General features: G+C 35.1%; 2 protein-coding genes and 1 pseudogene across 4 annotated transcripts; 1 reads left to right on the top strand and 2 right to left on the bottom strand.

The window, feature by feature from the left end:
• The first annotated feature begins 41644 nt into the window (after nucleotides 1–41644).
• Nucleotides 41645–58811, top strand: ZSWIM2 (zinc finger SWIM-type containing 2). Of its 2 annotated transcripts, none has more exons than XM_079132983.1 (9): nucleotides 41645–41894; nucleotides 43116–43192; nucleotides 44766–44806; nucleotides 50742–50952; nucleotides 52084–52233; nucleotides 53970–54054; nucleotides 54747–54859; nucleotides 56749–56902; nucleotides 57762–58811. In XM_079132983.1, the coding sequence occupies exons 1-9, from the start codon at nucleotides 41730–41732 to the stop codon at nucleotides 58572–58574; spliced, it is 1809 nt and encodes a 602-aa protein (XP_078989109.1). In that variant the 5' UTR covers nucleotides 41645–41729; the 3' UTR covers nucleotides 58575–58811. The 2 variants fall into 2 exon arrangements, with proteins under 2 accessions (XP_078989109.1, XP_078989108.1); XM_079132982.1 differs by having other exon boundaries at nucleotides 51982–52233.
• A 5066-nt stretch (nucleotides 58812–63877) lies between these two features.
• On the bottom strand, nucleotides 63878–64229 carry LOC306656807 (dolichyl-diphosphooligosaccharide--protein glycosyltransferase subunit TMEM258-like; annotated as a pseudogene). The gene has a single exon. The product of its transcript is annotated as a dolichyl-diphosphooligosaccharide--protein glycosyltransferase subunit TMEM258-like (transcript).
• Nucleotides 64230–69940: 5711 nt separating this feature from the next.
• On the bottom strand, nucleotides 69941–129816 carry FAM171B (family with sequence similarity 171 member B). The gene is made up of 8 exons (XM_079135345.1): nucleotides 129412–129816; nucleotides 92934–93167; nucleotides 87281–87373; nucleotides 84505–84663; nucleotides 80124–80294; nucleotides 78945–79061; nucleotides 72801–72924; nucleotides 69941–72590 (listed from the first exon to the last, which is right to left on the bottom strand). The coding sequence occupies exons 1-8, from the start codon at nucleotides 129644–129646 to the stop codon at nucleotides 71252–71254; spliced, it is 2472 nt and encodes an 823-aa protein (XP_078991471.1). The 5' UTR covers nucleotides 129647–129816; the 3' UTR covers nucleotides 69941–71251.
• Nucleotides 129817–144179: the final 14363 nt, after the last annotated feature.

Genomic DNA, 144179 nt, shown 5'->3' with positions numbered 1-144179 from the left:
ATTCATTTCACATGAAAACTTTTAAGTTGTTAACATAATTCTGGAATTTTTTCTTTAAATTTTAATGGAAAGTGCCCTATGGAATTGTAATAGATATGAGATGCCTGCTTCGTTTTCTAAACTATGTGTTACATTTGATTCTTTTTTAAACTTTTTTCCTCTCTTTAGAATTTTGTTGTAATTTTGTTATATCTTTATGAATTCACTGAGAGCCTATGGACATGACTGACTAGGAACATACCACTGACTAGAACTGTAGAATCCAATTTTCAAAGTATGTTTCAGCTGTGTAAATAGAGGTGCTACAACCTAAAAAATATAAATCTTTCCCTAAAGTGGTCATTTGCAACTTTTGTTCTTGTATTCACCAAAAATTTGAATGTGATTTAAGGAAGGTCTAAAAAAGTCTTGATTATAACTACAGTAGGTAGTTTTAGAAATACAAAGGAAAATGTGTTAATTATGATAAGAGTATCCACAGTACAACCAGAAAGACAAACTCTGGACTATCCAAACAGTGCCATATTTGACAGGGGTTACAAGCCTAAACTTATGACTATTGTACAGATGCTATTAAACCCCTCATGTAAAATACATAACTTATTCTATGTGTACCAAGTCTACTTTTGACCATTTGTGGAAAAGAACACTCTGATCAGAGGAAAGGAGTGTTGGGTTTGTTGACTCTCAGATTCCTTACTGTCAAATAACACTCTGGCTTTCTGATTTATATACTTCAGTCTCCTGTGAGTTTAGTCAGTGTGACTCATCCAGCACATCTGACTAATTGTAGACTATTGACAAGATTGAGTCTCTGGCCCTGTAAAGCTGCAGTAGAGTGAAGTCACCAATATTGCAATTCCATTTTGTGTGGCCTTTTGGCTCCATGGAATGTGACCAGCTGGCTCCTCTAACCTCAACACTTCCAAACTCCTAAAATGGAATTCAATTTACAAGAAGAAAGTAGATACAACACAAACAGTAGATAGGCTCTCCTCTGTCATCAAGATATCTCAATGTGGTCAACTTATGAACAGAAAAAGGGAGAGAATATAATGTATTTGAAGTAAAAAAAAAAAATTAATGGTATTATGGCATATAACCAGGAATAGAAAAAAACTTGCTGTACACAGCATCCTTCCTCCCTTGTTTGAATGGCAGGAAGGGGCCATGGAAATAGACACCGGTACCAAGAGGAGAATGAGACTCAAAGGATGACTTTAGTACTAACCCAGAAAGCCCAGGGTCACCTGATGCTGTGCTCTGCTCAGGTGGTCAGAAGTAAGAACATGAGAAGGCCAGCCAGCTCCTGCTTCTCCCTGCCATGATCTCTTTCACATTCTCCATTCACACAAACTAACCTGAATATAAAGCTTGAGATTTCACTACTTTCTGAACAGTACCACATACAGACAAAAAACTTGACAAAAGAAGGACATGACCTGGGTGCAATTACTATACAAGTTTATAGAGGAACAAAAGGAAAGAGAGCAGAGCTTGAGCCATGTCTTCTAAGGTATAGGAACCAGGATTAATTGCAATCAAATAGGGAACAGTAGTGATAAGTGGTCAAGAGAAAGGTAGAGGAAGGGTTGGCCCCAAGCAGGTGAGCTGAAAATTCCTCTAATGCTTCCGCATAGAGGGAAAACCCCCAGGCTTTGATATCAGATAAACCCCAGTTCAATATTAGTTCAGCCATAATTAGCTGTATGGTTTCCCTTTGGTCATTACTTTCCTCATTTGTGAAACAGGGACGGTAATTTCCACTAGATATATTTTGCATATTAAATAAATTCCATAAAACAGTGACTTGCATAGAGAATGTCCTCAATAAGTGATGGCTGTTATAATTAAATATCATGGGGAATTTGTTTGTAGACTTTATATTCTTTGTTTAAAGAAGGATTTATCTAAAAGAGCCAGATCCCTAGGTTATGCTTGGTAATGATGTATTTAGCATCTGTACTAAAAAGATCTTTAAAATATTTTACTTATGAATAATTTTTCCTTACTTTCATAGTCATTCTAACAAAAGCTTAATTTCACCATAATAATGTGAAAACGGAATTGTTCTCACATGTACCCATTTCTATCAATACTTGAGAGTTTCTAAGAACATTCATTTGGGATCAATCTAATCATTCCACATGTGTATTCAACCTGCTATGTTGAGATAAATATTCTTAGTCTTGGTGACTAGATCATTTATTTCCTTGTCATGAAATATATACAAGCTTTTTTCATTTTCTAAATATTAATTTTATTCAACATCACCATCCCCTAGGATTTAGAGTCATGCCAAAGGTTGCATAGCATCAGATTATTTCATCATGGAATTGTGAAATGAAGAATTGTTCTGCCAGAGGCTCCTGGTAGACGGTAAATCCAACACTTTCTTAGTAACGTATGTCCTCAGTAGCTTGTTTTTAAGACAGCAGGTTAGAAGGTCACTATGAGATTCAACTTGACCAAACCTCAATTCACAGTCTGATTTTACTTAACTTCCATTCTTTATGATTGTTATTTCTCTCACATTTGAATTTATATTCAATGAGATCCCAAAAGAAATGTCTATACTGGTGAAAAACCTTCGCAGTCTTTATCATCAGAAAATGTGAGATTCATGCTCTGGGTCCAACAGATTCTGACTATATACTGATTTTAGTAAGTTACTTAATCATGTTCAGCTTCAATTTCTCATCTGTAAAATGTAAATGATATATACCTCCCAGAACTGCAGAGAAAATTTGAATAAATTATCAGCAAAGAGCCTAACTTCTAAGTATCCACAAACACCACTTTCCTTCTTCTGTCTTTTCTTTCCTCCGACTAATAACCACTTTACTTACTTTATAGTTGCTTTTAGAATAGGAAGAACACAGCCAATTTAAGGAAAACCTCCATTAAAACACCACTATAGTTAAAAATTTCATCAATTGCTCTCACTTGAAACTCCAATATCTGTCTTGATTACAGAGAAGATTTATATATTTCAGAGTTGTGAGGATGAGAAAAGAGAGCTTTTCCAAGATACTGACTTTTGAAGCATTTCCATGCTTGGCATTTAAAGTGGTCAGTAACTGGGAGGGTTGCGCACACCAGTAGTCCCAGTGGCTCAGGAGGCTGAGACAGGAGGATCACAAGTTCAAAGTCAGACTCAGCAATTTATCAAGGCCCTGAGCAACTCAGTGAGATTCTGTCCCGAAATTTAAAAATTTACAGAAAAAAAAAAAAAAAACAGGCTGGCATCATGGCTCAGTGGTTAAGCACTAAGGTTCAATCCCTGGTAACAAATAAATAAATGAAGTAGTCAGTAAACATTTGGTTAAAGAATGTTCATTAAAGACTTAATGAACAAATGAAAATGAATGTGATTGTTAAATTGATTCACACACATTCACACATACACAAAATTACTCAAATATTCTTCAAAAGTCAAGTAAATCTGTGCGAATCTTCCACTTCGCATTTTTCCTTTGGGTTTGACCTGAACAAGTTCCTCAAATGTGGAAAGTTACCTTTTCTGTTTTTGAAAAGTTACCTTAAAGCAAATACAAAGCCACTAGTTTTAAGTGAGACGACATCCATCACTAATTAAGTAAATTATTATGAATCACTCGGAAAATACAATTGTAGCAATAACATTTCCATTCATCTTTGACAAGAATATGCTAATGGGATAAGAATTGTTAGAATGGATAGAGATTGATTTATAGAAAAAGAATTCTATTACATTAAATCATATAAACTATACTCACTTCGTAAATATTACTAGTGTCCTGGTAAGTTTTGGATTAATCTTATATTCTATTTCTTCTGGTGAAAGACTTTGGAAACTCAATAGCATCACTGTATGTAAAATTTTAATCTAAGTATATAGTCTTTTAAGGGAAAGGGGAGAAGAGGTGAAAAGAGTAGAGAAAGAAGGGAGGGAGAAGTCCCAAGGAGACTTAGCAATAACAAAGTGTAATCTTTGAATCCAAGAGGACACAGAATAAGTTCCTGGAGACTACGATAAATACTCTCTAACAAATTGTTCCTTGAGTTTGCAACATTTAACTTTGTCCTCAAGACTAAGCACTTCTTTAAGTATACTGAAACATCTACTTTATAATTCAAAGAAACCTGATAGTGAGTATAATGAAGAGTACTTCAAATCTTATGTTTAAACAAAAAATTGTATGAGGGTCATTTTGTATTTAGTCAATATTTGGATTAATAAGACATCAGAAAACTTCTAAATAATATTACAGAGATGCAGACTTTAAACTGACAACTTAGTTTGTAATTCTTCTTTGAAATAAAATATAGGTATAACATGTTTTGTCATTAGACTTCTAAAAGCAAGTGAAACATTTTTCAAACAGACAGCTACTAGCCAATATGTGCAATATCAAGAAAAAGGCAAGTCCTATTTTAACTTTTAGGGCAAACAGAGCAGGTTACCAACAAACCTCCAGGGGTTACTTCAAAAGTTTCTCAGGGTGGGGGCAGGGAGAGGAAGTAATGTACCACTGACCCCCACCCTCAGAACCATGAGCTCTAATTGTAAGCACTCCACCCACACACAGCTGCATGGCCCAATTTAAGCATGTGATCTTGAGAGGGAAAAGTAGGGGAAAAGCAGAGAGATTGCACAACCCCAGTGATTTTGCCAAAGTGCTCCACAGTTTGCCCTAGACACCCTGGTTCTGGCTCTCAGACATGCCGAAAGGGCTTTCCTTGATCTCTGCAAAGCCAGAAGCAGGGCGGCTTTAGCAGCCAATTGATTCTCCTGGGTCAGTTAGACCCAAGTTCAACAGCCTCATAACATCTGGGATGCAGCAGAGAGACTTCTCTTTGTTGTTGTGTTCAGTATCAGGCCAACACAAAACTAAACTAGCTAAATCATATTCTTTATTTTGATTTTTTCCATGTATAATTTCCCCAAATGACAACTGTGTTTTAAACAAGCTGTGGCAGTAGACTTTGCTTTCTTTTTATTGTTATTCTTTATAAGAAAAAGAATTTGGGGGAAAAAAAGAAAAATTAATTAAAGAAACAACGAATATTCAGTGGTAAACTATTAGTAAACATAGCCTTGAATATGAAAAAAATGAATTTATTCTTCATTGGACAATGGTAAAAACCTGATAAACTCAACAGAAATTAAAAGAATTCTGAGTCATTATTTGTCCTATGAAGATAAAAAAAACCAATCCTTTACTTTGTATTGTACTATGGCAAAAGATACTCAATAACTTCAATATACTTGATTTTTTTTAAATCTTGATTTTCAGGTACTCTCTTTTAAACGAACAGAAGTGGGGGGAGTGGGGAGAAATAAAAATTAGGAAGAGGACTGGGGATATAGCTCAGCAGTAGCATGCTCAAGGCCTTGGGCCCAATTACTATCACTACATAAAAGGCGGGAAAAGGTAGAATTAGAGAAGAATAACATTTCTTCAGTGTCACAGTACACAGTAATGATCCTGGGTATGATGACAAGTACTCTGATAAAGACATAGTGTGCATTAGGAGTTTTGTGTTTGGTTCTTTGTAACCAACAGTTAAAGTTGAGGATCATTGTATGAGAATATTCTTGCGATCCTAAGAGCAAAAACTGTGCAGGCAGCATGGATTTTTGATACAAAAAGGAATAAGTTAACATAGATGGCCCAATGTGGTATGTAACACACCCAAGTAAGAAAGTGCTCTTTTAAGCAGTTTTTCTGTACTATTTCTGCTTATTAACCCTGGTATAGCTTCAAGTATAAACTTTTCCCCTTGAGCTTTGGTAGAAGAACCAGTATAATTCTGCTCTGATGACTAGATAATATATACTTTAAGCCTCCTCAGCAGACTGTTACCTCTTCTTGCTTGAATCCAAACTGGAAATGGATCCCGTATTGGTGGGAACCACAATACTTCCTGTGCACACCATCAACTGTCCCCTGGAAATGGAAGCATGGTGTTTTACTGTCAGTTTGTATCAAGGGCATGTGGATCACAATAGGTCCACTAGGTGCAATAGTTTATTCACATGATATGGTCTTTCTTGATCATGGCCATAAGAATATGTAAGACACAGGGGGTCACTGTCCCTCCTTTAACCAGCAGAGTTAAAGAGTCCCAGTAAGGAAAGATGTGTATATTTATCCCCTTCAATTGGTCACTGAATAAATAAGCTATGGCTTGTTCGAGCAATGAAATCAAATGCAGTTATTAAAAATGATTCTGATAAAAAAATGAAAACTTTCATGATATAAAATTAATTTGTAAGAAAAAATACTCAAATTTATGAATACATATTTACATATGTCATGTGTATAAATATACATACATATATTTGCCTATTGTCTTGAAAATATACTGAAAAATATGGATATAGAGAATGTGAACCAAAATTTTCACCATGGCTGTGTCAAAGTGGAAAACCACATATTTTTTTGTTACTCTTCTACTCTTTGAAAGTTTTGGAATTCATGTTGTTCTTAATCTTTTTTATTAGAAGGGATTTGAAAAACATTATGTAAACTCCTCAGATCATTTTTAACAAGTCCAATATGGCACACAAAACCATATGAGTAGACATCTTTAGAATATACCTACAATGACGCAAGTAAAGCTTTAAAACAAGATGCACACATCTACCAAAACACACAAAATAAAATCTGTGTGAAATGAGTTAGTTTTCAAAGAATGCAAATTTTTATTTATGACAAAATTTGAAAAACAACGTGGAAATCCCCTTTTCTTTTGAAATAAGAGAATACAATTAGAAATTTTTATCACATAAAACAGAGGGGAACAATTTTAATTATGAAAAACTTTTCAATTTTGTGTTTTGAGAAATTGTACTATTTCCTAACATGACTGTTTTTAATTTAGTGGTTATTTTCCTATTTTAAAAGAGTAGGGTCATCATTCCAAAGAGAGGAAGAGTATAGGGCCACTTTTATGTTTTTTCAATATTTAAGAACTTCTGAGTACTTTATACTGAAATCTAATCACTTACCTCCAGCTCTGTCTGAAATATTATTAGCATAATATTCTCTTAGCGCAGCCCTACCAGCTTTTAACCTGCCTGACACTTTTCCTGTATTTGTGCTGTTTAACACAAGCAAGCCCACAGCTTCCTGATGGTGAGAGCTGTATGCCAGGCTTTGCTGTTGGCTGCTGGAGTGAAGGGGAAGACAATGCCCTTTGACCTGTGCAAAGTAGAATAAAGCTTATCAGATCCTCACCAGATATCACTAAAGGAAATGGGCTGAGAAGGCCACCTCTGGTAGGAAACATATATTTTAGAAAACTGTCACTGCTAATCTTTTTTGTTATGGCACCAGAAAAATCACTTCTGCAAATTTTAGTCCTTCTAGACAATGAAACCCTACAAAGGTAAACTGAAGAAAGTAACACGAAAAGCATAACAGATAATAAATTACCTTCTTGAAATCACTATGGCAAATGCTGTTCACCAAAACAATTTGCTCCCTATAATTATTGGAAACAAAATCTGAACTCCATTAAGTGTTTCAAAGGTCAGGACAAATGCAAAATTTTACGAACTTTTTTTATAAAATACAAATTATCTACATTTAAATTACAATAATTATACAGTTTAACATCAGTGGAGCTCTGGGGAGATTACATTAGGCAGGATATTAGTAGGCACACATTTAGTTCTCCTTTCCCCTCTGCCACCCCTCAAAAGCACACCCTCCATCCAAGCTATCCCAAGGCTCAAGTTCTGCTTCTATTGTACATCAGAGTCAGAGAATTGAAAACCTTCCAACACCAAAAAGATGAATGAACATAATGGACAGGGGGAAATTGGACCAAAATAACAAAAGTATTCTCCAGGTAAAGAAAACAGCTTCTTTTCAATTTCAACCTATTGTTAAAGCAAGGAAATTTGGGACCACTCTTACAGTTCTTCAGTTGTTTTTATAAGAGAAGCCTAGAATTCAGATTTATATACAAAAGAAAACAATTTTTAAATGTTGGCAATATATTCAAAATTCCCTTTTTATAGGACAAACAGAAGAAATTAGGTCAGGTGAACTTGGCCTATCAGCCACCATTTTGCAAGTTCTAGTCTAAGTTGAACTAAACAACACACGATTAGTCAACCTTTCAATATCAGATGGATTTTCTGATGAGTAAATAAAGCATGTCTCTGCTTTTTGTGATTTATATTTTTGCATCCTGAAACGACTAGGGTAAAATAGTTTCTAGAGGTCCCTAGTACTTGAATTGAAGCCAGATAAAACTAGAGAGAACTGTAGTGGAAAGGAAATACAGAATGGGATGTTTAGGTTAAGTACTTTTGGGTAAAGAATAAGAAGTACACCTGAGACTATACTGATTTCCAGTTCTGTTCACTAAATTAGTAAACTATAGTAGGATTTGGGCTGAAAGTCACAGCCATAAAAGTAAATGCGTGCCAATATATTCTTTAATTATACGTCCTTCAAATACAAAGTCTGATAGGGCAACAGGTAACAACTGAATAGGGATTTGTGTTTCAGGTTTAAGTTTTGAGAAAACTTATAAAAGTTCCCAATTAAAATCTAAGACTGTAGAAAATTAGATATATCATTAATGACAGTACTCTAAATATCTGCTATTTTATCCATATTTTCTATTTTTTCACTTAATCAAATCTATGAATAGTCAAAATTGGCAGCTCTAAGCATTATCTTTCGATAATGTTCACAAGTAGAATTACTACAAAATTTCTGAATTTAAACATAATTATTTATGATAAAGAAAGCCTAATATTAATTCTACATGTAATATTTTTTAAATACAATCAAAAAAGAGTAATATCAGAGTAAGAATAGTAAGCTTCAGACAATTCCTCCCACAGACTAATTTGCTAATACCCAGACCAATTCTACTTATGAGAAATCCAGAAAACAGTTAAGAGTCTTTTGTATCCCAAGCAAACATGAAACCAGCTTCATCAAAGTCAGTGCAAAAATTCATAGAACTCTCTCCCCTTTCACTGTGTCCTTTCCCATTGGCCACCTGATCAGGAGAAAACTCTGAGCTCTGGCTTGTCTCTGTGTAATGGTTTGTCAGGGAGATGTCCAAAGGATTGATTTCTTTTTCACCTGTTTCAGAGAACTGATGAGACCCAGCATATTCTAGAGGCCTAGGGGCAAAGCCACTTTAGAGGATGTGTGATAGAGCAAATTAAGGCCAGTAGAGAGCAGGGGACTTTCCCTGGACAAGGAAAAAGAATGGGATATATGTTCCAACTTTCGGGGGAACTTCCTAAAGGACTAGATTTTAACTCTCCTTTCACATCACTGACAGATCCTGGCATATTATCAATGCTTAGATGCAATTGAGAAGAAAGAAGAGCTGGGTAATATGCTACTGTACTAGAAGGGCCATAGGAGAACAGAGGCCAATATAGCTTGGTGGCCTCTCCCTTAGGAGGAAAGGAGAGTGGACCAACATCCAATGTTCCAGCTTTTGAGAGAGATGCATGAAGGACTGCTTCTATCAAGCCTGACTCTGGATGCTTTTGAGACCCAGCATACTACAGATGACCAAAGGCCATAACAACAGTAAAGAACTGAGCAGCAAGCTATTACTTCAGAGCACCTGTGGAAAAGCAGATGAGTATTAGAAGGAGAAAGAAATTATAAGCTTCTGAAAAAAAGAAACAAGAAAATCCCTCTAACTAGGAATGTATATGCACAAATTCGGGGGGGGGGATATGTATTCAAAGAAAATGTTTCAGAAATTTTCAAAACCTCTAGCCTATCTGATGACTGAAAGTCTTTGCTTGTAAAAACCAATCTAAAACAACTAGTAGAGGAGGCTATGTTTTTCAAGTGTACACTAAGTTCTAAGGAACATGAATAAAAAGGGGAAATGGCCAAAGATACAAAAAAAAATCTCTAGAAATCAACCTGAATGAAATGGAGGTATGTGAATTACCTGACAAAGAATTCAAAATAATCTTCATAAAGATGCTCAATGAACTGAGGACAATGATACATGAACACAATGAGAATTTCAACAGAGGTGAAAAATAAAAAGACCCAATCAGAAATTTTGGAGCTTAAGAATGCAACAAGTAAACTGAAATTTTTACTAGAAAGCTTTAGCAACAGACATGGTCAAGCACAAGAAAGAATAAACACACTCAAGACAAGATTACCTAGTCAATGGGACAACAGGAAAGAAGGAAAAAAGTGAAAGAAAAAAAAAAAACCCAAAGGACTTTTGAAACACTATCAAGTGGACCAATATATGAATACTGTAAGGTTGCAGAAGAGACAAAGGAGCATGAAGTTCATTTATTTTCTAATTGCTAAATAGACAAATTTAGAGAAGAAAATGAACATTCAAATCACAAAAGTCCAATACACCCAAATTAGAATGATCCAAGAAATTCCATACCAAGCCACATCATAATCAAATTTTTAAAATTCAAAGACAAAGAGACAATTTTGAATGCAGCAAAAGTAAAGGAAAATATGTAAAAGAAAACCCCCATTAGATTATCAGGGAATATCTCTGAGAAACTTTACCAACCAGAAGGGAGTGTGATGATGTATTCACAGTGCTTTAAAAAATAAAAATAAAAAAACTGCCAAACAAGAGTACTACCTGTAGTGAAACTCTCTCACACAAATAAAGGGAAGACGAAGACATTTTCATATAAACATAAGCTGAGAGAGTTCATCGCCATCAGAACTGCTGTGTAAGAAGTTTTAAAAGAAGTCCCTCAAGTTGAGAAGAAAAGATGCAGACCAGCAAGAAGAAATCATATAAAGTATATGGGAAAAGCAAATATATAGGCAAATACAAAATACTATTGACGCAGTCCAGCGGCGTCAATTTGGCGTGGGAGTAGTGAGGCTCTTGAATTCGGAACGGTTTATTGTTGATTCAGGAAACCTGGGAACAGTGGCACTCAAGGAGAGCCAGCTTATATCCCCTCCAGGAGGTGAAGGGTAGGGCTGATGCCAATTATGCAAAGATTAGGCAAGGAGCTAGCTGTCCAATCACAGTAAATGTCAAAAAAGGAACAGGCACGATCAGGAGCACTCAGGAACACCTGTGCACACTGTTGTGCGTGTGTGTGTGTGTGTGTGTGTGTGTGTGTGTGTGTGTGTGGTCTTAATTGAATGTGGCCAATGATAAATCACCTGGGTGTGCTTATGTTAATCAACCTCCTCACCACCAATGTGATCAAAACAACCTCTGGCTGGCTGCCAGGCGCCATCTTGGTGTAGTCCGCATGGCATAGCCCCCAACATACTATAATACTGGAAAAATGGCAAATGAATCACTTTAAACTGTAGCATAGAGCTAAGGGACAAAAGGATAAAATTACTATACAAATAAAAATGTTAAAGGATATACAATATAAAAAGATGTAATGTGGGACATCAATAACAAAATGGGGAAGATCAAAAGTATAGTTTTTGAATGCAATTAAATTTAGGCTGTTGTCAGCTTTAAATAGATTATTATAAGACATTTTATGTAGGCCTCTTGGTAACCACAAAGAAAACGAGAAAAAATAAAAAAATAAAGTGAAAAATAAAAAATAAAGTGAAAAATGAATGAGAGTACAACCCTACGATACCATTAATGAAACAAAGACAGTAAGAAAGGAGAAGAGGAACAAAAGATCTATATGACAAACAGAAAACAAGTAACAAATAGCAATCTTAAGTCCTTCCCTATCAATAATTACTTTAAATGTATATAGTCTATACTCACCAATAGACATAGAAGAGCTATAAAGGTTTTTTTTAGCTATAAGGTATCTAGATTTACGGATAGGCTGAAAATAAAAGGAGGGAAAGAGATATTCCAGGCACATGGAAACCAAAAGAGAGACAGAATGCCATATTTACACCAGACAAAATAGACTTTGTGTCAAAAACTGTCACAAGATGAAATGTAGTGAAAATCATTATATTCCTTGTGGTGTAGATGTTCAAATTTTTTTTCCCCTTATTCTATTGAGTTTTTTTTTTTTTTTTTTTTTTTAATGACTGTCTTGTAGTTTTTGTTTGTTGTAATTTTTAAAATATATTTTGGTTGCTAGTCCTAAATTACAAATCTGGATTACTAATGTTTCCTCACAGTCTACAGCTTACCTATTCATTTGCTTAATGAAGTCTTTGGAAGAGTCAGTTATTAATTTTTATGAAGTATACTTTATAAATGTTTTATGACTAAAAAAATAAGCAAGATTGCCAATATGATATTAAAATTTCTTTAATTAAAAAAAAAAACTGTCATGAGAGACAAAGGACATTGTGCAATCATACCAAGGTCAGCCCACTAGGAAGATACAACATAGAGATGCATCAACATCAGAGCACCACATCTTGACAAAACTGAAGGAAGAAATAGCAACACCATAGTAGTATAGAACTTGAATACCCTGCTTCCCATAATGACAGAAGATCAATAAAGAGAGGACATGAACAACACTACAGGTCTAATGAACCTAACAGACTAAATAGATAAACATTTTATCCAGCTACATCACAATACACATTCTTCCCAAGTTGGCATGGAACATTCTACAGGGTCATAAGTCAGACCACAGAACAATTCTTAGCAAATTTAAGAAGACTGAAATTATACCAAGACTTTTCCAACCACAATAGAATGAAAATAGATATCAATAGCAGAAGGAAAACTTGAAAATTCAAAAAAGTACAGAAATTAAATAGTTGCTCTTGAACAACCACTGAGCCAAAGAAGAAATCAAAAGCCAAGTTAGAAACTATCTTGAAACACATGAAAACAAAAACACAGCACAGGAAACTTGTGAGATACAACAAGGGCAGAACTAAGAGGAAAACAATAAATATCTACATCAAAAAGAAAAAGGAAATAAAAAAAAACTAACTCTATTCTGAAGGAACTGTAAAAAGAACAAATTAAGTCCAAAGTTAGCAGAAAGAAGAAAATAATAAAGATCAGAGCAGAAATACATGAAGTATCAACTAGAAAGACAACAGAAAAAAATAAAAAAGAATGATTTGGAAAAAAAAATAAGCAATAGCAGCAAACCTTTAGCTATATTATGAAAACAGATGATTCTAATAAATACAATTAAAATGAAAGAAGAGAAATTACAACTGATAGCACAGAAATACAAAAGATCACAAAAGACTACTATGAACAATTATATGGCAACATAACAACCTAGAAGAAATGGTTGCTAGATATTAAACAGTTGCTAGACATAAAGAGTATTTGGGATTGAAATGGAGCAAATTATGTTCTATACATTTATGAATATGTCAAAATGAACACCATTATTGTATACATATAGTGCACTGACAAAAAAATTTAAAAAGCCACATTTTTAGCTAAAAAAAAAAAAAAAAAGACCCTAGCAAGACTGAAAAGAAATAAAATCTGAATAGACTGGAAATGAGTAAAAGGACATTGACTCAGAAATAAAAAGTCTTCCATCAAAGAAAAGCCCAGGACCTGATGACTACAGATGAATGTTTCCAAACATGTAAAGCAAACTGAATCTAACAGAACATTCAAAGGATCATTGACCGCAATCAAGTGGAACTGATCCCAGTGATCTAAAGATAGTTCAACATGTGCTAGTCAATAATCTTGATATACCACATTAACTGAATGATGGACAAAACTGTATGATCATCTCAGTAGATACAGAAAAAAGACTTGAAAAAATTTAAAATTCTTTCCTGATTAAAAACTCTCAGTAAATTTGGAATAGAAGGAATGTACCTTAACACACAAAAGCCCATATATGACAAACCTACAGCTAACATCATCCTCAGTGAAAAGTTGGAACCTTTCCCCATAAGATCAAGAAAAAGATGAGGGTGCCTACTCTCAGAACTTCTATTCATCTTAGTACTGGAATGGCTACCCAGAGCAATCAGGGAAAAGAAAGAAGAGCCATCCATATTGGAAAGGAAAAAGTTAGAATGTCACCATTTGCAGACATGTTATATATAGAACATGATCTTATATACGGAAAATTCTAAAGATTCCACAAAATTATGTTATAATAAACAAACTGAATGAAGTTGCAGAATAAAAGTCAATGTGCAAAAATCTGTAGCATTTCTATACACTAACAACAAGTCATCTGAAAAATAAATCAAGAAAACTATTCCATTTATAACTCTAAAAAATAAACTTCTTAGGGATAAGTTTAACAGAGGAGATGAAAGATCTGTACACTGTAAACGATGATGCACTGATGAAATAAATTGCAGGAGACATAATAAAGATATCCCATGTTCTTGGACTAGAAAAAAATAATGTGGATAAAATGTCCATACTACCCAAGCGATTTACATAATCCTATCAAAATTTCCAATAACATTTTTCACAGCAATAAAAAAAATCCTACCATTTGAATAAAAACACAAAGGAACCTGAGTAGTCTCAGCCATCTTTAGCAAAAAGAACAAGGTGGAAGCATCACATAACTGACTTCTAAATATACTCCAAAGTCATGACACACAACAGAGCATGGTACTGACATTAGAACAGATACACAGGCCAGTGGAACAGAATGGAGAGCAAATAAATCCACACGTTCGTCATCAACGGATTTCTGGCAAAGTTATAGGAACACACCACAGAAAAAGGATACTGTCTTTAATAAATAATGTGGGGACAACTGGATATCCACATGCAGAAGAATGAAATTAGACCCTTATTTGATACCATATAAAAAACAACACGGAAAGACTTAACTGTAAGACCTGAAACTGCAAAACTACTAGGAGACTTAGGGAAAAACTTCCAGGACATTGGTCTTGGCAATGATGCACAGAAATGGAGCAACATTAGACACAAGGGATTACATCAAACTTAAAAGTTTATGTACTACTAAGAGTATAATCGAGTAGAGAAACAACCTAAAGAAATGGAAGGAAATTCTGAAAAAACATATATTTGATAGCGTTGATATCCAAAATACATGAGGAACTCAAAGACATCAACGGCAAGAAAAATCGTGGTTTTTAAATGTGCAAAATACTGGACACTTCAGAAGACATAAAAATAGCCAGCAACCAGGCAAGGTGGTGCATGCCTGTAATCCCAGTGACCCAGGAGGTTGAGGCAGGGGGATTGCCAGTTCAAAGCCAGCCTCAGCAAAAGCGAGGCTCTAAGCAACTCAGTGAGACCCTGTCTCTAAATAAAATACAAAATAGGGTTGAGTGGCTCAGTGATCAAGTGCCCCTGAGTTCAATCCTTGGTATTCAAAAAAAAAAAAAAAATGGCCAGAAAATATATGAAGAAATGCTCAAAATCACTGATGATCAGAGAAATACAAATTAAAATGACTACAATGTGTCACAGCAAATTTGTTAGAATGACTATTAACAGAAAGATGAAAGACAGTAAGTATGGATATGAAGAAGGGGGAACCCTTATACTCCATTGGTGGGAAGGCACATTAAGACAGATGTGAATAAGAGTCTGAAGTCTCCTCAAAAATTGAAAAATAGAGCTGCCACATGACCCAGCAATCCTACTACTGGAAATATAAGCAAAAGAAATTAAATTGGTGTGTCAGAGATATCTTCACTCCCATATTCACTGCAGCCCTATTCACAAGAGCCAAAATATGGCATCAACTTAAGTGTCTATCAGTGGATGAATGGATAAAGAAAATATGGTATATTATACACACTTGAATACTTTTCAGACTTAAAAAAAATAAATAAATAAATCCTGCCATTTGTGTCAACACGAATGGCCCTAGGGGACATTAGGTTAAGTGAAATAATCCAGGCACAGAAATGAAAATCCTGCATGACCACGCTTATATGAGCAATCTAAAAACGTTGAAGTCACAGAAGTTGTGAGTGAGTGGTGGTTCTCAGAGGTTTGGTGGGGAAGACGATTGTCAAAGGGTACAGAATTTCAGTTAGATAGAAGGAGTAAGTTCAAAGGATATATCATACCACACAGTGGATATAGTTAAGAACAGTGTGTTGTATTCTTGAAAACTGCTTGGAGAGTAGACCTAAGTATCCTTGCCACACAAAAAAATAAGTTTCTGAGGTAATATGTTAATTAACATTAATTAACTTGATTTCTCATGTTAACTAACTTGATTTATCAATTTCATACAGTATACATATTTCAAAAGAACATGTTATACATAATAATTATGTGCGATTTTTGTCAATTTAAATAGGTAAATTTTATATACATACAATAGACTATTATTCGTCTATATAAAAAAGAAGGGAAATCTGTCTTATGAAATCACATGAATGATCCTTGAGGACATCATGTCAAATAAAATAAGGTCATAACAGAAGGACAAACATTTGATGATTTTACTCATATAAGGTATCAAAGTAGTCAAGTCCATCATGGAAGAAAGTATAATGGTAATTTTCAGGAACTGGCAGGAGAGGAAAATGAGGAGTGACTTTCCAATGGGTACAAAATTTTAGTCACGCAATATGAAAAAATTCTAGAGTTCTATCATATGACATTGAGTTTATAGTTAACAATACTGTGGTGTGTACTTATTAAAAGGGTAAATCATTCTATAGTTATATAGCACACAAATCACTTTATTTGAAGTATAATTTCAATCCATTGAGGTAATTCAAAGAATAATTATTAGAACAACATTTGCATTAATTTGCCTACTTTTTCTTAGAAGACTCAGGTAAAATATAATTCTCTCTATGTCATGTAATAGATAGTACTCAACATATTTTAACTATCTTACAAGCATAAAATAATGGTAGAAGCCTTTTTATTTAGATACCCCCTACAAGTGGCACTTGACTCCAGCTCTTGGGTTCTAGCTCTTCGTTCCAGGACAGAGTTAAAATTCTAAGCCCAAGTCTGGCATATAGTCATTCTCAGAATTTCTAGGATTTCAGGGTGATTGTGACTTAAAGATCTTCATTCTCTCCATCTGGACATTATTTTTATAACCCATGTCTCTTGTGTCCAGCCTGGGATATGGTGTTACCTGCTTGGTATTTCACATGCTGTAAATAGTTTTGATAGCCTGTTGTTAATCTTCTCTGAGGCCTTTGCTCTCGGTCTCTGATTTCCCAACATTTAATAAAGGCTTTTCTTGTTTAACAAACAAACTTAGCTCATGGGAAAAAGTGAAGAAGATGGTATAAGGTGAATTTTATAGAACCCAGAAGTGTGGAAAAGACAGCATTTAGGGAAAAGCAGAACTACAAGCTGAAAAGGTAGCAGTATTGGGCTGCTCTACTCCCTCTGCTTCTCTTACAATTTAGGAATATGGGTCCCCAGTCAGACTATGTAAATGCAAATCCTTGTTTCACCCCTTACTAGCTATATGACTTTAGAAAACACTAATGTGTCTAAGCCTCACTCTCCGTGTGGAAAATGGATCAAAGTAGTTCCTCCTAATAAGGCTGTGCTGATACTAGAGATGTAAAGTGCTTAAAATAATGCCCATAGTATGTAGTAGGTGCCCCATGTATGTAAAGCTATGGTATTATTATCTCTGCTTCTTTCTGTGTCTACACTGAAATACCCCAGCTCAACATGGCTGCCATTTCTTCTCCCTGATTGGCTCATTCTGTTTGAGCCATGAAAAACAACCATGTGGATGTGGTTAATATTGTGTTAACTCTCCTCTGACAGCTTAAATAATTGTTGGCCGTGGCAAGGATTGTTAGACAAGAGACAGGCGCATGCCAAATTCACACAGGCAAGGGATATCTTGAATATATATGCTACGTGTTATTGAACACAGTTACTGGCATTTTTCTGCTGTGGTTTCCAAGAAATTGATGACACAGGCAGGGCTGGAGCCAAAGTGACTTATTTCTACTTGAGAACTTTTCCTTCTACCCTGTGGCTCTAAATAGCTCTTTTATAATGAGTTATTTCACCTCCTTAACCCCTGGTTTTCTCAAATGTATAATGTAACTTATGTAAATCAGTGTTTCTCTAACTTTCTTCGTCTCTGGAAGATGGTGGCTCACGAGAGAAATGTTCTCCCATGGACTATACCACAGAGGATATGGAATGTAGATTGCGGGCAATTACCAGTAGTTTCTCTTCACTCTCACCCCTTTTACTCTACCTCAAAAGAAAGAAAAAAAGAATAGCAAAGAAAGACACATATTTAGTGAATAAATAGAAAATAGATAATCTCGAAGACCTCTGCCATTCTGAGTCAAACTCAAGAAAAGTTCAAGACAATTTCAAAGAAGGTTCTCTAGATAATCTAAATGATATAAATTCATTGTGTTTCTACAGTTATCTAATAGTCTCATAAATTTAATAAAGACTTGGATAAATATTCACAAGAATCAGTGTTTCACATGTCCTAGAAAAAAGCATAATGATTGTCTTTTGAACTGTTTGAAGGGCTAAAAAACACAAAGTTTTTTCTTATCTACTAATATTGGCAGAATTATTTTATGATATATTGACAAAGATATGCAGAGGTTATTATTTAATCCCAAATACATCCTACTTTTTATTATTAGCATTAGTTCAAGAAATAATTCATGAGATATCTTAAATATAAAAGAATAACTCATTTCTAACATCTTTCAAGTTTATTTTTGGATCACAGTTGAATATGGGCTTTTCCTTCAGACAAAAATTTTGGCCCTGTTTGCCAAAATGTTTTACATAAAACAGACAAATATAAAATCATTATCCATCTAAATTATTAAGATAAAAATTGGCTTATTAACAAAAACATTTCATAGTTTTATATAATTGTATTCCAATAGTTCTACAGAGCCATTTACCCTCTCAGGTTATTCCCAGTAGGCACATCCCTACATTAATGGCAGAGAGAACAATTCTTCAAGCACAGGATTTCCTGTTCAGTGGCTGCAAAATTACAAGGACTTTGGTTTGGAATAACTTAAGTCAAGTACTTCATAGTAAGTAATAATAGCATATATTTGACATACTCCAAATAAAAATACAGTCCTATATCTAGAAATAATTTTCATTCATTTTCTATTTTGTTTTAAGGAACTTAACTTTTATTTCCTCAATTCCATAATATATATATATGTGTGTGTGTGTATATATATATATATATATATAAATGTAATATAATAAAATCTATCCATTGAATAACTATTATGGACTACAATGATAGTATAACTAACAGATTTTGACCTACACTTCTTAAATTTTCCAGTTAATTCTTTTCTTTTTCAAGATAATTACTCTAGAAGAATATTGCAGTATCTTAATCAGTGAACAATATACTTTTTACAGATATGAAGCCTGAAAATATTGGGGCAAGCCTAATAAATAGATTCCAAGAGCAATCCTAAAAGGGTATAATTATATCAGTTAAGTAAACTAATAGGTTGGTATTTCCCAGGAAAATATTTAGGTACTAACATATTTCAAGTAAAATATGCAGTTATTATAGAAAGTTATTATAGAAAGTAGTAATGAGGATTTTCCAACTAAGGTAGTCAGAATTCTAAAATGATGAGCCCAATTCCTATCTGAATTGGCTTTTAGACCACATGACACTTTTCTCAGCAAGGAATCTCATCAACAGCAAATAAAATAATCAAATGGCAAATAAAACCAAGCATGGTGGCATGTGCCTGTAATCCCAGAGACTCGAGAGGCTGGGACAGGAGGATTGCATGTTCAAAGCCAGCTTCAGCAACTTAGAGAGTTCCTAAGCAACTTAGCAAGACCTGTCTCAAAAGGGATGGGGATGTTGCTTAGTGGTTAATTGCTCCAGGGTTCAATTCCCAAAACCAAAAAAAAAAAAAAAAAAAAAAAAAAAAAAAAAAATGCTTTCTATTATATCACATAATAAGAAAACTAAAGGGGAACTATTTGTTGATGAGCTAATGATGACAAGGTTATGGAATTTTCTACGGTTCTCTTGACCTTTCCTTTATGGCTGCAATACAACTGCCACAGTTCCAGGTATCATTTGTCTAAAGGCAGGAAGCTGGAAGGTTAAGGAGCAACCGGCGATAGCAGACTATGATAAATTCATGTTCATCCTCCTTTTTCACAAGGGCTAGAATGAATTTCCTAAGTATTCTCCAGGAGAGTTCCCCTTACTTATAATTTGTCTGAACAGTCACGTGGACATTTCTGGACACAAAGAACTAGGGAAAATGGACTACTTGGCTAAAGAAAATGAGATTCCCATAATTGACTCAGACTGCTTCCAAGTCTGCACAAATGCATTTTGTATTACATTAGCATTAAAAAGGTGTGAGTCTTAACAAAATTAAAAAGGAATAAACTCCTCATACATGCAGTATAATGGATGACTTTCTAAAGCACTATACTACCTGAAAGATCCAGACTCTATAGGCTACATACTGTATGACTCGATTTACAGCATTCTAAGAAAGGCAAAACTAAAGGGACAAAAATAAGATCAGTCATTTACAGAGACTTAGGATAGGGGAAGGGGACTGACTACAAAGAGGCATGAAGAAGATTTTTCAGAAATTGGAAATAGAAATATTATCTGTCTTGATTGTGGTAAAAGTTACCACAAATTTCTCAAAATCCAAAGAACTGTACATCTGAAAAGGGTTACTTTTCCTATATACATATTATTCTTCAATAAATCAAAAAAAGTTTGGGGCTTTCTCTTGTAAAGATAACAGTAGTGTGTATTACAACTCCCTCTATAAACATTTCTCCCTAAGAAATGTTCATCTATCTTGAAACTTGATCGGGGAATCAGGAATTAAATATTTGACTCTTCCCCCAAAAGTAGCCTAGCTCTGGAAAATTATTTCGATAGAGACTAGTTAAGAAAAAAATCCAGGTGCTCCAGAAAGTTCCTGGAATAATCTCAGCATTTGTTTTGGCCAAAATCTGTTTCCCATGGTCAGCGGCAACATGTGGAGCCAGACTTGGCCAGAAAATGTTCCTCTGGCTCTGCTCTCTGTACACAGTATTCAGAATCTCATGTGCCTTTAGAGGGTGGCTAATTAATACAAATTGTGACCTAATACACATAATAGCAGTCATATTTCAGTATAAAAACTTTTAGAAAATGTTAATCTTGCAAAATAACATTGCATAGAAATTTCTTACACAGAAAACCTTATTTTAATTTTAAGGTCCAAGCCTCTTTATACTGCTTCAATTATATCATTATTATTCTAGTTCAAGAAAGCAAAATATAAAATACTTAATATCTTCTTAGTAGTTACACCCCAGTACATAATCTTATTAAAAGAGAAACTTAATTTTTAGTGTAGATGATACCTCTGAATTAACAGTGAAGTGATCTTGGATAAGTTTTATGCATATTTCTAAAAGAATATTAACCGTTGATATAATGCTTAAACGAGAGCAGGGTTGGCTCCATGTGAAATGAACACAGTAAACACTAAAAGTAGACAACAGGATGAAAAAATGTATAAATGAGCGTCCCTACAACAGTATTCCTTCTTGGTTTGGTTCACATGGCAGTGTTTTCTGCAAAGTTGATAACATGTTAAATAGACACAACAGTGAATTTCTATAAAAACCAGGAATTTGAACATATCTATGATTTTAAACCTCTTAACATAAAAGGGTTTAAATATTTATTTTTTGCTTTATCTAGATGTTTTGGAATTTTATAGGAAAATTAGGAATGATAAATAATGAGACTAAAATACATCAATCAGAATTTTTATTTTAAGTAGGTCTTGAGAAACAGTCACTAGACATTTGAATGAATGTTTGTGATTTTGAAACAATGATCAATCTCCATTATCTATTCTAAATCGTGAACAACTGTTTGCTGCTACTGCTACATATCCATTCCCTAAATGTGGTCAACCTTAAAAGGTCATATAGAGATCAAGAGTACCCCATTAGTTTAGCTTTAGCTTTACATTGCCTAGTTACTCCCAGGTTTCCCAAGTTTCCGTAGTTGAAGATTCAAACAAAATACACTAACAAACAGCAGTTCTGCTGAGTCACCAAACTTAACCTCTTAAAACAAAGCATTTCTATTAAAATAACTTGTTTGGCACATCATTAGGGTTGTGCTATTATTAGTTCCAAGCAAACAGATGTCTTCCTGGATAAAATCCAAGCAAGGCATCCTTTTTATTTTGGCAAGCTGGTAACATGTGAAATTATACTTTTTCCAGTTTAGTTACTTTTTAGCATTAGAAATAAATGCAGTCTTGCAGTTCCATTAGAACTGAATTCCTAACTTACCCTTTTACAGTAAATATTATAACAATTTGCTTCCTTATAAAAACAAGATAGTAAATCCCATCTTTCCTAAAGACGTAGATATACTGCAAGACAATGACATTAAAAGTATAAGATCAAAATATTTGTAATCATTTTGATAGCATCGATTTCCATTCTTTTAAAAATTAAAAATATGCTAAGGTTATTCCTAAAATGTGCACAGTAAGTCAAATTTTAAAGCATCCCCCAACAGAACCACAAAGGGCTCTAAAATGTACTAGACATTTACACTGCCACATTTTTCTTTTAATCTAGAACAGAATTTTCCTGTTCTGTTTTCCCATATAAGGACACATTTTAGCAATGTTTTCCATAGTAATTTTTAAAAACTTTCTGTTTAAATGATTTTACATAAAAATATAGAAGAGGTGTTGCTAAGACAACCACTTCTTCCATGTTCATTCTGACCTTCTTGCTTTCAGTAACAGAACACTTCTGAACTCATGTGAATGCAGGTGTCCAACTAAATGCCATTTTCCTGGCATCCATTGCACCTATGAATGGTGCCATGACCATATTCTGGCCAATCAGATATGAACGGAGGTGATATGAGCAACTTCCCTATAATTTCCATAAAGAGAAGTTACTCTTCCCACCCCTTCCTCTCTCTCAAGGGCTGCCGCCAAAGAGCTAGCTTCAGCCTTAGGTTGTAGAAAATACAAAGTTAAAGTAGCCTTAAATCCTGAAGAGCCACCTAAATTCCCTGAATGCTTCCCTATATCTAGAATATTCCTAGAGAGACAGTCTAATAGGAATCATGATATATTTCATTTTCTTTGCTACCTCTGCTTAGTCTATTTGATGCATAAATATTTATAATGTAGTTAATCAGTATAAATACAAAATGTGAAAAATGTTACTTTACCTGCTAGCTATCTGTTTGGGATATTTTAATCCTTGTGGTTCAACTTGGGATGCCTCTGTCATCATTCATAGTCCACAATTTATGTTGAAATGTAATCTTCAAAGCAACACCATTAAGAGGCTAAGTCTTTGGAAGGTGTAATTAAAAGTCATAAAGGCTTCACCTTTATGGGATTGAATCCTTGTAAAGGGGTTCCAGGTTGAAGGGGGCACTGTCATACCCTTCCTTGTCTTCTGTGATGTCTCCTCCCCTCTGGATGATGCACCCCATTCACTGCCTTAGAAGCAGGGAGAGCAAATTTCACCGACACCAAACCCAAAGCACCTTGATCTTGAACTTCCCAGCCTCCAGAACCATAAGACATAAGCTTCTATTTTATAATAAATTACTGTCTGTGGTAATTTGTTACAGCACCACAAACAGATCAAGACATCAGCCTTTTCCACAGGAATACAAAGATCACAGTCTCTTCACTCAGAATTACACTGCTGTATCATGAAGGTGGAATGTGTAGAGTTAGGCATGTGACCCATGCCAGGCCAAAAAGCCCTCCTAGCTGTTTTTGCTAAAAGTGCCAGGAAAAAAATACATTTTCCCCTTTGGAACTTAAAGGAAATAAGTACTACACAAGCTTGAACCCTTAAGGTTCTCTTAGTCACCAAATGGGGGAAGTCTACCTAGAAATAAATGCCACACAAACGAAAACAAAACCAAAAATGAAGGAAAGAAGGTTCTCTGGATTATATCTTTTAAACCTTTGCATTCTGCTATGCTAGAGCTAGATTAGATGTACCCTGGTTTCCCAATTCTATGGGCCAATTTTCATTTGGGATAAAAACTAATTGAAACCACACACACACTTTTTTAAAAAACCAGGGATTGAACCCAGGGATGCTTAACCACTGAGCAACATCCTCCTCAGACTTTTTTTTTTTTATTTTTTATTTTTTGTTTTGAGACAGGGCCTCACTAAGTTGCTGAAGTTGGCTTTGAACTTCCCACCCTCCTACCTCAGCCTACCAAGCTACTGAGATTAAAATGTTCACCACCACTCCTTGAAAAACTGGATTTCTATGAATTGCAGCTAAATAATTCTTTTTAATTTTTTTTTTCCTTTCTTTCCTTTTGTGGTGCTTGGAATCAAACCCAGGGCCTCATACCTGTGCGCATGCCAGGCAAGTACACTACACCCCTGCTCCCTAAGAAATAGTTCACTAAATTAGGTGTTAACAAAAACAGCATGGTATTGGCACCAAAATAGACAGGTAGATCAATGGTACAGAATAGAGGACAAGGACACAAACACAAATAAATACAATTTTCTCACACTAGACAAAGGGGCCAAAAATGTGCAATGGAGAAAAGATAGCCTCTTCAACAAATGGTGCTGGGAAAACTGGAAATCCATATGCAACAGAATGAAACTAAACCCCTATCTCTCACCCTGCACAAAACTCAACTCAAAATGAATCAAGGACCTTGAAATCAGACCAGGGACCCTGCATCTTATAGAAGAAAAAGTAGGTCCAAATCTTCAACATGTCAGCTTAGGATCAGACTTCCTCAACAGGACTCTCATAGCACAAGAAATAAAAGCAAGAATCAATAACTGGGATAGATTGAAACTAAAAAGCTTTCTCTCAACAAAGGAAACTATCAGTAATGTGAAGAGAGAGCCTACGGAGTGGGAGAATATCTCTGCCACTCATACTTCAGATAGAGCGCTAATTTCCAGAATCTATAAAGAACTCAAAAAACTCTACACCAAGAATACAAATAATCCAATCAACAAATGGGCTAAGGAAATGAACAGACACTTCACAGAAGAATTTGTACAAGCAATCAACAGATATATGAAAAAAATGTTCAACATCTCTAGTAATAAGAGAAATGCAAATCAAAGCTACCCTAAGATTCCATCTCACCCCAATTAGAATGGCGATTATCAAGAACACAAGCAACAATAGGTGTTGGCCAGGATGTGGGGAAAAAGGTACACTCATACATTGCTAGTGGGGTTGCAAATTAGTGCAGCGACTCTGGAAAGCAGTATGGAGATTCCTCAGAAAGCTTGGAATGGAACCACCATTTGACCCAGCTATTCCACTCCTTGGCCTATACCCAAACAACTTAAAATCAGCATACTACAGAGATATAGCCACAGCAATGTTCATAGCTGCTGAATTCACAATAGCCAGATTGTGGAACCAACCTAGATGCCCTTCAGTTGATGAATGGATAAAGAAACTGTGGCATATATATACAATGGAATATTACTCCGCCATGAAGAATGATAAAATTATGGCATTTGCAGGCAAATGGATGAAATTGGAGGATATCATGCTAAGTGAGATAAGCCAATCTCAAAAAACTAAAGGACGAATGATATTTCTGATAAGCGGATGAGGACATATAAGGGGGGGTAGGAGGGGTTAGCATTAGGGTTAGGGTTAGGTTTAGGGTTAGGGATAAGAAGGGTGGTAAGAATGGAGGAAGGAAGGACTGTATAGAGGGAAAAGAGGGGTGGGAGGGGTGGGGGGGAAAGGGAAAAAAATAACAGAATGAATCAAACAACATTGCCCTATGTAAATTTATGATTTTTAATAAAAAAAAATTCTCTGACAGATAACATAGTGCCTATTGGGACAGATATCCCTTTTTTTCTTTTAAAAATAAAATTTTTATATAAAAATTAAAAAAAAAAGAATACAAGCAACAATAGTTGTTGGAGAGGATGTGGGGAAAAAGGCACACTCATACATTACTGGTGGGGTTGCAAATTAGTGCAGCTACTCTGGAAAGCAGTATGGAGATTCCTCAGAAAGCTTGGAATGGAACCACCATTTGACCCAGCTATTCCACTCCTTGGCCTATACCCAAAGGACTTAAAATCAGCATACTACAGAGATATAGCCACATCAATGTTCATAGCTGCTCAATTCACAATAGCCAGAGTGTGGAACCAACCTAGATGCCCTTCAATTGATGAATGAATAAAGAAAATGTGGTATATATATACAATGGAATATTACTCCACCATAAAGAATAATAAAATTATGGCATTTGCAGGCAAATGGATGAAATTGAAGAATATCATGCTATGTGAGATAAGTCAATCTCAAAAAACCAAAGGATGAATGATCTCGCTGATAAGCGGATGATGACACATAATGGGGGGTGGAAGGGGGGCAATAATGGAGGAAGGAGGGACTATATAGAGGGAAAAGAGGGATGGGAGGGGTAGGGGGAAGGAAAATAACAGAATGAATCAAAAACTATTACCCTATGTAAAGGTATGATTACACAAATGGTTTGCCTCTACTTCATGTACAAACAGAGAAACAAGATGTATCCCATTTGTTTACAATAAAAATAAATTTAAAAAAATTAGTTGTTAATTGTGATCATCTTAATGGACAGAAAATATCATTCAAGACTTACTCTAAACAGAGAAACAACATGTATCCCATTTGTTTACAATAAAAAAAAAAAAGAATTGAAAGCACAAACATAAGGAAAAAAAAAAAAAAAAAAAGACTTACTCTAAAAATAGTTCTTAACTTCAAATTCACTCCCATGTTTCCAAGAATGTCAGTTGAAGATTATTGCTAGTCTTCTTAATTTACACAATCATTTGGGCCTATTAAAATCTAAATCCTCAAGAAATTAATCTCCATGATACCAAGTCTAATTAATACTTTTAGTCTATTACTTCTCTGCTATCAAGCAAACACACAAATTATCTTTTCCTTGACACACATTGACATAAACAGTTTAACACTAGTGCATAGAACTTAGTTTACTTAATAATATTATTTGAATTATAATTTATTTATTTTCTCTTTCTCTTAATAATATAAATCACCTCTCTCTCTCTCACTCCCTGTCTCTTTAAGTAATCAGAGACATGTGAAAACTTTCAAACACAATAAGCTTTATTAAAAATTGATCACTCAACCAGGTGTAGTGGTGCATGCCTATAATCCCAGTGGCTTGGGAGGCTGAGATAGGAGGATCACAAGTTCAAAGCCAGCCTCAGCAATGGTGAGGTGCTAATCAACTCAGTAAGACCCTGTATCTAAACAAAATACAAAATAGGGCTGGGGACTTGGCTAAGTGCTTGAGTGCCCCTGTATTCAATCCCTGGTACCAAAAAAAAAAAAAAAAAAAAAAAAAAATTGACCACTCAAATTAGTTCCACCAAGTGAAGACTCAGGAGTATTTCCAATGACTGCCAAATCATTCAACAGAAAATATCTGAGCAAACTGTACCAGAGTTCAAAGCATTAAGCATATAGCACTAAAGAAAATAATCAAGCTCTTATTCCACAAGAAGTTTATTTGCTCAGATATATTGAATTTCCTCCCACCACCTAGTAAGAAGTTTCTTTTCAAGATGGATCTCATCATAGTCATTGTTGAATGACTTCCTAAAAGTTATGAATCCTGAAGGGAAACTAGTGTCACAGAGTTTGCTTCATTGGATAGTTGACATCACCTGAGGCCTCCATCTACATCTGCTTAGAGCTCACAAATCTCAAAGCACTAATCCCATTTTGTCACTGTTCACCCAAGGACAGCACCAACACAAAAGTCCTACAGTGAGCTTTCCTTTCCTATGTCCTCATTCCCACATGCACAACCTTCCTGGCTGTGAAGCTCTTCTCTTTCCCAACTTTTCCTTTGTATCCTCTGGAATTCTTTCTCTTTTTGTTTTGTTTTTTATTTACTTATGTAGCAATGAATAAATATTATTTATGTAGAAGACAGTGTTCAGCATGAATTTAATTCCCATTGTGCTGTTTATTTGAACACTGAGAAAATTGTTCACATAATGTGGGTGGGACACATAAAAAGTTTGGTATTAGCAACATAATTCAACTATTGAACTTCTTTCACATTATATGTCACAAATCACATAGAGATCTCTTATCAAAATTACAACTTAATGATCTATCAGCTCCCTTAAATGTTTCAAAAGCAAAGAATTAGAAACCCCAGAGTTTCAAAAAGATTTCTTTCTAAGCAGCTGGATACATTCACTCCCTTAACACCAATAAACATTTTCCTTTTGTCTGGTGTCCCCATAAATTTATATCTTAGGGTGATGAATATCAGATTAGATGTAATATATAATTTTGTTTTATAAAGTAATAGAAATGTGGTTGCAAAACCAAAGTTGAAAAAGAAGAAATGCATGATATTTTAACTGAAGTTCTCAGGTTGGTTAATATTAGGAAAGAATGTACACAGGAATTGAGGATTCAGACACTGAATCTTTTAAGATGATTCCAGACTCAAGTACTTGGTAAAGTCTCTGTGGACCTCAAGACATACACATAGTTAGGTTTGAACACTGATGATCCATTACCCCATTAAATTTTAACTTTGGAGTAGATTAGGAAACTGTGAGCTACTATGTTCTTTTGCTCCTTTCCTTTGAATATCCATAATTCACCAAAATATATTATATACTCACTATTTTAACTTCCTCATCTCGTACTTGGTCCTCAGTCACACTTAAACAGTAATGCATTCTTGTAACTTCACTGAGCCAGTTCTTGTAAGAGTCACCAGTAATTTCTTAATTCGCAAATGCATGACTCTTTTATTGCTCATATGACTGGATTTCTTTATGATGTTTGATCCTAGTGACCACTCCAGTTATCTTGAACTTCACTACTCTCTATGCCTTTTGATTTATTCCTTCCTGTCTGCTTGTTTTCCAAGACCCTCCTTTGTTGTGCTCCTAAAATTTTCTTCTGCTAGATTCTGCTCTTGGCCTTTTTGTTCTCCTCATTGAACAAACCCTGCCCAAATGTTCTCAGCCACTTCTCTGGCCCTTTCTACATCATGATAATTTTTGTATCTCCAGCTCAAACATTTCCACTAAATGCACATGCTTTACAACAGTGTCTGTTAGACAGCTTCACTTTGGTGTCAGTTTATACTGTCTCAAAATGCCAAAACGGGAATTCGTTATCTTTCCTGCCAAATTTGTGCCTCTTCCTGAGTCTCAACTAGTTATGAATGTCACCACCAAGGCTTCTAAATTAGAAAGCCCCAAGAGTCTCAATTCCTGAAACTTCTGATTCCATAAGTGACCAAGTCTTATTAACTATTGCACAAAAACTTCTGAATACATGTGAATATGTATGTAGATGTACACATGCACATACATATACGTTCTCCATCTTAGAATTGTGCCACATAACATTTTTTCAATATAATTTTTTAAAAGATTGTTATACAAAAGAGAAGAGGGCTTTTAGATATATCAATTTGCCCAATATTTCTCTACACTTTCTTCCTAATGGAATAATTCAACCTCCCCAAATTTCTGTAGTTTGCATTGTTTAATATTGGCTTTATATCATTGTAACTGATGAACATTCTGAGTACATAAAATTTGTGAAAATAAGTTTTTTACTATGAAAAATAGCATTGTGAAGGGAAATTTTTTTTCTGTGAGTTTTGAGAAGAAAATTTAAAGAAAAATTACAAGATTATACCTGACAATCATTAATTAATGAGAGGTTCAAAATACTTCATTAAAATCAGATTACCTTTCCAGGTGAGTATCCCTCTGTTCCTTGTGTCTTCAAACATAAGATGTTGAGCACCTTACCAACAAATGCCTAATATAGCACATTTTAATGCATTTTTACATGCTGTTATTTGAAAAATACTTCAGCATGTAATTTTTTTCCTTTAAAAAGTAGTAAAAGTTGTATTAGGCAAAATGACAAATCACATGCATAATCACGCAGACAGAAATGAATAGGAAACGACTTTCACAAATACTCATCTATATCTGCCTGATGAAAGTATGGCTCTGGTCATATTTGCCCTATTTAATTTGGGTGAAGCTTCCCTTCAGAAAAATCAAGATCAAGTTCACACAAAGCCAAAGCAAATGATGCTACTTGGAGAAGTCACAGGGGAAAGAAATAAGTTAAAAATATCTAGCTCATGAATTACCCAACACATCCTCTTAACAAGAAAGCTTATCAGTCACCATGGCCTTAAGCTACTCAATTATGTCTCATATCCTTTAAAGCATATTTATAAACTAGACAACAGAAGGTGGAAATGTTGTACTTTTGATCTTCCCCATTGGCCAAATGTCTTTCATAACCTACTAAAGAAAAAAGCCACTGTCTGAAAACCCAAAATACAGATACAGGAAGCAAACCCATTACTGTTATTCCTGTGTTGTGGGAAATTGTTCTCTTTTTCTATTCTATTGATGCAGATTAGCCCCAAAACTTAATGAATGTAAGCAGTTGCCATTATTCTGAATAGGTTAAAAAATTGAGTAGACAATAATTGTTACAATGCACAGAACTATTGCATCATTGTACTTAAGTTTTATATCATCATCCTTAGGAAGATAAATGAAACCATGTTTATGTTACAAGCGATTATTGAATAATTGTTAATCCTGACAACATTCAGGTTCACAGTACTGTACTGACACCTAGTGGAATAAAAATAGAATCCCAATGCTGCCAAGAACTGTTTTTAAGCTTTTCACACTGTAGAATAAATATTCTCTTTCTCTCTCTCTCTCCATATATAAGTATATGCAAAAGTACAAGATGGCCTTGATGCCAATGTAGTATGAAATTACTTCAAAGCAGACACTCTCAGATCTCAAAAAACATCTCGCCAAATTCTGAAAATTCAATTATTTAAAAGCAATCAGTATTGTTATTTTGTTTTAATCAAAGTTTTTAACTAAAATAGCTTAAAGAATCAATGTTTAAAATAAAAATGTCCCTTGCCCTTCTACACCTTATTTCCCCTTCTACAGTGGCAAATGCATATTAATTATTTTAGTTGATTGTTTTTATTTTTATTTTTATTTTCTGGGCTGAGTGCTCTATTCTGCAGAACCATCTCCACAGTCTATATATCAGGATAGTCTGGAGTGGGGTTAGGGAAACAATCTACCCACTACTTCCTGTTTTCCATTAGTCTTCCAAGGAGATTCAACCCCCCAACATTTCCAAACCCTGGTTTTACCAGGTTTAGAATGACACTCCTGCTTTCTGAGCACCACTCTCAGCCCTGGAAAAAATTGGATGATTGATCATATGACCAACATCTCAGGCTGACAGCCAGAGGCCAGTTTGAGAAATGGGAGGCCAGAGACACACAGCCTGTATGAGATGAGATGCTGTCAGTTTGTACTCACACAAGAATGTCAGTCATACTGCTGTTAGGATGAAGCAAGTGCCCAAAGGCCCTCAAAAGACCTGTGGCCATGGTCATCTGAGGTGGTTTATAAAACAGATCCAATACAGTTTATTCCTTAATTTTCAGTTTCTATCTCTGATTCAACTAGAATCTCTGAAAACTAAACCAAAAAATCTTCTCAATACTTTTTAACACATCATATATTCTATCAATTTCATCTTATTCAAAATAACAAATTTGTAGTTTTTGCAATTGCTCCAGTCTGGGCTCTTCTACTTGTGCATGATAGTTACTCTGGAGATTTCCCTCTACCTTTAGCTCCTATATGATTCACTGTGTCCTATGTCTTTCTCTTCATGGTGTATCTCTGTGTTTTGCTGGAGCACATACTCCAGTAGCTTCCTGAGGGGAGGCAAAAAAAAAAAAAAAAAAATGAGAGAGATAGAGACAGAGAGAGATTGATGAGAGGTAAATATTATATATTTTTAAATAAATATTATATCTATTTATTTTTAAATACTGTATGTCCGAAAATAGTTTTTATCCTATCTGCCTAATACTAAGTTTGGCTAAGAATAGAACTCTAGGTTAGAAATCACATTCCTTAGAATTTTGGAGGCATCGCTTTACTTATAACTTCAGAGTTGTTGATAAGTAAAAAGCAATTCTGATTCTAGATCCTTTAGTTTCTCCCTCTGCATATTCTCCCTCCCTCCCTCCCTCCCTCTCTCTCTCTCTCTCTCTCTCTCTCTCTCTGTCTTCCCTCCCCCTCCTCCTCCTCCTCCTCCTCCTCCTCCTCCTCCTCCTCCTCCTCCTCCTCCTCCTCCTCCTCCTCCTCCTCCTTCTCCTCCTCTCCTTCTCTTCCTCCTCCTCCATGGTCCTTGGCACTGAGCACTCATGTGCTCAAGTCCAGCACACAGGTGTGTACTGCTGATCTCCTTATGCAAGCAGCGTGCTCCCCTGAGTGTTTCTCCAACCTGTACACTCAACACTCAGCAGACATACTATGCTTAAGGGGCAATTTTTGTCAGTTTTAGCAAATTTTTAAAATTTATTTACTTAATGTTTTCCTCCCATTTCTTTTCTCTGGTCTCTTTTTGTAATGTCTATTATTCTAGCTATTGACCTCTTAGATTCTCTTGCAACATTTCTAACTTGAATTTTATCTCTGTTTTTTGCTGTTGGTGTTGGCGGTGGTGGTGGTAGTGGTGATGGTTTTTATATTTTGTTTGCTTTATACCAGAGGGGAATTTCCACAGCTCGTACAATCTTCTTGAGTTTTCTTTTATCATAATTTAAATTGCTACAAGCTCTTTTCAATTTCTTACTATTTCTTTCTTATAGCAGGCTGTTCTTTTTTATGATTCAGTAGACATCTCTGAAAAGATGATGCAAAATTTTTCATGTTTTCCTCACTGCATAATCAAAGATTTTTTTGCTTTCAGGAGTTGATCTCATTTATGCTAAACTTCTAATTCTTGGTTTCCAGCTCATACTTCAGAGTGGACAGTGAGAAAACCCCAACTTGAAATTTTGACCAGGCACAAGGGGCTTCCCGACTGTAATACTACACATGAGCTGGTCATCACGGAGCCCCTTTCATTACTGTTCAGATTGTGTGCTGGGCAGATTTTCTAAAGACTCTTCCTGTCTTCTTGGAAGGTAAATGCCTGACCACCAGAGCTACTGTTTGTGTGTTCAGTGCCCATGTGTTGAAGGCTTGGTCCCTAGGGTACCACCATTGAGGTGCTAGGATTCTTTAGGAGGTGGGGACTATTGGGCAGACCTTAGATTATTGGGGTGAGGGCATACCCTCAAAGGGGATTTTTGGACTCCATTCTCTTCCTTTTCCTTTTCCTCTTTGTTTTTTGTTTTGCTTTGTTTTGTTCTGTTGTTTGGGGTTTTTTTATTTTTTGTTTTTTGTTTTTTTGCCCGTTGGCTTTCTAGACAAGAGATGAGCACTTTCATTCCACCATACACTCCCTGCCACTTTCATCCAGCATGCCCACCAGAGGCCCTACGTAGTGGGGCTGCCTAATGTTGAACTACCACCTCCAAAACTATCAGCCAAAATAAATCTTTTTCTCTTTATAAACTAATTGCCTCATGTATTTTGTTATAGTTATGGAAAACTGAATAACAAAACCAGTGATCTAGTGACAGAATAAAGTAAGTGGCAGCCTCTAATATGTGTTATGTGGGCTTAATAACACTTTCCAGTATGATAAAACTACTTTCATTTATGCTTGGTATCCTCCAATATAGAGCCCTTCTGTTCTACCTCCTTCAGAGAAACAAACCTCCACTGATGTTCCTAGGTAAAGGCAGTTGCCTAAATGTTCACAGTGAGAAAGGGGAAATAAAGACATAACTCCTTCCTAAGCAACTTTTCATCAGCTTCCCTTATTTTAAAATATCATCCATGGCACTCTCTGACTGCCAAAGGCAACTGCGCCAAATCCTTAGGTCATTGGGATTCTTCGAAGCGAATAACCCTCTCTCGCCTTCTCAACACAAGTTCAGTCTGGAGCTTTCACCAGTTTGCTCTCATCCTGCCACTCATCAGCCATTCCAGTTTCCAGAATCACAATGCTATTGTCACTACTCTGGTTCCTCTTATACTTGTGGGAGTACTATATCCACACATATCTGCATGTGCACAAGTATGCACACGCGCACACACACACAGACACCAACAGAAACTTCCCTTCATGTCTTAGTTCAGTTTCCAACAAAGCCAGCCTATGGCCACCCTCATGAGCCATACCACTGAAATCTAACTGATCTATGAATCCTTGTCAAGTCCAGTGTCCACTCCTAATCCAACTGGTATAAAAGGAGGTGATGATGCAGGCTCCCTCCTATTCAACTAATATTGCAGAAGGAGAGAGTCACTGAGAGAGAGGTAGCCATGGGTGTGCAGTAGAACTCTTTTTTTCCTTGTCTTACTTATGCCAACATTACCTAGGCCTACATAGAACTATACCAGTGGAGTGCAAGAAACAACTTTTAGAAATCAAAAGAAAGGATAATATTCCCACAGAGATATTCACTCAGGGGTATCATCTCATTTTGAGATTCCTCCCAAGACTAAGGTCTAATTATCATATATTCTTCCTGAATCTGAAAACACATGCACACTACACATACAGATACACATTTCCAATCCTTTTACTTAGAGAATGTCATATGTCTCTATTTATAATCATATGCTATGGCTCTGCCCTCAGAATGGAAGGCATTGTCATTTTTTACAAAGGCAATATTTAATAATATATTAAAATCATAGGTCAGTTAAACTCAGTTCCTGTGGTGCAGTTGAGCACGGTGCTTAAATCACACCAGAAAAATCACCACTTGGATCACAAAGAGAAGAAACAAACTGGATTTTTCCAGGTTAATGACTAATCAAGACAAAATAAGATGCAATTATATGTAATATTAATGTTTTTATTTACATTGATCCTACACTGAATATTTATACTGGTGACATTCTGACCCTTGAAATCTTTAAAAAAGATACTCCAGTGAAGAAGAGACTCAAATTTACACATAGAATACTGAAAGTTGTACACAGATGTAGAGGACTCTCAATATGTTTTCATTTGATTTTCTTCCAATATGGTAACTAAGGTAATCTCTCCATATATTTATAGGAAGATTAATGAATGCTGCTGAAAATTGTATAATAAATCTTAAATTAGAAATAACTTATGTATGTCTTCAATAAAACATATATCGAAGTTACCCTTCAATGACAGGTAACAAAGAAAATATTCTGTAGCAAAAAAAAAAAAAGGTTCACCTTTCAAGAGGCAAAGGAAAGGCATTTTATTAAAAGACATTATAAATATTAGATGACATCTCTGCTTTATAAGCTTGGTAAAATTCATGACAATATGGGGTCTATTAAAAATGGGGGGGAATGATGATATGATAACTGTCTGCAATCAAAAAAGAAGTGTCTGAGATAAAAGGAAAATTATATCAACTACAGGCAGATAGCAAATGAATAATAAAGTGTTATAAAATAAACATTCATGAAATAATTTTCAATGCACTAAGATGAAGAAGAAAAATATTAAAAGCTCTCTTGAAAGCAGAAGAATCAGCAAAAAACAAGAAAGAGAAAATAACAGATAAATATAACCAAAAATTAACAAATAAATTCAGCTACAAAACATAGATATTTTGTGTCCCTTAAAAAAGAACTGAAAGCGACAGAACAGAAGCCATAATCAACAACATCACAGACGAAGACTTGCACTGGCCAAATGCCAAGAAGATTTAATGAAAAACAAGTTGTGAAATGATCTTGCTTGGAATCTTAAACACAAAGAACATATGAACTTCCAGGAATAAAAAGGATATACATATATATATATATATATATATATATATGTTGAAAATTTTGGTTTCAGACTTATACCCTGTATATTATGACTTATTTGCCAAATATATAGCAATTATGTTTATGATTAAAGAAGAAAGAGATGAATTTAAGTATTTTATAACCATACAAATTGTCATTCATCTGTGAAAGCAATTTTAAGACAATTTGGATTATTCAAGAACAGAAAAAGCATTTTCCCTGCAGAAATTATTCAAGAAGTTATTCAAACCACTAATAAATGAACCAGCTAGATAGAATGAAAAAGATATGATATAAAAGGACAGATGTCACATTTCAACATAAAATTAACAAGCCTGATTTTTCTGGTATAATTCTCTGGTGCTTTAATCACTAATCATGCATAGTAGATAAGTTTTCTGAATCCTACAGGAATGAAAATGTCTTTCCTTTGTCTTTATAAGTGTTAAATAACTTAGCAAGATACAAAATTCTACTGTCGATTTTATTTTCTCTCATAACTTCAGCAAGACTTTTAGCATCACATATAATTAAATAAAAATCCAATATTCATCTAATTTTACCTTTTTGTGCCTATTTTTGCATTCTGTGAATGACCAGATTCTTTATCTTCAACATTCTGAAATTTCTCAGCCACTTATCTAGGTATGAAACATTATTTATTCATATTGCTTAGTATTTCATAAGTTCTTTCCATTTGAAAATAAGTTCCCGTAACGCTAGTAAATTTCTTCTATTATATCTTTGACACTTTCCTCACCTCTTTCTTTCTTTTTTGAAATCTTAATAATCTGAATTCATACATCTCAGATTAACCTTCTTCCTTTCTTTTTAAAAATTTTCTTCCTTTTTGCTCTATATTTGAATCAACATCTTTCAATTTTTCTATTGAGCTTTTTATTAGACTACAATTTCTTTTTTAAAAAACTTTTTAAGCTTTTTCTTATTCTGATTATTCTTTGCTTTTAACATCTTAGCCTTGTCACTAGCCAAATTGTTTTAGCCTCCTCATCTCTTTACCCATTTTGGTAGTTCTCCAAATTTTTTAAAATTTTTTTTAGTTGTCAATGGACCTTTATTTTTTATACATTTATCTATGTGGTACTGAGAATCACATCCAGTGCCTCACACATGCTAGTCAAGCGCTCTACCATAAGCCACAACTTCAACTCTCTCCGAATTTTTAATATCACCTTTCCAGACTCCCCAGACATTTTGTTTGTTTTGTCCTCTGGATTGTAAATGTATAACTATCTTGTGCCAAGATTTGAAAGGCAAAGCTCTAGAGAACATGAAGTCCAAATGCAATCATAGTTGTTTAGTCCTTTCCCTATTATGTAGCAGAGATAATGGATGTATGACGGTTCTTGAATGACTCAATAATATTTCCACTGGGAAAATCTGATATGAGTGAACAGTTCTCCTGAGTACTTCAGAGATCAAAATTTGTGGCCTTTCCTTTTCCACTGGTGGTGAGATTGTAAATTAGTACAATCACTATAGAAATCAGCACAAAGTTCTTCGAAAGATCAGGAATAGGGCCACCATATGACCCAGCTATCCCACTCCTCAGTTTTTATCCTAAAGAAATAAAGTCATCTTACTACAGTGATATATGCATACCCATGTATATAGCAGCACAATTCACAATAGCTAAACTATGCAATCAGGCTAGGTGTCCATAAACAGATGAGTGGACAAAGAAAATATGGTATATATATACAATAGAGTTTTAGTCAGCCATAAAGAAAAATGAAATTATGAGATTTGCAGGAAAATGAATGGAACTAGAAACCATTATATTAAGCAAAATAAGGCAAATTCACAAGGTTAAGGGTTACATGTTTTCTCTCATATACATAGAAAGTAATGGCCTCATATTCATTTTCTGTTACTGCATAAGAAATTACCAAATACATAGTGGCTTTTATAAAAAATGCCCATTTACTAATTCACAGGCCTGTAGGTCAAAAATCCTGGCAGGCTCATCTAGATTCTCCCACAAATTTGAAATCAATTTGTCATTCAAATTGTGCTCTTCTCTGACAAATCTGTGGAATAATATACTTTCAAACCTATTTAGTTTGATGGAAGTAATCCAGATTTCTGCTGACATATATCTAAGGACCACCATTTTCTTAATCACTGTCAACCAAAGGCCCCAGAATTCCTTGTCATGTGACCTCTTCCATCTCCATCTTGATTACCAGCAAGGTAATCACTCTTTCATTCTTATTTCTCTTTTTGCTACAAGCTAGAGAAAATTATCTGCCTTTAAAAGATTCATAAGATTGAATTAGTTCAACCCAGATTCTCTCTCTTCAACAGAAAATCAAATGATTTAAAATTTTCTTTAAAAATGGTTTAATTGGTGATGTTTTTCAATGCACTCACTGATTTTAACTCATACATAAAAAATCAAATAATAACACAAAAAACTGATTAGTAACCTTAATAACATCTGCAGCATTTCTTTTGCCATGTTACATTACACATTAATAGGTGAAGAACTTATATAAGAGCAAGGGTCATTGAGTTAATTCTAAGAGTTCTGCCTGCCTTGGCCCTTTCTAGTTCTCTTCATTGTGGGAGGCTGAAATCTCTTTTCTTAACTTAGAAAAAATTGACATTATCTATCCAGTTTGGCATCTTCAACTAAAAGTCCCAATCACATTAGTAGTAAGTTGCTCATTTATCTATATTACACACATAGTAGCACAAAAAGTTAAAGTGTGTTTTCTCCATAAATGATTCAGTCACCTTTGATTACCTCCACTCTCCTTGATCACTAGAGAAAAGAAAACAAAACCTTAGTAAAATGTAATCTAGTCTGATTTAAAAATCTTCTTTAAATAAGTGGCATTTGTTGTCAAAGTAAAATTGCACTAGATGGAATTAAATAGACAAAGAAGTCTTTGTTAATAATATTGCACAAAAGGAGAGAAATCAAACTCAACCCCAGTGAATAAAAATACAATAGTTTTTAAGCATTAGGATAAGCTGGTGGGAAAATACTGGTGGGCATTAGGGAGGAGGTTGGTTGATGTAATTAGGCCATCTGCATTCATTAATTGGCACATATTCAAGTTAGTCTCCTATATTGCCACAAAGATGGGAATATAGGAGCCCTGCCTTTCTTGATGATTTTATTTCAAAAGGATGGCTCCAGGGTTCTCAATTTAAAAAAAAAAAAAAATCACTGGGTTGTGATACTGTCAAGAGAGTTGGAAAATATTTGCACCTCATATAGAAAAAATAATTTCATTTGAAAGTTTTCTAAAGTAATATCCTAAGACCAAGGAAGTCAGGAATCTACATTGAGGAAGAAGCCTGTCTAAAGTTTAGTCAAGTTAAATGGAATGTTAAGACCATCTTAATCACTACTAAGGATAAAATGCTTCCAATTTCAGATTTCCACACATTCCATATTTCTTCCCCAATGTGTATGTATGGTATAAGGAAACTGAAGTTTTCATAACCCTAAATCTGAAAACAAAAAATGAGGACCCTGAAATAAGAAAACGTCCCCTAGATTCTTGCTGGTTACTTCTGCAATGTGGCCAGTCTGAACAGTTCCTTGTTGGTAATCAGTAAACTGACTGGCCCTATTTGGCTTTTTTTAAAAGATGTCATATTTGCACCTCCCACTGGAGTCCTTGGTCATGACTACTTGCTTTCAGTCTTGAAGTCAACGAATTCCATAGTTTCTTTGTCAGAGACCTTTCTTTTGTGCCCTTTCACTAGAGTTAAAAACAAACTCCCACATTCATTGCACATCTTTACTCCTTGAGAACCAAGGCATTGCATCCAGTTCATTTATTAGTCTTCCATGGGTAACTCTGCATATTGCTTGCCATGTGTTAGACATGGCAGAAAGTTGAAGATTCCTAGCAGATTACATCTCCATAACTAAATTCCTACACACCCACCCCAGGTATTCTCAACCATCTCAAACCCACCTCAATCTATTACTCCACGTAGTTCCACCCAAACATGTGCACATCTGTGTTGAAATTGGCAACTGACTTCTACTGACTTCTGTTACTCTTCTTCCCACCATTCTAAAGTCTAACTTTTTACAACTTAAATTGAAGCTATAGTAATTTATTAAATCCTGTCTTTTACAATCAATTGTCTTGCCCACAAGGCTAAAAGTACATGAAATTCAAGTTTATCAATCCAAGAAACTCAGACATATTTGTTTCTAGCAGTGACGACCTCTTTCTTCCCTCAGGCAATATGCTTCATAATACACCTTGAAGGGGAAGACTATGAAATTAAGAAAAAATTAATTCTCCAATTTAATATTTGCAAAATATGACCTCTGTCACACACTGATAAAAGATAAAGCAAACATATGGGATAGTCACCTGGCTATAAAAATGCTTCCGAAGTTTTAACTGACAGATATAAAAACAAATGTCTCAGAGCTAGACTGAAATTATGTCTAGCAATCTGTGCTTTCTCCTTCTAACTTTCATGAAGGCATGAATACTGTTACTTTTCCATGCCTCAAAAATGGATTTTATGAACCTATATTCAATTTATATAATGACTACTGTGTCTTAAGCACATGACCTTTGGGAAAATGGTGTTTATCGTTTACACGTGCAGCAAGTATCACTAATTCTAAGAAAAAATACAACAGCTTTAACAATTATTGCTATGCTGATTTTTAAAGTCTTAACTATATATATATATATATATTTGTACCAAATACATATATAACAATTCATATGTATATTATACATACACACAGTGGAGAGGGTGATGAATGGTGATTAAATAAATTGCCTTCATTAAGAAATACAATTTATCTTTTTATATTGAAATATGAGCTGTCATTAATTTATTTTGAGCTCTTAAAATTATAAGTATTCATATAGAAAATTAATTCAATTTATAATTTTTGTTCTCAGTATGAGATATTTTTTCTAGGGTATTTTATTTTAATATCTAGCACCATTAAGCTGATGTTAATGTTGGAAGTCTACTAGTATGCATATTAGTTGTTATTACTCGGAATAGAAGAGCAAAAGCAATGTTTGGTCGGTTAATATGTTAGATCAAGGGCTGGATGGTGTTTATCCAGGTATCTCACACATGAAAGCGGCCATTGCCATCATCATTTTTAGTATTGTGGTCATTCATTTTCTCCTTTCCTGATCTTAATATAGTTGTGGCTTCCTCCTATAATAAAATAGAATATCTGTGTCCTTGTCTATGTTACTAGGTCACCAAGTGATACCATCTCCTGCTTTCAATTTCTTAAGATTCCAGCAATATGGCTTCTTTCTCAGTCATTATGGCTCAAAAGTTGACCCACACTTTATTATAGCTTTCCTCGTAGTATGCAATAGCAAAGCTCACAGACGAATTAGATGATTGGGTCAGTCTTGCATACCCTGAAAATATTACTCTTTAGAACAGAGGTTTATAAACGTAGAGGACGTGTACCCATAGGTCAGCAGATTCTCTCCCAGCCCCAGGTCCCAAGCTCGGTTCAAACATGCAATTTGGAGATATTCTCCCTTCTTTACAACACACACGCCAACTTGAAAGACTGCCTCCCAGGGGTTAGACCTGCTTTCTACAGTCCAGCCTATACACATCGCGAACATTCGGGAAGTGTTTGCGGAATATGGTTAAGTCCACAATCGCTTCAGGCTTTCCGATGAAGATGACGAATCACCATTCCGAGTCCAATCTGTTACTGGGCTGGAGACAGTCGCAACATAGACATTTCATCAGCCCTGCGAGGACTTAGCACAAGGAACGCAAGAGGTTTGACAGCTATGCCTTTGACAGCCAGTTTTCAAATCAGTCAGCTGGATATTAGAAACACTCCTCGATCAGGAGCGTCGCTTCAGAAAGAAGTGGAGGCGGCAGGGACTGCAGAATCCACACCCGCCCACACCCGGGTCTCCAGCGCGACCGCGGCGCAAAGCACGCCGGGAGGCCACGGGAGCTAACCGCCGTCACCAAGGCAACTGGCTCGTACGCCGTTGTCATAGAGACCCTTGGGCGCCTCGGAAAGCCTCCCGGAGAAGCTGCCTCCGCCCGCACCCTGGCAGGATGCTTCGCGGAGGCTACAGGCCCTCTGAAAGGCGAAGACACTTGAGCGACAGCCTCAGCTGGCAACAAGACCAGGCGTTGAGCAGCAGCATCTACCTCCTAAGACAGATGGGCCCCACCGGCTTCCTGCTGAGGGAGGAAGCGCCGGAGCACCGGGATTTCCGAGTAACTACCGCTCCCAGGGCGTCGCCGGTCCCCCCGGGCCCGCCCGGCGAGTTTAGCCACGGCAGATACTTGCTGCCCGGCCGGGAAGGTGTATCCCTGCGAGCGTTCCAGACTCTAAAATTGCAAGTTACAGAGGGAAATCATATTCATCAGATGAGTTTATATGAAGTTAGGACCCCAAATTGTCTCCAGCTCTTGTAAAGATGATGGCCCTTGATCACTAGTCTGAAAATGTCAGTGGATTTGTAGGAATATTTGTTTTGCATTGTGCACGTTCTTGGATCTGTTGTTAGAGATCACGGACCCGGTAAATTAAGCAAAACGGAAATCCTAAAATCTGCTTACCTAATGTAAATATTTACTAAATAAATCAAATCAGTTTCTCTTTAGAACTATAACAAGGCCTCCTTAAAGCATGTTTTAAATGGCGATGGCTTGGAAAGGTCTTAATGAATAAAAGTTATTTTAATATTTTGCCGACAGACCCATTCTCACCAGTCAAAATCCAATCGATGTGCTACCTCCCAGGAGATGTCTTGGAAATTTTTAACTTAGTGCTGAATATTTTAGAGTGCTGAATACAGCTTATTAGTCTATTCTTGTTCAGAACATTCCCCTTTTTTTCAAAAACTTTGTTGCTTGTAGCATTTAACTTAAAACTGTTTTACCCAATAGTTTTTGTGAATAAAATGAGTCCCCTTGAATAAAATATTTTAACTGCAAATATATATATATACATATATACATATATACACACACACACACATATATATATATATGAACAAACAAAAATGTGAAGTGAGCTACCTTACAAGAGGTGTTTAACTCCACTCCAGGTAGAATTTCCTTACAGTAAGAAATTTATAGTTTCAGAGGGTGGTGTTTGGTTTGTTTTTTGATTTAGGGATTTTTTTAAATTTTCATTTTATTTTTTAGATTTCAAACTTATCATCAGAGTACATTTCATTTAAACACTGGGTTAATTCACACTGTAAGTCATTAGACAAAACAAAGAATATGGAAGTGAAAACTTAGCCCATAATGTGGGGTCAAGATATAAGATTTCCCAGTAGACTCTATTCAACAATAGACTCAGTTTGGACTTAACTAAAACAAATTACCTCTTGAAATCTCCTTTAATCAAATTATATACCAACTTAGTTTTGCTCTCTCAAAATGACCTGAAATGATTTTAAAGGCTGCCTTTTCCTTTTTTAAAAGGTTTTTCTAGGAAATCCTCATGTTTGTAACTGTTCCACATTTCTGAAAAAAGGGGAGCTTTGTAAGCATATATGTTGGTAAGTCACTTTTTGATGAAGATCTTCCACAAAGGAACATCTTGAAAGTTGTGTACATATTTTATGATTTTTCATGATTTAATACAACAAAAGTAAAGAAACTTAGTGTTGGGGAAATATAAAGATAAAATGGCCATACCTTACTAATTTATTCTTCATATTTCCTTTCATTCTAAAAATTGATTGTAAGTTTAAATTTAGAAACATTTAATAATGTAATTATTTTAAATTTAAAAAAGTGTTTAGATTCTCATTATGAATACAAATGTGAACTACAAAAGGGGGGGGGATGTCTGATTCACACCAGTATTGATAACTATATGGTTCATTTTGAGACATTACTGGTCTTCAACAACTTTGTGTCTCCAAAAATACATTTTCTTGAAAATCGAGTGTTCTGTTTTCTATACACAAACTTAGGATTGGAAAATATTCATCCTTTTCATACTGGTATATATTAGTCAAGTTTAATAGCTTTCCTACTCAACATTTAGTTATGAAGCTTTAAAGATAGAAGTAGGACTCTATTGAAGATCACTTTTCTCAAATCTGAAATTTTTCATTAACTTAGGACCTTATTTGTAGGTTAATACCATAAATAGAAACAAAAAAAGCTCTCCATTTAGTTTAAATCCAACTCAATTTGTTTTGCCCACCTATGTTCTTATAAACAAATCATTAGTTATATTATAATTTGTAATTGATATTTGAGGGGGAAATAAAACAAAAAAATTAAACAGTATATATCTTATATCTAATGCTTTTCTTCATAGGTAAAACTAGTGTATATCTTTTTTTTTGCTGCCTTTACTTACAAGTTTTTTGCTGTTTCATTTTGTTAAGTTTTTATTAAGCATGTAGTAACAGGTTATTTACTCCTGTTAACATAAAGATAAAAATACAGTCCTTTCAAAACTTGCAAATTGGTGTTATGATTATACTTACAGTAGGTTTTTCTATTTTTATTTTATGTCCACTTTTATTTTTATGTTCTGTTCTGATTTAATGTTATACAACTCATTTTGTACAGTATTTTTAAAATAAACTAAATGGAAACATAATCCAATATTCAACATGCTAAAGTAGATTTAATATATTTAAATAAGAACTTTAAAATGTATTCCCCACTTCTTAAAAAGTCACATTTCAGTTGGTGAGATTTGATAATATTTGTCTATTATCTATTAAAGTGGTATTTGTAGAAAAACAATCACTTGATATTCAATCCAGAAAATTACTTCTTTTCCAGGGACTTTTAAAGGCAGTATGATGAATATGTAAATTTGCTCACTCTCCTCTCTCTGTAGGACTATATCCCATAAGAAATACATGAATTATCTGAAAAATCACTACAGATATCTTTCATTTCCATTAGTCATACTTTTTTCACATGTTTATTTTAAAACATAAGTTTAACTACTATTATAACAGAAAAATTGATGAGTTTTAAATTTATTCATAACATTTCAGCAGTGCAAATTCTGTAATGCTATTTCTATTTTAAATTTTTAAGAAGTCTTTTGTGGTTTTGTCAAAAATAAATGTCTTACTTTTTTCTACTTGTGAAAATTAGGGTCTTGTTGAAAAAATTCAAGCTTCCAAGGAATCATGAATGTAAGTCTTCAGTTTTTTATTTTTACTAATTTAAAATTAGCAAATACAAGAATTTTTATTTAAGTATAGTCTAAATTTAGATGCTTATTTTTCAGGAGAATCTCATAACTATTTGTAGCCCAGCTTGTAGAAAATGTTACTTTATATGACATTTCCAAAATTAAAGGCACTTAATTAAAAACAGATGAAATGATGGCCGGTTATTTGGTAGAAAATAACTTCCCTCATCCTAAGCAAAGATTCACAGTGTGTACGTATCAAAAGTTGTTTTTACTATAAGGAAAAATAAAAATGCAGTTTTTCCAACCTCAGAAATAGATATAACCTGGCACATAATTTTGCTCAAAAACATTAACTAACTGAACTTGTTTTGAGGAAAAAACTGTTTTTAAAGTAAAAAATAGTTTTTATGTCTAAAATGAGTTTAGAGTCAGGCATATAGTTATATATTCTTAAATTTCAGAGTCTTCAAAATAAAAGAAAAACATAGTTTATTACAGATCATTTAAATTTTTATATTTTATAATAAAGCAACTGTTATTATGAAAATATTATCTGCAGTAGAGGAGTTGTTTTATCTATACAAGACCCATCTAACAACTGCATTCTAAAATTCATTAGTAAATGTTCATAAAATTCCTAAAGAATTTAAGTGGTAAACAGTTTTCACATTTTTTTCAATTCAATAAATTCTGTTTATACACACTCATTTCCTAGTCTCTACTATTATGCAAACATTTTTAAATTATAATAAGAAATAATTTAGTATTACTGTTTCACAGGAAGTTTCTTTGGTAGTCTTACTCTACATGCTCTTTCAGATATTTAATTGTATCTATTAAATTCTACATATCCTATTTATTCTAAACATTATGTTTCTCAAATATTCCTAACCTCAACATGGCTCAACCTTCTTTAGCCCTTAGCTATATTTCTGTGCAGCTTTTTTATTTCCAGTTCCTGCACTTTGTACCTCCTCTTTCACACTCTAGACAGAAAATTAAAATGTTCTTCAAAATTGTCACCCTGTCCTTAATTCTCTCTTTGATTCCCTTCATATGTGATGACTAGGTTTACAATTTTATACATACTTGCTCATCCACTTCATCCATACAAAGGTAAATGTTGACCTCGTCTCCAAAGTCTTAATTATTCTTAACATTGTGATTCCATATCATTTTCACAAGTTTCTATAATGAGGGTGCCCAATAGAAATATAAGATGAGCCAAGTAGGTAATTTTATAGCCACTATGTAGGGATTAAAAAGGAACCAGGAGGCATAAACTTTAATAACTTTTTAACTTACTGTAATATATCAAAATATTATCATGAGAGCATGTAATCAGAGTAAAGATTATGAGCTGTTACTTTTGTTTCCAAACTATTTTGTTTTCATACTAGCTTGTGTGTATGTTACACTTACAGAGCATTTCTGCTAAGACACTATAATTTCACTGGAAATATTTGGTCTAGATGTCAACTTCATAAAGTTTTCAGTTGGAAAATAGATTTACAAAATACACAAATTGATACAAACATTAAGTTTTTAGTAACTATAGATTATCAGCTATAAATTTAAATTAAACAAAATTTAAGATTCAGTTTTTCAGTCACAAAGGCTAAATCCAAGTGTGTAATAAATAGCTAATGGCCACTTCTTTAGACAACATGATACCACTCAATTACATTCAATAAATATTTATTGTACTGCATATTCACCAGGAACTTCCTTAGGTGCTTTTTTTATAAATTAGGTCATGTGACTTACTAATACTTAGATGTTTTTTAATCTACAAAACAGCAATTTCTTATGTGCCAATATAATATTTTATGTTGTATTTTCCTTTGCAATTTTTGAAGACAGAAACCATTTTTTTAAATAAAATCCAGTAAGGAATACTTAAAAGTTGAAATTAATTATGTATATTAATATTAAAATGTATATATCTTACTGAAATATTTTTCATATCTTATATATTTAAAAGAAGTTTTAGTTAATATCAAGAAAATCCTAAATGTGCAATGTCACAATAGACAGTACAGGAATATTTTTAAAAAGTAGAAGTCTTAATGACCTTGAAATTTATCATTTAAATGAAAGGAATAATAAACACATGAAAATTAAAATAATTAAAAGACAGCTATGAACAGTTTTTCATTAGGATTATGTAGAATATGTAAATAAGTATGGAGGTAATGGTAGCTAGTACTGAAAGGGTAATGTTTCGAACATCATTTATACAATGTTTTCCAAAGGGACTCTAGGAACAATAATTTTACACATTAGTGTTGCATATGAGAAATCTGAGACTTCGTTCTCTTTGAAGCCTACAAAAATAATTACAAGGAATTTTATTGTGCAAATATCAGTTTTTGAAAACTGAATATTCTTTTTTTCTATACATGTATTCCCCAAGAAAACCTAGATATATCACCTTCTAATTTCTTCTTAATGCAATAGTGAATAATGTATCTGTTTTTTTTTAATTATTTATGGATAAAAATAAAATCACATTTAAGGAAAAATTTCTATATTTACCTCACAAAAATATAGTAAAATTTTTCCATTTTTGCTTTTGTGAAAATATGTAATCATAAAAGAGTGTATATGTATATATATGTATATGTATGCATACATACACATACATGTATATATGTACACAGTAGTGTATATATATATGTATAGTATATATAACATGATGTTTTCCATATTTTTACTCTTAATTTAGGGTCTTTCCCAGAAAACAAAGCTTTTCATTATCTTATAAATAATTTTAATCTATATATTACAGAACGTATAAGATGACTGGAATGTATAAGATGCCTGATAGTGTATTGGAATTCTGTGTTCTGCTTTCATCACACACACAATTTCTGTTGCTTTGCATTTTCAAACCTATATAATCTCTGTGATTAAAGTTATCAAAGGCTAATATTAATTCCACTGAATGTGGCTTATGAAAATTAATTTAACATTCTCCTATTTTTAGATATTTATTTCAAATAAAACAAATCTTTCTACAGAAAGTTTTTTCTTCTTTTCAGTTATTTTCTTTAGCCAAAGATCTTATTATTTGGACTTTGTCATAGAAGTATTAAAAATTTTATTTCTACCTCCCATATGTATTAACAAATTGGTCTTTAAAATACTTTTGCTGATTTACAATAATTTCAAAAATACTTTTTCTCTTAAGGTGTTTTCCAATTAATGTTTCATAATATTTAAGCGGATAAAGACATTAACAGCATATTTAACTCCCCAGTGGAAATCAAGATACATAGAAATGTTGACATGCTTGCAATATTTCTATAAAAGACTAGGTCATGCAAAATGGGAAGAATACCAGATGCAAATTTTTAGTACTTCTGTTCATCCATAGCAAATTAAATAAGCAAATAATTTCCATTCTACTTTCCCTAACATTCCTCTAACAGAAGATATAATATGCCTCCAAATAAACATAAAAAAGAAATAACATGAAGCAAACAAAAACTTAACAGTATGTTTATTACTATGCAGTTAGTAGGTTTTCATTATTTTAGTTCACTTGAAACAATGAGAAAAAGAAAAACTGTTCAATAACTGTTACTGGGAAAACTGAATAACTCAAACCAAATGCCAACCCCCAGCCTATACCACACAACCATGCGTGGATGCCATAATGAAAAAAAAAAAAAAAAAAAAAAAAAAGACTAAAAACAAACCCCAGAAAATCCATCAGAAAAACCTCAAAGAGACTATCACTATTATGGAATAAATAATTTTTAAAATATTTAAACAAAGAATTTGTAAAGGATTTAAACAATACACATGAAAGGCAAAAATGGTCAGGTTTAAGAAAAAGTTCATATGCTATGAATTAGGAACTCATTTGCAAAGAGAGGTAATCCCCAAAATATTTAAGAAGAGTTTGCAATTTTATCCCAATAAATAGCCATAGTGTAAATCACACATGAAAAAGTACAAATAGTAAACAAGGAATGGAAAATAGCCTTTTAAATTTTATTACTGTCAAAGAAAAGTGAATTAAAATAAAAATGAAGGACAGATATGGAATAAATTCTATTAAACAAATATCTGCTTTGTTTACTTGATGCTTTTATATGTTACATTTATTGTTTATATAACATGTTCTGATGTCAGACAAGGTTATCTGCCTTGTTCTTCTGTTTTAGAATACTCTTGTTTTGTCTCATATGCTAATTTCTCCAAATTCATTTCAGAAGAGTTTGTTTCTCCCTTTTATTTTCCAATTTATTTCATACCACATAGAACAGTTTCTGGAACTGCATGCATTCTTCAACATTTCTGCTTCCCTATGGAATCTTCTTTTTCAAAAACACAATCTTTTGTTCTTCATTTTTCTCTCCCTCTTTTTCAGAGAGCAGATGTTGCTGTGTCTCTGTGACAAATAGCCTTCCTCATTCAAAGTAATGGTTCATTAAAGTATCCCCTCCCACAGTCCACCTGCCACTTCACCTCAGACAAGAAACAGAGGTTTCAGTGTTGAAATATAACATGATGTTTTCTATATTTTTACTCTTAATTTAGGGTCTTTCCCAGAAAACAAAACTTTTCATTATCTTATAAATAATTTTAATCTATATATTACAGAATGTATAAGATGACTGGAATTCAGGAGATTAATACCAAGTAGCATTTAAATTATTGTTTGTTACGGAGAGGGAGACAGAAAGGAAGAAGTAGGTCAGGTTGGGCCAGGGAATTAAGAATCTAGGATGCTCTGGTCAAAACTATAGGTCCTTAGAACACAATTCCTCATGAGAAATGCAGGATGGCAAAAAGTCAGAATTCAAAGAATGCACATCCCAGAGGTACAGGCAATATATAGTACCTGACAGGTTTCTAGCATCCTAAGGCATACTGACCAAATCTGTGAAGAACTTGGCACCAAGATGCTCTTGGACAGGGGACAGTAGAATGAAACAGGAAAACAGGCATAGCTGTCTTGCTCTCTCATTATCCATTCATCTAACAAGGAATAATTTCACACCAACTACTCACAGTGACACAGTCACATCAATATTTACAGTAGCTCAATGCACAATAGCCAAGCTATGGAACCAACCTAGGTGCCCTTCAATAGGAGAATGGATTTTTTAAAATGTGGTATACATACACAATGGAATATTACTCAATCACAAAGAAGAATGAAATTATGTCATTTGCCAGTAAATAGATGAAACTGGAGAATATCATGGCTAAGTAAAATAAGCCAGTCCCAAAACACCAAAGGTTGAATGTTCTCTCTGATATGTGGATACTGACCCATAACAGGGAGAATAGGGAGGGGAAGTATAGAAGTTCATTGGATTAGACAAAGGGAATGAAGGGAAGGGAGAGTGGATAGGAACAGGAAAAACAGAATGAATCAGACTTAACTTTCCTATACTCACATATGAATATGTATAACTCCAAATCATGTTCAATCACAAGAATGGGATCAAAATTGAAGTGGGTTGCACCTCATGTTATGTATAATATGTCAAAATACACCCTATCTGAAAACAATAATTTAAAAATACCCATTTCCTGTATTTGTGCCCCATTTCTTTTAATACTTTTGTGTACAGATGAAATATTTGCTTATGGACAAAAGAACAGATCAAAATGTAGGACGTAATTGTGATACCAATCTGAAGATGAACACTATCATATCCAAAACTCTTATATTGCAGTTTGCACTGACTCTTGTCAGTAACAAGAAAAAAAAAGATAATTTTCATTCTTTTTTTAAATGGTTCTTTTCTAGCCTTTTGATTATGAAGTACAAAGAGGTGGTCAATGTCAGTAGAATAATTCAACCAAAGTTTTCTGATATTGGAAAGAAAATCCTAACATTCAGCATAAGTTATTACATCTATATTTCCAAATTTGTCACTGAATTTTAATACTTTGGGAATTCTCCTTAGCTGCTTTCCAGTTAGGTCTTGTGGAAGGAGAAATAACTGACTTGCTGCGGGGGATACATCGAGTTCAAACTCCCCAACCAGGAACAGGTGATGAAACTGCACATGTGAAAGAAGATGGGTACATTAAACAGAAGGAAATTGATTCAGAGGATATCTGCTCTATTTGTCAAGAGGTGCTTTTAGAGAAAAAGCTTCCTGTCACATTTTGCAGGTGATAGTATTTTCTCCTGTGATTCTAAAAACTTATGAAAATTACATGTTGATGGAAAAAACAGAAATTTTTACCTATGACTGATTTTTACTTCCTTAGTGTTCTTTTGTTTCCTAATGTATATCTCATGAGAGGTTCTATTCTTACTCTAAATATTCCTGAACTACATTTTAAGTGTGAAAATGTAAAACATCACAATTATTCTTCCCTCTATTTCAAGTAATTAAAGTAGTATAGTTTTTCATGGTTATGTTTCAAACATTTGAATAAATGACTTGGCTTAGGATAGTACAAAGAGTTTTTTTAGTTTATTTTGAAATTATAAAAATGCTTAGTTTTTAAGACTTCTGTCTTTGAGCCTTAATAGTCCAAAATTTTGCTTATGTAAAAAAGTTCATTGAGAGGCTTATATTCATTCTATTTTTCATGACACTTTGAAGTGGAACTTAAAAAATTTAGGCATCTATTTGCTACTGAAATATTTATTCTTTTGCCTTCTGATTATTTGTTAAAATTTTTCATCAGTATTATACTTTGTGATGTGTTTGTTTCTGTAGCATATTGTATGATTATTAACTATTTCCCCAAATATCATTTTTTCCAGCCCATATTTCTTAGGTGCTCATTTTAGCAGATGTTGCACATTTTATTAAAAAAAAAAAAAAAAAGATGGTACCCTTGCTCTCATTGAAGTATTTTATTTAGATAATAATTATCAGTATAGTTTTTTTTTTGTATGAGGCTATATTCATTCTCACTCTACAAATTTTGATGCCAATTCCATTTTATTGGAATGAGAGAAATTTATGTCTGGATTTCTGATATACTAAATTAAAGAGTAAATTACATTTGTGTGTGCATATAAGTATATATGTACAATCAAGCTACATCTGAGAAATCATTTCGTGGTCTAATTTTCTGGTAGATAAACATTGTAGCACAAATTTTTGTTTATATGAATATATACAACATATATACAGATATAGTTTTCTGTATGCAAATGGTAAACTTCTATTTTATTTCTGATAGATTTGGCTGTGGCAATAATTTCCATATAAAATGCATGAAGATCTTAGCCAATTATCAGAATACAGTATCGAACACTTCCACGTTGAAATGTCCTCTGTGCAGGAAGGAGTTTGCACCTCTTAAACTTGTTTTGGAAGAATTTCAGAATGCTACCAAACTTGTGACTACATCTGAGAAAGAACGACTGAACAAACACCTTGGAATTCCCTGTAATAACTGTAAACAATTTCCAATTGAGGGAAAATGTTATAAGTAAGTGTCAGCAGTAAAAATAAAAGTATGGATTCTTTTTTTTTTTTTTTTAACTTTACAAAACTTTGGTGTTAAAGTACCTATCCTTGATACTGTCTTATTCCTCCAGCACACATGGTATTTTCCCTGTGCGATGACAGATTATTTGGGATTTCCAGATCTGTGATTCCTTTTTATTTTCCTCACTTCTGCAAAAGTGGTGACTTTGCATTCCGGTCTAGGTAGAATCCGAAGTAGCACGATGCTTTGGCCTAAATGAGTTTCCAAGTGCAGAGCTCCACTGGATCTCTCACTCTCTGTGAAATTCTTTCATCTACCAATGCATTGCTAGAATCTTCTAAAATTAAGACAGAGATATATTGATGTCTACTGACTGAATTTTTAATCTAGTTCTACCTATTCCAAATTGCAATGAGTGAAGGTTTTATTTTCTTTCATATCTTATACCTCAATAGTAACAACAAAAGCAAGATAATTAGTATGGCAAATAAATTTTACTATTATTAGTAACTCCAAACTTTCTCACAATTTCCACAATTAAACATCAACTACTGTGCAGTGAAAATTGTGTTTTCTTTGTTAAATTTTTTAAGTTAAAAATATATTAAGAAGGTATTTTGTTTCAATATTTATTAAAAACTTTTCTGAAATGCATCCATTTACTTTTCTGTCTTCTTTGAATTACATTATGATAAGCCCAATTTGAATTATGTTTTAAACTTTCTCATAAAAACCATAAAATATTTTTTACACCCCAACTACAAACATACCTTTATCCTTTGGATTTAGTCCTCTGTTTTCTGTATGTGTCACACAGAAGAAAATTAATCATTATTGAAAGCCAGTATTGGAAAATGGTTGGCCTGATAAGACTCCAAAGGAGCATTCCAGCTTGAGAAAGAAGGGTGGATTTTTTACAGATATTTAGCAGGAGTTGTTCAACTAATTTCAAGAATGTTGATTAAAGAGGATTGTAGGAAAAGGAAGGACTGAGTCTTTAGAATTAGCAACCATTGTTTGTGGTTAGGTGTTAAAAAAAAAAAAAAAAACCTATAGGAAATTGGAGAAAGAGATGACTGAAAGCTGTTGGTCCAGGAAGGCATCATGGAAGGGGAGTGTGGTAGTATAATAGTGGAGTTCCAGGTATTTCCATATCTTTATGCCCAAAACCTTTAAGTTAGGCTACAGGTCACTGGGGGGATTAAGGTTGCAGATGGAATTAAGGTTTCTAATCAGTTTACCTTGAGATAATGAAGTTATCCTAACCTGCATGAACCCACTGTAATCATAATCTATCTTAAAAGTGCAGGAAGGCAGCAAGAAATTCAGAGGGAAACGTGGCTGTTGGAAGAAAGGCAGAGAGATGTTCCATTGCTTGCTTTGAAGAGGGAGCAAAGAAATATAAGTAGCCTCTAGGACAGGGAAAGGGCAATGAATGGATTCTTCCCCAGCTCTTCAAAAAGTAACACAGACTTGCCAAAGCCTCGTTCTTAGCCTATTGAGACCCATGTCAAACTTATCTTACAGAACTGTAAGATAATAATTTTGTGTTGTTTAAGCTAATAAAGTTTCAGTAATTTTTACAGTAGCAGTACAAAGCTAATACACAGTGTGACTTGAAATGGGCCTTGTCATTTTTGGATGGTTCCAGAAAGTTTTGGTGAGAATTTTCAACAAAAAGCATCACAATAACTGAATTTTTTATTCTTGCACATTTTGGTGTTTTGCATTTTCAGGTGTACCGAATGTATAGAATATCACTTATGCCAGGAATGCTTTGATAGCTGCTACCACCTTTCTCACACATTTATATTCCGTGAGGTACAGTATTCATCTCAAATCTAATATAGTGTTTGTATTTGTTTTGTTGTAAAGCTAAGTAAATCTAAGAATAAGAAGAATAGATAATACTGGAATAAAGGTGATAGATTTTTTTTAATAAAAACCTAAAACCATATTTTCAGAACTCTTTTTTGCAGGAGTACAAAAGGCAGTCAGTTTCTGCACTGGTAATTTATAAAATCCAACACAAAAGTAAGCATCTGATAAATCTTAAGAGGAATTGTAGCCATCACAATTGAAAATTAGTTTTAAAAGATTTCAGCCTTATAAATTGGCTCATCATCACATCACTAATAAACTTTATAGTTTTCTCTTTAAATTTTTTATACCAACAATAATGAAACATGGAACTTCTTGAGATCATTTGAACTTAAAAATATCTCCTGAAGCTGTTATAATGCTAGCTTTTATTACTCTATAATATAAAACATCCACAATTATCATGAATATTTTTACCTCAAAAAATGTCATTATTGTAGCTGTGTAGTATGAGAGTCTCAGAAACTTGTTAACAATTTGTAATTTTTAATGTGGTAAAAAATAATAGGTATGTTTAAAAATAATGAGTATCATTCACATTATTACATCATTGATATGCAGTTACTAATTCGAATCCACAAAATAAAAATACCATGACTTGCAAAGTAACATCTACTTTTTACCCATTACAGAAGAGAAACCAAAGATGGAGATCTCTAGACAAAAGACTGGATGAAGGTGTGAAATATTTAGATGTTAAAAATGAGATAGAAGAAGAGCTGCTACATGTTCAAGAAAAGCAAGGGTGAGGTTCTCAGTGAAATTTAAATTTCTTGTATGACTTGGAATTTTTTCATAACTTTTCAGTTTGAATAATTATATATTTATTCCTTGACTTAATATTTATAGAGCACTTACCATATCCTAAGTGACATCATAACATGTAAGTGAAAAGCAAGACTATGGAATCAGACTCCTCCAATCCAATCCTAGTTCAACCACATATTGTCTGTGTGACTTTTGGGAGAATTCCTTGTCTCTGCTGTATCTTCCTCACCTTTAAAATGGTGATAATTATATCAACCTCATAATAATATTTTTATTATGAAATGAGTTAATACACACAGTAAAGAGTCAAGTAATGCCTATTATTAATTCTATCAGGCATTGAGGATACAGTAGTTTACTCAACAAATAATCATCTAAATAGGTCTAAAATTCAAACATATAAAGAAAAGCTATAAGGGGATTTGATATTTGCCTGTGTGGTAATTGGCCTCTAGGAGAAAGAAGTCTTTGCTGCTTCATTCCAACCCTTTACCTGTCTACTTCAGCCCATGGAGTAAGAGTACTGAGTATATCTGTCATATTTCAGAACATAGATTGGACTGTTTAGAGAGGAAAGATCTCCAGAACTTTTACCATACTCCTAATCAGTTAAAGAAAATTGAACATTAATAATATTATTAACAGATTATATGATTGTAAAACATATTCCAAAAGAGACTATCTTTAAAGGATGGAACAAAGTTAATTTTTTAAAAATTCTAATGAATTAACCAAAAAAAACCTATGCTTATTCTCATTAACTGTATAGGCATACATATAATACACCCCCATACACACACCACTCACACATTCACAGATATTCATATATATGTAAGTTTCTGTCCAAACCCCAGTGGATATTTAGCCCATGCCCATTGGGTATAGCTTTGGAGACTAAAGCCCCTGTGGAATATAAATGAGCTATTCCAAGGTGCTTCATCTCCATATTCCCTGCAGGTATCACATTTTATCCTATTAGATTTAATTTTATAACTAAGGATTGGATTGGAAGATGATGGGAATAGAAGGTTTAGAGGGAGAACATTGGAGTAATGACATTCTAGGCAGAGAAAATGGAATGAACAAAAGAAAATGCTGTCAAGGTAAAAAGAAGGGAATAACCTTAGGGATACTAAAAATAAACATGTTTAATTGAAATTAGATGACCTTGATGAAAGCAGTTTCATAGCATAATGGGAATATACCTGTGGAGTAATGAGAAACATAATTTTTCTCAAGAATATATGTAGACTTTGTTCTGAATGACTTTTGAATAATGGGAGTGCATCTGACCTTTTAACTTCTGTTTTTAAATATTTGTATTGTCTATTTTGCCAGTTGCTAATAGAATCAAATATCAATTAACATTATATCATCTTCATTATGATGGTTAATCTAACAATGTTAAAGTAAGCATATACCCCAAGGGAAAAGGAATTTCCTCACAGATTATGATCTACCACTTTACCGTAGTAGCCTGGAATATGTAATGTGGGTTACCTACACACCCCACTTCCTACCAGTTGACAAAGAAAATTGGATTTTATTTTTCTAAACATAGACTGAGTGTTGATTCATACTGAAATAATTTAAATATATACCTCTCATAAAAATTGTGTTCTCGTTTTGTAATCCAGATTAATATTTTTATTTAAACTTTGTTCTTTATATTGTTGAGTTCATCATGTTCAGGAAAGATATAATAGACTTTTTAATTATATGATGTATGAGATTTATTATCTTTGGTTCAAGAAAATCTCAGGTTCTGTTACATTGTTTGTTTATATAGAAAACCTGTAATATGGATTACTTTCAGATCTGTAATCACATATGAACATTTAGGTGTCTTTGCATTTTCTCCCTCAGTCAGGTTTACACACCAAAACACGTTGTAAAGTCACTACCTCTCCTACTGATTACAAAGAATAGTAAGCTGCTTGCTCCAGGGTACCAGTGTCGACTCTGTTTGAAGTCATTTCATCTTGGTCAACACATAAGACTGCTACCATGTACTCACAAGGTAAAGTCACATCATTTTAGCTTGACTTTCCCCATGGGACCAGGTTTCATAAATGAAGTGACAGTTTAAGTTTCTACTTTCATTTTTCAGTTGTACTATGTGTCGAGATGATCAGATGGCACAGTAGATGTAGACAAGCTGCTGCCAAGACTTCTGAGAAGGCTGCTCTGCCTTCTCATGATTAGAACTCACTTCTGTATATGCTAGAGAAAGATAAATGGTACTTAGGTTCTTTATCTACTTTATTTATCTATAAAAAGAAATAGAATGCTAACATTCTGTTATAGATTTTTACAATTCTTTAGATGAAATAAATACCTAAAATGATTTAATTATTTCATATAAACTCATTATGTGATTACCATATAGTTGATAACCAAGTTTTTCCCAAAATCAAGTTGTTGCAATAAATAGCTTTGGGGTCACCCACACTTCAAGTAGCTGATAGCTCCTTTTACTATGAAAAATGTGATTTGTTATTTTATATCTTACTGTTATCAGATCAATTTTTAACTCCAATTGGTTATGACTTTTTAATTTTTAATAATTTTTATTCACTAGAAATAATTACACAGCGTGAAATTAATAGCTTGAATAAATAGTGAATTTTAAACAAAATTACTGACTTGATATCCATTCAAGACTTTGCATTTTATTTTTGAAAATTGGAGATCAGTCCATAAATCTATTGTAAGTAAACTTCAAAATATTTTCATAAAACTTGATAAATTACAGTTAGCTTCGATTTTTTCTAAATAGTTTTATTATACAATTATGAAGCTTGGAAATTTTATATAAAAAGTAGATTATAAACATGATAATTATAGCCTTAATTAATTTATAACCTTTTTGTTTTAAGTTTCATAGGAAGTGTATTGACAATTGGTTATTCCACAAGTGCAATTCATGCCCTATTGATGGACAAGTTATATATAACCCTTTAGTCTGGAACAGTTCAGCAGTGAATGGACAAGCCCATCAGTCTGCTTCAAACACAGACATCGCCCATCTGTCAAAGCAGGAAGAACCAAAACTTTTTGTTCCTGGTACTGGATTAGTCTTAAAACCAAATGGACTTGGAATTTTACCTAGCATATCTCAATGTAATTTTGAAAAATTGAATACACTTCAAAATCCAATAGATACTTATCAGAATATAACAATAGATGATCTATGTTCTGTCAAATTAGGTGATTCAAATTCAAGAAAATTAATCTATAAACATAAAATTAGCCAACAGTTCCCCAGGCATCTTCAAGATCTACCCACTGAATCTTTTGGAGAGATATCATCTCAAACATTTCTTCCTTCCATTGTACATAAGAATATTATGTGCCCCACTAGAGTAGAAAGCGCACATAGCAATGAAAACTTCCATGCTGGTCAAAATCAAAAGGTGGCCAAAGGCTGTAAACATAATACCCGTAATCCAAAAAAGACTCTTGTTACTAAAATAAGAGAAGACAACAGGAAATCAAATACTTTACTTCCAGAAGATTTAAATCTTATTATCAATTGGGGGAAAACCAAATATAGTTCACCTAAAAGGTATAATAATTGCATGGGGAAAATTAGGAAAAAATGTAGTCACCTATCAAGACGCCCTGTATCTCACTCTTTAAATACAAAAAGTGCTGAACTATCTTTAATAATGGAAGGAGTTCAGTTGTGAAAAAAATATATTTTTGATTGCCATCAGAAAATATTTTGATATTGAATATAAAAAATGTTTTATTTGTAGAACATAAAAACATATACACACTCTTGACAAATGTATATAAAATTCTGTTATCCTCTTTCCTATTTGTCTATGAATAACTTACTATGATTAAAGGAAATTACCCTATTACTTATAAAACAAAGCACTGTCTTAATGAATATGCTCAGTATATTATAAATTATGAATAATTATTAGAGCTTTCATATCTTCTTTTACACTGATTAAATTTCTTGTAAAGATACAGATTTTCTCTACTTTGCATTACTGTTTTCGGTTATTCCACTTGGTCAATACAACATTCAAGGATTATTGCCAGGTACTTGTATAATTTTGTTTTTTTTTTTTTTACTTTTTGCCAATAATTTCCACAAACCAATAGAAAATCATCCAGATCATCGCTTTATTTTTTACTTTATTTCCTCGAAGGAGGTTTCTTAAACATGAAATAAAAGTCAATTATAATACTATAAACTTTTATAATGGTTTTACCATTTTAAAGAATTTACATTTTAGGGCTGGGAGATAGCTCAGCTGGTAGAGTGCTTGCCTTGCAAGCACAAGGCCCTGAGTTTGATCCCCAGTACTGCAAAAAAAAAAAAAAAAAGAATTTACGTTTTATGGGTGCTACCAAATTTCTTGATACGATCACTATTTAAGGAACTGTTTTTTAAAACCTACTCTTTGAAACAACCATTTCTTCAAATTTTCATTTGAAAATATAACCCTTAGATTCATATTTTGTTTAAACTTTTCATTCTATAGTTCAATGACTTTTCAAATATCATTTTTAAAACATCAATGATATTGATTTTTATTATCTAGAACAAGGGAAAAAACTCACATGGTATTTTTTTTGTCATGGTGGTAATGAAATACATAGTTCTATGAAACAAATTTTGAACACATTAAGTTCTATGAAAATAGCATTTAAATTTAAGTAAATGATGAAATTGAAGTTAATCAAGCAGAAAATTATAAAAAAAGTAGTTCAAAAACATGAGAGTTAGAACATGAGCTCAATTTAAAATTGAATGCAAATTTTTTCTTGTTTTTGCTATGTCAGTCATCCAGGATTTTAACAACTTAACCTAATTGCTTTGAAAAGAAGGTTTAAGGAAATTGCAAATTAATTTTTAAATTAACTGAATATTATTTATGTTCTAATAGTGCAGTTTTCTTTTTAAAATCATCCTTCAAAAAAAGGATGAAAATGCTTAGAAAACAGAACTCTTAAAGAGCTGTGAAAGAACAATAAGAATTTGGGAGACTAGTGAAGAAAAACAATGCCAAAAAGTTCATTTTTTTATAAGAAAGTTGTAATAAGGACACTATACTGGTCAGACTTGTTAGTGATCATTCTGAAATCTCTTAGTTTCATTTTTCAGTAATATATTGCATACAATATGTACACTGATTTTTAACACCACTCCTAGTAATGGAGGGCAGTAGCCATCCTTCTTTTGGTATATACTTATATACTCGGTTGACCCATCTAGAAACCAAGTCTAAATTTTTCTGTCCTCTGTCATCTGTTCATAGACATGAGCCAAAGTAAGGTCAGCAGTCCAACACTGGTGGATAATGGGAGGCTGAATTCTGCTCAAGTAGTTTAACCTCAGTAAATGTTGTGTTTTATGTATCTTTCCATGGATCATAATCATCTGATGAGACTCCTGGACTTACAAAGTGTATTCACTCTAGTATGTTCACATCTATGAGTTTTTAGGTGCATCTAATGTTATGGCATTCTGGTATGTGAGCTCCACTTAGGAGTCATCTTGTAGTGACTATGTACCATCACCTGGACTGTTTATCTAATATATAAACCCTATTTTACAACTACTGTCTAGTTAGTAAACTCTCCTCTGCCTCATATTATTTTGTGAGGTGCTGATTAAGTACTCAGAATTCAGATCTCTAGGTTCTCTTTCAACACTTGCCAATACACAGTGGCTGGGATTTGCAACTTCTTTCAAGTATTAGGTCCTATTAGAACCAGCACATCCCTGGCTGGGTCATATATATTATATATATATAATATATATATATTATATAGCTAGTAATATGCCTTTCAGTCATAACAAGAGGTAAAGGTAAAGCCTGAAGATGAGTCTATGTTATTTTATGGGGGAAAAGATTCTGCATCACATTCAAGAAAGAGGGATGGACCAAGTCTGCATTTTCCGAGTTCAAGAGACTCTGGGCACAAAATTTTCAGGGTCATCCACCTAGGTATTCTCCATGAGGAAGGGGGAGTGGGAAAAAAGTCTCATTTTTTCTAATGGGACTCTGATCTTGGCATAACCTTCCTTGTGCATTGTTGGGGCAGGCCCAGAATGGCTATAGTTAGGGTCCCTCACCAAGACTTCCAGGGGCTATGTTGTTTTATGTCATATTGTTAGTGTGTAGCCAGGGATAGGAACCAGCTATCTTACAGTTAGGCCAGAAACACTCTGATTCAGCATAAATACTCAAGGTCATAAACATTTAACTTGTGAGTGTGCATCCCCCTTATGTAACCTGTTAGCAATGTGCCTTATTTGAACTGTACATAAAAAGGCCTAAGAAAATGGCTTGCGGGGCTGGCTGAGGCTATGGCTGCCTCTGAATAAAGGATGACTAATATCCCCACCATGCCTCACATCTTCCTCCAACTGCCAGATCCTTGAAACAGGTCCTGGGTCTGAGCCTTGCCCTCACCCCAACAAGCATTTGACCTTATGTGGAGCTCTCCCACACTACTAAATTCTGGTCCTCAGCTTCCTCTGCCTTCCTGAGGTACAAGAGTATTTCTGCACGCTACAGGAAAGTCCATTGGCTTTCATGCTTGGTGTTCTATTGCCCACTACCTTTCATTATATTTTTCGAGGGTACCTGGGATTCAACAGTAGCCATCCATTTCCATTGTAATTATAATTAATATTTGTCCAGTATTTCTCAAACACTTCTCACCAACTAGTACATACCCTTCTCCCCAGTGGAGAGTTTCAATAATTGGACATCTTACCTTATGCACAGAGATGTCTGTGTTCCACTTATCAGAGATGGGCTCCTCATTGCAGATGGGTTGAATGCGTTCCAGCTGTCAAGGTATCAGCTACTTTCTCAGACCTCTTCCATTACCAACTATAGGTTATTCCTCCCAACTGCAAGTGACTAAATAATTCAGTACGTGTGCTCTGTGTTACGTATTAATACCTGTGAAAAGGGGCCTACCTCTTCCTGTCTAAAATTTTGATATTTTGTTCATCTCTCTTCCCCGAATTATTCCCTTTTTCTGGGGAAAGCAAGCAAGACTTGGCAAATGAAGAAGTGAAACCATTAAGTCTTAGTCATACTCCTGCCTCAAGTAATTATGGATATAGGTCATTTCAGGAAGTGTGTGCACTTGGGTTAGGTAGTGCTCTGCAACCCAGGCAGAAACTGAAGAGGCTAACAGCTGCACTCTATTGGCTGATAGCATTCTCAGCAGCTGAGACAGAAAAACCCTTCCCTGAAGACCAATATGGGCAATATGTCTACCATAAACAGAAAATTAGACAAACAATTTGGTGATGATTGATCAAGGAGGAAAAAGTCAAGGTCAAGGAGGAAAAAGAACTTCAAACTAATTCTTTTTGTGGTAAATCTTACTTATATGAACCAATATCTGGTTCCTTCCCTGGTATTTTCCTGTGAATTCTGTGATTCATTCTTTATGTCTGAATAACACTCCATTGTATATATGTACCATATTTTCTTTATCCATTCATCCACTGATGGATATCTAGGCTGATTCCATAACTTGGCTATTGTGAATAATTCCATGAGGAACATGGGTACGTAGGTATCTCTATTGTGCACTGACTTTGATTTCCTAGGGTATATACCTAAGGGATGTTATAACTGGACCACATAGTAGGTCTGTTTTAGTTTTTTGATGAATCTCCATACCAATTCCCATAGTAGTTTTTTTTATTTTTTGCTTTTGTTTTTGTTTTTTGACAGTAGCCATTCTTACAGATGAGATGGAATCAATCTCAGTATAGCTTTGATTTGCATTTTCCTGAGGGATTAAGATGGTTGAGCATTTTTCATTTCACAATTAGCTGTTTGTACTTCTTTTGAGAAGTGTTGTTCAGCTTATTTGCCCATTTATTGATTGGATTACTTGTTCTTTTGAATTCTTTGTATATTCTGGATATTGATCCTCTATCAGGTAAATAGCTGGCAAGGATTTGCTCCCATTCTTTAGATTCTCTTCATTCTGTTGATGATTGTCTTTGCTGTGCAGAGGCCTTTTAATTTAATGTAATCAGTTTGTCAATTCTTGCTATATTCCCTGAGGTACTGGAGTCCTGTTCAGGAAATCATTGCTTATGACAATATTTTAAAGTGTACCCCCTATATTTTCCGCTATCGGTTTTAGTTTTTCAGTTCTCAGTTTAAGATTTTTGATCTATTTTGAGTTCATTTTTGTACAGGATGAGAGATAGGGATATAGTTTTTAATCTTCCACATTTTTGTACCCAGTTTTCCTAGCATCATTTTTTTTTTTTGAGATTTTTCTCCAACATATGTTTTTGACTATTTTGTCAAGAATCATGTGACTGTATATGTGGGTTTTTTTTCCCTACTTTCTTCTATTCTATTGGTTTACATGTCCATTTCTATGGCAATACCATGTTGTTTTTGTTATAATTGCTTTATAGTATATTTTGAAATTGGGTATTTTGATGCCTTCAGTTTTATTCTTTTTGCTCAGGATTTGCTTTGGCAATTCAGAATCTTTTATGCCATATGAATTTTAGGATTATTTTTCTAGTTCTGTCTAGAATGTCATTGGTATTTTGATGGGATTGCATTGAATTTGTGGATATCTTCTGTAGTTTGAACATTTTACCAATAATCTTCAAATCCATAAACATGGGATGTCTTTCTTCTAGTGTCGTCTTCAATTTCATTCTTCAGTGTTTTATAATTTTTATTGTAGAGGTCTTTAACTCCCTTGGTTAGGTTTACCTGTAGGTATTTTTTGAAGGATATTGTGAATGGGATTTTTTTTTTCTGATTTCTTTCTCAGGGAATTCATTATTGGTGTATAGGAAAGCTACCAATTTTTGTATGGTGATTTGTATCCTGCTACCTTCTGAATTTATCAGTTTCTAATTTCAAATGACTTTGATTTCACTAATTCTTTCTTCTGCAGGATTTGGCCTGCTGTTGAATTCCTTTTTTTTTTTTTTTTTTTCTTTCTTTCTTTCTTTCTTTTTGGTCACACATCTGCCTTTATTTGAGCAGCAGGTGGAACACTTGTAGCAACAGCAAAAAAATTAATTTTACAAAAGCAGGGATTTAGTGAAGTCACTTGGTAGGTACACTTGGGAGCTCATATATAGATGCTGACCCAGAGGAGGAGGAAGAGGACTCCATAGCCCATGATGAGTGAGATCACCAAGGAGATGAGGAGCTCTTTGTAGATATCCCATGTGCGCATGGTGGCGATAACCTCATAAATGAAGAACCAGGTGGTAAAGAACATGCCATAGCCAGAAACACGGTGGTCAGATGAGGGAAGGCAGCTGGGTTGACTGGGTTGGTGTATCTGCTCATGGCCTCGAACCCCATTTTTCCCCGCACAGCCACCACTCTGCCACCAGACGAACACGTCCTTGAATTCTTTATTGAATTTTTCAGTTCTGTCATTGCATTCTTCAGTTCCAAAACTTCTGTTTGATTCCATTTTTTTACTTTTCTTTACTAAACATAATTTTTAAAAATATTTTTAGATGTTGATAGACCTTTATTTTATTCATTTACTTATATGTGGTGCTGAGACTCGAACCCAGTGCCTCACACGTTAGGCAAGCGCTCTACCACTGAACCACAACCCCAGCCCTACAAACATAATTTTGTCATGCATTTTTTTCTAATTTTTGTTTGTTTTCTTGCTTCTCATTGAACCTTCAGACAATTATTTTGAATTCCATTTCAAACAATTTATAGATCTCCCTTTCTTTGGGATTGGTTACTAAAACTTTATTAATTTATTAATTAGTTTCCTGATTGCCTGATTCTTCATTTCCTGTGTAGCTTTGCATGGATATATGCATTTGAATGAAAACACCTATTCCAGTATTTCCCTTTTTCCCTGTTTTGACAGGGAAAGGCTACCTCCTATTGAGTCCATAGACAAATTATCTCCAGGATTATGGTCAACTGGGGTTGGAGCCAGCAGGTCACATGGCTGCTGCTGGATCCATAGGTAGCCAAACTATTGCCAAGGGCTATATTGGGAATGGAAGGCTTTCTCAGATGATAGTCATGTTACTGGGTACACAGACTGATGTTGTTTCCTCTGGGTCCCTGAGAGAGCTCCCACTGGGTCCCTGGATAGATCTCTTAGACAGGTAGTATTGGCTCATGTCCACAGATGGCAGGGGCTGCAACCAAATAATAGGGTTGAGCTGTTATAAACATTGATGTGGCTGTGTCACTGTAGTATGCTGATTTTAAGTCCTTTGGGTGTAAACTGAGGGGAATTTTAGAAATTCTATGATTCAGAATGAATTTGTTTTACTAAATCTAATTTTAATAGTATTAAATCTCACCTTCACTTCTACAATGGACAAGAATAGTTTCCAATATCAAGAAGAATAAGTACAGTTCTGTAATTTGTTTATTACAGCTTGTTTTTATGTCTCATCATGGAAAAAGAAAATGATGGACCCATAGCAAGGTTGTATTATGAGAAACCAGGGTTTCAGAAGACAAAAATGCTAAAGATCATTAATAAAACATTCACTTTTTGGATTTTTTTTTTTTTTTTTTTTGCCATCTTATCTACACATTAAAAAAAATAGCTGGGTGTGGTGGCACATACCTGTAATCCTAGTAACTCAGGAGGATGAGGTAGGAGGGTGGCACGTTTCAGCAATTTAGCAAGGCCCTAAACAACTTAGTAAGACCCTGTCTCAAAATACAAAATTTTTAAAAAGTGGGGGGGAGCTTATGATGTAGCTGAATGGTAAAGTGCCCCTGGGTTCAATCCTGGGAAGGAAGGAAGGGAGGGGGGGAAAGGGAGGGATGGAGATAGATAATACCTGACTAGAGAATTAATTGCACCCCCACCCTCAGTTCCTACCTAGAAGCTCCACGTAAGCACTCCCAGGGGAAAGGGGGGATTCCTGATTTATAAACCATATCTACTTAACAATAATGCTCTATAATTGTCAGTATTCAAATTAAGTGTTTTTATTAAATAATCCATGTAACAATGTGAAGCTACTCATTTTTAAAAATTAGGAATACAAAATGGACAAAATGAGTAACAATGGAAAATATCTATAAAATGTTAACTATTAAACTTTTTGTATTTATTCGTTACAAATTTTTCAGAAATTAAATTAGAAATTCAGGTCACAAAAGAGTACTTATTACAAAGTGCTGGATAACAGAGATAAATTTAAGCTGAGTACTTTAGCAAGTACTTTTTATGTAAAACAAAACTATTTTCTGATTTGAAATAGGAAAACATATCAAAGTTTTTCTGGGATATTTATTCCATGTGGCTTAATGCCACAATTGTGCTCTTCAGTGTGTTATTTATGAAAGTTTTTTAATGAAGCTGTTCAAGAATAATAAACCCAGAGACTCCTGGGAATGTAATTATCTGGTTTGTTTTGAATCAGACTGTCTGCAGTTAGTCTAGTGTTTTAATAAGGTCTACAAGGATTAGAACCAGTCAACATATGAATTATGAAAACCCTAATCAACCTGAAAAGGAAGAAAAGACCAACTCATGTGGGAAATAGGAGTGTCCCTACAAAATCTTGGAATATTATTCACAAGCATAGCTGCTATAGGCTTGAAAATTAGGAAATATAGGGTTCAACTAAGAATAGTTTATCAGCACGTACTTCTCAACATGTGAACCTTCTCAACAAAAATAGGAAGGTATTACGTACAGTTAACAAAGTGGATAAAAGTGGAATTGCAATATTTTGAGAAGCAACACAGGTAGCAAAACCAGAGATCTTTAAGTTTAGCTATTTCAAAAAGACAGTTACCTCATTTCTTCCTATGAAATTTGTCAAGTATATTTGATGATGTTTTTCCATGTGTAATTGATTTTGTCAACTTTTTGGTATTTAACCATCATAAACTGCAACCAACTTCTAGACAATTTTTCTGGGGTCAAACCCTGACAATCGTTTTTATTTTTTTAAATATTGATAGAAGTCTACAGTTCCCAAATAAAATACTGCTCAAAATAAAAGGAAAAGAAAGAGGAATCTCTATTTGATGGAAAGAACAAACACAAATCCAAGATCATTGTTTCCTCAGAAGAAATCAGCTCTCCAATTGATTTAGAGCTTACTAATAGAAGTAGAATATTATCTCACTGTGTATCCTGATAAATATAGCTGTGAAAAAGTGGCCAGAAGGTGATTTTATGGTCTATGTAAAGCAATGCTGTGGCATAGTTTAACATTTTCCAAACTATGGTACAAAGGAAGGGTCCCTGATTATCTGTCACAATTAAGTACTGATAAATGTATCATGTTTGATAAACTGACTAAAATATCTTATCTTCATCTAACTTCCTTTCCTAGAGTCTATGTTTCCCATAGTTCTTCCCATGTCCATTTTCCTTCTGGGATGAGAAAGTGATGAACAGCTCATTAATGTCATCTGTTTTGCGGCTGTGTTTCTGAGTTTTAGCAAATCTTTTCTGTTACAAACTACTTCCATGTGAGTCGGGTCCCTGGGTGACTCATTCTGGGGCCCATCATTTCTGAGAAGACTCAAGACTCTCCAAAGTGGAGACCTGGCCAGAAAATAAGGGCAGCCATAACCCGGCGGGCACCTGCAGGGTTCCAAGTGGATTCTGAAGCTCACTGCCAGTGGTGAGGGTCATAATGTCCCATTAGAAATGACCAAAAGTATTTCTAGTAACATATTAACACATTTAAAATTTATAGGAAATATCTAAAAACATGGCAGTCAGGACAATTCTTAAAACTACTCTAAAACACCCAAACTGCCTGACTTAAATATTGTTCAATTGACTAAGCAGAGGCTCTTAAGAGATGTAACACTCCAAGTATAAGCAGCCTTTGGATTATCAGTTTTAGGTAAAAAGTCCAAATAATATTTTAAATGGGTATATAGAGGAATTTTTTATTTTCTTAAAGGTTTTGGGGAATTATAAATTATTTTACATTCTACTGGATTATTTTGATTTCATTGCATGAAACTATTTGTCCACATTCAGTTTTGACAATAAAAATGTGAATTCTGGAGACATGAAATATATAGAGATCAAATTTATTTTATAAACAGATTTATTTTACCATGGGGAGTGTAATGAATAAAAAGTAATAAATATTTATTAAATTAAATGACAATATAGGAAGCCCTTGCATTTCACCAGAAATTAAACAGCACAAGTATGCTTTTAAATTTATTTTATTATCTTAATGAACTATGTTGAACATTTTACAAATCTTCAGACTTGTTACAGTTTTCAGCAGTAAATATAGTAATAACAGCAATAAATACACCGAAATATGAGATTTTTTAAATCAAAGAATACAAAAGAAACAAACACTTGGAAACAAGAGGACAAAATGCAGACTCTAGATCTGAAGTAGAAAGTAATACAAATTCCTTTACAATGGAGAAATTCCTTTATGGAGAAATGAGTAATCCATACCTGATGAATGAATGTGTAACTCTGAGCTTCACCTTTCCAGGAAGTTTTTAGGGGCATTATTTAGCCCCCAGATCTCTAAAACCCTACATTATGTATTGATACTACAGAATTCAAACACACAGAAGGCGATCTGAAAGTGATTGCCAAAGCAAAGAAGTGCTTTTATTCCTTAACATTCGTGATCTTTGTGATACACTGTGTATTATAAAAGGGCATAATCCCTATACAACTGCATAAAGTCATAAAAATTGATTTTATAAAGTCTCAAGATCATAATATGTATTCAAAAATACATATAGCTGTGCTTTAGTAAATGAATCCATCAGTTGAGTGATAGTTTTGCCTTTTCTATCCAAAGTATATACAAAGGATCCACAAATGTTAACAATTTGTAATCAAAATTACCTAGGTTTATATTTGCAAAAGATTGTTGGTTTTCAATTTAAAAATTTAAGAAAGCAGTGAATATTGTTTGTTTATCATCACTTGGGTTAAGAAAAAGTAGATGGCTTCCACTTTCAAACAAGAAATCTGTGAAGCACTCACAAATATGTCATACTCTTTTGATCATTAGAAAAGATAAACTGCCTATAATTCTCAGTTGAAAACAGCATGTGCAGTGTAAAAATAATAATAATAATAATAAGGTTTTGTTCTGAAACCAAGCAAGTAGTTTGAGAAAAGCCCTTGGGATACATTGTTTCATTTCCTTTACACGAGAGTGAATAAAGCAACTGGTATACCTGAATGGTACACCTACATACCAATAAATGTATTTCATTACCAAGCTGAGAGATGAAACATTTTTATGTAAAGGTGGGGAAAATATACATGCAAAATATTTAGGAGGTATAATATTTTACTATATTGTTTCTAACTTCATTCCAACATAATTTATCAACATATGCTGAATTTCTTTAAAAAAGGGATTAAATACACAAAAGAAATGTGACTTACATGCAAAATTCATTGTTCCAACATGAAACACTAGATCTATATTTTTAAATAAAAACTGCACACCTTTTTGATTTGGGTAAAAAAATGTACACTTAAGAAATATGTTATTATATCCTTCTAATAATGCAAGTCTGTATCAAAGGCACTTCCACAGAGCATTAACTCCTTAACCTTTTCCAGATCTATTTCATTCATGCTACTTTTATTGTATGGTTCTGTATATGACCAATAAAAAGCCTCCTCTAATTGTGAGCCTTATTAGAATTTAAAAAAAAAAAAAGTAAGCCTACATATTACCCAACACATTTAACTCTTCTATGGATAGGGGTACTATGTAGCAAACATGTGTTCAGGTCTTTAAATTCTTTGGATTACCACAGAAAGGGAAGAGTTATATGACAGATTAGATGTTTCAGAACTGGTTCCAGGAAAATAATTGGCTAAAGTCTACTATCTAAGGGGTATAAGCCACAGTGTCTCATTGTACATCTATCTACAATTTTACTAAAGCTCATATGGCTATTTTGGTTCAACTTGTTAGGTGGTTTGAGTCTCTGTGCTGCTTCTATGTCGAACAGTAGAAAATACTGAAAATTTAGTTTCATTTTTCCCCTCACCAAAGAAAAGGGAAAGGTACTCCAGACGGGTCTTCATGGAATGTGGGTTTTGTTTGTTTGTTTGTTTGTTTTTTAATGGAATGGGTTGTTCTAATTAACAAAGACCTTTCATTTTTAGGACTTATGAATGATACCTCACAGCTGAAGACACATAAATTAAAAATAGATGTTAACTGTGTTTACACTGCATTCTTTGCTACAATGAAAAGGATAGGGGATAAAGGCTGCAAAGACTACAAGTGATTTAAGGAAAAGCTTACATTTGCCCTGAAACTGAAACTGTTTTCCTCAAACATCTTTTTAAAATGTCAACACCTGATATATAAATGATACCCTGAAGATATTTTTTAGCCTCAGGAAAATGGCATTTCTTTTTCTGCTCATTGACATGAACTGATTATTTTTCTATGCATATTTTGTTGTTCGTAAGATATTTTTATATCATTTTAAAATCAAGTTTTATAGCCTTTAAGTGCCTGAGTTTGTATTTTTAGAATAAAAGAAATATAATAAAACTCATTTGAGCCTCCATCTTATCAGTGAGCCTTAAACTAAAGTGATAGGTTTTTTATTTCACATTGGAAAATAATATTTCCTTGATGTCTAAGTTTACCTCATTTTTAAGGAGAGGGGAAAAAAAGCAAACTTAAAATTCAAATTCAGTATCAGAGATTTCACTTCTCAAATTTCTATGTAACATTTATTTATTTTGTGAAGTTACATCCAAAGAGTTGGCACTTCCCTTTCCAAGGACCAAAAAGCTTCTTGCCCATTTCCATGAGTATAGGATTTAGTTTGGGGATGATACAATACACATGCTACTTATCTCAAAAAAGAAAACATTCTCTGGTCTCTAAACTCTACAATAACATCAGTGAATATGTTTATGAAGTTGTTTTCGAGTGTAGGCACAGAAGGATGTACGGTGACATTTCACAGGGGTGATGCTTCAAACAGACAGTTTCATTTCTAAGTGTCCCACGGGGTAGTCATCAAGGCAGAGGCAACAATTTGGGGAACAGCTTTAGGAATACACGTTTTACTATCTTATTCTTAAGAGTCAGTACCAAATTGGCTAACATTTTCAGATAACTAACATCTTGACACTATTTTACATTTTGAAAGCTTGGATACGTCAATTTCATCACTTGAAATTACAGAAAAGAATAGGCCAGAAAAAGCATTCCTCACCATCTTTCCCTCTGATTACTGAATTACCATTTTACTATTTACTCTGCTCAGGGCATGTCCAGGGCCAAGAGATCACTTAGTCTCAATTTCTTAAGTTCATACTGCAATTTACAACAAGAAGCAAGAAGACACAGCACAAGACAGCAGAGAGACAACTGCCTTTGGAGCTAATTGATGGGAATCAATGGGCGCTCCTCTCGCTTCTTCCAGATGTTAGTCTTGCTATCTCTTTTGGCTAGTGGTGGTCTGCCCCTTCTTTTAGTGGGGGATATATTGGCTTCAAAATCTTCAACAGTGCTTTTTCTTCCTGGAGATTCTTCCCCAGGGTGCTCCATAATAACCCCACTCCCTCCATCTAAGATGTGCCTTAAAGCCGGGTCTTCGGGGGAGCAAACGGTGGTTCCACTCTCACTGCTGCTTAGGTCTAAATCTTCTAAGTACAGGATCTTGGGCTGATGCATGCTTTTGATGAATGTTTTCTCCCTCTCAAGTTTTCTACTTGAGTGATGCTCATTCATGTCCACACCAGAGTCTAGACTTGTATCATTGCTCTGGGTTCTCTTGCCCTTTTTCAGGTCTATAAAGGAGTGCCTCACTTGTGCTACTGGCTTTCCATCAAGAGAGACAAACCACGCTCTGGGATGTGGGGAGGGCTTCCCTTTGGACAGCTCTAGGAGGGTCTGTTCTGAAATGCCTTGAAGTTCCGATGAAAATGGAGTCATTACAACTGCTTCATTCAGTGTTCCAGGAACAGAGACAGATTCCAGCAAGCTGTTAGAATAGCGGCTCCAATCTGAGGTCTGGGAAGGCAAGCTCTGTTGACCTTCAAGGACAATATTCTCTTCCCTGGCATCTGGGGGCTGTGTATGGGAATGCATTGGCATTTTGGGCAATGTCTGTGTAAAGTTCTCTCTGTTTACTGGTTCCATCAGTTGGCCATAGACTAACTGGCCTTTTCTTGGCAAAGTGGCTGACTTAGCAGTGTGCAACTGCTCTGGATTGGGGAAAAGGTCAGATGTTTGAAGGATGGCGATTGGCTGGCTATAGATTTGCATAAGCTGCTCAGGAATGTGGGAACGCCCATACCCCTCCTCCTCACCTGTGAGATACCTCTTTTCCTCTTGAGCATCACCTAATGATGAAGATAGATTGTTGTTATGTTTTGGTTGTTTGGTCCCAACATTGGGCTCCAAAGACTGTGTTGGGTTTCTGGAATAATTATTTTGATTGACTGATAGAAATGAAACATCTTCATTGTAGATTTTGAAGTTGTCCCGGGTTTTTACCATGGAAACTCTTTCTTCTGCTTCTGCTTTTGACGGTTCTTTTTTCTGAGGGCTGTAGGAGTTTTTGGCATTGTATAACTGGGACTTATCCTCAGCTTTTAAAGCCACTTTAACTGAACTTATATGATTTATGTGTGTTGTTGAAGTTGTCTGATCTCTCTTGAGGACCTCAAGTTTAGTGATGTTTCTTTCTCTTTTCTGTGGAGTAACACACTTATCCCTAAAGAAGAGAAGATAAAAGTTATGATCTAGAAGGTCAACTTTGAAAACGCATCATATACTGTTAGAATATATTTTTATTTTTAATCTACATATTTTAAAGGCTAGGCATTTTATTTCTACAAACTTTGTAGTGCACACAATATGCTGAAATGATATTATAATTTGATGGTTTCCTGTATTTATGCATATTGATTGATGTTGTTCTTACCTGCAGTAACAAAGCAGTACAGCAAAAAATCCAATGACAATGACTATTGTTCCTCCTAATATGGCTGTAAGAAACACTGTGTGGTAGGCAGTTATGTCCTTGGAATCTTCATTCAGACCTGAACCTACATGGTTCAATATAAACCAAAAAACAAAGGGAAAATATTACTATTTTAGGTCAAATTTTCAACTATGTCACATCCTAGATGAGGCAGATTGAATATGTATGCACACTTTTGTTTGCTTCCCTCCAGTGTCAGAATTCCCTATGAATTAGCATGAAGTATGCCTTCCCCACCTTTGGGGATTAATCAACTGGCTTGCTTTAACCAATGAACTATGAACACCTTAAGTGCATGGTATAGCTCTGCCCTCTTGTTAAGACACTCCAATAATGTGCATAGCATATCCCAGAGTATATATAACTAATCCTTCAAGCTAGATTCTGGAATGAGAAAATATGTTGAACCGAACCAAGACAAGTGCAACAGTGCAGCAGTCAGCCTCAAACACTCATACAAGATGGAAAGCAAATAAATGTCTGCTACTGTTAGCCACTCAGAGTGCAGGGTTAATTGTTACTGTAGCAATGGCTGGCTGTTACAAAAACTGGAATCTGGATGCTGAGATGCTACTATAACAAAAACCTAAAATATGTAACAATGGCTTCCAGAGCAGGCAAAAAGCAGGGATGAAATTGTTTCAGAAGACTGTAAAATGATGACCTAAGATATAAAACAGTAACAAAATATTTGGTAAAATAAACCAGGAAAAATATTTCTAACTAATGTGGGCTTTGTTCAAACAGGTTTTTAGACAGAATATTAGTAGTGAGTGTTGAGCATTAGTTGCATTTAATTAAAAAAGAAATTTTAAAGATATAATCAAAAATTGCTAAAGTAAGCAGGGATTTAAAGAATAGGAAAATACAAAAATTCTGGAACTTGAAGGATTAAAAGTAGCAACTCCTTCTGCCTCGGCTTTGTAATAAGAAGACACCATAAGTCCAGGTAAGCTAAGCCCAGTTAGGGCACAGCAGACCTACTATCCTCCTGTTATGAGAAAGCACACACATCAAATGCTGTGTGATAAGTTTTATTGCAGCAAAAGCTGGTTACTATAATAGGATGATCAGTGTAGTCTAATAAATTCTGCATAAAAGTGAATTCTGCTGGGAACTAATTTATTAACACCAGTTTCCTCTGAAAAGTCTATAAGACTATTTGTTACTATCAACTAGATTTTAATATTTATTCAGAGTTTTTTGATTTTTTGATAATTTCTACCATCTCTACCATGAGAAAATGTCCAGAATAAGGACTGTAACATAAGGACCCTAAGTGCACCAAGGACACTGGAAGAAAGTGAGGAACGGGCTAGGGAAATAGCTCAGTTGGTAGAATGCTTGTCTTGCAAGCACAAGGTCCTGGGTTTAATCCCCAGCACTGCAGAAAGAAAGAAAGAAAGAAAAAGAAAGAAAGAAAGGAAGGAAGGAAGGAAGGAAGGAAGGAAGGAAGGAAGGAAGGAAGGAAGGAAGGAAGGAAGGGACTACCAGGTCTTTAAGTCTATCCTTTAAATTTTGCATAAAAGTAAAGTAATAACAGTGATATTAAAAGACTTTGAATACAGCATTGTGGTTATGCATAAAAACCTTGGAGCCAGAGGGTCTGAATTGGAATCCTGGCCTTGCCATTTATTTTTCTGTGGTCTTGGGCAGGTTGCTCTTCTTTGTATCTCAGTTTCCTAGTCTGTAAATCAGCAACAGCAACAGTCATACATAACCGATATGGGTTGTTGGAGATTAAATGAGTTAATAGTTATGAAATACTTATATCAGTGCTTGGCCCATGATAAGCACTCAAGTGTTAGCCATACAACACGGCTGTTATAGAATGAAATGTCAAGGTTACTTAACAGGCACTTTTGTATTGGCCATGGTTTCGCAGATGGTGATTGAAAATAGTGTATCATATCTAATAGGTAAATAAATACAGCACTGAGCAATATAATTTCTCTAAAAAAAAAAAGAAAGAAAGAAAGAAAGAAAGAAAGAAAGAAAGAAAGAAAGAAAGAAAGAAAGAAAGAAAGAAAGAAAGAAAGAAAGAGAAAGAAAGAAAGGAAAGTAACTTAATCCTATCTGCAGGACCAAGAACTACAACAGAGAAAATATCAACTATAATTAAGCAAAAAGCAACTTTTGCTCCTAAATATATATGAATATATATGCCTTTACAATAGAGTGAAACTAACAATCATCACCTCACAGGATTCCTGCATCACTCATTTTGGAAATAAGAGGTTGGCATTTTTGAGTTGGCTCAAATCTTATATGTATGACAATAGGAAAAAGTACGTGTCTGCTCATGTGCTTATTACATACACAGAAGAAGTTAGAATGCTAGGAAATTACTAATTCAAATATATATGGAAATGCATATTTAAAACATTAATAAATGGTTGTTTATTAAACTACACTTAGTCACCTACTTTCCTATAACAGTCTGAAAAATTACTTTTGATTGCTTAAACATTTTTTTCTTCAAGGAATTCTAGAATTCTATTTTAAAATGTTTAAAACAAATTCAGTATACAATTAACCAGATTATAACCAAAGTAACTCCAGCACACCAGACACAAACTAACCTATCATGGACCCAACTTTGATTTTACCATAACATATCCTAAAATATTTAGGAACATTAGGGATATGACATTAAAAATATATATTTAATCTTTGTCCCAGGTTCCTGTCTCAGAGCTCCTAAAATCCTCGGAATTTCCTAGGTCATAGGAGCCATTTTGTTCTAATGAGATCATTTCTGGTGGGTTCCTGGAAGAAGGCTGATCAACAGAGTGAAAGCCCAAACCATAAGTAGAAAATAGGAACTTGCAAACCTGTCCCACACCCAGCCTCCAGGGAGAGTAGAGGGGCTGGAAATTGAGTTAATAACTGATCATACCTATGTAATGAAACCCCCATAAAAATTCCTAAGGCATGGGGTTTGGAGAGTCTCCAGGTTGGTAAACACATCCATGAGCCAGCAGGTAGGGCATCCCAACTCTATGAGGACAGAAGTCCCCGCACACAAGAACTATCCAGACCTCACCATACATACGTCTTCATCTGGATGTTCATCTGTATTCTCTATCATATCCTTTATAATAAACCACTAAAAAAGTTTTCCTCTGCGTTCTGTGAGCTGGCATAGCAAATTATTGAACCTAAAAAGGAGATTGTGGGAACTCCCAATTTGAAGCCAAGACAGAAGTGTAGGTAACCTGGGGAATCTGCTACTGGCAACTGGCATCTGAAGTGGGGCAGTCTTGTGGGATTGCCTATGGTGTCTAAGGCTAATTCCAAGTAAGTACTGTCAAAACTGTATTGTAGTACATGTAGAGAATGTTCACTAAGAACTGGAGAGTCATGCCGTGTGAGGAAACCCCATACACACTGGGTGTCAGAGTGTTCTATGGTAAACATAAAGGAAAACAGTTGGTTTCTCCCTTTTCAGGGATGATCATGTCTGAGGCTACCCCTAAAGTTCATATATTGGATCCCTAGCCCCCAGTGAGACCATATTTGGAGACAGGGCCTACAAAGAGATAGTACAGATTGAGTGAGGTCATAAGGATAGGGTTCAAATCAGACAGGACTAGTGTCGTTGTAAGAGAAGGAAGAGGCATCATAGAAGCCTGTTTCCATGTGTGCACAGAGGAAAGGCCATGTGCAGATACTGTAAGAGACTACAATCTATCAGCCAAGAAGAGAGGTCTTATCAACCCTGACAATACCCTGAGCTTGGACATGAAGCTTTCAGAGTGTGAGAAAACAAATTTCTGTTGTTTAAGCCACCCAGTCTGTGATATTTTGTTATAGCAACCACAGCAGACAAATACAGTATCCAACTTAACTTCACCTTTTTAAAAGAACAAAAAAGTAATACTCAAATGAGTAAGTACCTATTTCATGCTTGCTTAGTTAATTATAAGCAAATTCAGAGGTATTATCAAGTTATCCACACTTCTAATAGTAGAGTGTTGTTTTGACTATGATGTTTGCAAAATAGATTTTTTTTCAAAAGCATTACTAGAAGTTGTCTAATTCAAACTAAATGAGAATCCCATAATTCTATTTAAGTACTCTGTCACTCACAAAATCTTTTCTAATAGATAAAAGAACTTCTAGGCTGAAGGTTTAGCTTAATGGTAGGATACTTGAGGCCCTGGGTTCTATACCCAGCACCACAAAAATAAACAAACTGAACTTAAAACTATTTTAAAAAATTATATTGATTTTTGTAATTCATCAAATGATCTCATGCAAACTAGCCCTTTGAGATATGTATTTTAGTAGATGTACACTTTTCTATAATAACCCAAATATTCCTGGGTTATTTTTACTTAAAATGAAATAACTAGATTTGAGTTGAAGTATTAAATATTAATTGTCCTTTTTCATCAATATTACATTATAGTTGCAAATTGAGAATAGGATAAGGCCAGACAGCTGGCCAGACTGCATGATATTTTACATTATGAAGAACAAAGGTAACCACCCTCTGATTTGTGAATAAATAATCTTATAAGCACTAAGTTCAAATAGAAACAAAAAGAATATCCTTCTTGATCACATATGGCTAGTGGCTCATATTTCATCTATTAGAATACTAAATGTTGGTTTCATTTTTTTTTAAAAGCCATGTTTTAAAATTCAAATGTTGCCAATGTCAAGTGAAAATCAAACTGGATTAAAAAATGTTTTTCAGAAAAAAAAAACTCTTTGAAATAATAATTATTATACAGTTGGATTATAGAATACTGCAGAGGAATATGTGTAAAATGTCATCCACATCCTGGATCAGAGGGTATACTGCAACTACTTTTGACCAGCATGAAATAGCCATGGAATGGTTGCCTCTCAGCTAGGAGCCAAAGCACTTCAAAAGCCAAAAGAATGATCTCTGATACATGACTAAAGATGGAGGAATTATATATGTATTCAACTTTCAATTCCAAGACTTCCCTAAAACAACATTAAAAGTTTTGCTTTGCTTTGATCCTGTAAATACAGAAATCTACAAAGATAAAGAAAAATGAGATATCGGACAACAGCCACAAAATGTTGGAAGCTAGAAAGTTGATTTAGCAGAGCTAAGGGAAAGCCCTGAAGCAACTCGATTTCTGCCAGTAAACACCCAAAGGCCCACAGAGTGGGCCAACCATGCAACCAGTCTAGACTACAGCAGTTCAGAGGATTTTTCTTTATTCATGAAAATTTAATGTATAACATAGGCAGTATTTCAAATTTTTGAGAAATTTACTGAATTAGATTAATATAGGGTCTTCTTAGGTTCAAATTATTTAGATCATTTGATACCATGTTAAATGTAAGAAAATAAATATCATTTACCTAGAAAGTCATAGATCATCCCTAGTGGATAATTCTTGGTCTGTGGCCACCAGACCCCATGACCTTCTGTTAAAAATGTCAGGTCAATTTTCATTTGGTATATCACCTATATTCTCTTCAAAACAGTTTGGAGACACTATTATCCAAAAGCCCTTTCTTCCCCCAGCTCCCACCAAGAGATGTGCTCATGACCCAAGCAGATTCTTCAGCCCTAGAATAATCAGGAATCAAATGAGAAAAAGCAGTGGAATCGGCCATCACACAGCAGCAACCTGGCAAGGACCGCACAGACGGCCTCCTAACCAGCCCCTCTGGAGCTGCAGAGATTCCGCCTTTTAGCATCTGATCCTCAACCTTCCATTGGACCCTGTAAATTCCCCATATGCTTTTTAATGTGTTTTAAATTATCCAAAATATTTCTGTTGCTTGCAACCAAAAGCACCAACTGATCTGGATAGAACTTATTCTTGAAAAATATAAACTAAGAGATATTTGATTTGAATAAACTTCCTTCTTTGCAGATTTATCAGATATTATAACTATAAGGGACCTTAGGTTCATGGAGCTTAATCTTCTGTGCATGAAAAAAAAAAAAAAAAAAAAAAAAGTAGAGATCAGGCGATTATGTGCTTCTGCCAGTGTCAGACAGCTGGTAAGTGACTGAGAGGTCTATGAATATCAAATCCAGCATGAGATCTAGATTATTTTTAAAAATTACTTTGACTTTTACAGTACCTCTAGTTCCTGGAAGTGGAGCTGCTATCCAGTAACCCAAATGTGGTGCATCATAAGTCCAAATTAAATGATTGTTATATTCTTTGACCATTCCCCAGCCATGGTTTACCCAAGCCCCTGAAAAGAAAGGTAAGCAAAACACTAGTTAGCTAGTGTTATGCATCTTTACGATGATAGGAATTGGTTGATAGTTATATGAAGAATACTTTACAGAACTTTTTCAAAAATTATGAAAACCATGACAACATGTTATCAGGTAATACATATTAAACATGTTTAAAATCCATTATAATATATAATATAAAATTATTTGAATGATTTATTATGACCAAAGGAAATGAAATCATTATAAATAAACTGGAAATGCAGACATACTTAGAAAAATCATGACTTTCCAATTAATGTTCCACTTGTGTATGCTCAGATATCTCTTAAGGGTAGAAGTAATAGAATCCCAACTCATCAATAAATGGTTATTGGTCCTCTGTCCTGAGATTTTGATTAAAAACTTAAACAGTGTATATTTTATGACCTTTTCAAGTTATTTTGTTTGAGTACTATTAGTATAGTTCTTCAGAACTTATTTTTTTAACTTTAAAAAATGTTATCTGTTCCAGTAAAATTTTGCCATCCAGAAAAAAGAAATCAGTAAAGCCCATACCTTTTATGAAGTTTTATGTACAAATAGTATAATAAAACTATTACAAGTTTGGTGTATAGGTGTATATTTGTATTTTGGTGTATTGATTTGTTGTAGCAAATTATTTACAACATGTAAAATAGTGTCTATTTTATTTTTCAATTGACACATTTGAATATATTTATGGGGTCCAGTATGATAATGTGATACATGTATTCAGTGTGTAAACATACATTTCTCAATTGTCTTAATCAAGTTTTTAGATAAGATCACATTACCTATCCAAAAAAAAAAAAAAAAACTAAGAGAATAATTTTTTTGATTTTTTTGTGAGTAAATAAAAATGTTGTGTTTTTTCCCTTACATTATATATTGGCACCAATTCCCCCATGCTTATGTTAATCAAAGTAAGGCCAACTTTGGTTACTAAATATAGTGCATAAAATTATAATGTTACTGAAAACCTAGAACTGTACCAAATTCTAAGATAAGACATTCAACAAAAAAATGTTCAAAATATATTCATCTAGCTAACATACCTGTGTTCATATCAAATGTCCAAGCAGGTATGCGATCCCCCACATTTATATCATTTGTATGTATAAGGGGAAGAGAAACTTGAATGGAGCCATCCACCTTTAATTCTTTTCCTCCAGAATATATTTTCACACATATTGCAGCAAGAGGAGTCAGTTCAATATTTTCAAAACCTAAAAAAGACAGTTTAATAGAATCACGTATAAACAAAGCTTGCAGTTATATAATAAATTATTATGGATCTAAACTATCTACTTTCTCTATTTTACCCAGGGTTATACATTTCAATGTCAAATAGCTATTGAATCCACATCAAAGATTTTTATAATGTCATTTCAAAATATTTTATATGCATAGTTTATGCAATGTAATACGGACAAATCAGCAGGAGCCTCAGGTACCTAATTTTCTCAGAGTCATCTGATTTAAGGGCACTTGAATCCAATTGAATGCTTTTAAAATGAACTAAAAAATAAATAAACATAAAGGCTCTCCTGTACCACATCATTAATGCAGATATAGATTTGAAACATCTGGCCCTGCTCCTCCCGAGACCATCTATTTCAAGGAGTGGCACAACAAACAGTCCTAGCTGCACTACGTATGTAAAAAGTATTTATATTCAAAATGCAATTTTCAGTGGGTGGGTTTGGTGATTCAACATAAAACAAAACCAACCACAATACCTTTATTTGATAAAGGTGATATGCTTTGATATGTGCTTACTAATACTATAATGGAAAGAATTAACATAACTGCGATTAACAAACTTAGATCTCAAATATTAGTATCACTTAATAATTCAATGCCCAAAAAGTAGAAGAAAAGCAGATTAATAAAAGACTGATTTTACTGTTTTCCTAAAGGGTTCTTTGTTTAGATTTGGTTTTGGTTTTGGTAGCAAGAATTGAACCCAGAAGTGCTTAACCACTGAGCCATATCCCCACCCCTTTTTATTCTTATTTTGAGACAGGGTTTCGCCAAGTTGCTTAGGGCCTCACTGAATTGCTGAGGCTGGCTTTAAACTTGTGATCCTCCTGCCTTAGCCTCCTGAAGCCACTAGGATTACAGGTATGTGTCCCTCAACCCAGCTGCTTTACTGAGATTTTAAAGATTTGATTATATAATTGATAGAATGCCTTCTGAAATATCAGAAGCTACCTACAGACTTCTGACTCTGGAGGATAAAAAACATAGAAAGCACATTTCTTTTTTGAAATGTAAACAATGCCCAAATTATAATATGTACCAGAATACTTACAATAAATAAAAATATGGTTACATATATAATGTTAAAATTCCAGTTTTAATTTCTATAAATGATTTATTAATTTTAGAAGTTCTAAGTACTTTACTAACATATGAGAAATAGAGAAAGTATACTTTTTTACATCTTATTTGCTTTTGGTCTAAACTTCTTCATCTTTGACTTCAAAGTTTAAGTTTTATTCACTCACTTATCAATTACTACAAAACTCCTCAGGCATCATATGCTAATATGGATCCCAAACACATGGTAATAAGTACATGATCTTTTTGTTCCTTCTATACATACCTACTATATATATATATATCCTACTATATACATATCCTACTATATATAATATATTACCTACTATATTTTTTTTAATTGCTTGGTATTATCAAAAATCTTTTGTTTCTTTACTCATGGTCAGCTTCTCTCCCACATGAATGTGGAAGCACATGATAATTCAGAAAAGCAACATAATTAGGTGATCGAGGAAGAATCCTGAGGAAGGACATTCGAGCTATAGCCAAATGGCAAGCAGCTACCCAAGCAAAGACCTAAGAGATCTTTCCAAGAAGAATAAATAAGTACTAAGCTCCTGTTATGGTTTGGATGTGAGATGTCCCCCAAAAGCTCACATGTGAGACAATGTAGGAGGGCTCAGAGGAGAAATGATTGGGTTGTAAGAGTCTTAACCCAGTCAGTGAATTAATCCCTGATGGGTGTGGCTGGAGGAGACTGGAACTGGGGTATGGCTTTGGGGTACTTTGTATCTGGAGAGTGGACTCTCTCTCTGCTTCCTGATGATGCAAGCTGCTTCCCTCTGCCGCCCTCTTCCACCATGATGTTCGGCCTCACCTGGAGCCCCAAGGAATGGAGTCAGCCTTCTATGGACTAAGACCTCTGAAACCGTGAGCCCTCAGATAAACCTTTTCTCCTCTACAATTATGCTGGTCGATCCTTTAATCACAGCAAAGCAAAAAAAGCTGACTAAAACAGCCCCAAAAACAAATGTTATCATGGTAGGTATAAGAAAGGTGGCCCAAGGGTTGAAGGGCAGAAGAAGAGAGAAGCAATAGTGCAGGGCTTTGGAGAATATGGAGAGGAGTCCATTCTCGTTATTACTACTACAAGGCCTAGGTCTTCAGTGAGCAGACTGGGCAACTATTGGATGATTGAAAATCTTCAGCTAATATAACAATTTGTTGTAGTAAATTTCCTGACACACTAATAGCAGATAAGTAATACCATATACACTTTGTAGACTCGTACATGAGTTAGTAATCTAATGTGAGCCCAAATCAAGGATCATATAATCTGCTGAATAACTATAATATTTCAAAATACATATTAAAGCCAGTCAGCTGGCTTTCTGAAGACCCTGCTTCAACCCCATTCCTCAGCTCTATATAGTCAGTGGCTTTACAGATTATAAAGATCGACACCCCATTTGAGAAAATGTGAACTCAGAGGAGGAAAAAAAGGAAATGTGTGAAAGACAATGAAAAAGCCAAAAGAAAATTTTTGACAGACAGAGCTACATAATCCAATAGAGTATGTACCAACTGCATGTGGGTATTTAAATTAAATCCAGTTCCTTATTACCTTTACTACTCATATTTCAAAGCTCAATGGTCATATATGGCTACTGGTGACCATGTTGGACAGAGCAGAAGAACATTCCCAGTGGGCAGCACTGCTCTAAATCTTTAAATGATAGTAGCATCCTCAGGATAATAAAAAATTTAATGAATAATCTCAAAAGCAGGTAGTAGAGGAATGTTAAGACACACAGCTCATCATGACCCCTACCCGCTGCATCCAATGAGTCTTGTCCATGAACACCCTCTCATACAATTTGAGCTTCATGGCCACCATCCTGTGAATGCTTTGATTCTGAGCATGCTTTAACTTTACCTGGGAAATCTTGTCATGTATCTTAGATTGGCTTCCTCAAGAAGCAGACCGTCAGATAATCTGAGCACAGAGTGTTCACATAGAAGGTAATCTCAGGAAGCATCTACCATTAAGGAAGTGGAGGCATCATATCAAAGGAAGCCAAGGCAGGATGTGTCAATAAGCAGATTATCAATGTGGCAACTCTGGCTCAGTCCCACTAGGGACAGAAGCCAGCTTGGAATTGTTCGAGCCAAAGCAAGTGAACTGCAGTATTTATGCACCGAGCCAGCCAGGACCAGGGAACACCCTCAGGCAGACACAGATGTGTGCAATAGGAGACAGGGTGACAACAGAAGAGTGGAGAGTCCTCTGGTGGGGGCACTTCTACATCAACTATGGCAGGTTAGAAAAATACCTGTCTACCCATAAGGCCTATCTGCCCTTCTTATTCTCATTTATGACTGTTCCCCACATGAAATGAACCAAAAATTTGACCCAACTGAAACCATCAGAATTATAAATTGTTTGAGGTGATTATACACAGTGGAGTTCAGTTATGTTACAACGAATGGTAGAAACTGTAGAACAAATGTGGATGTATTCTTAAGTGTGAAATTCCATCATTCCCTTAACTTTTTAACCATGATAGCCTAATATTAATACATTAAAGCTGATGACTTTGAAAAAGATGTATTTTCAATATTTACATGTATTTCACTCAGAGAACAGCTAATACATATCAAAAGAAAAAATTACAATATTTACTCTAACCTATAAACGTAATATACTTTTTTGTATCTTACTATCTCAACAATCATGTACTTATTAGTTTGATAAGACTGAATAGGGGATCAAATTACAAAAAGACATGTATAAATATCTTTAAATCTCTATTTTTAATGTATTTTTTAATTTCCCGAGTTTTATAATAATCAGAACTATTTTCTATATTCTGCTTACCTGTTTTAGATCAAATGAAATTTAATGAAAACAAAATTTTCATTACCTTGAAGTAATGCATGCCAAAGACTTTGATATAATTGTTCTTTTGTTGAGTAAATGGGAGTTGCTTATAAACATTTTACTAACTCAATTTGTTTCAAATGTGACATGAATTCTCTAAAGCTGAATAGCAAATTTCTATTAACTATCTAAATATCTAAATACACAATATTTGGTTTATGTGTGACCATTTCTTATAAGTAGTATTACATTACATAAAAATTAGAAAATACCTGGTTTATTGAGAGTAATTCCAGTTGTATACAGAAAATTGTCTACTTTCAAAAACTGTTGTAGAACTGTAAGAAAGCCGGTAACGTTGCTAATATGATGGTTGTCAGGAAGTTTAATTAAGGCTTTTGAAAACTGAACACTTGGTTGAGATTTGGCATCTGGAAAAAGGAAACCTCATTAACAAATAGATAAAACAAATGCATGTTAAGTATATCACCACTGGTCAGGATTTCACTTTTAAGGAAGTGGTAATTATTTCTAAATGTCACTAATGTCTCCTCACATAATTATTATTTTAAATTCAGAACTGAATAAGAACTTGTTCTTTCTTCAGAGCACACAAAGCACCTTTGTACTGCTTGATTCTTCTGCCCAGAACCTCATCCCTTTTTCTAGATTTTACTCTAGAGAACCACTCTAGTGACCCTTTTTAGCTCATGTGGTTCACTTGGGATTTTATTTCTGTTCCAGAAGTGGAGTGGATGGACAGTGTATGCCAGAAAGGCTGAAACCAGTCAAAAGCGTTTTTTTAATTCTCTTGGCCAAAGTGGTTTGTTCAGTAACAGGCCTTGTCCCAAGCACAGTTCATGAGATGTAATGTGAGTTTTGCTCGGATGTGGTGGGGGTGGGGCTTGGTTAACTCCTATAGGATGTTCTGTGAGCAGGTATACATCTGGGAGTAGCAACAGCTGTCTTGTGACCAAAAATGAGAGGTTGTTTGGAAATTGAGGCAATGTTGAAACAGTGGAGAGTAAACAGAGAGAAAAGCTAGTTTTCAGTAATTTCAGTTGAAGTACTGATCAAGCACATCTACAGTGAGTCCTTACTGGAGGAAGATGACTTTCCTTGGGCACACACTCGTTTAGGACTATGTTGTCAGTCCTTTGCAACAGAGGTGTCTTTGATGATATCTGCCTCATATTTAACGTGGATAGATTTCTCTATTAGATACCCAAGTGTTCATTAAAAGTCTTCCAAATGCCAGTTTCTCAGTTTACAAATATATTATTTCAATAACTTTGAATTGACTATCTTCTAACTTTTATGAAGTGAAACTCGGTGACAATACTGATATTTCTGTAACCAATACAATTTACTTAACAAGTAAAGGACCAACTCCTAAATAAAATAAAAAATTAGAAACATCACCTTTTATTTTGGACTTTAATAAGATCACTGATAAAGGCAAAAGAAATAAGTTGAATTATTAGTAGAATGAAAAAAGTGATTTTTAAAGAGTTGTGCAGTAATATATAGTAACATAATGTAAAATAATTCTCAAAAATCACTTTCTAGCTTATTTTTTAAGTGTAAAGCTAGGAAAATAATACCCAGAAAATAAAAGGTTAAATATAAACAGAACAATTACACATTACTATTTGGTTATTTAACAGAATAATTTAATACCTTACTTACAAGCACTGTCCACAACTTATTATTTTAAAATATGTGGCTTAATTATGTTAAAATACACATGAAAATGAGCACTGTATAAAAAATATCCAGTTGAGTTTCTCTAAGGCTTCCTAAAGTTTCCAATTCCTCCTTCTTTTACCACAAATACATTCTCATACATACCAAACACATTTCCATTGTACAAACTGAACAGCTTTCTGTTTATACATTTTATGTAAGAAATGAAAATGCACAATTTCTACAGAAGTTTTTAATACCATCAGAAACATCTATCCTTTCTTGCTTAACCTTACCAATAGGTCACCTCTCAAGGAGACCTGCCCTGGGATAGCCAGTACTGTCCAGACAAATGAGTCCTCCTCACTGCTTGGTACAGGAGCCAAGGAGTGGCACAGGACATGCTCAGACAGGTCCAATTCATGCATTCCAGCAGAAAATAGAAAAGCCCATGAGGGGTAAGAATGTGTGAAAAGACCAAACTGAATAAACACACTATGTATTTCAATAGGGCCCCAGTAACATAAAATGTGACCTCTCTCTGAACACATGATTCCTATTTATTTCTTCTGATCCCTCCACACACAATTCCACACCTTCCATTCTGCCATACACAGCAGAATCAGTGGTTCAAAATTCTGCCAAATGCCTTGACAGCTCAAAGTCAGAGGTTACCACCTTAGTAAATTAGTCCAAGATTAACCAGGCCCAAGTTCAATGTTTTTTTTTTTTTTTTCCCCATATTATAGTGTTAAGTTTTCTCCTAAGCACCAATTAAGGGGTCTGAGGAGTCAAGGTAAGGACCAAAGGATCATCTTCATGGTTGGAAAAGTAGACTCAGAGGACTCAGCTTGAATCAGTACCCAAAATAAGGTCTTTTGCATTCTTTCCTTTGGGATATGCAAGGGCAAGCCATGTCTGCCTGACAGATCCCTACCCAGTCTGAGACCTCTCCCACACAGGAGCAAGATTAACCCAGGAGACAGAAAAGGAAAAAAAGGAATGACCTGGAATCAGAGAGCCCAGAAGGCCTCTGGGACCTTTTCTTTATTTTACCAGCTACAATGCCCCAGTGAGAGAAGTAATTTAAAGGACAGACAGACACTCTTTCCAGTGTTTTTAAAGTCAACTATTTATCAATCAACTAAAAAAATAGTAAAAGAAAAAAAAAAAAAAAAGAATTCCTATTATACAAAAAAACACATAATGTAGTATTATACTAAGAATGAGAATCAGTTCAGATTAACTTATAGTCAATACTAATCATCACTGACCAATTTAGATTTTTACCAAGTTATAATCAATATTGATTTGCCTACATAATAATCACTTCAAGTGTTAAGAAAGAATTACTGTACTTACCAGCTAATTTTCCAGTAATCAAAACAGTGTCTTCGAATAGCCATATATTTGCTTGGCTTTGTGGGAACAGTGAAAGTGTAATTGATGAATAAACTGTGAAATATAGCAATAATAAAAGATTTAATATAGGGGAAAAACTGGAACAAATAAAGTTCTATCACAGAAAGTCCTAAAAGTGGAAAAAAGCAAACTATTTGATGGAAAGAACAATTTAAGACAAAGAAAGAATGGATATGAAATATGACAGAGAAAAGTAATACAAAGTGAGAAAAAAATATTGGATATCACTATTTTATTCTATTGATCTTTTCTATTTCAAATAGTTTGTATCACGGTGACTAATGAAGTTCTATAATGGAACGTAGATATAAATGATTAAGTGCTTGAATAACTGTGCTATTTTCTCCGTATAATTGTTATTCAGTTCCTAGGATTTTGAAAAATTTTTTTCTTGGCTCCATGACTCAAGGTTCTTAAGATAGAGGTACTTATGACATACCTACACTTCACTTTAACTGCCTACATAGGAGCACAACACTCTTCTGCTCACACAGTCGTGTGCCAAATGAACTCAAGAGTCAGCTGAGAAGAACCAATTTAGCACACAGAAAATAATCCACAGGCAACCTTTAGTAGAAATGCCTGATGAATAAATGCAGATAATTTGAAATATGACTTATTTTCTCCATTTATCATTGGCATATTATAATTACACACAATGGAATTCATTATACTATATTTGTACATGCACACAACATAATTTGATTAATCTCATTCCCCAGGACCTTCTCTTTCCCTCCTATCTCCCTGTTCTTGATCCACTTGGTCTACATTACTGATCTCCCTTCTATTGCTGGTATTGTTGTTGTTGTTGTTATTATTATTATTATTGTAATTGGTATATTATGACTAAATTGTTCCAAGATTGGGGTCAAGGCACTGGAACAAAAGATCATTTTATAAACAAGACTAAATCAAAAGAATAAGTTCTGGGAAACTATCAAAAGCACAACTCTCATTTTGTATCTTTCCTCTATGCTAGGTAAGCATCTGAAATGAAGAGAAATAACACAGTTTCCTCAAACCTCCTTAGAAGATAAAACACATTTGTATGGAAATACTTTTAATAATTTGAAATGATTAAAAGACCTTCAAAAGAAATATGAAAAAAGGGTCAAATGCTAAAAGAATACAATGATGGGTAAAAGTAAAATGAAATATACTTCTAGTTTGTTGCACAGAAAATGACAATTTGCAAATGAAAGTATAATTTCAATTTCAGAATTCATTAACATTTGGACTAATGGATTTATTACACTGGAGAGGATGGGGGAGGATGTAGCTTGGACCTCAGGATAATGACAAGCTGGGCATTATCCCATATTTGGATACTTTCTTAGTCACAGGTAATTAAGAGGGATATCCCTGACAGCTTCTTAAAGGTCTAAAACCTGAGAATCTTTCAAAATCTCACTAAAATTTACACTCTGATTTCTTTTCACTTAAATTTTTTTCTTACCTTAAAGGTGATACAATCTCTATGGTAAAAATGTTGAGGAACATAAAATGATGGTTTTTGCAAAACCACCGCAGACAATCATTAATATTATAGTATCACCCTTCATTGATTTTTACTGTGATTTTTAAAAATAAAGAGTATGATATAATATACAGAACAGTTTTTCACTGCTTTTTTCATTTAATAACATCAGCACTTCTGTCTCTCAACAGAATTTTTTCATAATGTGTCTAAGGCCACGTCTCATTTGTTAAAGCATCAAGTTTTACATGAGCCCTATGCTACCCTGCACTAATATTATAGATTTAGATTTCTTCTAGTTCACTATTATTACAAAAATACTAACATTCTGGTGCACGAATACCTGTCCACTTTATTATTTGTATATTTGTTTTCATAAAAGATTCCTAGTAATGAGACACTGGGTTAAAGGTAGGAAGATTTTGAAGACCTTACTGCATATATTTCAATTGTTGCCCAGATAGTCTTGCCAATTTGCACTCTCACCATTATGATTGAGAATGCTGATCCTATTTTGCTTTGTCAATACTGAGGACAATCACTTTTTTTAAAAAAATATATATTTTTAGTTGTTGATGGACCTTTATTTATTTATTTATTTATTTTATTTGTATGTGGTGCTGAGAATCAAATCCAGCGCCTCACACATGCTAGGCAAGCACTCTACCACTGAGCTACAACCCCAGTCCTAACAATTACTTTTTAAAAACTTTCTGTGGTGAAAAAATCTTAGAAGTGTATATTTATTTGGTGTTCAGATCTTGATTTATTAGGAAGGTACAGTATGCTGTTTTGTTCACTGATCATTTCTATTTCCTTAGAACATCGCTAGGTCACCACATGGTCCATTCACCTCATTTAGAGAGGGTGTTGGCACTAATTTGTATGAATTCTTTACATATCAAAGATATCATTCCTTACTGTTTCACATACATTTCCAATCTCAGTGGCTCTTTATGTACAGGGGTTTGGGGTATTTTTGCTATTGTTATTTTTTGATATATAGGAGTCCGGGCATTTTGTTATTTAAAAATAATCATACTACCTTTTATGACATCTTTTATTGATTTTAATTTAAACAGATAATCCTAATTCAAAGATCAGACAGGGTTTTTCCTTATACTTAATATTATTATTATTTTTTTTTTTTTTTTTTTTTTTTTTTTTGTGGTGCTGGGGATTGAACTCAAGGCCTTGTGCTTGCAAGGCGAGCACTCTACCAACTGAACTATCTCCCCAGCCCGCAATATTATTTGATTATATCTCTTCTCTTGTACTTTGGCATATGGTTAATTCTTTCCAGTTAACCAAAACAACTCCATACCATTTATATTGACCATTCAGTTTTCTCAATGATTTATAGTGGTTCTTTAACCTAGATTACATATTTATACATATTAAATGCTCAATTTGTATCATAGTACATCATTCAGTTTTAAATTTTGTAGCTATGCCTAAGTAATATTTTAGTTGTCTGGAATAGCAAATGGCCCCAGTAAATCTATTTTTTATTTTAAGAAAACAACCCTTCAACAGATGAATGGATAAAGAAACTGTGGTATATACATATATTCAGGCTTCTAAGAAGAAATGTATTTTTCCAATTATCCAGGATTTTAGTTGGTTCAGGTTTTTTGGTTTTGGTTTTTTAGGTCTGTCATATTTGGTACCTTTAGTCTCCTAACACATATAGTTGTTTTAAGGTTTTTCTGTTTGGGTTTTTTGTAGGTTGCTCTACATAACTGTATTGTCCTGGGACAGATTCTTGTCATTATTTTTCCTAACTGGTTACTACTGCTGATATATAAGAACACACACTGATTTGTACTAATGCTAATTTTGTAATCAGTAACTCTTGAAATTCCATTAATTTTAAGAGTTTTAAGACTGATGTGCTGGAATTTTCCAGGAATATGATCATATCAAGAAATAATGGCTTATTCTCTAATAGTAACCCTTTTTTCTAGCAACAGGTTTTACTCTAAGAACTTCTACAGTGTAAAATAGTATGAACATCTGTGTTTAGTTATTTTAGCAAGATCTCTTCTAATATTTTAGTTAAGTATGATTGTGATATCCTTACAATCTTCATTATCATGGATATTTAAAGATTTTCTTTAATCAGGCATAGATTCAAATACTGATATTACAAAAGAGTAATTTGTAATTAGTTCAATTAATGTGATATAGAAAGTTGGGGCTTGGGTTGTGGCTCAGTGGTATAGCACTTGTCTAGCATGTATGAGGCACTGGGTTAGATCCTCAGCAGCACGTATAAATAAATAAAATAAAGGTCCATTCACAACTCAAAAATACTTTTTTTAAAATATGATAAAGTTAAAAGTCTTTGCATCAGATTATTTATACCTAGAATATTGTATGCAATGATTGCTAGTCTACTTCATCTGAAACTAATATAATCATTTGTGTATCAGAGTTATTTATTTTTTTGAACTTTTTAAGCTTACTGTCATCAAATTTGGTATAGAACATTTTTATAACTTTAAAGATTTTATGTATTCCTCTTCTTTTCCTTGTCTTTTATTGCCTTTTTACTGTTTAGATTAGCCAGATACTGCGTTTTTTTTTTTTATTTCAAAGAACCAGTATTTTATCAATTATCTCTATTTTATATTTTTATGTGTATGTCAATCCACTTTAATCTTTATTATTTCTTTTGGGTCATTTTACCTGGTTTCTTATTTCACTATTTTTGTATATTTATTGCATAAATATTTGTGCTTAATTTCTCTTTCTTTGGAAAAATATATATATATTTAAAACACAAATCACATTAAGCTCATCCCATTATGATTTTCTGGTTATGAGTTTATTCAAGACTTACTTAGGCAAATCTCATTAATTCATTTTTCATTTTATTTCTCATTATCCATTTAAATAATGATTCAAGAATTCCAATGTTTCTGATATGCAACCAAATAGATTACCTAAATTCTAACAAGAACTCTATAATACAAAGAGGCTGACAATCTAATGTGTCACCCTTCCAGTCAGTCAGGCTTGTATGTCGGTATCTTACGTGGCACAACCTTCCCAGTATCCAATTAGTCCCACTAAGCCCTGTCAGTGTTTTCTTCGGTTTGTCTCTTATACTCCCTGTCCTTTTCACTCCCTCTCCTAATCAGGCTGCTGTTCCTGTATACCAAGAGGGCTGTCACAGTTTCTTGGTCAGGCTTTCAGAGTCAATTTTAGCCCTGTTGCTTACACACTGTTGAGTAAATCAGTTTCTAAATTTAAACTCGTTGTGCTTAAGAACCTACAATAACTGCCTTACTATTTAACATATAAATCTAAATCCTCTGTCTAATCTTTTTCAAAGGTCCTTCCATCATCTGTCCCCGCTACATTGCCCACCCTGCTTTTTACTAATCCTTTGAAAATGCCAATCTCCCTATTACCAGCTGTAGACAAGCTCTGTATAGAGCAGAGCTCATGCTCACAATTCTTTTAAGCCTCTTTGTGAAGGAAAATGTCTTCATGATTGCTGTGGTCTTAATGTTTGTGCATCCCCTAAAATATTTATGTTGAAATCTAACCCCAAGATGATGACATTAAGTTATGGTACCGGACTGGGGATATAGCTCAGTTGGTAGAGTGCTTGCTTTGCAAGCACAAGGCCCTGGGTTCGATACCCACAGAACCAACCACAAAAAAGAAAGATATGGTATCCTTTGAGTGGTAATTAGGTCAAGAGGGCAGAGCCTTCATGAATGGAATTAGTGCCCTTTAAAAATAGGCCCAACGGAACTCCTTTGCCACTTCCACCATGTGAGAGCACAGTGAAAAAGAACCATCTACAACCAGAAAGCAGACCCTCACCAGACACCAACTCTGCTGGCCCCTTGGTCTTGGATTTTCCAGCCTCAAGAACATGAGAAATAAAGTTGTGCTGTTTACAAGCCACCAATTTACAATATTTTGTTACAGCAGCCCAAACAGACTGTGTTTTCTTCAAACCCACCTCCCTTCATACCTACTTCTATAGACTTCTCTTAGGCATTCTCATTTTCAGATTACCAGAACAAGGTAGTCCCAAGAAAGAAAAAATATACCATTTACATTTAGTGGATGCAAAGCAATTTAAATGCTTACTTGGCATTCTTCCAGTCTTCCAAGGCAAAGCAGTCAACACGTAGCCATCTTTGTAAGCAATAATGGTTAAGCTGAGACTTAATTTATAGGGTACTTTTATCAACACTGCTCCATTGGTTTTGGTTACTGTGGAATTTGTCTTTGTGTAGTTTACAAATACTTCAACGACTGCTTGACTCAAGTACTGACGACTGATGATGTCATTCACCTGAACTTTCAGCATAAATTCAGACACTGGAAGACAAAAAGGCAGAAATTGTGACCTGTTAGATCCTAGAGTACACGTCTCTATACTATAAAATGTTCCTCAATTCATTGAATAACATTACAAAACTGGTTAGATTTAGAAAATACACATTGATGAATGGATACAGAGCTAAAAAATACAAATTCATATTTCTTTCTAAAGCTAAATAGATTTAAAAATTTATTATTAATAAAGAATAGTTTTATTTCTCCATTTTTTCTATTAAAAGAAGAAAGCAGTAACGGTTTCTCTCCTGACAGAAAAATAAGCTTTTACCCTATTCCACTAATTCTAATGCTATCAAGTTATAGAAATTTAGTACGAATTGCAAATGCAGTCCAAGTTCTTACATAAAATGCATCTGAATGCACGCAGAAGTGCATGACTAATTCCTTTATTTTGTTGTGTTTTCTGGAAAGCAGGGATCTTTTCAGTTTCAAATATACAAAATATCAAACAGAAAGCTTTCCCTAAAATATCAAAAAGAAGTATGCAATAAATATAGAAAAAACTTATTAAATAAACTGAAGAAAATGAGAGTTAAAGCAGTCTTACTCCTCAAGTAACAATCTTTTTTTTTTTTTTTTTCCAAGTAAGGAAAGAATTTATTGAAGGGATGAGAGATATTTAGATTCGTGTGTGATGTCACAGTTACAGACTCCTGGCTGGCATAATCTCATTTAGTCCAGACAATAAATCTGTGAGACTGGTACTGTTACATTTCATGTGTGAAGGCCCAATGTCTCAAGTTCAAGTGTGACTTCCTCACAATTCCAGTAGTGAGGCAGCCTCCCTGACATTTTAGATCTTACAAGGTCATTGGGTTATTGTGCTGTTTGGATAAAGGTACGATAAAGGACACCAGATGAGGCCATGAGTTGGTGTGATCTCCTTTGATGGATATGGGCACTGCCAGAGTCAGGCAACTATGGAACAAATGGGTCCCCAGACAAAAACCCAGAACCCTGGCTTTGGGTGTGCAGGAGAAGGGCCTTTTCTTCCTCTGGACCTTGGTGACTTGATACATTTCTACAATAAGAATGGAGACCCCTGAGAACTGGTACAGAATGTACCCACCACAAAGTGGTGGCTTGTGGCATCATAATTTCCAATGAATATTCCAGAAGAAAAACACTTATGACATTATTATAGCAATCTTGACCATGTGTTCATTCATTGGTTTACTAATGATAATGTCCAGCTAAAGAAAGAATTTGTACCACCCTGAAAATGCCTTTGCAAGCATACATCACAACATGTTCGCCAAAGATGTTTTGTCTTCCTAAGTGGACTCTGCAGTCAGTCAAGGTCTATCTCTGCCAATCCTTAGACATGTGACCTTGGATAAGTTACTCACCTCTCAAAATTCAAATGCTTATCTGAAAAATTGGGACAATGGTATCTACTTTGGGATAATAAAATGAAGTAATCCAAATAATTTGTCTACTTGCATGCCTATTAATAAAAATTATTTCACAACTGGAGACCACTTCACAAACAGTACATTGATAAATACCTTTTAAGGATTGACTATTTTGCTCTATATTTGCATAAACAAACCCATTGTTACTCAACATATTTTATCAAAAACAGCATGTCAGATAAACATATCCTAGTCAATTCTGACTCTGCCACAATACTGATAACAAAAGGCCATTATGCCTTGTCTATTCTTTGTTAAAAATAAACTGGACCTTAAATTGCTTTTGGATAATAACAAAGGCATTCTAAGTACAAATAGAACAAATTAATAACCACTCAGTCCTAGGGAACAAACAATGTAGAAAGTCAAAAAATAAATTAGCTCTGATCCTTTAAAAACCCTTACTAGAGAGATAGTTTTGTTTTCTTTATTTGTGGGGGTGGGTACCACAAATTGAACTCAGGGGCACTCAACCACTGAGTCACATATTCAGCCCTATTGTGTATTTTATTTAGAGATAAGGTGTCACTTAGTTGCTTGGCCGTCACTTTTGCTGAGGCTGGCTTTGAACCTTCAATCTTCCTGCCTCAGGCTCCTGAGCTGCTGGAATTAGAGGCACCCAGGTGTTTTCTTTCTTTTTACTCATATTGGTAACAGAGGTTTGACTGTTAGCCACAGCTAACCCACAGCAGATGGAGCAACAGGCATAAACTCAGGACTGCTCTCCTCAAAACTTGTGCTCTGAAGCCATTGCACTATCTGATTATATCCTTTAAAGCAATGCTAGCCCCAGTTTGGAGGGTGGGGATGGGAAGAACTGACTGAGAAAAGGTAAAAGAAGGGATCCATCAGTCCTTAAATTAAGGATCAGTCAGTCTGTGTGAGGCATCGTTAATTTCCAGGACAGCCAAGTCATATACAATCATGTGCTGCACAGTGACATTTCAGTCATGTTGAACTGCATGAATGCCAGTGGGCTTCTCAGAGTGTAATACAGGTGAAGGATTCCGATCATTTATGGACATCATGGCCATCATAATGTCAGAGCACAAGGCTTTAGTGGGGATGCTGGTGGAAACAAACTTCTGTCAATACTATAAAAGCATATCACATACATGCATATACATGATGTATAGTACATAATGCTCGATGATAACAAACAACTGTGTTCCTGGTTCATGTGTTTACTATGCAATTTATGTTATTTTAGAGTATATGCGTTTAACTTAGAAAGTCTGTTGGGAGATAGTGTGTCGTGTTATGCTGACAGCAGGCTTATGTCACGTCTACTATATCCAATGATTTGTGTAAGTACATTCTAAAATGCTCATACAATGACAAAATCACCTAACGATGTGTTTCTCAGAAGATATTCTTACCATCAAGAAATGCATGACTATAATGCATTCTACTGTCATATATAACTAATTAGAACAAATTAAAAAATAAAAAAAATTCAAATCCATCCATAAAAAAGAAAGAAATGCATGACTATATACTCAAAGTAAACCCAAGGAAGAGTTTCAAGGCAAAATACAGATAAATGAAGCATATCCACACTTTAGCTTCCTTGCATTTTTTATACTAGCCTTGTGGGAAGTCAAATTATTTGTGAGTAGTAATTACTGTCATTACTTTTAAGAGACTGGCTAGGGATGCAGCTCACTGGTAGAGTGTTGTCCTTGCTTGTATGAGGCTCTGAGTTTGATCCCCAGAACCACCAAAGTAATAAAATAATAAAAATAATAAAATATATTTAGGAACATCTGGTACTGAACAGATCTTTTGAACTTTGGGCCTTAAAGTCAACTGCTCCTCTACAATTTTTTTTCCATCATATAATTTCAACTCATTACCATGATTTCACTCCAAAATAAATAAAATCATATTTGTAATGATTTAAAATCATATAAAGAACTATACACATTTCTGTTACAAAAATATATATTTCTGGTACAAAGTCTTTTATGTATATTATCACAAAAATCTCAATATTCCTTTGCAAAATATATAATATAAGGTCCATTTTGCCAATTAAGATATGAGAATTTGGACAGATTATACAAGCTTCCCAAAGCCACAAACAACTCTAAAGTCATCTTTGCACCTTATAACACAGTATCTTGGGGCCACGCTACTAAAATCAACCCAAAGAACATATGATCCTGATCATCACTGAGAACTTAAATTCTTATTTGACATCAATTAATAAGAAAAAAACAAATGTCTCCTAGCTACACACAAACACACTTTCACCAACCTATGTCCTCCAACTTAAATGGGAAATATAACTCTTGGGTAAAGAATAAAATGTTGTCATGTATGACATGATGAACAGTTGAACAGGTTCATCTAGTACAAAGAACTGTGAGTACAGAGGACAATGCCCATCCATCTACTGCCTAATCCCTGAGTCAAAATTTTCTGAGCCACTTGCATAAAGTACCCAGCTAATGCAGACCAGGCAGAGTCTACCAGGACCTCAAAATGTGAATACAGACACACAGAGGCTGATGAGTCTAGAGCTGACTTATCCCAGAAAGGTCATGAAATCCTACCATTATGACCATTATGCTTTGCACACTGCCCTGGTCCTCTCCTCACACAGGGGTTGTGTGGCCCCTCTGGCTGATCTGCGAGCTCCATAATCCTTCCTGTGAAGCCCCTTTACTGGCAGTAGCCACAGTGAGTTCCTGTTGCTTGCTCCTCAAGCAAGCACCCTAAATGATAAGTATAAGATATTTTATTAGTAGGCTACTCACTTTCCTAAAAGAAAGTAAAAGAAGAAAGGATCATATTAAATACCAAAACCATGACAAACTTTCGAGAGACAGACTGGACATAACTAAAAGTTAAGGGAATTAAGACTCCCTGCTTAACTTTGATTATTCTGTTATTCAAAACAAATGTTCTTAAAATGGCTCCTTTGGCAGCATAGCAAGAAATGAGATTCAATAGGGAGTTTATTAATTAATTTGCTTCAAATATCAATTTCAGAAATTCTCAGAGCCTTTGGAATCTCAGATTCCCCATCAGAAATTCTGACTCTTTGAAATCTCAAATTCCCCAAGTGTGGTGAGACTATGTTAAATTCACAAAATAACTACATGTTCCATCTGTTCCATCCTTGTAAAAATACAGTTGCCAAAATGAACCACATTCAACTCTTGACAATCTGAAGCTGTATTTGATTCATAAAACATTTTTTTAAACATTTCCTGATCTGAAGTGCATGATTTTATTTTTTACATATAATGTTACAAATTTGATGAGAAAATGTATTTAGGAAAAAAAAAGATTTGCAAAGGTCAAATTTTGATTATCAAAAACAGTCTCCCAAACTCAACTCAAAATGAATCAAGGACCTCAGAATCAGACCAGAGACCTTGCATCTTATAGAAGAAAAAGTAGGTCCAAACCTTCACTTGTTGGCTTAGGATCAGACTTCCTTAACAGGACTCCTATAGCACAAGATATAAAAGCTAGAATCAACCACTGGGATAGATTCAAACTAAAAAGCTTTCTCTCAGCAAAGGAAACTATCAGTAATGTGAAGAGAGAGCCTACAGAGTGGGAGAATATCTTTGCCACTCATACTTCAGATAGAGCGCTAATTTCCAGAATCTATATAGAACTCAAAAAACTCTACACCAAGAATACAAATAATCCAATCAACAAATGGGCTAAGGAAATGAATAGACACTTCACAGAAAAAGATGTACAAGCAATCAACAGATATATGAAAAAGTGTTCAACATCTCTAGTAATAAGAGAAATGCAAATCAAAACTACCCTAAGATTTCATCTCACCCCAATTAGAATGGCGATTATCAAGAACACAAGCAACAATAGGTGTTGGCCAGGATGTGGGGAAAAAGGTACACTCATACATTGCTAGTGGGGTTGCAAATTAGTGCAGCCACTCTGGAAAGCAGTATGGAGATTCCTCAGAAAGCTTGGAATGGAACCACCATTTGACCCAGCTACCCGACTCCTTGGCCTATACCCAAACAACTTAAAATCAGCATACTACAGAGATACAGCCACATCAATGTTCATAGCTGCTCAATTCACAATAGCCAGATTGTGGAACCAACCTAGATGCCCTTCAGTTGATGAATGGATAAAGAAACTGTGGCATATATATACAATGGAATATTACTCTGCCATGAAGAATGATAAAATTATGGCATTTGCAGGCAAATGGATGAAATTGGAGAATATCATGCTAAGTGAGATAAGCCAATCTCAAAAAACTAAAGGACGAATGATCTCGCTGATAAGCGGATGAGGACATATAATGTGGGGTAGGAGGGGTTAGCATTAGGGTTAGGGTTAGGTTTAGGGTTAGGGATAAGGAGGGTGGTAAGAATGGAGGAAAGAAGGACTGTATAGAGGGAAAAGAGGGGTGGGAGGGGTGCGGGGGAAGGGAAAAAAAAAAAAAAAAAACAGTCTCCCTCTCTGACGAGAGCCCTGTAGCTGAACCTTTGTTCATTCAGGAGAAAGTGCACAACGAGAGATGGACCACCAGGGTCCCTTCTAGTTCAACTTGGAAAAAGATAACCAGCTTTTGTCCTAAATTGTGTCCTCCCTCAATCCCACTGACACCATAAAATGCAGTAGAGATATAGACACATACACAAACACTTTATGTGAAACACACACAGATTTCAGGCCCAAGACTGGAAACTACATATGTAACCAACCTAACAAACCTGCAAGACATTTCCCAATGTTAAGGCAAGGAAATTGAGGCTAAAACTGCAAAACTAAGTTCTTCCTAGTCCATATCCCACTGTCTGTGCTCCACACTCTCTCTCGTTGAATTGCTTTCATCATATTTACTAGTGCACTCATTTTCCCTCAAGCAATTCTGAGAAGGAAGTGCCCATTTTCTGTCTCTGAGCCTCTTTTTCGCATCCTGGAATCTGGTTTGTTGCTCATCCCAGCACAACGCACAGCAAAAGCGGCATTAAAAAATAAACAAACCTTGATCAAAAGCTTGGTCAAAGCAATTAAAAATCACTTTCTCCTTCAAATAAAAAGAAAAATAATAAAGAATTACCTGCTCATAAATAGGATGCTTCTGACTTTTGTGGTGTCAACAGTTTGATCAAGGACATATCCACTATAGTCATAAGCAATATATATCCACAATAATCTCTTTACTAGTTCTCTCTTCCAACAAAAATACTTTGGCATTTAGACTGGGCAGATTCCATAATTAAAGACGTGATTTCAACCAGAGGTGCTATTGTCTCCATAATCTACCTACTCTGCTACATTGTGTATTTCAGTTTTTTATGAACGTATTATTTTCTCTGTCACTTAATTATAATCATTATGTCTTGCCCACAAAATCTTCTTTTCAATATGTCACCATGGGTTTAAAAATGGTTCAGTATCAAATGATTTCAGTTGCACCCTTAGGAAACATATAATTTAAATGTTGAGTAAAAATAAAATACATATCAATGAGCTAGGTCCTGAGATTGCTGGTTACTATTTATCACATGATTAGAAGAAGCATTATTATGTAGTAAGAATCACTAAGATTCAAACAATAATGAATATGTAGGTTTAAAGAAATGTCTTTTATAAATGTATCAGAACCAACATTATGATGGTTTTGCTATTAAAAAAAAACAGGTCAAAACTCAAATTTTAGAAAGGGTTTTTTAAAATACTGTGAACTATTTATTTGGGTGACATCTACATCTTGATGTAGGATGGGCTGATAACATTATAACCCCACCTCTTTTCAAGAGAATCTGATATCAAGTTATTATGTCGTTACCATTGTGTAGGTTACAAATGCACATAGGGAGAAACGACCTCATTTTCAGATTTCTGATACAAAAATCTAGCCTACTTCTTTTCTATTTATGTTGCAAGCATCTCATTTAATGATGAGATTATTGTAGATGCTTGCAACATAAATAGAAATTTTTTTCTTTATAGGAACATACTACAGCTTTTTATCTCTATAGGGATAAAATGCTCAAATGGAAGCTTTCATAAACAGATAAATAGAACATGGGTTAAATTTATAAATAAATAAATGAGCATTTTAATGAAATAAATTTGAGAGACTTTACTAAATTTTAAGTATTCTGATGAGAACTAGGAAAAATGAAGGACAGGTGAATAATATATTTTGCTCGGCATAATTAGAAATATTATTTCCATGAATTCATTAACTAATATTTAATGACTGACTGCCTACTTTGGATCAGACCTATAGTAGACATGTCTTGGGCATGTAAACATTAACAGAACACAATCTTGTCTTGAGGAAAATTTATTGTGAGGGGGAACAACACAGGAAGAAAAACCCTATATAATTTCTGATAATAAAGGAGTTAAAAAAGCAATGTTGAAACACATTAAATAATTTTCCATAGTATCTAACATAATCGATGAGATTTGGACAGTAATTTAGAACATGCACAATTCCCATAAGTATTGGAAAATATGAATCTAATATCTACTATGGAATTAGTCCACACTGATTTTTTTGAACAGGGAGAATGCCTACGTTTTGAGTTCAGATCTCAAATTCAAAGACCTGCCCAGGGGTGTGTTTTACTTTTCTCTATATTTGTCTTCTCTCTATATAAAGTAAATTTCATGAAAGACAGTAGTATTTTAAACCCAGCCCTATGTTTTGCCAGAGTTCAATAAGGGATGGCATGCAAATAGAGAAGAGAAAAGAGGCAGGGAAGGAGAAGATGACAAAGAGAGAAAAGTGAATGAAAGGAGAGAAAGAGAGAAGGCGAATAGAGAACATGAGGGAGAGGAGGAGAATGGAAAACATCAGAAATGACCATCTTCTTCTCTGGGAAAAGAATGAAAACTGTAGGATTTGCCCAGGAACCACCTGAAATTACTGCCAGCTTTACAACGCCAGTATTACATGAAAAATCATGAGCTTAATCCCACAATTACCAGTGAAAATATTTTACTTCACTTACTACAATAATCACAACAATAAATACATATTAAGATTTCTCTTGCTTGTTGAAATTAATACAAACTTTTCCTTCTTTTTCTTGAGATCATCTAACCTGGACATTTTAACGGAGAATACATAATAACAAAATTTCTTAAATAAATATAAGGAAATGAATCACAGTGAAGATTAAATTTAATCCTTATTATTAGAAAACGATACCAACAAAGGAGTTTCACAAGTCTCTCTCTCAGAGTACTAGTACAATTTCCCTATTTAATTGGAATGAGAGCTGAATGAAGGTTTAGAAAGGAGCCAAGGACAGCAAAAGAGCTTATGAAAAGAAAGGACCATATAATTATGCAATCTGTAAAGCAGAGCGGGAAAGGACTTAAACAGTTTAATCTTCACAGCATTTCAAATACGGACATACAAGCCTCCTTTTAAAGGAACAAAGGGTGCTGAATTTAAAAAAACAAAACCTCAGTAAAATAGAAAAGACTCCTTTTCTTTACTTAAGTCCAAGAACTAGATCCAAAATTCTTTTTGGCTTTGGAGTTTAAAAAGAAAAAAAAAAAAAAAATTGTGCTTGTTTAAAGCAAAAACATATTTATTTGCAGTAAACTATTATTCACTACAAAGAAAATGTCAAATCAAAGAAAAAGAGAATAAGGGCATAATCTCCAAAGGTGAAAAATACTATGGAACAAATGAAATACACATTTTCCCCATTAGAACTGAAAGCTTGAATAAGTGTGATTCACCAAAACTAATGAAACGGTAACATAAAGGCGTCTTTATAATTTAAGAACTAGCATAATGACAGACAACTAAACAGGAAACAAATGAGAGCACTGAGCCATTAGTATTTGGACTCAGATCCTTTTTGCCTACCCAAAGGGTTCTTTTCCTCAATGGAAATAAATAGTCGGATTCAAGTTCCTAAAATGTATTTTCCAAGCTCGCTCCACAAGGCATTTTATCATCTGGACCTTTCTCTTGTCTTTCCAATTTTTCATCCTGCTTTTGCATAACTTACAAAATCACTTACAAATGTATTTAAAACAGGTTTATTAAGTACACTGTATGTGAAGGCACAGGACGCAGAGCATCAGAAAGCTAAAACTCATTTTGTTAATCAAGGTATTTGAAACAGGTTAGTTATGACTACTGTGGAAGTACTAAGCACCTCACTCAGAATAAGGTATAAAAGAAGGCTGTTCTGTGGAGACAAAACTAGATTTTTTTATGGTTACAGAGTTGTGTTTTGAAGGAAGCATGGGAGGACAGTGAATAGGGTAGCCCTCTGAAATCTGGGAACCCAATCACCCATACTTATCCTTAAGACTCAGCTCAGTCATCAGCTCTGCACTGAGGCATTTTCCAGGGTGGGAGGGCATGTTGGGGGAACTGGATTTCCTCTTCCTTTGAACTAACAGGGCTCAACTCAAACCGAGTGACCACCAAAGATCAGGGTGCTGTTTGGCATCACAAATGAAGACAGAGAGAATGAAGTAAAACTTTTCATCTGAAGTAATTCAGAAAAAGATGTAAAAAAAAAAAAAAAAAAAAAAAACTGAAGAAAGAACAATACAGTTGGGACTGGGGCTGGGGCTCTGTGGTAGAGTGCTTGCCTGGCATGTGTCAATAAAGGTTCATTGACACCTAAAAAAATATTTTTAAAAAAGAACAATACAGTTAAGAATAAGATTCTGGAAAGAAAAAAAAAAAGACAGAAACAAGTAAACTGAGAAAACATGAGAAGATAAAACTTACTAGAGGAAGGAGGGGAATTTAGCAATTCATCCAACAAGTATGTGCTAATTGACATCATCATCTATGCTAAGAATGAATGTCCTTGTCTGAGGATGTGCTCCCCTATATCTCTGGGCTTATTTCCCCTTCTTTACCTCCTGTTCATGCTGATCCACTGTAGCCTCCTTGAACTTCCTTGAACATCCCAGGCAAGCTCCCACCTCTGGGTCTTCACACAAGCTGTTACTGCTTCCTAGAATTCTATTCTTCTAAGCATCTAAATGGCTCATACCCTCATCTCCTTAAAGTCTTTGTCAAAATGACACTTCTCAATTCTTAACCTCCCAAACCCTTTACCCTGTGTTTCAGAAGTCCCAGACCCCCTTCGAGTTGTGATTCACCAGAAGGACTCACATGACTCAATGGCAGGTTACACCCACAGCTAAGGTTTTTTATAGCAAAGGGTGAAGAATAAACAACAGGTGAAGACATGAATGGCAAAGTACACAGAGGTCTTTAGATTCTGAGTCCTTCTTCTTCTGGGATTACAGACCACATGTTTTCTCTAGTTATGAGTTATAGGTATACATGTAAAGTGTCTCTGTGGAAGGAAGGTCAATCAAGTCTTAGGGTCTAAGGCAATCACAGGACACATTCTTGCTACATAGCAAGTCATAGAAGAAACACAGGATCCTCCATAAATACCAGGAGTATATCATGAACTTGCTAAATAATCCTGATAAGTCTTTTTTTTTTTAAATAGTTTTAGTTGTCAATGGCTCTTTTATTTACTTTATTTATACGCAGTGCGAATGATTGAACCCAGGGCCTCACACATGCCAGGCAAGTGCTCTATTACTGAGTCACAATCCAGCCCCTGAGAAGTCTTAATGAGCTGGAAAGCGTGTGCTTTTGCTCCAGATATATAAATCATCATTATCAATTAGTAACAAAAGGACATGTCCAGGGCCACATCCCAGGAGCAGGCCAAGGGCAATCATGGTTCCAGGCTGCATGACACACAAAAACTGAGCAATCAGACCTGCTGTGTTAACACTCTTCTCATGCCCTCATCTATTTTTCCACAATTGGTTCCATATTGCCTTCTTAACACATGCATAATTTACTCATTATGTTCATTTTCTGTCTCCCTAACTAGAATGTTAACTCTGCAAGGTCATGGGTTTTTTATTTACTGAGATATCCTCAAATATCAAGACTTATTTTTTAAAGAATAAAAGAGTAAATTGATGAATGAATTCCTTTCTCTGGTGCCATCAGATGGGACCACTTAATATTACAAGGAAGGATGTAAATGTGCAAAATGAGGTAGACGAGCCTTAAACACAACAAGGGAAAACACTGCACATGCCACCATTTCTGTGCACAGAATATTTTTAAGTTACGTACTTTAAGTGAAGTGAAAATTTCTTAATTCTATACCACTTCCTTCAGCAACTTTAAGAAGATGTTAACTCTTTTGACATTGAGAAATGACTCCAAAATACAAAATTAGAACAATTATTATTGCTTTGCCATAGAAAAACAAATGTGATTACATTTCAACAATTAACTCTTATATGACTTTAAATAATTAATTGGAAAAATATTGGAACCAAAGTTGAAGCTGGAAATAAAAATGAGAACAAGCAGTATAGTTGGGGGAAAAAAAAAGATTCGTTTCTTAATAAACTGCTATTTATATAAAAATGTATATATAAATTCCACCAAGAATTGTTTAATAATACTTCCCCCCCATACACAAATCTTTCAAATATATTGATGATAGAATTTGTGGCAAAGACAAAAAGACCTTTGGGGAATCAACAATTACTGAATATTACCTCTCATGAATGTAACAATGTAAGTCTGATTAATTTCCTTAGCTAGGGTACAATGCCCCCTTGGGGATGAATTAAGAGTGAATTACTAAAATTGAATACAAGTACTCCAGACTCCTTTGCAACATAGTGACACAATGTTCTTACATATGCCCAATTTAGTGTAATTGATGGATAGACCAGAGAGAATTATATCATCTCCAGGCCAAAAGGAGAATCAGGTGATTGCTATTTGCATAATTAATACCCTGAAAAGGATTTAGCATCTAAAACTGAAAATGTTCCTCAAACACTATCCCTTCAACAATATTCCCTCAAAATTTCTAAAAAGGTGCAATATCCCCAAAAAGCAAATAATTTTAAAGTGTGAACCCTATTTTAAGGTGCACAACTCTAAACCAGAGAACTTGGAGTCACAGAAAACTCCTTCCAGTCCACAGTAACCCATTAGCAGAATGAACTTTGAAGTGAGTCTGTTCCAAATGGAATGGCCAGCAGCCTGAACCATACACCAAGAAAACTTCCTAACATTGCCCAAAGCTTGACATCTCTAATTCCCAGTCCTCTCTATCATATAGCAGATTTTTTTTACCACTGTCATAAGCTGCATTCAAATTTCAAACACATAAAAATATAAAAAATAAAAATAAAAAAGTAACAAAAAATAATGTTGGTCTCAAAGAATGTGATACTTACAAAATACATATTAGCACAGTGCCTTGAATTTAGTTAGGTGTTTTTTGTTTGTTTGTTTTTGTTTTTTTTTAAGTACCTATTTTTAGTGGTTCCACATCTTAATGCTGAAAAGAAATAGTGTAACCAGTTTTCTCTTAGAATGTACACAGAAGTTTGGCAATCAGACACCTAAACTGAATCACTTGAACAAAAAGTCTTTATAAATAAATACTGCAAATTCCTTTTTTAAAAAATCACATGCCTAAGATTTGAGGTCACAGTTCCAAAACTATTCTCAAAGTCACCAAAATGATACAACAAACTCACAGGGATGCCAAAAGATAATTTTAAGTTTTCCAAGCAAACACAATGATACTAACATTTGCTGGCCACCACACAAAGCAAGAGAATTTTCAATCACAACATTAGAAAATAATACACTCAACTCAATGGCATTACATTTTTGTGAAGTTGGGTTTTCAGTGACTGCTCTGACAGATAGCAAACACTACAATTAAAATGAAATGTGAACAGGAAGTGAGAATGGCAGGATTCAGTCTTACACAAAGTTGGTGAATTGGTATGGTGCTTAACAGACACACACATCACATTAAGTAAGTTATTTTTAAGCAACTACTAAGTTATTGAAAGTTATTTAGCCACAAAAATAAAAATAAAAAACTTGTTAGGGCACTAAGGATATGGAACCAAAAAAGTTTAGGAGTTTCTGTGTTTGTTCAGTATTTATTGTCCACACTTTCATTAAGCACCTACTACATGCAAGATCTGCACTAATCACAGAGATAAAAAGAAATTAGTTATCTTCAAATACAAACATGAATCACTTGGAGAGAATCATAATGCCAAGAAAAGTACAGATTAAAATGTTTGGGTTCAGACTATACAATTAAATTATTCTGGTTAATAAAGTTAAGTGAGAAATGTCACATATGAACTTTTAATGAACATCTTGCTAAAAGGTACTGTTCACTTTATTGCCTCAGTAAGAATATTCTGGAAATGTACTTTTTCTTTGAAAAATGTCGTATCATAAATATGCACCTACTTAATTATTCTCTGGATGCATGACTAATTGAATGAGCAAGTAAGTGAAATGTTAAATGAGAATCTTACAAAAACTTAAGATTAACAATTTCCATAACATGTTACTATTGTTACCTTTTCCAGAATACTCAACTCTCTTGGCTGATGACAACAGTTCTCAACCCAGACCACATGTTAGACTAACTTGGGGGACTTCTGCTGTGCTCCCTGGCCCAAACCCAGTCTAATTATGTCAGAATCTCTGCAGATGGGGTCCAGGGAATTGTATTTTTAAAAGGTCCCAGATGATTTTAGTGCATGGCCAAAGCTGATAACCACTGAGACATAACAGGTCAAAGGTATAAACTATTCAGAGTTTCTTGAGGTGTATTACTAAAAAGCTTTCTACAATGTGACACCAATTTATAGTATAGAGTAAAGTATCCCCCCTATTTTATTTTACCATAGTCAATGTATCAATGTGATTACTCCTGTCTCCCTGGGGAGTGAATATGAGAAAGAACTTTCAATAAAGCTTAAAATCATTCTATTTTCCTTTAACTTACTTTTCATTCACAACACTGTTAGCTGTTTTATTTTTTTCACAACACCCTCTTGATAGGTTGAGAGAGCCCTTATGAAGAAAATAAAAGTCTGACAAAGACCAAGTGATACTCTTTTGTTGTTTTGCAATTCCATGGGTGAATTCACAAACTTTATTGACAGTAAAGTGGAAAGGACTTAATAAAACATCCATTTTCCCTTTTACCAAAGCATTCTCTCCTTGTTCTATCTGCATGCAAAGTATGTTTAAATCAATGAAGAGAAAATGGAACTAACTTAGAAACTGCCAGACACACATGTCAGCATGTCCTTTAGAAAGGGTCTGAAACCTGCCATCAGCATTTCATTTATGCAGCTGAGACCCCTGTGCTGGGAGAGTGGTTAGGTTTAAACAGAAGGCATCCCAGCATTCTTGCTCATGTTTCTTGAACACCTTAGTAAAATGTAGCTTCTCCCCTGTAATTTGATATCTGAAAGGAGCACTGACAAGCAAATAGAGATCCAGGTGCTATAAGAACAGGGTGTGCCTGAGACATTAGCCCGGCAGGAACAGATGCAGTCTGCTGTATCCTACATTGGAGACATTGTCAGGCCTGAAAGTTTTAACCAAAGTAACAATTTTTAATTGTATTCTTTCAATGAAAAATATTAAATTGAAAGATCTTAAAATAACAAAGCAGGTATGACACAATGCCTATGTAGTACACATCTTATATGAAATGAAAGCCCGTAGGTAGCACCTAAGTAGTTTCAAAAACTAAAATATCCATTAAATTTACATCAGCAAACATTTATTGAGCCTGACCAGGCATTAAGAAGGGGCAAAGCCCAGCAGAAGCATATCACAACAACTTCTGTTTATTCAGTACCTATATTAAAATCTTTATGCATTTTAGTATATTTAATATTCCCTGACTTCAAGCCTGAAAAAGTCAAAAATCTGCAAAGAGCATATGAAAAATGATATGGACATAGTGTTAATGGGTATACAAAAAAGGAAAGTATTAATTCTGAGGGAATTTGGAATATTTTCTGGCAGGAATTAGTTAAGATTGGAGTTGGAACAGATAAATTTTAAAATTCAGAGTTGAGGCAAGGACACATCAGGAAAAAATAACATGAGAAAGGTCATCAAGGTTTAAAAATAAAAAAAGAAAAGAAATGTGATGTTAGTGTAATGATGGCCAGATGCAGCAATAAAGACAAATTAGTCTGGGAGCAATGGGAGATGACTGAATTTCATTCCACCACCCGTACAATGAAGGTTGATCAGTGCATGACAAAATGTTTTTAATATAAAAGGATTTCTCTGGGTGCAATTTGCAAATGGACTTGATAGTGAGAAACTGGAGGTAGCTACTGAAATAGTTTAGAAGCAAATAAAGTCAAGATTAGAGCAAAAGCAGCAACAGAGAAGAATCAAACACAAAAACATTCATTTAGGATCTGGCAACTGAGGAAATTTTGAAATTTAAAATGTTTTGAGATTTTTGTGCTTGAATAACTAGAAAACCAAAAATAATATTACTCAATAAATAAATATTAAAGAAATGTCTAGTAAGATAATAGGTTGTCTCTGATGGTCAAACAGAATAAAATAACAATAGTCCCTACCCTATGAACTAGATAATTTAATGGGAGGCCAGAGTCAAATCAATAGGCCATTTCAACCAAGCAGACTGTGCTTCAGTGACTCAAGTGCTGTGGAAACACACAGCAAGGACAAAAAGCCAGACCAGCAGGATCCAGAAGGACTCCTCAGAGAAGTAGAAGCAGATGCCACAAAGTCTCTCCTCACCTTAACTAGCAGTTTCTCTCCAGACAGAACAGAATTCTAGGCAGGTGAGCAAAGACACCAAGGTCTAAAACAGCAGAGACAGGAAGTGCAGGTAGGAAAGTCTCACTTGGGCAAGGAAAGAAGGGAGAGGGGAGGTAGGAGCAGCATCTGAGCAAAAGTCCCTATAATAATACAGTTATCCACTGTGCTGGAAAGAAAATGCAAATGAGCTTTCAAAGTTTGCCACCCCAGTGATTCTATGACATAATGCCATTTAAATTCTCTCTCCTTTTTATACCAGAACAGTAATTCTTTAATCTTTAATGTCTTTGAGAATCTGGTTAATCTATGTGATCTCTCCTTATACCCTCAAAATAAAAAATCATATACTCATAAATATACAAATATTTTGTGTGATAATTCATCCAACAAAGGCACCCATGAACTAAGGTTATAAGTATTACTAGGAATATCATCACATCTCATGGTTCACCTTTTTTCAAGCAAGTTCATGGTAGGTTGTTTCAACTACCACTGCTAACTTTGTGGGTAAGGTCTGTCATTCTCCTATGCAGAGGCTGTGTAGTCTATGGCAAGAGCCAAATAGCCAGGGTTCTAACCCAGGACCCATATTCACTACTCAGGTCATGGGGCAAGCTGCACACTCTGAATTTCATAGGTAAAATTCAGGCAATGACAGCACCTAACAGATATACCTCAGAAGAGTAATCAGAGGGTTACATGAAATAGCATCATCAACGTACACAGAACAACACTTAGCCCCAAAGTATGCATTACTAGAGTGTGATATTATTATTCCATACAGATATTTCTTTAGCTTTTGAACATAAATTTCCTGATATTTTTGAAAGGATGTTTTGACATTTCCAAGGGTCCCCTCAGAAAAATTAGCACATATTGTAGTGTGAATAATTTGACTCTTCCAGAAATTCTTCTTTCATTTTAAGGAAGTATACAGAAAGACTATTTCTATGTAACTAAACCTCAGTAAAATACTTGGCATAAAAGTCCATTTATTTGACATAATGAAATGGGACTATTGATACTTACTAAAAAGTCTTAGAGCAAATTTTGATAAATGATTCACATTTGTGAGTTACCAAAACATGTGATTTATTTTTATTACTTGTTAGTCAACAATATTAATCATGCATTTAAACATCAATTTAATTGATCTGGGACGAGCTGGTGAGAAAAGAAAGTCTAGTTAAGTAACAAATTTCATGTATTTAACAAATATTAAAAACATAAGAAATGTTAGCACCGGGTTGGATAACAACACTCTTGCCTGTTGAGTCATGGTCTCCTAGATAATCTCATACATCAAGTCATTTCAAATCTCAAAAATCTGAGGCACTATTCTTCCCAATTTAAAAAATCACAAGTAACTTGCTCAACATCTCATGGGGCAGTCATGAAGAGAGTGCACTATCAATTAAAAATATTCCTTCTCAAGTAGAAAAACTGGGGCATCAAATGATGTGATATCAACCATTAAGAAGATTCTAGAATGTTAAACGGACTGCTACATAATTCTTTTCGCTAACTCAAACAATACCCGAAGATGTATGGGGCAAATTTACTACAAAACCAAGTACACCGCCTTTTTCTACCCCCAAATCTAAATACAAGTTGCTCTGAAGAAGCTACATAATAACCTAATTGATAAAGGAGTCAACCCAAAACTATACATACAAGAAAATAAATTCCTACACCCCGAGATAGAGATTGTTCTGTAACCATGATAATACCACAAAAACGATCTTTAAACATTCTTCATCAATATATGACAATCCTGTGGCCTTGGAATCACAGGACAGGTTTGAAAGTTGTTTAACCAATCATTGGGAAACTGTCTCAGTAATACAACCAATCAGGGACTAGCACTCCTAAGCATAAGCCAATCAGGAATGTATTCATTCCAGTGACTTGCCACTGAGTGGCAATCCAAACAACTAATCTCTGCTGGGAAGCCAGCTTCCAAAGCCAACATATTCCTACCATCACCACCAGAAATCCTCCAATCCCAGTATTCAATGCTTCCTCCAAAAAAAACTGCCTGGTCATCAGAGCTCTCCCTATCAGTAAGTAAAGAATAATTAATTCAGTCTTATTTTTTTCAGGTATAAAATGATGGTCTTAGTCTATGACACACATCTTTGTTTCAGGCCTTAGCAGACACTGAACACAGTATTTCCTACATTAATAAATAATTTAGCTAACATTCTTCCAAGCATAGAATTAAATCCCTCACACCAGTACTAAGTATGACATGAAATCATTTGCCTTATAGATTCTTTTCATTTTGAATGCTTCTAAAGCAATATTACTTCATACATAATGTAAAAGAATAGAATACATATTTAAACAGAAATGATGCAACAATTATAAATAACTTGAATAAAAAGGATATATACTCTTAAATTTTCCAATATTTCTTGAAGCTTTTTCAGTACTACAAAAACAATATAATATGTAAAGTTTTAAAATTGGTTTTTTTTTTTTTTTTCCTTTTCTGTAAGCAAGTTAGATTTTGTGTTAAAGAATAATCTTAAGTGTCTGAGGAATGAACTTGGTCCACATTCTTCTAAGGGGAAATCCCTAACCCAATATTGCAATCACCAATGGAGCAGATTACTGGGCCCCAATCCAGAATCAGATTATTGGTCGGCAAGACCTGGGAATCTACACTTAATGTTTTTTTTTGTTTGTTTGTTTTTTTTTGTTGTTGTTGTTGTTGTTTAAGGATTTAAATCATTTTATCATGTTGCTACCTTACATTTTTGTTATGGTTTAAATATGAGGTGTCTGCCAAAAGCTCATGGGTGAGGTAATGCAAGAAGGTTTATAGGAGAAATTACTGGGTTATGAGAGCTTTAAACCAATCAGTAAATTAATCCCCTACTAGGATTAACTGAGTGGCAGGTAGGGTGGGTCATTGGGAGGTGTGCATTTGGGGTATACATTTTGTATCCGGAAAGTGGAGTCTCTCTCTGCTGTCTGATCATGTGAGTCACTTCCCTACACCTCAGTCTTCTGCCATGAGTTCTACCTCACCTCCAACCCAAGGAATGGAGTCTGCTGTCTATGGATTGATACCTCTGAAGCCATGAGCTCCCAGATAAATTTTTCCTCCTCTAAAATTGTTCTTGTGTGGTCTTTTAGTCACAGCAGTGAAAAAGTTGACTAAAACAGCTCTACACAAAAATAAATTCCATATGGGTAAAGACTTAAATATGAACAGAAAAACTTTTACAATTAGGTACAGTGTTCATTGTTTTGTGGTTACACTACATTAGATAAGGAATTATTAAACTAGATAGGTGAATGTGGTGATTAATAAATATTGTTAAATTAAAATGTAAAATGCTGCTATAAAAGATTCTAAAAGGCAATATTAAAAGATAAGTCAGACACTAGAAAAAGCAATGTACAAATACATAAATTAAAAAGTTGTAAGAAAGAACTATAAAATCAATAATAAAAAGAAAACCACCCAAGAGAAAAAACAGATGAGTCCAAAAAAGATAACTCAAAGAAAAGAAAAATGGAAGAGAAATAATGGGGTGGGGGGGGATACTATACACTTACCTCTAACCAGAAAATACAAAGTTTACCACTACTTCTGAAGGCCATTTGGACACACATAGAAACACTGAAAATGTATATCCCATACAGGCCAACAATCCCATTTCTTTTTATGAACTTTAGATAAATTCTTATACACATCTAAAAGGAGATACCTACTATACTGATCAAGCACCCTGCATAATAGTAAAACAAATAACACTTAACTATGTATCAGAGTGGCTTATTTATATAATAGAATATTATGCAGAAATATCAATAAAATATTTAAATTTTGTTTCTGGTCCTGTGATGAGGCAGTACATCGGGACAGAAGAGAATGACAGAGCAAAGCTGCTCTATCATGGTGGCCAGGAAACGGAGAGAAAAGGAACAATGGGCCATGGATCCTTTCAGGTCAGACCTCCGGGACCTACTTCCTCCAACTAGACCGATCTACTACAGTTTCTCCAATTTCCCAAATAATACATTCAATGGATTAATCCACCCTCATGATCCAATCATTCCCCAAAAGTCCCTCCTTTGAATACTGCTGCATGGGGATCAAGCTTTAATATATAACCCTTTGGGGTTCATTCCAGAGCCAAAGTATGACAATGTATATGTATAGCTATTTCAGCTTTTTAAACACAAAAAGATGGACACCAATTTCAGGACAGTTATTAATTCTGGGTAAGGATAGAAACGGAATGAGAATGGGGCTTGATTCCATCTTTAATTTTCATTTCTTAAAAATGAGGGAGAGAGGGCTGGGGAGATAGCTCAGCTGGTAGAGTGCTTGCCTCGCAAGCACAAAGCCCTGAGTTCGATCCCCAGTACCGCAAAAAAAAAAAAAAAAAAAACAAAGAAAAAAAAAATGAGGGAGAAAAAATGTGAAGCAAATATAACAAAGGCTAATATTGGATTAATCTTAGCAGTTGAGTACCTAGGTGTCAATTACATATAGACTGTAATTCTATTCATTTGGAGTCCTTTATAATTAATTTTCTAAAATAAAAACAATAATAGTTGGTGAATTCATTATCGTAGTGAATATGTGAGTAAACATAAAAATATAAATAAAAATCTTAGTTTCTATTTCCTGCCTTAAGTTCTACCAGCTAGCCTTATATTTAGAGACAAACAGAAAAAAAAAAATTCTCCTTATTCCTTTCCCGTCATCACCATTTGTGTAGGTCCTAAAACTGGGCTGATTTAAAAAGGCAGATAAATAAGCAATAAACAGCTAGTAAATCAGTCCCTTAATAGTTTAAAATCTGTCTCTCCTCCCCTTGTTCCTACTGTATTTTAAAATGCTAATAGAGCATATTATGACAACTTGTCTTCTATTTATTTATGTGTATGCCCTCTCCACCTATAAATGTTAAACAAAGAGAAACAAAACAAACAAAAAAACATACTCATCAAACTCCTTTCAAAAAGCCAGAATTCAGAGTTTAGTAAATATTCGCTTGCATTTTCTGTGTTGAATTTGAGTGTTGTACTACAGGTCCGTTTCTCTGCTTTGATCATTTCCATTTGAACAGTTTGTTCTATCATATTTAATGTGCAATTATTCGACCTCATAGACTTCAAGAAATTACCAAAGTAAAATTTTTCTAATTCTTTCTCTGATGACAAAGCCTGAGGGAATAACAGAAAACTGAGTGACAGGGTTCAAATCTTTTATTTATCAGGCCTTCAATTTAGACACAGCTGCCTTATTGAGCTTTGCCATCCTTATCAACCAATTCCATCTAACTGATCAAGAAGTAAAAGTTTATCCATCAATCTAGCCACCCAGAAAGCTACTGCTATCAGCCCAACCCCAGTGCAGGGTTGATAGTATATTCTTGCTATTTGCCAAGCACTGGGTGGAAGCACAGGGCAAAAAAGGTCAGTTTAACATGGATGAATCCCTTTGTTCTCAGCTATATTCAAAGTGGACTAAAAGTAATTCCTAAATAATGCTCCCAATTATTTTTGTCCCACCAACTTTCAAACCTTCATCTGATTTATTGCTTTAATTTGGACATAAACCCATATCACAACTAGGAATTTTTAGTAACTTCTGGTGAATCCTATTTGGCCTTTATGATTCATGACTTTCTCCTTGTAGATACAGAATGAAAGGCAAGTAAATTCTGAGCAGTTTTCTCTTAAAGTATAGTTTCTAATTTTAATGAAAAAAATGTTCTTTTACTTGTGAATATTGACAACATTTGAAAAATTTTTAACTGGGTGCAATCAACCTTGGATTTCACAGAACACAATCTTCTAGATCCAATCAATATATTAATCAATCAGCTGCCTCCATTAGGATATTAATGCCCTTCTCTTCTGTGGAGTAGGAACTGCAATACTGGAAACATAATTTACAACTCCTTTGAGGTAAGCATTCAAAATAAAAAGATTCTAACTGCTTTGCAGCAGAATTCCTTTCTCAAGAGACTGTTCCAAAACACACCATTTTAATGGATATATGATACTATCCAACACAATGCCAAGGCTAACAAAGACAAAAGAGAACTATTCAGGTTTTTTCCATAAAGAAGAAACACTCTCTTTTCAATAAAACCTTTTCCAAAGGACCACAGCCAGCCTTTCTTGTATGCTAAGAATATGCTAGTTCAAATGAAGAATTTATGAACAGAAAAATAATAACAACAACTATTACTTGGATTCTGCCTTTTTAAAAAGCCAATTTATCCTCTCTTTACAAAAGGAACCAATGTAACAGTGAAAAAATGAAGCTCACAGATGTATATTTCACTAATTTGGGTTTTCGAATAAATATTTTTCTTTCTCGCTTGGTCTAGGGGATGTTTCAGAGATCACATGGTTTCTTGGTTGTTTTCAAAGAAAAACAGTAATTTTATTCCACATATTCTTACTATAAGAAATTACTTTCCCTATATATTCAACCCTTACTAAAATAATATCATAGAGTATAAATCAATAAGATAAAATGTTCATATTTCTGAAGTATTTAATTTACCAAAAATTGTCTTCAGTAATTGATTGATTTGTACCCAGTGAGTTCTAGGTATTTTACATACATCATTTCTAATATGGCAGTTTTGTGTGTACGTGTGATTAACCCCATCTCTGAGAAGTTCAAATAGTTTTCCAAGAATAGATTTTGAACAGATTTTGAACTGTAGATGTCTTAACACCAAAGCCCATGCTCTGGTTACCTAACCACAAAGCCCTAGAATGAGTTTTCTGCTAGTAATGTCAACCACAGAGTCCCCTCTGAGATCAGAGAACCTGATGTTCTGCCTGACCATACCCAAGCCCTGCCTCCCAGCCCAGCACCCTCTCACCTCACTTCTAGGCAGACACGCTGGCCTTTCTGCAAGTCTCAGATTCACTCACTTCCTTCTTTCCTGTCCAATCTTGTAACCACAAACTAATATTTAGTTAACCACCTCATTTTTTTAAGTGCCAAAAAAATTACTGAATGACTGTCAGTTGTTGGGGTTTCTGTAGCAAAGAATAATTTGATAATTATTGATGACTAATTAGCTAAATGTACTTGCTGGCAATGAGATTTAGAAATGTGTTTTTATAAGCCAGAGGCCCTTGAGGAGAATTTTAAGGACAAAAAAAAAAAAAAAAAATCCTGTTTGGAAGAGAGACACCTAAGGACATTTAAATTAGTACTGCAGAGTGAGGACAAAATGAAAGTGAGAAAAAGGAGGGGGGGCAGGAGTGAGAAGGCATGAGGTTATCCTCATGAACTGAAAAGTGAGAAAACTAAGTGCTAATAAGAGAGAAAAAATAAAGGTAGAAATGGAAACAAAAATATAGAACACTGGAAGAAAATTACTCTGAAAAGTGTTCCAGGTTTAAGAATTGTACTTCAGTATACTAATATCAGGGCTGATTGATTTAACATCAGGTTAACTGATAACGCTCAATCTCAAAGCATCTTCTGGTACGGTTCACCTCCTTCTAACTCATTTTAATATCATTAACATTTGCCCTGAACTCATAAATCTGAGAACATATTTTAAAATCCTGAAGTCGTTAGGATGTGTCTAGCACTGAGAGATGTATGAAGATATATCAGAAGACCACAGAGATACAGCTCATGGTCCTGACTCTTAACAAGATGACATATATGATCCCATTTAAACATATTTTGCACTAAGTGTTAGATATTCTGGGATATATAACTGTGAATAAATACATCTATGCGGTGAAGGACTGCAGAAACTCAAGAGAGTCAAAATAAACATACCAAAAACAATTAGAAACCAATTTTGAAAATATATTATTGAGTACTGACTAATCAAATAGAGGGTATATGTGAGCCAGTGAGAGAAAGAAAATCACAGACCAGAAAAGCTTCCTGGGAAAAGCTAAGCCAGTTTCTGCTGAAGTTAGGGCTAAGAAAGACATAGAACAGTGCAGGCAGGAGAAAAAGTGTCAAAGATTTAAAATTTCCTTGGAGTTAGACCTTCCATGGGAAATAACATAGAGAGCTAATTAAGAATTTTGCTTTGATAGTTATGGAAATCCAATAGTAATTTGATGAAGCAAAAAAATAAAAATGTAAATTTATCAACTCATGGAATACCAGGAAGGGCTGGACAAGCAAACCATGCTGATGACAACTGTCCAGCCTGATCTTGGAAAGGACTGGAGTGAGGAGCTCCACTTCTGTTGAGCTTCACCCTTTCTGTTTTCATGGCTCTCTCCACCTGGTGGGGAGTGGGGCCACTTCCTTCATCAAAAATGGAAGAGTAAGCATGGCATAAGCAGAAGAATAGGAAAGAGAAGGACTGGATAGAAAGTTCTGCACATACCACCATAAAATACAGCAGACTCGACCAAGGGGAAATGACCCTAGATTGGCCCAAAATGACCAAAGAACAAGATAAATTGGAGCCCTGGCAGACAGTAATGTAGTTAAAATACTACCTTTATACTATAGTTAGTCTCAACTACAACCTCATAGGCATATAATTTAAATGTTATTTGCACAAATACAACGAGTCTGTGAAAGTGAACCTTAAGAATTTACCACATACAGTTAGTCTATAGGATTAATTCATTAATCAATTTACTTGAAGTTCTATATCTTTTACTCATTGATTTTTAAAGTTCACTTAAAAGTTTTAGGTAATTGTTGTGCCTTTTTTTAAAGATACCCAGATCTTAAGAGGCATGCTGAAGCTTTTAAGAATGAAAAAAAAATTACACACACATACATATATACATACACATACTGACACACACACACATATACTGTATATATATATGCATATATATACACATATATACATATATATATTTTATATATATTACAAAACACTAAGTTTCAGTTTCAGTTGGTTTCATAATAGCGTGTGTGAGAAATAGTAATAAAAATAAAGCAAATGACACAATTTTAACAATTGCATCTTGGTGGAGAATATATGGGTCACCACTATTTCACTCTATTTCAATTTTTCAGTAGATTTCAAAATACTCATTAGAAACAGGTGGAGGTAGGTAGAAACCCAATAGAGACTTCAAGTTTTAATGACAACAAAATGAAAAAAAATTATATCATAAATCACATTTTTAGAAACAGAAAGCAGTGTTTCAGGAAGATGCATGCAGAAAGGTTATGGTTTAAGTTGGAAGAAAAAAAAATGTGGAGACCAATAGATTACTATACGAGTCCAAACATTTGGAGAGGGAGCCTGGACAGGGAAAGTAGTCATGAAAATAAAATAGCAGGAAGAGACACTAAAATCTCCCTGAATAGATACTTAAAATGTGGGGAGAAGAAAGACCCAGTGATGATTCCGGACAACTAGAGACACAATGGACACAGAGAAGGCCTCATGGGAGAGCAGATCTGTAACGACAGTGCCATTCATTAAATATACTTATAAATTGCCTCGTCCACATAAATAAATACAGTTCACTCTCTTATTGGTGGCTATGAGGTGTCATCTCCCACTTAGCTCTGAAAGCCTAAAAAGACACATGCCACACACATGTACCCTGAGAACATGGGGCCAGAGCCCAAGGGAGAGCAGCCACAGTTGGCCCATATGTTCCCCATTAGGCCACCTGTTCCATGCCTCAGTCCTCCCAGCCCACGAGATTTACAGAATTTCAGGGAATGTTGTTTTAAATGAAGAAATTGCATGCAGAGTACTCCAAGTAGTAAGAGCAAATATTGGTTGTACTCACAAAAATACATTCATCAATATATATAGCTTAAAGTGAGTATGATAACTTCATTATTTCTATTATTGTTTTTTTTTTGTTTGTTTGTTTGTTTCTTTGTGTGGTGGTAGAGATTAAACCCAGGGCCTCTCACATACCAGGCAAGCATTCTACCACTGAGCTATTTTTGAAACTCACTAAGTATGCTTTCTTTTAGGAAACCAAGGCTAAATTACTGTCCCTAAAACTTGTTTGCACAGTAACCTATACACCCTTCTAATATACTTATCATACTCTATTATCATCTGTCCTCACTGTTCTCTGCAAGTGGTGATAATACATTTTATTTCTATATATTTGGTACCATGCATAATGCCTGACAAAGAGTAGAGACTTTTGTATTTAAAAATAATCACTTTGAAAGGAAGATAGGTTGGGAAATAAATCCAATACTTTCCTGGAGAGTATGGATGTGAGAGTATCCAAAACAGACACGAGAGAGTACACTGCTGTTTGTATCAGTATTTCCACTGTATAAAATATAAATGAATTTAATATTTTTAATGTTAAAATGAAACATACATACAGGACCAGTTAACACATCAATCTGTAGAAGCAGTGATGATTAAGAAAAGTCAACAGGTGAGGAATATTGAGGGATAGACTACTGGGCTCCTTAGATGGGTAGAGGAAAAGTAGAGACAGTGGCAAGAACAGCACCCCCAACTCTCCTTCATTGGCCAGTGATGCATGTCACTGAAATAACAATAAAGAAGGAAATACTTATTCTATATGATGTGGTGGGAAATCAAGAGTTCATTTTAGACATGATGAAATTGAGATCCCTGTGATATAGCCACACAATGAGCTCTAAGAAACCTTAGCACATAGATAGTATTTAAAGCAACTGGAGTGAAAGAGATCACCTTGTGAGAGGGAAACAGTCAGAAAATGTTAAATGGAAAAAGATATTTTTTCTACTTTCATGTTTTAGAATATAAATATGTTTTAATGGCTCATATATTATAATGTCAAACATCTTATAGTATATATATTATATATTATATCTATGTATGACTTTTCAATAATATTATTGGGTAGCAAATTATTTGGGGGTTACAGAGTTTATATTACATGGATGGGGAAGGAAAAGGAGTAAAGTGAGCCAACATATTTTCACCTGACTTGTCAAACCTCTTTCTAAGCTACTGGACTCATGATGTCCCCCAATACATAGGCCCTGTATTGATCTCTGATCCTAGAACCGGCCCTTACATACAGGAAGCATAACGGCCACAATAGATCTTGGAGTTTTCAGGGTACCAAAATCTATTTTACCTTTGCCCCATGCTGTTCTCTGAATCTGTAGTTTTCTGAGTCTCAAAGCACTATTATTTACCTTTGAAATATCACAGTGTGCGGAAATACAAATTTTTCTATTTCAATTTTCAAATGAAAGATTCTTCAAGATAGAGCAAGCTACTCCTCAAAACAAGGAAATCCTTCACTCTGCTATTCATTCCTCAGAGCATCTAGCTTTTCCAAACGTAATCAGTTACCACTGAAGCCAAGAGATGTGTGAATCAAAAAACTAATATGGGCTTTGCAAAGTTTAAAGATATCAACTCCAAAGGCTGGAATGGTGTTGGCAACAAAAACAGCAAATTACACTACAGACTTTAATCATTGTAAGCTGAAATTACTTTTTTGACCCCCAAATTGTTTGATGACCAAAGTTTATTATTTGTTTCAGCAGGTGGGGAAAGGCTTGGGTTTTTACATATGTCTTCTTTGGGAATTACAACCAAGGTAGGCCTACCTTGCTTGAGACTTATCAACAGGCCTAAACTGGGAAAGCCATCAGAGCTCATATTAAAATCATTAGCTTAATCTCAGGGACCCTATCCTTCAGTGAAGTAGCCAAGAGCAAGATGCACAATTTCTGGGTTGATTGCCAGGGAACTCTCCACACAGGGTTTTTTCAGGTGTAAGCTATCCCACTGGTTTATTACATAATGAAATATGAATATAAAGTAATTCAAAGTCATGTGCTTTATTAAAAGATAGTTATTACATATTGGTGGCCACTATGCAAATGGAATGGGAAAACCAAAGTTGAAAGGTTAGGTACTGCCCTAGATACTACACCCTACTTCACTTCAGGTTGAGCTGGTTAAACAGCGGATTTTACCCATCCCATCTGCACAATAATAGAAAAACCTCACATACTAACAAAACACAAAAATGCTATTTGAATCAAATTGGTTTTTTTTGTTTGTTTGTTTGGGTTTTGATTTTTGGTACCAGGGACTGAACCCAGGGGTGCTTAACCACTGAGCCACATTCCCAGTCCTTTTTACTTTTTATTTTGAGACAGGACCTTGCTAAGTTGCTTAGGGCCTTGCTAAGTTGTAGAGGTTGGTTTTGAACTTGTGATCCTCCTGCCTCAGCCTCTTGAGTTGCTGGGATTACAGGCACGTGCCACTACTCCCAGCTAAGTGTAGTTTGAGTCTGAATGTTACCTTTGCTCTTTTCCTACGAGTCCAGTTACAAAGACCTAATTAGCCATGGAGGTTTTCTTGACCTTTTAGGAGTCAGGAATTCCTCTGAAAATCTCATAGACTCCTGAACACTAGACAACTTAAGATTGTATAATTAATTTCAGGATTCTTATGAACCCTCTCCCCCTTTCCACAGGCTCCCTAGAAACTCTACATTATTAGGTATAAGGAATAGGGAGGTCCTTACACATCTAGGAAAGAAACAAGATTCCCCACTTAAGAGTATTTTTCACCTTTGCAGACTCGAGGTAACTGACCGCCTCTCTTTACTTGTCACAGTGATTCATATTATCTCTTCTTTATGGCCACCAAAATTCTTCACTTTCCACATCTTGACTTCCTGTATTTGCCAAGCTCTATTGAATCACAAGACTTTTTCCCCGTTTGAAATATGATACAGAAGCAATTTTAAAAGACCCATTCTTTTGGTTCACAAACTTGAATTCGGCAGTAATGAAAGTTTGAGATTATGAAAAAGCTCACTCTCTACCATATTTGATATGAAGGAAATCATCAATTTACCCTTAATTAAATTCTATCAGTCTTAGTAACTGCCAGGCAACACCACAATTTCTTTGAAGGATGTGTGGTGGCTTTCATCACACACTGTTCAAACATGACCAGAGAAAAGTACTTAGGAGAAGGTCATCTCCATCTCATTCTAGTTCCTAGAGCGAGTTCAAGAAGGCTTATCATAAAGCATAGAGCCTAGCAGAACCTGCAAAATAAACACTTTTGTTTAAAATGATTACATATTTTATCATTTAGGCATTACTTCATTGTAAGCAGCATTAGAAGATCAGATTTGTTATTTCATACATTACTATAAAATATTTTTCTCATCATTATAATGACTGTTAAACTTAATATAAAGGCAGATTTAAATTTGGGGACATACAAATCATAACATTTCTGGTAGACCTCTAGAACCTAATAGCGCAAATATATTATAAAATAAACCTTGAGAAGTACTTACATGATGACATGAGGCTATTTATCTTTCAATGTAAATATTTTTAAAATATCAGCTTGTTGAAATATAAATAAGGTGACAGATTTTAGCTTCACGTACACAAATTTAATTAACCATAATCTGTTTCACAACATGCTCTTGTCACTGAACCATGCGTAGTTTATTTTACTTAAATAGTTAAATAAATTCTACTATACTCATTGTTCTTGTTGACATCTTTTCCTTACACAAAAAGAATGGTCTCCCTCTGTTTCATTTTTACAATAAATGGATGTTCTTTTGGTAAACTTGTCTCGACTCAGACATTTATAAACAAACCCCACTAGCACAAATGTGAAAGAACAGTATCTATCATATGTGTAAGTTTTTGAGGAAACATAATCTACTTAACTATTCTGAGCCACATTGTGACATCTTAATTTCTATCCTCTCCCCAAACACAGGGGAGCAGGCCTGTGGGTCACAGAATCCAGTGAGTCACAACATCCAGGACCTCTGTAGTCTCTATTCATCTTCTGGTTATAATTAACACATTAGGAAAAATAAATCTTCTATCAAACCATCTGTTTCTGTTTCTGTCACATTCCTATTTTTAAAAAGCAGAGGAGTAGGTAGATGGGGAAAACATTTTAGGAAAACCAAAAGATATGGAATTCTATAACATCCCTGGATCACTTAACTCAGATGTAAGCCAGGAGGCTGGCAGTGTGAGGGACATGATTATCAGCTTCCACGGTCAGATGGTCACCTTCTAAACCCCACAAGCATTTGAGTCCACAAATATGAATTTTAATTGGCCTAACCAGGTAAGTGTTCTAAAAACAGCAGAGCCAGCCAGTGAATTAAAAATATATCATTTATAAGGGGAGCTGGGGATATGGCTCAGTTGGTTGAGTGCTTTCCTAGCATGCACAAGGCCCTGGGTTCAATCTCAAGCATCATCCCCACACACAAAAAAGATAAAAAAAAAAAAAAAATATATATATATATATATATATACACACACATATATATTTTATATAGATATATATACACACACATACATATATAAATACATAATTTATAAGTATCATTTCTTTACTGAAGAAGTAGAAAGCTCAACTAAGTACAATAATTAAAAATGTTTATTTACATGTTAAATTATTCCCTAAAGATGTGATATAGAAACCTGCTTGAGAAGAGAAGCACATTAAATAGAAATTACTTATAAATGAAGTTAATTTTAAGTCTTATTTTCTGTGCAAGACAAAACCTTAATATAGAGAACTTGGATGCTACACACTCAAGGTTTCAAGAATCATGATACATTACTGAGGCACAATACAGTCTTGGCTCATTAGGTCATCGAGGCGTATTTGACATGTTAGCAATGATGGAAAGCGATTGCCATTTCCTTCAAATCCACTGCCCTACATGAAATGGCACTCAGAATCACTCACTCATTTTATGCCCAAGTGAACTGGCCTTTATAGTCACAGACATCAACAAAAAGTATTTAAGAAGGCAACCTAGTGATTATGATATGGACATTCATTAAAAAAAAAAAAAGAAAAAGAAAAGGCACAGAAACCTGGTATGTCTCAGACATGTGGACTGTGCTTACACAAAAGTTCAATTAAAAAGGCATCTCCAAACAGAATCTTCAGGGCAAACAGAAGCTTTTCTCTTAAGTTTACCTTTATCTACCACACATAAACACATAGCTCTCATAGCTTTAGATTTCCAGGTAAGTATTCTAAAACACACTTTTTCCCAATTACAGATGGAAAATACAGCACTGATGTCCCAGCTAAAGCAATTTGGAAAAAAGGAAATTAAGAAACATTATACTAAGCCAAGTAAATGAATGACTACAACATTGCAGCTAACCTTGTCAGACAGAACTTTGAAAGGAAATCAAGTTCAATATTTATATACTTGGGGGAAAGAGTTTTGTTTCAGAAAAATATTTGGTACAGTTTCTGTTCAGTCATATTAAGAACATTATAAAACCACCACTAAAATAAACTGGACTCAAATTCAACCCAATGGCATGTTTTTTTTCAACCTGTAATCAACACCAAAAAATTGCTCCCTTTTGTTGTTAAAATCCTGGAAAGAAATCATAATTACCCCATCTGGGAATATGGCCTTCACAGCATGAGTACTTTTAAATAGAACAGTCAATTCTAATCCCATTTTTCCTATTGATTTTCAAGTTCCTTAAATAGAAAAAAAGTAAACAAATGTTTCCATTGGTGGGAGATTTAAATAGGGAATAAAAGAAGAGTTATCAGGGGCAGAAGAAAATGGCAAGATGTAGCAGGAGTAGGTCCAAAGATGCAAAATAGGAGGAAGAGCATTATAATATTATATTATACACTGAAAATTTGCAGAGTAGACTTTTGCTTCTCTTATCACTTGAGAAATAAAGAAAAGGCTGACTATGTGGTAAAGAGGATATGCTAATTTGTTGACTGTAGTAATTATCTCCTGATATATATCAAGACATCTTATTACATACCTTAAATGTAAACAATAAAAAGTTTTTAAATAAATTTTAAAAGTTTAATTCAAGTTACTTTTAAAACTATATAGCAATATTCTATATTAATATTAATATGAAACATTAATTTTAAAGTTAATTTGAATTTTTAAAATTGTATCATTACTCTTCTATATTAAACTTCATTATTTTTAATTAATCATTTTATTAAGTAACAGAGGTCCCAACTACATGGAATATGGGGGGAAATCTTTTTAAACTTCAAAAGTATACCACTTGACCAATTCCTATGCTTTTATCCATGAGATACAAAAATATGTCCACATACAGATCTATGTAAGAATACAGCAGCTTCACTCACAATAGCTAAGACTGGAAACAACCCAAACACCCATAACAAAGGAAGCAATAGGCTGAACTATGGTGATTCATAGGATGGAATACTACCTGGCAGTAAAAAGAAACTACTGAATGTGCTCTAGTGAATGAAATCCATGGAAATCATGCTGCGCCAAGAGAAGCTGCACATAAAGGATAATATGCCATCTGATTCCATTTTTTTGAAGTTCTGGAAAGTGCAAAGTTAATCTATGATGAGAACAATCAGAACATCAGGAAAGAAGCAGAGACTGCCTGGTAAGGAGACTTGTGGGAACTTCGAGGTGATGTAAATGTTCTATATCTTAATGGAGTGATGGTTACCTGTGTATAGTCATTTTTTGAAATTATGTAGTTAAAGTATACATTTCTAATATATTTTACCTTAAAAAAATCATGTAGTAGAAATAGGCAGGGATGTAGCAATAATATGGCAAAATTTTAATCACTGTTAAAGCTGAGTGACAGGTGTAGTCTTTTATGATGCTATTCTTTTTGTGTTCTATATGTAAAGTTTAAAAATATACATTACTGAAATACACAATCAAAAAATTTTATACCATACGAATATACTTACCAAGATTCTTTGTATGCAAAAGGCATTCCTAAAGATCTGTGGAGATCCCCTGTGTCCTGTGCTTCACATGGAGAATTTTAAATGCAGCTCATTATTTTCTCTACCTCCCCTCACCCCTACTCCCAGCATGCCTCCCACCTAATGGACCATCACAGTGAATATGACATGGTTGTCTCAACTACCACCAGACCCTAAATTAATTCTTCTCTAGCTCCTCACTTACTTATTTCTAGCAAATACTGGTACAGATGAAGAAATCAAAGCCACAAGATACACTGAAACAAACAAATGATTATAAAGATCCCAGTCTCAATATTTCTTTATTCTCACTATTCTCTGAAAACAATGTTTTACAAGTTAATAAAAAATTAAAACGTACTCTAAAATCTCATTCAAAATTTTTAACTCACTTTCTCATTTCTCATCCATACAAATAGACATAAGTTTTTAGAATAATGAAGTCCACAGAACACTAACCAAGGGGATGGTCAATTTCTCTCCTATGAACATATACACTCACTCAAATTCCAGTCACTGAATGTGTTTTAGTTTTCTAAGTTCCTCTAAGCTTTGCCTGAGAAAAATCCTATAGTTTTCACATGACATGTCCAAAGAATCAGAAGCATCCACAGGCAAAGAATAAACTCAAATTCGAGGACAGCTATTTAAAGCTGTTACTAGTTAATAATATGTTAATACCTCTCTTGATAATAAGAGGATAAAAAGTACAATTGGGTAAAGAATCTTCATGATAGCAAATAGTATGAGGGCTCAAGTATCAGTGTCAATTAATTCTCTATAGCTAGCATAAGATAAACATTGAAATTAGGTAAAATTAAACACCCAAAATTTACATACTTTATCACCTTTACTACAAATATTTGTTTATTTTTATAAATTTTTGATAAACTTCAATAAGAAATTTTACAGGAGTTAAATATTCAGCAAATACTCAGAAAGTAAAAGTGTTTATTGGTGCCACCATATTCTTTCATCCAGCGAAAAATGAAGTGTATGCATACCAAGTGTTCTTAACAGCAGTGAACAAAGTCCATGCCAGGCAGAGGGAGACAGGATGATAAGAAGGGCTGAGGTCAAGTGCCACGGAGGACAGAGTAATCAGGGTAAGGTCAGAAGGGTGTGCAGAATACCATTCCTGGTCAGGAAAGCCTTCTCAGTTACAGTGATATTTGAGAAAAACCTGAAGAATGTGAAGTTCCAGAATTCTAGGCACCTGAACCTTTTGGCAAACTTAAGACACATGAATCGAGTGTGGCTACATTGGAATGAATGGAGGAAAGCACTGTAGAAGGTGAGAAAAAGAGGGCTACAATGGTTCTAGAACACTCTAGGCCATTTTATTTTTAGGATCTGGGCATCTCATGTGAGAGAGATTGTAAGCAGATTGGAGGATTTTAAGCAGAAATGATCCCATTTAATGCTTTCAAAAAGATGACTAGTTGAATGAGAAGGACAGGAGGGGAACAAAGGTTGAAATGAGAAGAACAAGAAGACAAGTTCAGTGTAGGGATCATAACATATTCAGAGGGGCAGTTCAACTTCACTTGTTAATACACTGTTTCATTATTTGAAGCCATATTCCAGTAAGTCAAATAGCAATCAACTGAATTGATCTCATTTGCCACTGGACAGGGGGTTGAAGTTTTTGAGGAAAAAACAAGAGACATATGTTGTTTTTCAGGTTCTAGTTTGACCTATTGGATAATGGTTTCTTTATGTCAATTAATCTAATCGGTAAATAAGATAGACTGCTAGTTTCTTGATCATCCTTTTAAAAATATCCCTCATAAGGATCAGAAAATCAAATATTTAAAACTGCATATTAGATCCAAAGGGTTCATAATACTGCAGTTATTCATAGCCCTCATCACAACATATGTATAGTGTTGTAGTCAAAACCCACTTAGCTTATATTCCTGAAAGATAAATTGAAATAAAAATATATTGCAAACCATGGAACCTCTCAACACTCTCCAAGACTTCTGTTTCATAGTTATTTATAAAATTCCTCCTGTAATGAAGACAATCACTCTATCTCCAATTTCCTTAAGTTTAGCATGTCTAACACCAGTCTCACCCACACCATGTTGTTATCACTTTCAGGTACTAAAGGCTGATAAGGAAAACCAACAAACACTGCACACCTTTCAATTCTCTCAGCCGCACTTGAGTGTTATTAATTGGTTTAAGAGGGTGTCAGAAACACATGCTTTCCTGCACACTTTGGTGATTTCATCCTATGCTCAAAGCACTCCCATAAATTAAATCATCCTGGCTGTGTCATGAATCGCAGCTGGCATGCCTGAGTACCGCTCTTTGATGATGAGCAAGCAATACAAAATAAGATGCTGAATCCACTCTTTAGAATCTCATTTCCAGCATCTTGTATGATGTTACTAGGCAGGATTTTAAAACAAAAATAAACATTATAATATAGTTCGCTTTCGTTTTGCAAAACCTAAGCCTACTTGCCAGAAAATTGATGGCTTTTTTTTTCCTTTCCAAAAAGCAGGCAGCATCTACAGCCAGAAAGGGAACTGGGTTGGGGGCTGGGTAAAGGCTATTTAAATGGATAATCCAGCTTTTTGCTTACCAGGGGAGCTTCAATGGTGAGGTGGGGGAGTGGGAAGGGTTTGCAAGCTGCAACTAGGAGACTGTTACAGTCACATATACTACACCCCTATTTCTTCGCCCTCACCGGATGTGCCAAGAATCTGCCTCATTTAAGTTCTACTAACAAGTAAGGAGATTCCCCTCTCTGGAGACAGGCTTATGCTGTACAAATATCGTTCCAGACTTTATCTTATCTGTTTCCCTCTGCTTTCCCTTTAGTTACAAACTCCTGTTTCATTTTTGTTTTATTTCATCTTATTGTATTGAAGACATTTTTTTGCAAACTGCCTTAAACCCTTCCTGGGATAGGGAGAGAGAAATAAATCAAGATTTCTTTCTCCAGCTCAAAATTTAAATATAGTAAGCAAGGAGAAACGGCGAAAAGGGGTGTGTGGGTGTATATGGTAAGATTTCTTGGTATCTAAGAGAAAAAGGATAGAGAAAAAAACATGCTAAGCAGATCTGAGGGGTGTGTGTGTGTGTGTGTGTGTGTGTGTGTGTGTGTGTGTACACAATCATTCCCAGAGCAGACAGAGGAATTCAGAAAGGAGGGAAAAGAAAAATATCAGTCGAGGCAGTCGCCCACCCCGACCCCTCCCAACCCACTGCAGCGCTCTGCGCTTCCCAGAAAGCTCATCCCCAAAGGGCAGATTTCCGGTGCCGAGCAAGGGACCAAAGGCTGGGCAGGCAGTCGGGGGAGATCGGGAAGGATGAGAATGGGTAAGGACAGGCTAAGGGATGTGCTCTAGCTAGAGAAGGAGCAAGGAAGCCAGCGAGGCCAGATGAGACCGCTTGCCGAGCTGGAAAGGCAGGCCCGGACTGCCAGGACCTACCTGGAACGGTCAAGGTAGAAGATGCCCCAGGCACCTCTGGCCTCTCCTCCTCAGCCTCCTCCCGCTGCTTCTGCTGCTGCTGCTGCTGCTGCTGCTGCTGCTGCTGCTGGATTAGGCTGAGGTCCGAGCGGCTGAGTTCGGCTCTGGCGGCCGCCGGGACCAGCTGTGCCTTCAGCAGCACCGCGGCCAGGCCGAGGAGCAGGGTGCAAGGGACGCGCAGGCAGAGTCTCGCCATGGCCGAGAGCCAGAGGGCCGCGGAGGCATATTGCGGGGCTTCGGTCGGCGGCCGGCGCCAGGGCTGCGGGCTCCCGGCAGCGCCCGCCTGCTCGCTCGCTCCCCCTCGCGCCGTCTGCCTTGCACACCCTCAGCAGGAGGAGGAGGCGGCCCGGGAGGCGGAGGGGACGAAGGGAGGGGGAGGCAGCATCCTCGCGCACGTGACACGCCGGGAGGGGCTCGCCGGTACCCGCGGCCCCGCGCCCGGCTGCCACCGAGCCTCGGCTCCGGCGAGCGGACACTGATGACGGGGTCCTGCGCTGGAGGAAGGCCTCCGAGACAAAAAGCGAGATCTGGGGGCAAGAAGATCCTTCAGTCCATACATTTTCCAGAAAGTGGAATGAATTTGCTCCCACCTGACTTCAAAGTCGAAAAGAGATGGCAGATTGATTACCATCCTGTAACGGTAACAAGGCATCGGCGGATCCCAAAGACAAGGTCCCTTAACCAAGTAGGTTCTGTGGCGTCACGGGCTTCTTACCTAACTGGAAGTTATCTTGCGGCTCTCCAGATTTTAATAAACTTGCTTTTCCTGCCTGAGTGAGAATTTCTTTCTACATCATAAAATATTAATTTCTTTTTTCCTAATTATAACCTACACTCGCACTTGCTCAAAAAAGTTTCTTACCAAATGCTTAACTGGGTGCTTATATATGCCAGCATTTAGGTGTCAGAAATAAGTAAAATACAATCCCTGCATTCTAAGAGTTCACCACCTGTTAGGGGACAGCAACGTGTAAACAAAATATAATCTAATATAGTGGTTGCAATTGAAGAAACATTGCAACATTCAGAGGTTTCACAGAATTGGTATAAATTAATGAATGTATGGAAGAGGGCTATGAAACACTGGGGAAGGAAGGATGTGAAGAGGAACCAGGCTCTCCTGTAATCCTCAGTCTCCAGAGTTGCTGAGAGGATAGCAACTAGGGAGGCTGAGGCAAGAGGATAGCAAGTTTGAGGCCAGCCTCAACATTTAGTGACACCCCTCAGCAAACCTGTCTAAAAATAAAAAATAGAAAAGGCTAGGGATGCAGCTCAGTAGTAAAGCACTTCTGGGTTCAATCCCCAGTACCAAAAAAATAAAAGGAAAAGAGTTCCACACAGAAGCAACCAGGTCATCTAAAAAGTGAAATGGTGTGTGTGTGTGTGTGTGTGTGTGTTTGAAAGCCCAGAGGTGTGTAATAGTACAGTGTACATGGAAAAGCATGAGCAATATGAGCAATGATTCTAACAGAGGACTGAGTGGTTTAAATTGAAAAGGAAGGAGACCAGGTCATTAATAGTAGCAAAAACATCCATACTTCCATAGTACTGTGTTGGGCACTGGTCAAGTACTTTACATTAACTCCTATAATTGCCATGAATACTGTATACGGAAATTGAAATTTACACTGCAGGTGACTCTGGAAGATCTTAAACAGAGAGGATAATCACTACCATTCTTGCATTTCAGAAGGCTCAATTTGCTATCATATGGAAGATGGATTTGAGGAGGATAGATAGATTGAAGGAGAGCAGACTAAAATCCCAGGAGGAGATGCCAAGGACCTGTAAGACTGAAAAGGAGAGGAAAGCAATGAGAGATATGATAGGGCTGAAATTAACAGAGTAGCCAATTTGAGTTGATGGAGGGAATGGAGGTTTATTATGATACCCGAGTTGCCACATTGAAAGCTTGGGTGGCTGCTTAAGATATTGCCAAGTTTGGCTGGGGTACAGACCACAAAGTAGATCTAGAACAATGGACCTCAGTTTGTTCAGTTGTCTTGTATTTGGAGTACCTGTGGGATATCTGGGACATCATTCATTTACCATCTCGGCTGATTGGCTGACTGGGCTGCTTTCTTTTGACCATCCGGTATTCTTATGGGTGTCCCTCCCAATGTTTCCAACTTGCTGGAAAGCAACAGGCTTCTCAGTAGTGAAAAATTATTTTTTGGTCCAGGATATGACAATAATGCCTATATGACCATGAAGTAAAATAATAACAATAATAGGCCTATTACATCCATTATCTCACTATATCCTCAGAGCAGATCTTCAAATTATCTCTCCTTGTTTAGCAAATGGAAACACTGAAGATCATAGAGGCTCCATGTCTTGCCTGAGTTACCCTAAGAGTATGTGACTTCACCTTTTTGCATTGTTTAAAACTTCTATCCTGAACTTAGTTGTTTTTTGTTTGTTTGTTTTTGTTTTTTGTTTGTTTGTTTTTTTGTTTTTTTTTTTTAGTGAATAAAAAATAAATTATGTGGGTCACATATGATTTGGAAAGTAGATGACAAAGTGAGGCCCCTCACATGAACATTACTGTTCTGTCACAGCTTTACCTCCTGTCTGAGCAGGAGCAGAGGGGGTTTCCAGCTGAGTGCAGCAAGTCTGCATTAGTCTGGTCAAGCTGGTTTTGTTGCATTCTCTTCCAAGTTACCTCTGCACCTGGAGAAAAGAAAGGAGGAAAAGGAAATGATTCCCCAAACCAGACTAGTGGTGGTAAGGAAAAGAATGCTGCCAGGGTTGCGACAGCCAAGTCACCCTCATATTTTAGCAGTAGTTTTGGGGGGCAGAGCCACTGAAGCACAGCCCCTAGTAGGGGCTAGTAGGGGGTGAATCTCAAATTTTCAATGTTGCGGACTATTTAAAGAGATAATACTTTTGTCAATCAAAAGCATTCAGATGCTCTTTAAATGCCCCATAACACATGTGCTTGATGCTTAGTTTCTATACAGTGAACAAAACCCATATTATCGGATGCAAAAACAGAGCATCAAAAAAAGTTGATTGAGATACATAAAATCAATGTTAAGTATATTGTAAATCTCTCCTTTTACCTTAAAATAAGCAAACATTGATTTTCCAGTATTTTGATGTATGGCCAAGAACTTGTGTAGCCACATCCTAGAAGCCATAAAACATTATAATGCTTCCCTATCATTTGCAGTTTTAGTCTAAGTGGAAAGAGGACCCTTGACAAAAAAATTGAACACCAGGTCCCTGATGCTCATTTATTTTCCTCAAACATTTACAATTTTCCCACACACTTAGTATCAATTTTCATAGGAAAAATTATACTTCTTTAACACACATATTTATTCATGCCTATAACTTGTGGAACTACCAAAAAGTACTCCAAGTTTGTGAACAAAAAACTGAATTTTGGTGTATTCACTAACCTGCTGCTGAGGGCAAAAACAAAGGGAACTTCAGGAAAATATGTCCTGCTAAATACATGTACCAGGTGTCAGTCTTTGTGTTTACAAATGGATGAAAAATGCCAGCTAACCTGGAAGTTTTTGACAGGTGCATAATCCATAATAATGCCATGCTTAACCCAAGGTAATCATTGTTAGAAACTTTAATTTTTACAAAAATACTGCAAAAGCCATCAGAAAGTAAAGTACAATACTATAAATATAATTCTTGCCTGCTAAGTTCTATTGGTAACTCCTCATTGCTCTTACACAAAGTCCAGAATCTCTCACATGATATAAAAGCCACTTATACACTCTGTCCTCTAATGACCTAGGTTCATCTTTTAATATTTTCTACATAAACACAGACATATACACATGGGGGTGGGGATTTCTTCTATTCCTTTGAACTAGACTTATATGAGTTGTCCCAAGACCTTTATAGTTGCAATTTCCTCTGCCTGGAATTCCACTCCCTCATCCACATAACTGGCAAGCTCCCATAGAGCCTGCAGGGTTTCTCTTCCTCTAGACTTTATTTTCTGACACCCTTCACTTTGACAAGGGCCTCTGCTATGAGCTTGCATTGCATCCCACGTTTTTCCTTATGACTCCATTATTTTAAATGGGTATTTACTTGCTTGAATCCAAACACGTGTGGGTTCCACAAAGGCAAGGACCATCATGTTTACAGCTCTATCTCCAACTCCTACCACAATGCCTGACACTGTTTGATTACTTGATTGATTAAATCAGCAAATCACTTTTAAGAGGGAGGACTGTTGGTTAATAGGAGGGAGGGCCCCAGAATCAGACAGCTCTGTTATCTACCACTTAAAAGTTAAGTAATTTACATAAGATTTGAGGCTTCAGTTTCTTCAACTATATAGTCAGAGAAATAATAGAACCTAAAAGAGGTAACAAAATGAGATAACATATAAAATAGACTTTTTGGTCAGAACTCTTCAGTATTTGTCAGCTATTTTTTTTTTTTTTTTTTTTTTTTTTGGCTGAAGTGATGTATGCTTGTTCTGTTTCATTTATATACATTTTGCTTTTATATAAATTTTTATGTTGTATGCAGTCAATTATCATTTTTCATGATAGTTACATCTATAAAATCACAGCAAAATTGAATCAGCTAACACTGAGCCATTGTTCCTAGGGGTAACTGAGAGTGAGATTTCTGTGAGTTTGCATGGTTATTGTCAACTGATCAATATATAATCTTGTTCTATTTATGTTTCTATTTAAAAGCACCTTGGTTATTATATATTATTGGTTCATTAACAGTGAACTCACAAATAACTTGTGCCTGAACAAATCTCACCTATCACTTCTGTTTTCTCTATAAGGCGCAGCACAGCTTTCTTATATTTAGGGACAAAGACAGCACTCCAGTGTGGGCAGTCCTCTCTGCCAGGACCTGCGAAGGAGAAAAGGATTATCTGCTGGAGGGGGATGTTGGCGGTTTTTCCATTACCCAAAAAATTTATCTACTCAATAAACACACAAGAGCCAATACTCTTTTTATGAGAGGGGGCAGGCCATAGCAGCTCTGGCCTCTTACAACAACAAATGGAGTCGCCCAACTCTCCTTTACTTATAATATACAGGTAAAGAGGGCAAGGACCAGGAGGAGCCTCTTCTGTGATGGACAGGATAGGGTGGAGTTAGGGAAGCCATTCTCTTGGGGAAAAATTCTAGAAGGAGACAGAGAACCACTCCCACATGCTTCCCAGCAGTTACTATGTAATTTCCATGTAATTCCATGTGAAATTTAGAATAGCACGTATTGACAGCCACAAAAAAAGAGTCAGATGGAATTCTAATAAGCATTTTGTTGATTCTATATATCAGTTTGGGGCATATCATCATCTTTTCAATATTGAATATTCCAATTCATGAATGTGGAATTACATAGCAAAAACAATCTTGAATGATAAGCACAAAGTAGGAGGATTCACACTTCCTGATTTCAAAAGTTACCACAGTAATGTAATGCCAACACTATGGCATTGGCTTAAGGATAGACCTACTGATCATTGAAAAACTATTGAGAGTGCAGTTTTTCATCACTACTCATTTGACATAAGTCAACAGATTTTAACAAGAATACCAAAAAATTTAAAGGGAGAGAGTGGAATTTTCAACAAATGATGCTGGGACTACTAGACAGCCATATGAAAAAGAAAAAAGTTAGACACTTTAACACCCTTTACAAAAATTAGCTCATGGATTTGGAATGTAAAGTGGTACGGTCACTTTTTTTTTAAATTCCTTTTTATTGTACATAAAAGGGATACATACTGTTTCTCTGTACATGAAGCGAAGGCATACCATTTTCATAGTCATACATTTACATAGGATAATAGTGTTTGATTCATTCTACTATTTTTTCCTTCCCCCCATCTCTCCCACCCCTCTTTTCCCTCTATGCAGACCCTCCTTCCTCCATTTTTTCCTCCCTCCCACCCCCCACTATGTGTCATCATCCACTTATCAGGGAGATCATTTGTCCTTTGGTTTTTTGAGATTGGCTTATACCACTTAGCATGATATTCTCCAATTTCATCCATTTGCCTGCAAATGCCATAATTTTATTATTCTTTATGGCTGGATAATATGCCATTGTATATATATACCACAATTTCTTTATCCATTCATCAATTGAAAGGCATCTAGTTTGGTTCCACAATCTGGCTATTGTGAATTCAGCAGCTATGAATATTGATGTGGCTCCATCTCTGTAGTATGATGATTTTAAGTCCTTTGAGTATAGGCCAAGGAGTGGGATACCTGGGTCAAATGGTGGTTCCATTTCAAGTTTTCTAAGGAATCTCCACACTGCTTTCCAGAGGGGCTGCACTAATTTGCAACCCCACCAGCAATGTATGAGTGTACCTTTCTCCCCACATCTTCGCCAACACCTGTTGTTGCTTGTATTCTTGATAATCGTCATTCTAATTGGGGTGAGATGGAATCTTAGGGTAGTTTTGATTTGCATTTCTCTTATTACTAGAGATGTTGAACATTTTTTCACATATCTGTTGATTGCTTGTAGATCTTCTGTGAAGTGTCTGTTCATTTCCTTAGCGCACTTATTGACTGGGTTATTTGTATTCTTCGTGTAGAGTTTTTTGAGTCCTTTATAGATTCTGGAGTTTAGCACTCTATCTGAAGTATGAGTGGCAAAGATTTTCTCCCACTCTGTAGGCTCTCTCTTCACATTGATGATAGTTTCCTTTGCTGAGAGAAAATTTTTTAGTTTGAATCTATCCCAGTTATTGATTCTTGCTTTTATTTCTTGTGCTATGGGAGTCCTGTTAAGGAAGTCTGATCCTAAGCTGACATGTTGACAATTTGGACCTACTTTTTCTTCTATAAGATGCAGGGTCTCTGGTCTGATTCCAAGTTCCTTGATCCATTTTGAGTTGAGTTTTGTGCAGGGTGAGAGAGAGGGGTTTAGTTTCATTCTGCTACATATGGATTTCAAGTTTTCCCAGCACTATTTGTTGAAGAGGCTATCTTTTCTCCATTGCATATTTTTGGCACCTTTGTCTAGTATGAGAAAATTGTATTTATTTGGGTTTGTGTCCGTGTCCTCTATTCTGTACCATTGATCTACCTGTCTATTTTGGTGCCAATACCATGCCATTTTTGTTACTATTGCTTTGTAGTATAGTTGAATTTCTGGTATTGCGATACCCCCTGCTTCACTCTTCCTGCTAAGGATAACTTTGGCTATTCTGTGTTTCTTATTCTTCCAGATGAATTTCATGATTGCCTGCTCTATTTCTGTAAGGTACATCATTGGGATTTTAATTGGAATTGCATTGAATCTGTATAGCACTTTTGGTAGTATGGCCATTTTGACAGTATTAATTCTTCCTATCCAAGAACATGGGAGATCTTTCCATCTTCTAAAGGTTTTCTTTAATTTCTTTCTTTAGTATTCTGTAGTTCTCATTGTAGAGGTCTTTCACCTCTTTTGTAAGATTGATTCCCAAGTATTTTATTTTTTTCAAGGCTATTGTGAATGGGGTAGTTTTCCTAACTTCTCTTTCCAATGATTCATCACTTATGTATAAAAATGCATTAGATTTATGAGCATTGATCTTATATCCTGCTACTTTACCGAATTCACTTATGAGTTCTAAAAGTTTTCTGGTGGAATTTCCTGGTTCCTATAAATATATAATCATGTCATCAGCAAATAGGGATAGTTTGAGTTCTTCTTTTCCTATTCGTATCCCTTTAATTTCTTTGGTCTGCTAATTGCTCTGGCTAGAGTTTCAAGGACAATGTTGAAGAGAAGTGGTAAAAGAGGGCATCCCTACCTTGTTCCAGTTTTTAGGGGGAATGCTTTCAGTTTTTCACCATTTACAATGATATTGGCCATGGGCTTACCATAGATAGCCTTTACAATGTTAAGCAATGTTCCCACTATCCCTATTTTTTCTAGTGTTTTGAGCATGAAGGGATGCAGTATTTTATCAAATGCTTTTTCTGCATCTATCAAAATAATCATGTGATTCTTGACTTTAAGTCTGTCGATATGATGAATTACATTTATTGATTTCTGGATGTTGAACCAATCTTGCATCCCTGGGATAAAACCCACTTGATCATGGTGCATGATCTTTTTAATGTATTTTTGTATGCAATTTGCTAAAATTTTGTTGAGAATTTTTGCATCGATGTTCATTAAGGATATTGGTCTGAAATTTTCTTTTCTTGATGTGTCTCTGTCTGGTTTAGGTATCAGAATAATATTGGCTTCATAGAATGAGTTTGGGAGGGTTCCCTCCTCTTCTATTTCATGGAATACTTTGAGATGTATTGGAGTGAGCTCTCCTTTAAAGGTTTTGTAGAACTCGGCTGAGAACCTATCTGGTCCTGCACTTTTCTTTGTTGGTAAGTTTTTGATGACTTCTTCTTTGCTTGTTTTTTTTGTTTTTTTTTGTTGTTGTTGTTGTTGTTGTTGTTTTTTTTTTTTGGTTGTGCTGGGGATTGAACCCAGGGCCTTGTGCATGTTAGGCAAGCACTCTACCAACTGAGCTATCTCCCCAGCTCCTGAAGACTTCTTTTATTTCATTACTTGAAATTGATCAGTTTAAATTGTGTATGTCCTCCTGGTTCATTTTAGGTAATTCATATGTCTCTAGAAACTTGTCGATGTCTTCGAGATTTTCTATTTTGTTGAGTAAAGATTTTCAAAAATCTTTGTTCATTCTGAATTTTAGTAATTTGAGTTTTCTCTCTCCTCTTTGTTAGTGTGGCTAAGGGTTTATCAATTTTGTTTATTTTTTCAAAGAACCAACTATTTATTTTGTCTTTTTCGATTGTTTCTTTTGTTTCAATTTTGTTGATTTCAGCTCTGATTTTAACTATTTCCTGTCTTCTACTCTTTTGGTGTTGCTCTGTTCTTCTTTTTCTAGGGCTTTGAGCTGTAGTGTTAGGTCATTTATTTGTTGATTTTTTTCTTCTTTTATTGAATGCGTTCCATGAAATAAATTTTCCTCTAAGTACTGCTTTCATAGTGTCCCAGAGGTTTTGATATGATGTATCTTTGTTCTCATTTACCTCTAAGAATTTTTTTTATTTCCCCCCTGATGTCTTCTGTTATCCATGCATCATTCAATAGTTTAATATTTAACCTCCAGTTGTTGGAGTATTCCTGTTTTTTTATTTTGTCATTGATTTCTAATTTCATTCCATTATGAACTGATAGACTACAAAGTAGTATATCTTTTTGTATTTGGTGAGAGTAGCTTGTAGCATAAGCTATGGTCTATTTTAGAGAAGGATCTATGTGCTGCTGAGAAGAAAGTGTATTTGCTTTTTGTTGGATGGCATATTCTATATATGTCTGTTAAGTCTAAATTATTGATTGTGTTATTGAGATCTATGGTTTCTTTGTTCAATTTTTGTTTGGAAGATCTGTCCAGTGGTGAGAGAGGTGTGTTAAAATCACCTAGTATTATTGTGTTGTGTTCTATTTGATTTCTGAAATTGAGAAGGATTTGTTTGACATGCATGGATGAGCCAATGTTTGGGGCATAGATACTTATGATTGTTATATCTTGCTGATTTATGCTTCCCTTAAGCAGTATGAAATGTCCTTCTTTATCCCTTCTAACTTTGGCTTGAAGTCCACATTATCTGATATGAGGATGGATACTCTAGCTTTTTTGCTGAGTCCATATGCATGGTATGTTTTCCCTATCCTTTCACCTTTAGTCTGTGGGTATCTCTTTCTATGAGGTGAGTCTCTTGCAGGCAGCATATTGTTGGATCTTTCTTTTTAATCCAATCTGACAGTCTGTGTCTTTTGATTGATGAGTTCAAGCCATTAACATTCAGGGTTATTATTGAGATATGACTTGTATTCCCAGTCATTTGGCTCATTTTTGTTTTTCGACACGACTTGGTTTCTCCTTTACTTGACTATTTCTTTAGGATAGTTCCTCCCGTTGCTGATTTGCATCGTTGTTTTTCTTCTCTTCCTTATGGAATATTTTGCTGAGAATGTTCTGTAATGCCAGCTTTCTTTTTGTAAATTCTTTTAGCTTTTGTTTATCATGGAAGGATTTTATTTCGTCATCCAATTTGAAGGTAAGTTTTGCTGGGTATAAGATTCTTGGTTGGCATCCGTTTTCTTTCAGGGCTTGGTAAATGTTGTTCCAGGCCCTTCTAGCTTTTAGGGTCTGGATTGAAAAATCTGCTGATATCTGTATTGGTTTCCCCCTGAATGTAATTTGATCCTTTTCTCTCACAGCCTTTAAAATTCTGTCTTTATTTTGTATGTTAGGTATTTTCATTATAATGTGCCTTGGTGTGGGTCTGTTGTAGTTTTGTGTATTTGGAGTCCTATAAGCCTCTTGTACTTGATTTTCCATTTCATTCTTCAAATTTAGGAAAATTTCTGATAATATTTCATTGAATAGATTGTTCATTCCTTTGGTTTGTTTCTCTAAGCCTTCCTCCATCCCAATAATTCTTAAATTTGGCCTTTTCATGATGTCCAATAATTCTTGTAGATTCTGTTCATGATTTCTTACCATCTTCTCTGTTTGGTCAACTTTGTTTTCAAGATTAAATATTTTTCTTCAATGTCTGAGGTTCTGTTTTCCAGGTGTTCTATCCTATTGGTTATGCTTTCTATGGAGTTTTTAACTTGGTTTATTGTTTCCTTCATTTCAAGGACTTGTTTGGTTTTTTTTCAGTATCTCTAACTCTTTATTGAAATGATCTTTTGCTTCCTGTATTTGCTCTTTTAACTGTTGATTGGTGTGATCATTCAATGCCTGCATTTGCTCTTTCATCTCATCATTTGCTTCTCTGATCATTTTAATTATGTACATTCTGAACTCCCTTTCTGTCATTTCTTCTGCCATGCTGCCATTGAATTTTATTGATGTAACATCTAGATTTGTTTGGGACATTTTCTTCCCTTGTTTTCTCATATTGCTCAGATATCAGTGGAACTCTGAGATATTGCAGATTTCCTCTATTGACTAATATTGTCTCTGTAGATTTCCAATAACTCACCTCTTAGTCTTCAGTAGGCTGAAGTCTTGGAGGAAGTTGATAATGTGGTGCTCCACAAGGAAGCTGCCTTTCTAGGGGTGGTGGCATTCAGGTGGGGTATATTCCCTGCTAGTGGGCAGAGGTGCCTCCACTTGTTGACCAATGGTCAGCCAAAGGGGAACTAGTCTGTAGGTTGAGGTAAGGATTGTTTGGGCCTGTGTCTCTTGTTCTACCGCCCTTGTGGGTAAACCTCACCAGGCAGGGAAGACTTACCCAGTGGCAACATCTCGCTGGTCAGCTCCCCTCCTAGAAGTTCCCCTCAATCCAGAACTACTGCATGGGCTGGTCAGCCCTCCTCTGCAACATTCACAGGGGCCCAGACCTACCTCCTGGGCCCGGGAGCCTCGCCCTGCGCTGAAGCGTCTGTTGGGCGTCCCCTCCTCATAGAAGCTGCCGGCAGTCCTGGAACCTTTGCTCCGCCCCTAAGCATCTCTCTGTGTCCCCTCCTCTGAGCAGCTGCCTGGGGGGGGGGGGGGTCCCGGGCTTTTGCTCCGCACCCTAGCATCTTGCTGAGCAGCCCTCCTCTACAATGCTCCTGGTTGTCCAAGTTCACTGCTCCAGCTGGGGTGGGGGGGTGGGGGAGTGTCTTCTTGGGAAACTATTTCACAAACTTCCCTGCATTCCAGGACGACCGCCCCATCCGGGGCGCCTCCCCAATGGGAGACACTCACCCGGCAGCTTTGAGTTGGTTCCGAGTCTCTCAAAACCTCATCTTCTTGAATCCTGAGTCCTGGAGTGACATGAAATGCAGTCACCCTCTAGACCACCATCTTGAAACTCCTCAGGACTATCTTGAAGTGGTACAGTCACTTTTGAAACAGTTTGGCAGTTCCTCAAAAGTTAAGCATAGAATTATCAAATGACCCAGCAATTCTAATTCTACATATATGTCCAAAAGAAATAAAAACAAGTGTTCAGACAAAAATTTCTACATATACACTCATAGTAACAATATGCACAATAACCAAAAGGTGAAATAACTCAAAAGTCTAGCAATAGAGGAGTGGATAGATAAATGTGAAATATCCTAACAATAGAATATTATTTAGCCATAAAAAAAAGTATGAAGAACTGATATCTGCTGCAACATGGATGGATCTTGAAAACATGCTAAGTGAGAGAAGCTAGTCACAAAAGACCACATATGATTCTATTTACATTAAATATACAGTATAAGCAAATTTGTAAATTCAGAAAATAGGTTAAGGATTATGTAGGACTGAGGGTGGTGGAGGGTTAGGGATAGTTTAAGGGCATGGTATCTCTCTTTGGGGTGATGAAAATATTCTAAAATCGACTGTGCTGGTGGTTGTTTATATCTGCAAATATACAAAAGAATTGGACACTTTACAAGAATATGTACAATTGGATGAATGGATGAAATATGAATTATAACTCAATGAAACTTTTAAAACAAAAAAGGAAACAGGACTATATGATTTTTGAAATTTTTAATATTCCAGATTGCAAGAGTGCCAGGGTCCAGCCCTAGCAGGAGTTCATGGGTTCCACACTGTAAACGGGATGTGGAAGACAGCGTCGGCGATGGATGGAGAATGAAAGACACAGACTCTAGTTCTGGTGCAATCAATCCCACTTTATTCTGGGGAAGGCTGGGTTTATATACACTTTTCTTCAGGCTATGATGACAGGCTTACGATTAATAAAATCAAAGAAGTTTCCAAAGCATAGGCAGAAATTGTTTTTACCGAAAGATTATGAGAAAACAGTAACCTTACAGATTATCCTTACTTAATCACAATTATTTTAAGCATATCTAACTACGTCAATGAGCTAATACAATGTTTATTTCCTTAATATCTAAACTCTATATGACCTAAGACTATTTTTATTATTTTTGCGGTAAAGCGATAGACAAATAATGTCATGTGACCATCTCTACTAGGTCCATCTGGTTAATATCTAAATTGCTGAGTGAAGGGCTACAGGAGGGCAGCGGTCCCAATGGTTATTGTGTACCAACGTTTATTATAGGGGTGACATATTCTTTGTAGGAAGGAAGGAATGTTGTGAAACCTTATTCTTTGACCTTACCACCACACATAAGCAAAACCATCATCTGGATTAAACCACCCTGTAGGAGACAAGGGGAGATCTATGTCTACCTTCTCTAAGGGCTTGCCTTTAGGGGGGGTACCAGGGCTTGCCATTGATAAAATAAGCTAGTCCATATCTAGTAGCTACTGTGGGAGGTGCTTTGTGCTTAGAACTTGGGGAAACATTGTTATCTATAAATTTCTGTGCCCCAACAGGTTCTGGCTGTGCCAGTAAATGCAGTGTTTGATTTTTAACATAATAAAAACATTCTCCTGTAGTGAGGTTAACATCACAGGGTTTCAACATGTGTTTTGTCTCCGTGATGTTTTTCTGGAAATTTGTAGAATTATTCCCATCACCTCTAGCAAGATCCTCAGACTGAAGTGGGTAACATATTATTAGGAAAACTCCACAGAATAACATCCAAGCTAGGGAGGCATACATCTGGCTACAATCCTTTTAGGATGAGTCTCTGCAATCATCCTTGAGTGGAACTCTGTCAAGCACTGCAAGGAGAGCCAGGTGCCCCCGCACAAGAGCTGATAAAATTGAGAGATTGTCACTGCTCTAGAGAAATCACAGAGGCTATACAAACTTTTGTTAGTACGTCAGAAAATTCTTTGCAAGAGACAAAGCATGTGACTCAAGGATTCTCATAGACATCAAAACAAGTCAAAGAAAGAGATGAAACTAAAAGAGAACAGTTTAGTTTTTTGAGATCAGCTTATCTCACTTAGCATGATATTCTCCAATTTCATCCATTTGCCTGCAAATGCCATAATTTTATCATTCTTTATGGTTGAGTAATATTCCATTGTATATATACCACAGTTTCTTTATCCATTCATCAACTGAAGGGCATCTAGGTTGGTTCCACAATCTGGCTATTGTGAATTGAGCAGCTATGAACATTGATGTGGCTGTATCTCTGTAGTATGCTGATTTTAAGTCCTTTGGGTATAGGCCAAGGAGTGGGATAACTGGGTCAAAAGGTGGGTCCATTCCAAGTTTTCTGAGGATTCTCCACTCTGCTTTCCAGAGTGGCTGCACCAGTTTGCATCTCCACCAGCAATGTAAAAGTATGCCTTTTTCCCCACATCCACACCAACATCTACTATTGTTTGTGTTCTTGATAATAGTCATTCTAATTGGAGTAAGATTAGCATACTACAGTAACACAGCTACATCAATGTTTATAGCAGCTCAATTCACAATAGCTAGATTATGTAACTGAGCTAGATGCCCTTCAACAGATGAATGGATAAAGAAACTGTGGTATATATACACAATGGAATATTATTCAGTCATAAAGAAGAATAATAATATGGCATTTGCAGATTCTATTACATTAAATATACAGTATAAGCAAATTTGTAAATTCAGAAAATAGGTTAAGGATTAAGTAGGACTGAGGGTGGTGGAGGGTTAGGGATAGTTTAAGGGCATGATATTATAGAATATCATGCTAAGTGAAATAAGCCAATCCCCAAACACCAAAGGTTGAATGTTTTCCCTGATAAGTGGATGATGATATATAATGGGGTTGGGGGTTGGGGGTGAGAGAAGAATGGAGGAACTTTAGATTACGTAGAGGGAAATGAGAGGGAGGGGGTTATGAAATATGGTGGAATGAGACAGACATCATTACCCTAA

The sequence above is a fragment of the Sciurus vulgaris genome (assembly GCF_902686455.1).
Source record: "Sciurus vulgaris genome assembly, chromosome: 3".
Taxonomy (NCBI): domain Eukaryota; kingdom Metazoa; phylum Chordata; class Mammalia; order Rodentia; family Sciuridae; genus Sciurus; species Sciurus vulgaris.
This window is presented reverse-complemented; position numbering and strand designations above follow the sequence as displayed.

Excerpts from the sequence above, each read along its gene's own strand:
- ZSWIM2 (XM_079132982.1), top strand. The coding sequence starts at position 41,730 with ATGCTTCGCGGAGGCTACAGGCCCTCTGAAAGGCGAAGACACTTGAGC. Across the intron at positions 41,895-43,115 it reads CGGAGCACCGGGATTTCCGA|GTTTTTCTAGGAAATCCTCA; the intron begins GTAACTACCGCT and ends CTTTTTTAAAAG. Across the intron at positions 52,234-53,969 it reads ATTGAGGGAAAATGTTATAA|GTGTACCGAATGTATAGAAT; the intron begins GTAAGTGTCAGC and ends TTGCATTTTCAG.
- FAM171B (XM_079135345.1), bottom strand. The coding sequence starts at position 129,646 with ATGGCGAGACTCTGCCTGCGCGTCCCTTGCACCCTGCTCCTCGGCCTG. Across the intron at positions 93,168-129,411 it reads TTCTACCTTGACCGTTCCAG|TGTCTGAATTTATGCTGAAA; the intron begins GTAGGTCCTGGC and ends TTTGTCTTCCAG. Across the intron at positions 87,374-92,933 it reads GAAGACTGGAAGAATGCCAA|TTTATTCATCAATTACACTT; the intron begins GTAAGCATTTAA and ends TATATTTCACAG.